The sequence below is a fragment of the Urocitellus parryii genome, chromosome 8 (assembly GCF_045843805.1).
Source record: "Urocitellus parryii isolate mUroPar1 chromosome 8, mUroPar1.hap1, whole genome shotgun sequence".
NCBI classification, from domain to species: domain Eukaryota; kingdom Metazoa; phylum Chordata; class Mammalia; order Rodentia; family Sciuridae; genus Urocitellus; species Urocitellus parryii.
This window is the reverse complement of record NC_135538.1, coordinates 104,321,950-104,466,128: the sequence shown is the minus strand read 5'-3', so window position 1 is coordinate 104,466,128 and position 144,179 is coordinate 104,321,950. Positions and strand designations below refer to the sequence as shown.

General features: G+C 39.9%; 1 protein-coding gene across 1 annotated transcript; it reads right to left on the bottom strand.

The window, feature by feature from the left end:
* Positions 1-60,804: 60,804 nt before the first annotated feature.
* On the bottom strand, positions 60,805-129,606 carry Tnfrsf21 (TNF receptor superfamily member 21). The gene is made up of 6 exons (XM_026394477.2): positions 129,114-129,606; positions 108,029-108,677; positions 106,065-106,559; positions 82,593-82,858; positions 64,009-64,237; positions 60,805-62,201 (listed from the first exon to the last, which is right to left on the bottom strand). Exons 1-6 carry the CDS (start codon positions 129,207-129,209, stop codon positions 61,972-61,974), a joined length of 1,965 nt encoding a protein of 654 aa, XP_026250262.1. The 5' UTR covers positions 129,210-129,606; the 3' UTR covers positions 60,805-61,971.
* Positions 129,607-144,179: the final 14,573 nt, after the last annotated feature.

Here is a 144,179-nt window from a genome sequence, read left to right as displayed (position 1 = left end):
AGTGGTATCTGGAAGGCTTGGGCAAATTTGATGGTGAACAAGCAACATACACTCAGGGGGATTGGCCTTAAGTATGATGTCCTCACTCTGCCAGGAAAAAAGAATCTTCTGTGTACGTGGAGTGATGTTGACAGCATCATTCACATTCGCTTTTAAATATAATAAACAGAAAACAGAATGAAATCTGATATAAAAATGCAGAACCTAGATCCCAGCCAAGTCGTAAGAAATCTTCACTTTAGGGTTGCTATTGGCCGACGCAGGTGAGAGGAAGTCCTCACCCGATATTCCTGTGTCCTTTTGTGAGGATTTGCAGGATTCTCTGTGTGGGTGACAAATGTTTTTAACCACACTGGAGCTATTTTTATGCAGAATGTGGATAGCACACTGCCCCTTGATGATTCCTTCCCAACCCCCATGGAATGGGTGAAACAGTAGCTATAGGACTTCTGTCACTTTGGGAAGTGTTTCTTCCTTTCTCTGTGATCAGAGAAATAGTTATAAAGAACCCCAGTCATGGGGCAAAGCAGGAACTCTCTCTGGTGATTCTCATCTCTGCTTCATCAGACCTGTAATAATTAAAAAAAGAAAAAGAAAGGTGGGGAAAATGTAAGAACAAAATTTTGGGGAACAGGAAATGTCAGCCAGCTCACCTCAGAGCCTCTTGATTAGAAGCTAGGGTAGATCATGCCTCAATTTTCCCCCCCTCTGTTAAAATGTTAGATATTAAGAAACAACTGTGTAGCAACAGGCATAAAGTTGCCCGAATTGTTTTAACCATTCCTCAATAGCCCCCTATGACCCAGGAGGTGGCAAAATATTAAAATAACATTTTCTTTATTTGCATTTAATATATGTGGGGCCAAAGGGTACATATTATTCTCTATAGTGCCAAGCACTTGGCAAATGGTGAAAAGAAAAAGAAAAAAAAAAAAAGCACAGACAGCCAAAAGCCCTGCTTTTAGGACTGGGGAATGGGCCAAGGACAAATTGCTCAGTGAGCCCCACCAACACTTAATCACAGGTGAGGAGGGAAAGTCAACTGATCATCAGGGATAATCTTTTTTCTTCAAATAATTTATTGGGTTTTGCTTTCAGACCATGAAATCAACAGTGAGACTTGCAATAGGCCAAATAATATTGAGATATACGCCGACTTGTGAAACCCCAACACTGCTGCCCCCCAACCCTTTCCTGACCTCCAGGGAGCCATTACTAATGATTTGGCTAATAGTCTATCTACTATGCTTCATTAAACTCAAGCAAACATACATAGCTGTATCATATTCTGATCTTATTTTCTTTACTCCATGTTGAATCCATTAAGAAGTCCTATTAGCAATATTTTCAAAATACATCTAGAATCAGACCACTCCCCCTCTCCATGGCCACCTCTCAGGTTGAGTGTCACCATCTTTGGTCTGGGTTATCTCAGAAGCCATCTAGGTTTTCTCCTTGTGCTCTTGGGGACTTTTTGTTTGTTTGTTTTTGTTATTTTAGACAAAAGCAGCCACGTCCCTCCCCTGTCTAAATCCTCTAGTCAGTCTCATTGGTTTCAAAGTCCAACTCTTCGCCACAAGCCCTGGCCCATGGCCTCATCTCAGTCCACCTCCTGCTGCCTTGCCTGGGTGTTCCAAGCTCCAGCCTGAGCCCTGCTCACAGTCCTCCAGAGACCACCCCTGCTTCCCTCAACCAAGGCTTCACCATGCCTGATCCCCTCCTGTCTGGAACACCCTTCCTTTTGACCAAATGTCATCTTCTCAGTGTGTCCCACTCTAGAAATTCTATTTTAAATATAAAATGTTGTTCCCTTCTCCTTCCCCCTGCCTCCACGTTTTTTTTTCCCAGTTGTAGTCACCTTACAACACACTATAATATTTACTTCATATGCTATATTTAGTATTCATTGTTCTTCCCAATGTTTGCAGACATTTTCATATATTTGTTCAAGTATTTCAAATGCCCGGATCTGTTCCTGGAATAACAATAAATTTTGAATGATTTAGGAAAATTCTTTTTGCCTAATTATTGAAAATTCTTGCCTGGTCTTCTCTAGATTTATGTCCTGAAATTTATTCATGCTTGATGGGGAACTAAACAATAAAACTCCTGACAAAGAAACTAAATATGTCACATGGAACAGAATGAGCAAATTGTAGGAAAGGGTGGAATGAAGAAGCTGCTTTCTGCAGTTATGGAGGCCTCCAGCATAGCATGTATAAAGCCTTTTCAGATTATAATAAGGGCCACTTCCTCCGTAAGCATTGTCTGGTGTCACTGGGACCATTGGAATGCTGGGAATATAAAATAATAGCAGAATAAAAATGCAAAATAGATCTGAAAAAAAATAATTTATGTCAAACCTCATGAGTCAGGGATCATACCTGTTAACTCTTTGGTCCTTCTTTAAGCAAGCTTCCCAAGACCTGAGTGCTGTCAATGCTGACTCTACGTGGATGTGGGGACTGACACAGCCATATTAGGAAAGGTAACGATGAGAAATGCTCAGAGGCTAATGTGAGACCAAACCCCACAGACCAGACACCTTTGTCAGAAGTCATTTTGTTCCGTCCCACTCTCCGTGCTGTGCAGTTGCCAGGGAAACAGTAAAGGGTTGTGGATACAGCAAGGATGCGGTGGAATTAGAATACCCATGCTGCTGGAGGAAGTTTATTTTGGTTATGGAGAGGGAGGCAATACACTCCAGGAATTATTGGGATCACTCTCATGTCTCCAACAATCTATAAATATAAACACTAGGGGTTCAAAACTCTCTCTTTGCTGGAGCTCTAGAGCTTTGAAAGACAATTGAGTCCAGCTGAGAGAGAAATTCAGCCCACGGGCCACACAGCTGAAATAGAAGGAATTGACTCAGTGGTTCAACACGGAACTGGTATTTGAAGGGTCCATCTCTCACCATCCAGGCATAGCTCTCTTTCTCCAGACTCTCCCCTTCCCTCTGGAAATCAAAGACTTTTGATTTATATGAGATTAGCACACAATTACCTCAGGATTAGCCCCCAACAAGCCCATCACATTGTCAGCTTGACCCTTTCTTTCACCATTTAGTTAAATGGCAGCTAGTGTCTCAAGTTCTTGCAGATCCCCAGTTCCACCTCTTTCCAAGGGCTGTGGCCAGGAGGTGAGAGAAGGAGTGGAGTGCAACAAGGGCAGGGGATCTATCACTGGCTGTTGCCCTGGCAACTTGCTGTTGAGTGAAAAAATCCCAGAGGGGATGGCTGAGTGGCACCCATGTGTAGCAAGTCTTGCTTTCATTGGTTCATTCATTCAATTTCCCCAATAAATACTTATTAAACACCTATTGTGTTAACCAAATTGTGCCACCATGAAGCGACTATTTCTGCATCTGTTTAAGGATGTTGTGGAACCATACAAAGATCCATAAACAGAGACCTGCCCTCCATGATCATCTGCTATTGCGAAACAGATGGAGTACCTACATTCATGTGACTACAACACAACGCAAAAAATTACTCGTTGCATAGGAGGAATGTAAAAAAAAAATGTTATATGATAAAGGGGTGTCAGAGAATCCAGAGAACGTCTGCCCACCTTGGGGTTCAGCAGGAGATGGAATAGGGGGAGGATCAAGGTATAGATAACACAAAAACTACACTTAGGAGGTAGATCTGCTTCTGAACCTCAGAAAGGAAAGACAGAAGAAGGGACAGAGGAGAGACAGTGCCATTTGTTCTCACATCTGAGAGAAAGCAGCTGGAACCAGGGCCAGCTTGTGGAAGCCTAGAGAAGCAAAAGTCTGACCCCATCCTCACACTCACTCTCCACTAGAGTATCTTCCACAGCCAGGCTCCACCCACCCCATCCCATTCTCACTTCCTCTTTTTTCTGAAAATGGGGAGCTGTGAAACCAGATTCTTCTACCCACCTGTTTCTTCTTTAAAGTGCTTTCACTCCCAGCCCTTTTCTCTTCAAGGGCAAATACTCTGCTCTCAGGAAATGACTCATACCATCGTCTAAATTATCAATATTGACACAGCATGTTACCTCTAAGCAGACTGTGCACGTTACAAGATAAGATGGCTTTATTAAAACAAATGACATTGGATCTCAGACCACTGGGTCCTTGGAGGAATAGGGCGTGAATGTTGCCAGGAAGGTTAGCACTCCCAGAAACTCCCACCTCATCTTGAGATGGAATCTACTCTTCCTTCTTCGTGTATATGTTGGGAGTTTTCCCTCCACCAAATGTAAGCTCTCAGGGGACAGCATGGCACATCTTGCTTGTATATTTACATTCAGCTTCCAGAACAAGGATTGGGCTGCAGAAGACACTCAAAAAATTCTTGTTAACCATTTAGTAAATACTGTCTGTTCCTAATGCCCTGCAGCACAGCTCTGCTAAACCGAGGAAAAGGAAAGGAGGAATGAAAACCTGAAATTTTAAAAATAAATACAGTTTTATTTTACTTGAAGTACATGTTTGTTGTTGAAAAAACTAAGTGCATATAAGGAAAGATAAGAAAATAAAAAGCATTTATTATTCTCTCCCCAGGGTCAATGGTGGTTAACATAGTTATGTCCATACATCCAGATTTTTACCTATACCTATAACTATGCATACAAACATACACATATGTGTACACACACACGTACTTTAATTAAAAAGCACATTCTACTGAATATTTTGTAGCTGCTTTTTTAAATGTAAAAAATCATGAACATCTTACTGCATAATAACATATTCCATGACCTTTTAAATGATTGTCTTATAATCTAGATTGCACCAATATATACAAGCAGACCCTTTTCTACAATTCTCTGTTGCTGGGCTTCAGGTTGTTTCCAACTTTTCTCTATTACTTACAAAAACAGTAAAAAGTATCTTTGTCACTAAGTATTTATTTTGTTATTTCCTCTTGCAAAGAAATATATTATCATTGTTATCCTTAAAACATTGGCAATATTTATTGCCTTCACTCTGTTCCAGACTCTTTACAAAACACTATTTAATCCTCCCCGCCTATTATTTACCGACAAGAAAAATGACTGCAAATGCCGAGTAACTTGTCTGAGATTACCATTAGTCATGTCATTCATGTCTTTGATTCATATTGCCAGATTGTCTTCTGGCTTTGGAATGTTTTAGAGAATAACCACAAACCTGTCCCTTCAGGTAAACCCTCTGCTAAGGAGAGGTTACACAATCTCCCATAGCGAACTAGTCCCATGTTTTGTTATCCATCAACATTTGTTTTCCCTTTGTGTGTACCTAAAGCTTTGTGATAATTTAATTACTTTATACAACTTGGCAGTGGGGTGCCCATTGTCTTGCCCCCTGATCAGACTGCATTTCAGAGAAACAGTACAGTCCAGGGCTCAGTGTCCTAAAATACAGGTTTGGAAGCTGATTTCATCTCTCTTGGTGTGAGGTCCTTGAGCACATCAGTTAAGTCACTCCAGCCTTTGCTCCCATATAAAATGGTAAAAATAATATGGATCTAACTCATCTCCATGATGACAGAATCAGCTGATAAAATTGAAGGAGTTTTGCATTCAGGGAAGAATAATAAGAATGTAAGCCACTGTCTTCATTATCATCACTGCTAACACTCTTGGATTGCTCTTATTTAGGCCTTTGCTTTCTTAGACAGAACCCATTTGCTTTTTGAAACCACTTCATGTGTTAAAAAAAAGAAAAGCATATTTTATCTAAATCCATATAGAACAAACACAGGGCACCATCTTCTACTTCTTTTATTGGTATCTGTTGGCAGCTAGAGTTGGGGAGCCTTGTTCTCTTAGGCCAACAACCGAGAGAGAAGAGGCTGAGACTGAGAGATGTAGGTAGATCCATAGAACAGACTGGAAAAAGCGGAGTCAGAAACCCCAATCCAGGGATGTGTTCATTCTCCAGCAAGCAGAAATATCAGCACTTTCAGTAAGTAAAAGCTACCAAAAAGCAACACAATAAAAGATAGGAGAAAAAAGGAAGATAGAAAAAAGCAGAAGTCAGAAAGGAATGAACTGTGGTATTGGGAGACACTTGCAGTTCAGGGTGGGGGTCACTTTGTGAGAAAAAGCAATTGAAATTCAGAACATGCTGAAGGAAACCAGATCAAACATTCCAGTGCCCATATTCAGAGAATTGCACATTAGAGAAAATACTAACAGAGAGTTCAAACCAGACCTGTATAAACCTGCAGGCGTCACGGATTGTTAAATTGGCATCTCGTTTTCCTAATCATTAAAATGAAGGAGTTAAATCATATACTTGGACCTTTATAGTCCTAAATTCTACAATAATCAGCAGTATTTCATACCAAATTCCTTTGTCCTCTAGGCTGTGAAAATTTCTTGTCCTGATTCTAAAATGAAATCTCACCCTGAAGGGACAGAAGAATAGATTTATAGCTCCCAGTATGTTATTCAAGTTGATGTGGTCTAAAACACATTTCATCTTCCTGGCAACCACGACACAGCAAGAAGTGAGGTTCTACAGGAGAGTCTCTAATACTGCCCACAGTGCCTAGGGGTCTTGAGAAAATCTACTGTGCAGAGTTTAATTTTTAAATTTAATTGCTGCTGGCTAAACAGTCATTCCCAAAGGGGGGGGGGAAGAGGTTAATCTAATATAGACTTTGAGACAAAGCAAAAGATTAAAGTCAGCTTCTCAAGAAGAATTCTAAGGGTAGCACACAGAGAGAGAAAAATGGATAATTGATACTAAGCATGACATGTCAGAAAAAAACCGGAGCACTTTCTAAATGGAACTATTCTCCCCATAATTTCTTAAAGATGCATTTTCCCCCAAGGATGGATATGAAACTAATGGCTTTCCTTCCCCCTTATTTAAATCAAGGAGTGGGATGTCATTTCACTGCCAAATTATCCCAACATTATTACTTGGCTTTCAAAAGGCAAAATGGCATGTTTCTATGAATGTATTAAGAATGTAAAAATGCAAGTGACTCTGCCTAATTTACAAAGCCCTTGGTGGAGGAGGGAAATGGGCCCAGAAGAGGAGGCCATGAGGTTCCATCTCGATTTTTCCCATTTTCCTGAAGATAAAAAAAATAAAATAAAATAAAAGCTGTTTGTATAGGTATCTTAGTTTTTTGCATGGAAAACTGGGATTTGGTTTCCCAGCCCACCGTGTCAAACTGAAAAGCTTTCTTTTAAATCATTTAGACATGAAGTTGGGCAATGACGTCTGTGAAGAAATCCAATTCTTGGAACTAAATAGACAAAAAAAAAAAAAGATTTTTTTTTTTTTAAACCGATAGGAAGCTATGTGTCTGGTAAGTGGTATTTTGGAAAGAAAGTTTTGGGAAATGATGGGAAGGTAATTAAAGTTAATGAAATGGATCGTTTCAATTACAGAAGCTGACCTGAGTTTGACGGAGTCACCCTTAGAGGTTCTGGTGTGGGAAAATACCCATAAAGAGACTGAGTCCAGCCAGTTTTTTTTTTTTTCCTTCTACTGAGGACGTAGAAGAAAAGCAAGGCAAGATATGAAGCCGCTCTTCTTGGAACACTCTGGAAAGGGGTAACAAGTGTGCTGAGATCAAGCCAGTTCCACAGAGAGAATCCCAAGAACAGAGTGGTGCTGTGAATCTTAGCAGAATGGGGCAAAGGGAAGAAGCACAGTGGAACTGATTCTATTAGTTGTGTCAGCCCTACTGTGTACAGGATTGGGCATGATGACACCTGTCAGTCTCTTCCATGAGAAGAGTCTACAGGCCTCCTAATAAAGCCTGTCCTGAAATCCCACAGATTTCCATAACAGCCTTGGGGTGAGGGGTGGGGATCAGTTCTTGGGAATGTTCAAATAAATTAAACCTTGATCCTTGATTACTCATTCATGTCTTGGAAAATTTTTACTTAACCAGAAATTGCCCCTTTTGCAGGAATTCTGAAGAAAGGATATGTTGTTATTTCCATTTCAAAGGTAGAGAGAAGAAGATTGGGAAATTTTTGTGAAGCATTTCATTCATGTATGTATTTAGCAAGGGTTTATTGTGCAAGGTCCTATACTTGATGTGAGAGATTTAAAGAGGCTTAAGAGTATATGCCTGGCCTTGGAATCTTACCATCTATTTAGGGATCTATGTAAGACTCCAATGGTATGAGAGAGGACGTCTAACCAAAAGCAGGACATGAAACACACATGAAATATAGAACTGATTCTAAGGGCCGTGAGAAGTAAGAGGAGAGACTTTTGAGGATGTTCATAGCTACTCCAAGAGAAGGGATTGAGTAGGATACGGCAAACAGCACAGACAGAGCAAAAGGGGAAGGTGGGAATAGGACTCAGAGTGGCTCAGAAGGTGACCAGTTAGGGAACACAAACTCACAATGCAGGAAAACAAGATGTGACACAAGGAGAGCTCCAGAAGAAGAGTCACAGATGGGAACAAGACTGAACAGACTCACCCTCATCCTGCTAGCAAGGTAGTTTGGTGCAACAAACGATCATGGATTGGGCCCAATACAGTGACTTGGTATCTTTATTTATAAAACTAAAAGGGGGAATTCTATAACACAGGATAATATGCATAGCAGTGAGCCTGACACACACTGAGATCTTCACACAAGTTCAGTCCAATCCCATGATCTCCAAATCCTTTGGTTCTGGCTCTACTTCATCCCCAGTAAGCCAGGAAGAGAAAGGATATTCACCATAGGTTCTTGGTTGACATCATCTGTGAATCAATTGTTCAAACCATCTTTGGGAGAAGAGAATAGTGGAAGTATAAAGACCACTCTGAATATTTCAGAGTAGAATATCTTCTAGGTTCTGTCTTTAAGAAAATCATTATTTGATGTAATATAGAATTTTATATACAAGCTCTGAATGAAGGGCACCTTCCTTTGCTGAAGTTAGCACTTGCAAATAGAAATGATGATATTAAATTAAATTTTGCATAGTTAGGATCATGTCCTTTTCTTTCTATTTAGTCTAATAACTGCTGTCCCGTTTGGTGGTCTCCTGGAGGTGAGTTATAATAACTCTCCGAGATTTACAGCTATTTTTTCCTCAGTTTTGATCATTATTACTAAAACATAGTAATGTTTTAAGAGATGTTCTCTTCTATGCAGTTCAGATTCTCCACCAGCCCTGCATTCTTGAGTTCATGGAAAGATCCTAAAGGCCAGATGAAAGGAGGAGAGTGATAGATGAAAATTCTACTCTAAGTCGAATATCTGGCTATGTACCATCTTAACTGTACTAAGCTGTATTCATTGCTTCTGTATCTTACACATAGACTAAGAACTAATTCTGTCCCAGAGATTTTACACACCGTCTTTTTCCTCCTTTGATTATCACTGTCATTATCATTTAGTTGCTCTAGAAAAGATGACGGTCAATACTGTCGAAGGACCAAATTTCAACAAATAGAGTTTTAAAAAACTAGTTGGTTTGCATTAGCAATCCATGACCTGGGCCACACCCCATCTGTGAAACAGAAGGACTTGCCTCTGAGCTAAGCAGAGGAGATGGTTTTTATACATGTGGAAAAGGCTGAAGAAGTGGAAATAGGAGCAGACTGTGGAGTGCTCAATCCTGCTATTTTTCTTGTATGGATTAAAGCAGCAGGGACTTCCTTATCACATTTGCTCATGTCAACTGCACCCCTATTGAATAGTTGCTCTGAATGTTCTGGGGTTTGTTGTTTGTTTGTGTTAATGGGCCTGTCTTTAAGTTCAGTTTGATTTTGTAACACCTAACATACGTGACTTCACTCTAGTTTGGTCTGGTCTACCAGAGCCTAACACAGAAGCTCAATCCAAAACAATGACCTCTCATAAATGCCATTTAGCAACACAAACTAAAAAGTCTGATCTTGGAGTTCTGGATGATCCACTTAGAGTATGTAATAAGTATTCATTACAATGGGGCTTCTTGTCATTATAAAGGCTTAGAAATCTTAGAGCATGTCTTAGAAATTTGCCCTCCTTCAAAACTCCAGCTTCAATAAAATGCTCTAAGACACTTGCTCAAGTCTGGCCAGTTATTAAACAGCTAAGCTTTCCTTTACTAGGATTATAGCACACATGGTTTTCTCCATTATACTTTTAAATAAAAGTGGGATTTAAAATTCAAATTGTGTGTCAGAAAGAAAATGTGAAAAAAAATATGAAATGAACAAAAATTGTACTTGAAATTCTCTCAATAGAGTACTACATATTGTGTAATGGACCTTTCAAAGAGACTCTATGCTCTTGACTGTCATGAACTAAGTTATTTTACAACTCTGTGAGTTGTAGAGAACTGAGAGTAATGCAAATGAAAATTGAAGAGGAGATCAGAATTGGGGGACTCAGAGAAAGGAAGATCTACTAAGTCTGAAAAGAGAAGTATCCACAACTGTGGAACTGTTGGCTTGCAGGAAAGGCCGATGAACGAGTGGAATGCACAAGAAGCAACTCCTTAGCAATCCAGTCCTGGCCCTTGGCCCTTGCCCTTGTTCCACATCCTTGCCCTCAAACAAAAAAAAACACGATGCAAGGGCAAAGTGCAAGTGTTCTTTAAAAAAAAAAAAATGGTGTGAAATCACAACTACACCCTGACTCTACTTCTATTATAGCCCCTAGCTATAAATATGTCCCTATATAAATATTAACACCTCAGATCAAGGAGTTGCTGCTTCTTGCTGTATGAGGCCTGCATTCTCCCTTGAATGTGTCTCTGCTTTCCTAAATAAATTTCTGTCTCTGACTCATCCTTAAATTCACTTTTGTGATGTTTGTCAAGAACCTCATTCATCTTGAGTTGAGGTCCTCTCTAGGAACACCTTGGATCTCTTCCAGTGACAAAAATAAAGATGTAAAGGATTGTGTGCAGTAGAGATTCAATCAGTTTCTCCTTGGTGGAAGTGGTCAATTTGGCATGTGTTAGAAAATGCAATTCACAATATTACTTACTGTCAGTTTGAAAAACTGTTGTATGGATTCTCCTTTGGCAATCTTACTAGCTTCCTCATTAGCTGATAACTTAAGTAAAATATTTGACATGTTCATTTTATACTGTATTGGGGTCATAATTTACCCACTTAAAAAATTCCTTTAGCAAATTGAAAAGTATTATAATAATTGATAACTAATTCTATACTGAAAAGAATAGAAAAACAATTTAGAGCAGGACTTTTCTAGCACATTTAAGTTGATAAATCCACTAATGATCATTTGTACCAAGGCCTCCAAAAAGTATGACACCTTTCTGAACTCTATTTCCATGTGAGCATTTTCCTTAGAAAATCTATAGATCTTTTGTTTTGTTGTTGTTTTGTTTTCCTAAGGAAATCTTACCTGGGTCTTCCCTCTTCTTCTTCCACTGAGAATTATTTGCCCTTATAGTTCTGGACTTTCTCTTCCATCTTTATATTTCTGGCCCTGTATTTTCTCTTTTTTTAATCCTTCATTTTGAGATGCAAATCCAAAGCATATTTGGAGGAAGGGATTACAAGGAATCAATTTTTTAAGCCACTGCCCAAGACACTTCTCCCCTTTGCCCTGACTTGTGGGCTTGCCTAGGTATAGAATTCAACACACCTGAGGGATGTGGCTCAGTGCTAGAACACTTGCCTGGTATATGGGAGGTCCTGAGCTCAATCCCCAGTACCATCCAAAAAAAAAAAAAAAAAAAAAGGAACATGTAAAGAATTCCGCATACCTTGCTCCCAGAGTACCTTCTTCCAAACGCCTCTTAGAATTGTAAACATGTTTCTTCATTGTCTTCTTGTTTCCCATTTTTATACTGAAAAGACAAATGCCATTCTTACTTTTATTCTTCAGAAATGTTCTGCTTTTTCTTCTGAAGGGTTTTAGAATTTTTTTTTTAATTTCCAATTACAGGTCATTTTGCTGTCATTGTACTTGGTCCCTTGATAGGTTCTTTCTATCAGGAGAATCAGATTCTTCTGCTATGAAGTGTTTACTGGTATTGTTTTCACACATCTCTTTCCACAGGTATTTTGTTTGTTTTGTTTTGTTTGTACTGGGAATTGAATCCAGAGGTGCTTTACCACTTAGTGACATCCCCAGCCCTTTTTTTTAATTTATTTATTTATTTATTTATTTATTTATTTATTTATTTATTTATTTTGAGAATGGTCTCACTAAATTGCTGAGGCTTGTTTCGAACTTTTTTTTTAGTTGTTGATGTACCTTGATTATTTATTTATTTATATGTGGTGCCTCACACAGGCCAGGCAAGTGTTCTGCCACTGAGCCACAACCCCAGCCCTAGTTTCAAACTTTTGATCCCCCTGCTTCAGTCGTTTAAATCACTGGGATTTTAGTCATGTGCCACCACACCCAGCTGTATTTTTTTTTTAATTTCTATTTCTGGAATTATTATCTGCTAGCTTGAACTTCATCCAAGTTTCTTCTTGCTCTCTCTCTTTCTCTCTCTCTCTCTCTCTCTCTCTCTCTCTCTCTCTCTCTCTCTCTCTCTCCTGCTTTATAGCAATTTGGTTTTTTGTCTTTTTGTTCTATATTTAAGAATGTTTCTCCAACTTCATCTTTCAAGCCTCCTTCACTTTCATTCTTTCTTATTGTAAACCTCCAAGAATCCTTTCTTATCTTTGCTTGTTTATCAAGACATTGGCCTTACTCTGAGGATGCTGTAACTTCTCTTGACTCTTGGAATTTAATTACTGATTTTAAAAGTTTTCTTCTATTCTCTGAATGATCCTCTACTCAAGGAGTCCACTGACCTCCTCCTGAGCTACAGTCTGGAGCTCTCTGAATGTAGGGAGCTAGGCAAACGTAGCCCTTGCTTCACATGTTTTTTTTATTATTATTATTTATATATGACAGTGGAATGCATTACAATTCATATTACACATATAGTAAACAATTTTTCATATCTCTGGTTGTATAAAAGTATATTCACACCAATTTGTGTCTTCATACATGTACTTTGGATAATGATATCCATCGGATTCCACCATCATTTCTAACCTCCTGTCCCCTCCCTGCTTCTCCCACCCCTCTGCCCTATCTAGAGTTCATCTATTTCTCTTATGCTCCCCTTCCCTACCCCACTATGAATCAGCCTCTTTATAACAGACAAAACATTTGGCTTTTTTTTTGGGGGGGGGGGTTGGCTAACTTCATTTAGCATTATCTTCTCTAACTCCATGCTTCATGTTTTCCACCTGTCAGGATTCACTGTCCTTCATTGACTAATTTCCATTGTTTCAAAAACTGTTATTTCATAAGTGTTTTGATTATTTCAGTTAGGAAGATAAACTCTGGCCCTATTATTCCTTCCTAGGAAAAAACAAGTTGTGTGTGTGTGTGTGTGTGTGTGTGTCTGTATTTACTTCTTTTGTAAAAATTGATACATTTTTTTGAGATTTCTTGTTATTGTAATAGTTTTTCAATTTTTAGTTTTCTTCATGTAGTATTTATATCTCTTAGTCATACTTTAACTTCGATAGACAGTGTTTAGCCAAAATGACTTAAAATAGTGCTGCGACTGGGGACTTTATCTTTGGTTTCCAGTGTCTTCATCCTGAGACTAATGCTGACAATTTGAAATATAATTTTTACTGTTGTTTGGTGGATAAAGAACACATCTATTAGAGTCTTACTGCTTTTTGATTTGTCTGTGTTTTTAAACTTGAACTAGTTACTGAACTTTATTAGATGTCTTTGGTCCATTGAGATGAATATACACTTTTCCTCTAATCTCTGTTGATATACTAGATTATAATATATGTCAGGTATTGAGCTATACTTAGTTTTCAAATATGGATTTCAAACAGTATAATGTTTTGTGAATTGTGTTACTTTTAATAACATGAACTTGTTTGTTATCCCAATTCTTAAGTGAGATTGGATGTTACTTTTAGTGTTAACTTTGTAAGTTTTTGTTACAATGCAACTTTGACTTTCTAAAAAGTTTAAGGGTTTTGTATCTTTCTCAGCACAATTGTTTCAGTAGCACTGGAATTATCTGTTGCCCCAAACCTAAAGGTTTGAAATGATTCACCAATAAAGCAACCTAGGCCTGACATTTTCAGAAATAGCTGGCAGGTGGAGGTGTCAGGGAAGTTCATGGATGGTTCCTCATTCGTCTTTTCAATTTATTCCATTTTGTATCTTTGTATCTGCAAAGGTTCATTTTGTTAATTCCTATTCTCTTAGCAAATATCCTCTCATCCAAGTTTCCAAGTTCATTTGCATGTCTTTAAGGTTTTATTTAATAATGCTGTAAATAACCATAGAATGTGTGGCTATTTCTAATTTCTCATTTATAAATATATACATCATTGGGGGATTTTTTTTCCTTCTTTTTGATTAAACTCAGTAGGGGTTAGTATGTGGGTAGGATGTAATTAACTCTAGAGCTAAAATGCCTGATTCAAATCCAGTCTCAATTACTGCTTGTCCTTAGTGTCTTCCTGTGCAAATGGGTGTATGTATTAGGACAGATTAGGTGAGGCCATGAACACATGCATCAACATCCCAGTGACCCACAGCTCCAGCCAGGCCATGCTCCCTGCATCCTCACTCTCTATCACATTCTCTCCAGGACCCCGCCTAACAGAGCAGCCTCTTTTTGGAATATTGCCTGACTCTGAACAAAAAATAAATAAATAAATAGATAGATAGATAGATAGATAGATAGATAAATAAATAAAAGGACATGGAGGATCACCTGCTGGTTCTTAAGACTTCTGTTTGGAAATTATATCTGAACACTTTTGTTCAGATTTCATGGACCAGAGCAAGACATGGCTGAGCCTTTATCAATAAGGCAGAGAAGTGTAGTTCCCTCTCCACAAAAGGGACAGCAGGTATCTTGCAGAAGTACACAGTCCACCAGAGTGGGTGGTAATAAGCTGTAAGGAAACATGGGAATCCACATAACTTCCTGTGCTTAGTGTGGAACTGTAGGAAAGACTTAATAAACTATTTCTTTCAAAACACATCACAGAACATCTAACATCTGTTGTATGCTTTATGCTAGGCAGAAGGCAAATAAGGTAACTGGTTCTTGGTTTCAAACCTATTCTAGCTAAAATAATTATAAGAGTTGAACAATTAATGTGATATATAAAGATATATAGATGGCATTAATGATTTTATATATATATATATATGTGTGTGTGTGTGTGTGTGTGTGTGTGTGTATGAAGATTTTCTAATCCAGGGAAGTACCCAGTGCCCAGCACTGGGCATCAACACCACAGATGGCCCCAACAATGCTGGATACCAGATGCCAGAACTTTTGCCACCATTCTCCTCTAAAATCTTCATCACCATTCTGGCCAAAAGATGATGCTATCATGTGAATATGGTTTCAAGGTATCAAGAGTTTGGTCCCCACATGGCAATGCTGAAAAGTGATTGGGATCCTCAAACCTTAAGAGGTAGGGCCTTGCGGGCATTCATTAATGGCATCTCACAGACAGGCTCTGACTTCCTATCTTATGGTATGATCTTCTCTCTCACTCTCTCTCTCTCTCTCTCTCTCTCTCTCTCTCTCTCTCTCACACACACACACACACACACACACACACACACACATTCACATACACTCCCACCATGATGCCACACACTAGGAGGTCATTACCAAAACTGATGTTTGAACTTTCATCCTCCAAAACTGTGAACTAAATAAAATTCTTTCCTTTTTAAGCACCCTACCTCAGGTATTTTATTATAGTTTCAGAAAATAACCTAATACAGATGAATTCCTCAGAGCACCTGCTATTCCACATGGTTGCTTCTGAATCAGTCTCACACAGAGTAGTCTCTGACTGTTGTATCCAGGGTAAACTGCCTGTACTTAGTTGCAAGGGAAGATAGGTTAACTCTTTCTTGAAGTTGCATAACTGATAATGAAGAAAACTAGTGAAATTTAGGAAATATGTCAGATACTGGATGACAATGTCTATGAAACAGGTGTATGAGAGCACTTGCCTAGCATGGATGAGGCCCTGGATTCGATTCCCAATACTGGAAAAAAAATAAGCTTATATATGGAAAAATTTAAACAGATTTTACTTATGCAAAGCTAAGAGTTCAGTAAGATACTGATATCAATCATTTAATCAAACAAAATTATAAGCACTTGTGCACAGATCTCTGTGAGCTGTGATATTCAGATTCAACAGGTAGTCACAGCTTCCCTGAGGAAATGGACTTTAAGTGGAGATTTGAAGAAAGAGAAGGAAAGGAGTTTATCAGATTGATTGTGTGGAAAGGGCCCAGGAGGCAGGCAGAAGGAATTGTGCAAAGATCCCTGTCAGGAAGGACAAGAGAAGCCCTCGAGGGTCCCAGAAGACACCATCACCATGTACCTGTAAGATAATCCTGGAGAAGTAGGCAAGGCTGGACCACTGAATCCTACATGGGGCTCTGAAAACCTCTGGGAGCTTGGGCCCAAACCCACAGTCTCTGACTCAGTCCAGTGTGAGACAGAAATCGGTGAATTTTAACTTTCTGCAGGGCCTCTGACACAGTCAGGATTTGAAAGCATTAGTCTAACCTCTAGCTTAGCATTCATTCCCCTTAAAGTGATTTTTAAATGGTAGCAACACACTGAGAGAAAAGGAATGATGGGGAGAGAAAACAGTATTTTTTTAAAACACCTGCCATTTGCCAAGCACTGTGATTAGGGCTTTATATAAATTACCTTCCAGGTTGGTGTAGTAACACAAGTGGGGGAGCACAGCCCCAGATCCTACAGGCAATAAGGAACAGGAGCAAGGTTGAAATCCAGGCCTTCCTGGTACTAGACGCAATCAATGGTCTCTCCACTTAACATGCATGCAGCCAATGCCGGGGACCAGGGCATCCAGCCAGAGTTCTGTATGTGTGGTCCTTGAACCAGCAACATCAACATCAGCTGGGAATTTGCTAGGAATTCAAATTCTGAACCTCAGACAGCCAAAATTCTAGGGTCAAAGCCCAACAACCTGTGTGTCAACAAGCCCTCCTGGTAAGTCAGATGCACTGCAAGGTTTGGGAATTAGTGCATATGGCCAGTGGGTCTCAAGAGTATTTGAGTAAGGGCTTCTAAACCTTCATCTAATATTTTTCCAGCATGTCTTCTCCTTCAAACATAAAAGCAGCCTTATAAGTACTCCGTGGGAAGGACCTCATGTTGCCTCCATTAATCTGTTGTCAGCTGCGGCCAAGTAACTTCTGTTTTGCTCACAGAGGTTGCACTGATATGAAAAAAAAAAAAAAAAAAAAAAAACCCTTCCCCAAGGGTCCATGAGCAACAGCATGTACATTCTCCACTCCCCTGGAGAATAGAGAGCCCACAGGAATAAGAAGAGACTTCCTGTCTCTTCCTTCTTGTAAAAACGTAGGAGAACAGGGGAGTGGCTTTAGAGCTCTAGAGGATTTTCACCATCCTTAATAAAATCCAGCAAAAGGGCCCTGATGGGACACTTTCCCCTAGAGAAGTATGAATCAGTCTCTTGCTGGTGGAGTTTGGAACAAGACTAGCAATCCAAACCTTGTTTAAAAGAACAGGGGAGTAGTCTTTCCTTGTGATGGGCAGGGGAATTTCAAAGAGAGAGAGACACAGACTGTGGGGTTCTGGAGGGTGCAGGTGATGGTGATGATGTGGCATAGTCAGCCCATCTGGGTTTCCCTGAGGGGTGTGGGGTACCAAGGGTATATAACCACGAGATGTTGACTTCTCCCCCCCCCCACCACCAACAAGAGCTTATAGAGATTTTTCCTGTCTACCCTTTAGTCCCACTTTAGCCAAACAAGCTCAAGATTTCCTCAAAGTGTCCAACTTAGGACCAGTGACCCAGTTTATTATGCCCTGAGAAACCTGGCATCTGGCAGTTGCAGTGTGAGGTCACAATTGTGCTTTGTCATTTGCCCTAGACAGGTGTCAAATGTCAGCTTGTTGCCAAGACAGAGTCAGATCCAAGAGAATGGTGGTGGCTACACCAACCACACAAACTTTACTTTGGATCTAAGTCCTAAAGCAGAACGATGCTGAGCTTTGAATTTTCAAACAGGGTTCTGGGAAGTTCAGAGTTGGAAGATGAAAAAGAAAATAGGTTAAGTAGAAACCAAAAGCCATCAATCTTTTCAGTTGCCAATGACAGGGAAAAAAAAGAAAAAAAAATCTTACTCGGGAAGGAAATCGTGCTTGTTTCTTAGCTCACTGCAGAGCTAGGCTAGCTTGCAAAAGCTCAGGCACCTCTTTATTTATATGGTTACAAAAGAGTAAGAAGAAAAAACGTATTTACTTTTCTGTGACAAAGAGCCATAGGTGGGTGCTGGATGCTTCTCTTTCTTTTCACGGTGAATAGTCAGGCTTTTTTTGGCTTTGCTGTTTGTGTGTGTGGTGTGTTGGATGTCTATATATTGTTGTTTCTGTTAACAGGTGCTGATTATAGAGAAATGGCCTGGATTCTGAGTGAGTATTTTTCTGTAAAAAGGATTACTTGACAATTTGTGAATTATAAAGCAATCTTTACATAAAGATTAGAAGTGAGGACTTGGGCTGATATTAAAAAAGTAAGCTGAGGCCTGGGGTTGTGACTTAGTGGTAGAGTGCTTGCCTAGCACATGGGAAGCACTGGATTTGATCCTCAGCACCACATAAAAATAAATAAGGTTATTATGTCCATCTACTGCTAAAAAATTTTTTTTTTAAAAAAGCAAGCTGAATTATTTAGTGGGTCTAATGATATGGATGCCTCTGCATGTCCTTAAAAACGTAGCTCACCAGCCTCTTCGAGGAGAAGTAAATTAGCACAGAGGTTAAACAAACCTCATCAACAGGAATCACATTTGATATTCCCCAATCAGTGGGGACCAGCCACTTCTCCGAATTTAACAGTTTATCTAGCTCAGAGCCACAAAGGGGGCTTCTTCCCACTGGTTTTCACTACCCAATTGAAGACCCTGCTCTTACATGAACATGAATTGCTGACTTATATATGCAAACCGTTGTCTGTCTTTCCCAAATCTTGTAGCACTTTTCAACACACTTTTGGCATTAGAAATTTTCTCATGCAGACACTATACAAACTTTCCTAGACCCTCTTATAGCTAGGCCTGCCATATGACTTTGATTTTGCCATCAGAACCTCCTGCTTTAGAAGCTAGTAGCATCGAGGAGCAGGTAACCACACAGGTTCCATTTTGGCCAGGATTCTGAAAGGCAGATCTTGTTTCCCAAAGCAGTACTGATAGGAGTTGCTAGCTATAGCTTCCAGTGTACTTGTGCCAAAAGAAGGGTCAATTCTGTGTCTGTGCTCACCCCAAGAACCAGATCTTCTATCCTGTTATAGGCACCTTGGACTACATAGCTCCTAATGCCAATTCTCTAGTCCTGATGAAAATTCTTTAAACTATTGTTCTTTAATACATTCTTTTTCAGCCTAAAGTGGCCCAAACTGAATCCTGTTGCCTGCAACCAAGGATCCTAACTTATATAATATGTATCATCTTATTGGATCCCCAGAACAAATCTATATAACAGGGTTACCCTCATTTCACAACGGGAAAACTGCCGCTCATAGCATTCACTTAGACTAATAAATGGGAAAGCTGAGATACCATATCTTTCCCCCCCCCCCATTCCATGGATATTCAACCATACCACACTACGTATCTTCCCAGTGAACTTGGAATTGTAGTTTCTTTTATTTTCCTCCTACAGCATTCTATCCTTAACTTATGCATTATTTGTCATTGCTGTAGGTATTTAGGTCCTCTCTCAGCGTGTTACCTGCTTATGCTTAGACTCTACGTCTATAATGTCTATATTGCATCTTAGCTAGTTTAATTTTCTTTACTTTTTCTTTGTTATGGTTTAGACCTGGAGTGTTCCTCAGAGACTCATGTGTTGAAGGCCTGGACCCCTGTGCAGCAATATTCAGAGGTGGAGCTGTTGGACTCAGGCAAACTCTGACCTTGTCAGTGGATTAAATCCACTTTTGGTTCATAATTGATTGGACTACTGAAAAGTGGTGAAAACTGTAAGAGTTGGGATGCAGTTGAAGGGAATGGGTCCTTGGAGGCATGCCCTTGGGGAATATATCTTGTCCCCAGCCCCTTTCTCCCCGTCTCTCTTTGCTTCCCAGCACCATGAGGTGAGCTGGAGTGGAAAATAAGCAATTAACATTTCCCATAACTATACCCTGCCATGATGATCTGCCTCACCTCTGAAACTGTGAGCCAAAAATAAATCTTTCCTCCACTAAGATTATTTTCTCAGGTATTTTGTCACAGCAATAGAAAACTGGCTGAGACACCCCTCTTCCTTATCATTTTTATGTATCTAAAATCTGATTAAAATAAAAGCATTATAGATAATATTTTGGGGACCACATCTCAAAATCAGCATGCAGACTGTAAACTTCTTTTAAAGGAAGAAAGAAAATATTATTGCTGGCTACCCTATCTCCATCTTCCCTGCTGTTGGAGTGATTAGGAGCATCGATTCTATTTTAGCACCTGAAGCTTGTTGCCATCTGTCCTCATCCCTTCATACATACTTATAGGCAGTCTCTCTGACTCCCTTAAGTCTTTTTCCCCAAAGAATCTCAGATAAAAATCTTGTTACTCCCAAACTCTTCCTGGGTCCATCTCTAACCTGTTCTTCCTATCAACCCCGGGGCAATCAACCTTATAATGGAGGAGCAAGACTGCCCCAATCCCCATAGTAAGGCTCAACATGAGGCTAATGTCTCATTCTAGTGTCTCCAGCCATGGACCATTGGATCTTCCCTTGCAGAAAATGAGGTTTTGTACCCTGTGAAGGATATGCTGATCTTTGCCTCTCATACTTCCATCTATTTTCCTTCTTCCCCCTCCACTCTAGGGAAATTTAGGGGATCTTTTCCTCTGACAGTCCAACATCTTCTCATAGTCCTTTTGAGTTTAAGGTCATTTTTCTGGAATCTTTTCTGTTAGTGAGCATAGGACAGGGACTAGGAATAAGACCCGCTGTAAATGACAGCAGAGGAAGTTGTAGCATTTCAAATCATTGTCACTCAGATGCCATCCCATCATGTACATTATTGATTTATTCTTAATAGCATCCATTTAAAAAAAAAAAGAGTGGAAGAGCTGGGTTGTGGCTCAACCGTTAGAGCGCTAGCATGAGCAAGGTGCTGGGTTCAATCCTCAGCACCACATAAAAATAAATAAATAAAATAAAGGTATTGTGTCCAACTACAACTAAAATATGTGTGTGTGTGTGTGTGTGTGTGTGTATGTGTATTTTAAGAGTGGAAAATAAGTAACTATTGCTTTCCAGCTGATCACTTCATGCAGTGTTCTGTGCCGGATGATTTAAGTTTTTTACTTAAGCCTCAAAACAACCTTACAATATCATCCTTTTTATTTCAGTTTTGTAAATAAGAAATTTAAGTCAACAAAATAGCAAATAAAGTTATAAAGGCAGTATGTTCTGGAACTATTATTTGAATCCAAGACTTTTTAATCTCAAAGTTCTTTCCTCAGTAAAATGAAGCTTATGAGCAATGCTTGCCTTTTGGGAACCTACACGGTACAACAAAATGCAGATTCTCTAAGATTTTATGTTTTTAAATCCCGGGTGTTTGTTTTTGCTTTGGGGTATTTATTTTGCTTTGGAGAAAGGTACAGGCTAATTGTTTCTTCCTCAACTTGCTTATTTCATTTAATCATTTATGAAAATTATTTCCTAAGTTGACAAGCCTGAAGATTTAGGCACAGCCACACCTCATCATTTCAATATTTCTTATCATGACACCACCAGTAGAATGTGTCAAGAATATAACACGCAGCCCCACGTGTTCTGAAAATGGGCAGCAGAATGAAGCAAGCATTCTCACACCATCACACCGGGCTCTTGGAGGCAAGTTTTTTTGTGAAATATAAATGAAAAACCTCCAACCAGAAAGCACAGGGAATTCCAGAGTTCTGCCCCCAAAATTCCCTGAGTGTCATCCCAATTTGCATAAAATGAGAATTTTAAAACAACAATAATGAAAACCAAATGTTATGCATCAAATCAATTTCAAAAGTCTGGGAAAGAAAGGAGGAGTCGTCTTTTTCACTTTTTACTTTTTTTTTTTCCCATTTGAGTGTGTTCTGCCCAAGATCTCAGGATTCTAGGAACCATGAGATGTTTCTGTTAAACAAACAAACAAAACTCATTCTAGATGCAGCAAGGGAACAGAGAAATCTTTTTTATTTGTTGTGATGAAATTCAAACAGGATTGAAAGAGACTAAGAGAGGAGAGGAAAGAGATATTTCTTTCCCGAATTGCTGCCTTTGGGATCATAGTTTGTTTTCCCTTCATCTGTAGCAACTTCCTCCCCCAGGGCTCTTCCCTATGACACCTACACAGCAAATAAAACTGAAAATCTGATTTGCCACAACACCTAGGAATTGGAGAAGGTAAACTGTACCCACTAGCTGTGTTGGAAATCAGCTGATTGGCAAATGTGTGTCTTCTAAGACAGCATCATGTATGGTGCTATAGAAAACAGAGTTGTTTAAAAACTGGTTCTTATTCTGAAAGAATTTATGTACTTTGATGGGAAGAGATGATCACAAATGAAATACGAGTGAGCAAAATTAAATGGTATTCATTTACTGTGTTTTATAGCATATACTGTAAAAGGGATAAGGTTTCAGGAGAAAAAAATTGAACATTATTTGTAGGTAGAATCCTGCTCATTAAATTCCTTAACCTCAACCTACATCATCGCTAAATCCTGCTCCAAACCTGGAAGCTTCCCTGCTGAACCAGTTGGCTCCTCACTTTGGTATTAAAGTCATCCTTACTAGCTTCCAACTCCAATAAACAGAAATGTACTAATAAACTACCCCAAGTAAAGTACTTGCTCTGTTTAGAGAACCCAGAAATCACTAATAAGCCAGTACGCTTCAATGGCATTTTCCTTCAGTCTTTGGATGTTGGCTGCAGCAGAAGGGAGGCACGTACCTTGAGCAGGGCAAATTTCTTTAGCCAGAGCAAACATTGCACAGGACTGAGGCTGAGGTTTCTGCGCACAGCACTACCAATAGAGAAATAAGTCCTCCAGTACTGTCTTAGTCTGTTTTGTGTTGCTATTATAAAATACTTGAAACTGGACAACTTGTAAAGATAAGAGATTTCTTTCACTCACATTTCCGGAGACTCAAGAACATGGTGCCAGCATCTGGTTGGCTCTAGTGAGGGCCTTGTGGCAGATGGTATCACAATGGTGGGAGCTCATTCAAGAAAGAGGTCACATGATGAGACAGGAAGCAAAAGAGGGAGCTAAGGGAACTTTCTTTATAAAAACCCATTCTTGCCAACACAATACTCTTTGAAAGATCAGCATTAACCTATTTTGAGGGTGGTGCCCCCATGACCTAATCACCTTCCACTAGACTCCAGTTCCCTAAGGTTCTATCACCATTCTGGAACCAAGCTTCCAGCATAGGAACCTTTTGGGGACCTTTTCATATAGTTTGGACATTCAAACTACATGAAAACCATAGCAAGTACTAAGAGGGATTCAAGCATTATGTCACAGCATCTACAGTTTCTCCTTTCTACTGATGGGACCCACTACTTTGAGTTCTAGAAGCATCTCCACTAGGATTCCACAGGGAAAGAGAGTAGAGGAAGGGTTGAGAGTCTCCCTGGGGAAACTTAGAATAGAGATGTTAGTAGGAAAAGCTGAACCTCTGCCCATCACAGCTGGTTTCAGGGTCACAGCTGATTTCCATCATGTCATTCCTCTTCAACCACTGGAAATTGTCCTCCCTCATGGCGAGCACCTATGCTAGCTCTAATGGCCCAAAGTTGGCATTACCCAGTTGTTCATCCCTGAGTGATCTCAGTCCCCGGTCAGCCTGTCCTTCTCAGGCTACTGCTTTTGCCCATTTATCATTAAGAATGGCCAAAGGAGTATCAGGAAGAGTACTTGGGTGACATTGCTTTCCCTGTCTCCATTGTGTAACAGAAGCCATACTTCCCCCAGATGTTCATGTGCTTCCATCTTGCAGTGGATGGTGGCTGCCCAAATTTATGACTTGGTGGGTCTGACAGAACCCCACTCTTGATGAAGTTCTGACTCTGTATTCATTTGGTGTCTCATGATTCCTTTGCTACCACGGCTCAGCTTCGAATGCCAGAAGCTGTTATTTGAAATACATACAAGTATTTGCTAGCGATCGCATGGTCTTGCTCCAGAATCATGGGAGTCTGTGCTATGAATATTCCTTGTCACTTGGCATAATTTGTATATGAAGTATTTTCCCACCACTGAATTAGACTATTTGAATCAGATGAAAAAAAGTGCTAGTTCATTGGGAGCCCCATGCACTTCAAAGGATAGGAAAAAAAATAAAATATTTAGGGTACCCATATTAGTAAAAAAAAAAAACAATGGTGTTATAAGGGAACATATCTGCAGGATAGGGCAAATTATTCTATTGTGCACCTCTTAGGACAAAAAACAAAGCTTACTACCTGGTGGACCTATTGAGGTTTTGAAGTCTGCATTTTTCATACCTAGGAATATTACTTCAACTCTATCATACACGTTGAAGATTGCTAGTTTTGACTGGGGCCCAGAACAGGAAAATGTCCTGAGGCAGATAAAGGCTGCTGTGCATTTAGTCCTGACATTGACCTTAAGATATAGAAGATCCCTGGCTACTCCTTGGTCCTTGACACTCCTTATAATAAATTCTATGCACCTGGCTGTGAGGGTTAAGTGGCACCACCAGATCCCTGTTGGGATCTTCTCTTCCCCATTGTTATCAGGGAGTCCAGCTCTGCCAAGGCATCTTCTCTGACCAGTCCTTATCTACAGAAGTTAGCTGCCACGGAACTTCTCAATGACACTAGTTCCCTCTTCTCAGAACATTCCTTAATCCTTTGTTCAATGGCATATCATACAGAACATCATCATATGGTGAGTTTTCTGAGTTTGTGTGATATACCACTGTCTTTTATTCTCTTCTTCCATAGTTATGACAATAATGCATTTCATCTTCACTTAGAGTGAGCTTTGTCCATGATTCATTTAATGTGAGAGCCATCTAATAGCAAGTTCATGCCATCTGCAGGTATCCTTGCCAAGGTGTTAATTCCTATACCATAATTCTTCCCAATTATTAAATTCTCCTTCATCCAACTTTATGTTTTACCATCCTGAGGCAGGATTCGCAAAATCTAATCCCATTCAGAGTTTCCTGGTTTTCTTGCAGGCTTGTTCTTGCTAGGTCCTACAGCCCCTTTGGGTACAGAACCAATTCTCTTATTGGTACTAGATCAGTTCTCTGCCGAATTAGGTTATTATTTAATCCTACTTCTTGGCCTGGTGACCAGGAAAGGTGGGAACAGATTCTGAGAGCTCTGCATGATCTTCAAGTTTAGGAAGAGCATTCATACTTAATAAGGAGTCAAACCCCTTCTGGAAGTTCAGAGCATAAAAAGAAACGTTGAAATTCAAGGGTTTTTGTTATTGTTGTTGTTAATTGAATTTTGTTGTTTTTGTTTTTTTCATTGCCACAATCTAGCCCTATCTCAAGTATCAGGGTCCAATTCTTTCCCAACCAAGGTGAGGGTCTTGGCACTGCAGACCTGCCTAACTTGAGATCTTAGCCTTCACTGGAGTTCTGCCACTCTTACAATTACATCATGAATCATAATTTCTCAGCCCTCAGGCTGCGTAAGATGAGAGTCTCTTTATAAGCAACCAAAGAAGCCCTCCAGCTTTCACGCTTGGTCTTTAATTGCTAATGAAACTTTTGCAGCCTTTCATTATCTAGTTCTTAACTGTCAATTGTACTTAGCAACAGCCACACCATTTCACTGTCCTCAGGGTATCTTATTTCCCCTTCTTTCTCAAAGACCTGAAACATGTCACCTGCTAGACCATTTTCTTCAACAATACTTTTCCAGTCCACTTCTGAGTCTTGATAAGCACTGCTGATTAGTGACTGGTGGAATTTCTCGGTAACCACAGCATGGCAAATAGTCCAGCTCCCAATTCCCATCTTCAAGTCTCTCCAGCCATTCCTAGCACCAAGTGTCACAGCTTACATTCCCAGATAGCAGACTCCGAGATAGAAAGTAGCATGCAGGAAATGTATTACAGGTTGTTCTTGCAATTAATACCTACAGAAGAGAGAAGGAATCAGGGAGACAATCTCAGTAAGACTTCAGGTGGTTCCAAATCTATCTAGAGTTGTGCAGAATTGAGCACGCCTTTCTAAGACCATGGTAACTAGTCATCAGAAACAGGCAAGATCTTGAATTTGGGTGAGGTGGCCATCTTTGAATAATTCTGAAGAGGATTGGCAGCTCACAGCTCTGAGAACAATACTCTCTGCAGCTGTGGGGAAGGACTCTTTTATTGCTAATGGATAATCTAGGAGTCAAATCCCAGCACCGATTAGAGCCTCTCTCAGTGTGACCTGGGATGTCTAATACAGGCAAGAAATGTAGGAGTCCAAACTTTAGACAGCTAACTCTAAAAGGGTGCATGCCAGGAAAAGAGTGTTGTGTTTGTTGAAATTGTTTGGGCAAAATTGAGGGTAGTCGCTGAGTCAGGCAGACAGGGAGGTGAGGTGAGGGGAAGAATTGCATAGTGATTCAGGAGGCGATGATTTCAGTTCCTCTTTTCTCAGATACTAAGTGACTGCCAAAGTCTTTTTGCCTCTCTGACCCTGTCTTCTTAATTGAAGGTGAAGGAGATAAACTAGAGATTGCTAGTACTAGAATATATAAAGAACTCTTAAAATTCAACAGTCTAAAAATTCAAAAATTAGGAAAAAGAGCAAAAGACAACACATTCCACTGAGTAGCATATATGGATGGCAAAGAAATATACAAAAGACCATTAACCTCTACAGAAATGCAAAATAAAACTATAATGATAAAGCACTACCCAGCTAACAGGATAGGAAAAAAAAAAAGACACCACCAAATGCTGGCAAGGATGTGGAGAAACTGGATCATTCAAAAACTGTTAGTGGAAAAATAAAACAGTACAGCCACTCTAAAAACAGTTTGGTAATTTCTTTAAAATAAAAAAAACCCAGACATATGCTTACCATATGACCCAGCAAGTGTATTCTTTAGGCATTTATCCCAGAGAAATAACAACTTATGTTCACACAAAAATATGTACGAGAATGTTCATAGCAGATTTATTTATAATGACCAAAAAGTAGAAACAACTCAAATATCCTACAATAAAGGAATGACTAAATAAACTGTGATCCATCCATGGAATACTACTCACCAATAAAAGGAAGAGTACTGATATATGCAAAAACTTTGCTGGTTACCAAGGAAATCATGCTAAGGGGAAGATGTCACTCTCAAAATGTTATATGCTTATGATTCAATTTATACAACATTCTTACAATGACTTAAATTATAGATGGAGAGATCAGACTATTATTGGTGGCCAGAGAATGTGACGAGGAGAAGAAAGGTGGCAGCTATGGCTCTAAAAGTTATAAGTGACCCTTCCGGTGGAACTGTTCTGTATTTAATTGTAGTGGTGACATATGAATTTATACATATGATAAAATTACATAAAACTAAATATTCATACAGAAAAACACAATGACTGTATGTAAAATTAGTGAAATCTGAGTGGGATTGGCAGATTCTATCAATGTCAATTTCCTGGTTGTGATACTGTGCTAGAGTTAGGCAAGTCATGCCAATTGGGAGACATGGGACAAAGGGTATTTGTATTATTTCTTAAAATTACATGTAAATCTGATGATATCAAACTAAAACCATTTTTTAAAATAAACTGATATCAGAGGAGCCTTTAAGGTTGTAGATCATAAATAAGGAAAGTGGTCATCACCTTCAGCTCCAACAATGACAATGTTAATTGGGCAGCGATTCATTTTTAAAATGCATTGTAATTACCTATGGTGAGCAAAGCCTTGTGCAGAAACCTGGTCACACAGCAATGAACAGGATAGGAGGGATCCTTGCCTTCACAGAACTTATAGCTTCCAGAGAAAGTCAGACATTAAACAAATGATTACCCAAGTAATACAATTACTACTGTCTGATCCTGTCTAGGAGGTTAAGAAAGAGTTCCAAGAAGAAGTGGGATTTAAGGTGGAAAGAGAAAGAACAGGAACCACTTAGGGATGAAGGAGGAGGTATCTCCAAGAGGAGGAAATACACTCGACATATGCTTATATGTCCTGAGCAAAATGGCTGAGTGGGTGGTACAAGAGGCTGAAAATGAGTCTGGGTCATATGCAGCCTCCAAGGCCATAGGGGACACTTTAGCTCAAAAGCAATGAGAAGATAGGGAATGCTTTTAGGTAGAGTGAGAGGTGATTGTAGCTGCAGGAGAAACACAAGCTATTTTAGGAACTTGTGATTACAAGAGCAATTTAGGACTGGAATAGATTACCAACAGAGTTTGGGGTGGGGGGCATCCTTTCCAAATAAGTTGGCTGTTAAGGAAGATAAATAATTTCACATGGGAAAGTATGCAGAAGAGACTGCAGGGGCTTGCAAATTAGGTCAAAGTGGGAGAGTTAGACAAAGCAAGACTATGGGGCTCTTGTCCAGGATAGGAGGCCTTTGAAGTGGGAAAGAAAGGTAGTCCTTTTGCTCTTTTTGTCACAAGGTGGAAGTCTATTTTGTAGGGCTGTAGGAGCATTTTCCTATCACCTCTTAAGTTCACTAACACGCAGGATGATAGGACGGTATTTCAGAAGGGGAAGGACGCTCTGGCAGCTAAAAAACAAAACACTCCCCCAAGCATCTGCCAAGACTTCAAAGACTTCTTCACCCAGTCAATGGAACGGATACTCCGGCAATACGTGGGCAACTCACAAGGAAGAGGAATGGAACAGAATGGGGTCTTCATTTTCAACAACTTCTCCTTTTTGTTCTATAGTCTCTCCAAATTCAGGCTAACCGCTGTGTGACTCCCTTTGTTTCATTTCTCAATTTCTGTGAAGAACAAATTTACAGGTGCTAGAAATGGGGAAGCTTATAAAACCCATCCTAATAATTTTTGGTCCGTGTTGATCATTTCTAAGTATAATCTCAATTATACTTATTCACAATTATGTTAATGGTTATTGAGCACTGCTCAATGCTATGCTACTGCACATTTAGTGTTTTATGCATGTAATTTTCTAGAAAAGTAGGAGTGTAAAATTTTATTGACTAAAGGATTGAACAGTAATTGCTAATCATCAGATAACCAGAAAATGACAACAGGATCTATGCACATCTATCAGTTAGTCAAATGGAGTCCTACTAAGTTAAAGAAGAAGTTGAGGCAGGAGGATTGCAAGTTTGAGACCAGCTTCAGCAAGTTAGTGAGGCCCTAAGCAACTTAAGACCTTGTCTCAAAAAAATAAATAAGAAGGTGCTAACAATGTGGCTCAGTGGTTAAGTGTCCCTGGGTTCAATCCCCACTACCCTGCCCCCCACACAAAAAAAACTAATTGTGCATACTTATTAGACAATAAACCTGGCTGAAGGAAAAATGGATAATTATCTTCTAACTACCTGCACTAAAAGACTGAAAGACTTTTAAGTTGTTCCTAAAACTACGTAAAGTTCAAGTAATTCCTGAGGTTGTCCAGTTAACAATTGATTTGAAGGCATTATCAAGGAAAGTTAAACAAATTAGCAGAAACACTTAAGTAAGCCCAAATATTGTGCAAAAGAATAATGGATCATTTTGATTGCATTTGATGGGAACCACCAGTTAAAAAAATCATTTCATTCCACATGGCCAGAGCTATATACTCTGATAGGACTATGGAAATTATAACCTCAATATCTATGGGAGGATGTGTTTATATACAAATAAAACACTGTTGGAAATCAAAAATTCTGTATTCAGTAGTATTTCAACCTAAGTCTTCCATTCTAATGTCATAACTTTACCTTCACAACTCTTTTCTTTCCATTCACAGAGCTCAGGCCTAAAAGTTAAAGGAGAAAATATGAGAAATCTATTCAATGGCAAAGAAATTAGTAAGTAGTAACATTAGGGATGTTGGTTACTCTGTCACCCAGCGTCCCAAGACGCTGTTGGCCCATATTTGGCATGAGATCTAAGGGAGAAAAAAAACCTTAGTAGCTGCAAGTCACTGACAGTCTAGGGTTGCTTATTATTGCAGAATAAATCCCAGCTCTCACTAGAAACTCAATAAATGCTTTAGGTTAAAATATGCTTAGAATGCTGACTACAATCAGTTTGAAATCCTCAGCCCAAGAAAGCTGGTGAGCTGTAATCTGGTACTAAAAAAATCATTTTGGCCAAGTCCAGCCCTACCTCTATTAAAGGCAGCCTCAGAACCTACTCCCAGCTCCTCTCTGATAACCCCCTCCAATAAAATGCACTTCACTATCACCTATTGCCTTGGGAGATCATCTTCTCTCTAAGGGGAGGAAGGCCTTACCAGACTATTCACATTACTTAACCTCTTAGTCAGACCTGGAGAGAAAGGTCTTTGTTAACAAAGGGTAATGAAACTTAGCCTGAGGGCCTGAAATGGAAAGTCCTTTTTCCGATGGGAAGATTCTTCAGCTTCAGAAATCAGCGCTTTCCAACTTGCCTTCACCTAACTCTTTAAAGCAGAAATTGAAGCCCTTGGCTCCTAAGGTTAATGGTCATAGTGAGGGAGGGTGGATATTTGGAGGAGTGGGGGGACACCGTCTAGGCTTTTATGTGGTCCCAGTTCTGCTATCACTTCCCATCTCAGTCACCAACATTTCTCCAAGGGACACTGCCATATCTGTTCATTCAAGACTGGCTACATCATTTGTGGAGGTCAGTGAAACATGAAAATGTGACACCCCTTATTCAAAATCTACTAAGAATTTCAAGACCACAGATCATTAAACCAAGTGTGGACAATACTGAGTGCAGAGGCCTATGTCAATGCACTGACACATGTCCACAAAGCTGACCCTGTGTCCATTGTTTCCAGCCCACTTATCATGAAATTGCCAGCTCTTGTCCTCTGTAACTGACTTTTGGATATGGATTTGTTCAACCATCTCTAAGCATTACGTATGCCTGTACTCATCCACTGGACTGAAGGCAGAGAGAGAGAGAGAAGTGAGGAGGAAAAGGTTCAAGGCCTAAATGGTGGTATTAGAAGACTCCCCCACATTATAACCATGGTTATGGGAGCAAATTTATTTACTAGTGCTGTGTGCATAGAAGACAAATTCATGTAAGAAATATTAGTCCTTCTAGAGATTTAGAAATGCTTGCTATACTTAAAAGTAGTAGTAGTAGAATAGAACTTTCATAAATAGCTTTTAAAAGCTTATGGGAAAGGCTGTGTTTGGAATCCTTAAGCCACCTCTGACAGTATCCCAACCATACTTGTTCATTGGGTTGAGGGAGGTAGGAGGGGAGTTGCAAAAGGCGCTTTGATAGACTGTTCTAGAACTTTTCAGCTTCCCCATTGCCCTGCATGTTACATGCATTTCATTTAACTTTTCTGTACTATATACATGTTGTGTATATATTGGATTAGGAGTCCTAATCTTATAACATCTAGTCTCTAGATATTAAAGAGGCTGACAATATGTGACAAAGGTAGTTAGTAAACTAACACATTTTGTATACTTTGTGTTAAAATTCATAGAAAATCAGTCTTCTGAAAAGGACTTTTGGAAGTGAATGGTAACACATCTGAGTGACACACATGCCTGTCTCACATGTGATACAAGAGAGAAGGAAACGGATGAAATAAGGGATTATAAACCAGAATGTTCCCACTTAGAAGACACTTTCAGATATAACCATTGCTACATGTGTGTAGCTTATTCAGGACTACTCTGCACATAGTGAACAACTTAAGTCCTTATTTGAGACATCTAATCTTTCTACATGGTTAGAAGTGTGCGGACATTGTTAAAAGTAGTAAATAAAACATTTTGTAGATTGAAAAACAGATTGCCAGCCCTTAAACTGGCATTGTGGCATTCAAGAGTTGCTCTTGTGATGTGGGGGAAAATAAACTCAAACATTGCTGGTGGGAGTGCAACCACTCTGGAATGCAGTATGGAGATTCCTAAGCAAACCTAGAATGGAACCAGCATTTGACGCAATCATCCCACTTCTAGATTTATACCCCAAAGACTTAAAATCAGCAAAAATCAGCAAACTACAGTGATGCAGCCACTTCAATGTTTATAGCAGCTCAATTCATAATAGGTAAACTATGGAACCAACTTAGATGCCTTTAAACAGATTAATGGATAAAGAAACTGTCATTATATATATATAGAGAGAGAGAGATAGATATAGATATAGATATAGATATAAAATGGAATATCACTCAGCCTTAAAGAAGAATGAAATTATGGCATTTGCAGGTAAATGGATGGAGCTGGAGAATTTTATGCTAAGCAAATATTATGCTAAATATTATGCTAAGCAAAATAAGCCAATCCCAGAGAACCAAATCTGAATATTTTCTCTGATATGTGGATACTAATTCACAATAAGTGAGGCGGGGAGAATAGAGGTATTTTGGACTAGAGGGGAGTGAAGGATATGAAGAGGACATGGGGTAGGAATGACAGTAGAATGAATCAGATATTATTACCCTATATGAATATATGATTACATGACCTGTGTAACTATCATGTACAACCAGACGAATGAGAAGCTATACTCCATGTATGTATGATGTGTCAAAATGTGTTCTACTGTCACCTATAACTAATTAGAATAAACAAAAAATATTTTTAAAAAAGAATTGTTCCTGTTATTTCCCAAAGGTGTCTCTATCCACAACTTTCATGTGGAGATCTCAAAGTGAAGAGAAGTTAGTAGAAGGAAGATGTTTGTATTACTTTGGATAGTCAGGGCTCTTCAGAGAAATGGATGAAGGGATGGATAAGTTTGATTGATAGGTAGATAGATAAATTAATAGATGTGGATGAATAGATAGATGATACATATACGTGTGTGTATGTGTGTGTGTGTGTGTGTGCGTGTGTGTATATATATATATATATATATATATATATATATATATGACTTTTATAAGTAATTGACTCAGATGGGTGTGGAGGCTGAGACATCCCATGATATGCCAACAGCAATCTGTAAGCCCAAGAGAGCCAATGGGTTCCAATCCAAGTCTAAAGGTTTGACATCCAAGAGAAGTGATGATATAATTTCCATTCCAAATGCTAATTCAAGAACTGGGGGAGCCTGTCATATTAATTTCAGTCCAAGTAGTAGTTTGAAGGCTTCATAAAACTCATGTCCCAGCTCAACAAGAGTCAGTCAGAGAGAAGAGATTTTCCCTTACTCTACCTTTTGGTTCTCTTCATGTTTTAAATTAATTGGATGAGGCCCACCCCCACATCAGGAGAGCAATCTACTCTGTTATGTCTATGAACTCAAACGTCAGTCTTCTCTGGAAACATCCTCACAGACACCCAGAATACTGTTTCTCCATATATCTAGGCATTCCATGGACAAAGTGACACATAAAATCCACCATCACAATGCTCTTCTGTCCTCCCTGGACCCACCACTAAATTCTCATGGGAGCTTTGCTTCCTTGAGCAGAAAATGGAGAACTAGGCCTGCTTTCCAAGACCATCATGGATCAATAGAGTCTGTGACCACACATTGACCTCCCAGCTGCAGATCCTACTCAGAAGTTGTCAGGTTGATCCACTTTCTATGCCCTTGGGCACCTTCCTCTAGTCAGAGAAATGGATGAAGGGATCAACCCTTTTGGCTTCAGAGACAGTTTATCTTGGCTTTTTCTGAACCTAACAGCTTGATGTCTCTAGCCCAACAGCAAATCTAGATAGAGCATTCATTCTCTACCTCTCCACTCCCAACATGTAAATATTTCCATAGCAACTTCGTGATAACAGAATATTTTACATTTTTTAATTTTATGTTTTGGGTCATTCCATTCATTTGTGACACTGAGAATACAGCTAACCCATCAGACAGGAAGAGTCACAGTAGTAGGTCACTGGGGCATCTGGTAAGAAATGGAGCGTGAGGGCCGCAGAGCTTGATTTTCAGTTTTTCTTCCTATTCTTGACAAAGGAGTAGTGTTGCTTCTCCCTGTGGCTCTTGGCTGCAGTCGCCTGTGGTAGGCAGGGGGGAAGAGTTGGGTTGGGTTTTGGAATGACATCTGCTCAAATTCATTTCTAACTTATTTTATTGCCTAAGACACATTTCTTAATGCTTCTCTCTGGTCCTCAGTTTCTTCATCTGCAAAGTGAGGAGGCTAACAATTACTCTGGGAGATTATTGTGAAGATCATAGGTGTGTAAAGCACTTAGCATATCCTAGAGACTCAGAGATTTCCTTATAGCCTGGCTCCTTCCTCTGGGTGTCAGTCCTTGTTGACTCTTTCTGAACAATAGGAGAGAGATGAGCACACATTCTCAGGGAGGCCTGGAAGAGATCAGGTGTGTTTTCTGTCTTGAAAAGGAGATCCCAGAGCTTGGTTAGCCTTTTGCCTTGTTTTCTCCAAATCACTTTGTATGTTGGTTCTCACAACTTATACCCTTGGGAGCTCCCCTCCCTCACGCCTCCAAGGGAAAATGTGTCAGCCCTTGGTGCTCAAGGAACACAGTTTTGGGGGCCATCTTAGCACAGACACTGGTCATAAAGAAGCACTTGACCTTAATCCACCTCTGGCAATCAGAAAATATGTGGAGGTATTCAGCTGAGGTACTTGATTTACATACACACACACACACAAAAAAAATCTCCTTTCTCCTCCTTACTCCTCTTAATCTGTTATCTTTGCAGAATGCCATCTATATTGCATAATAATTACAAAATGGACCTATATCTTTCTGCCCCAGATGATCTTCCTATATTAATGCATTAAACTCCTTTTTTATTCTGTTAAGTTATACATTGCAATAGAATGTATTTTAACATATTATACATACATGGAGTATAACTTCCCATTCTTGGGGTTGTACATGATGTGTAATTACACAGTAAACATAGGAATGTTATGTCCAATTTATTCTACTGTCTTTCCTATTCCTATCCCCCACCTTTCCTTCATTCCCTTTTGTCTAACCCAGTAAACTTCTAGTTTTCCTAATTCCCTATCCCCCTTATTCTGTGTTAACATTCACATATCAGAGAGAACATTCAGCCTTTGGTGTTGGAGGATTGGCTTATTTTACTTAGCATAATAGTCTCCATTTTCATCCATTTACCAGCAAATGCCATAATTTTATTCTTCTTTACTGCTGAGTAATATACCATAGTGTATACGTATCACATTTTCTTTATATCTGTTGAAGGGCACCTAGGTTGGTTCCATAGCTTAGCTATGGTGAATTGGGTTGCTATAAACATTGATGTGGCATCACTATAATAATTCATTAAACTCTTAAAGCTCAGGAATAATTAAGATTTATTTCCCCTGGTAATAAAAGTTGAGAAGCCAAGGCCTCTCCAATGATCCTCGGGGGTCATTTGAGAAGTCCATCTGGCTGTATTTAATAGACACCATAAAACCAGCCTCCTTTCTTTTATGAGGTCAAGACATGCCCAAGAGTCTTCCTTCTTTCCATCCCTCATGCCTCCTGGTCTGCAGTGGCCAGCCCGTTGCCTGGCTTCTCCTGCATCTCAACCCCAGGCTGAGCAAGAGCCTCGGAAGCAGAGGTCAGCAAAGATTTTCTATACAGGGCTGGATAATAAATACATTAGGTTTTATGAGCCAAGATATATCATGTGGGTATTTGCATAACCCTTTAAATATAAATTGTTTACTTTTAATAACTTCAATTTTCATTTGTAGAGGTTTTATTTGGTCATCTGACAGGCATAATCATTTTCAAGTCTCCTGTTTTTCACACTACCATTTGATAAAATTTTTTTTCTGTGTTAAGCATATTAAAGGTGCTTAAAATTATTCCATCATCAATAATTGAATGTGTGCAATATTTGCCAGGCTGTGCATGCTGGCTGTTGGTTTTTGCTGGTTCTTTCTCAACATGCCATTTTTCCTCAAATGTACCGTGGTACTTTCTTTAAGTGAGTTCCAGTTCAGTGGAATTTTCTATCTGGGAATCTGTGCGTCTTAGGTTAACAGTGGTTCCTTCATGAGGATTCACATTTGTCTTTAGGCTGAGAATACTCCCAGTTCTGTGCCACATTAAAACAAATTATTAGCTATGGTTTTTCAAATCACACTGACAGCATAAATGTGGCTGCAAGCACACACAAAGCTGATCTCTGGTTATAAATCCTCAGATTCTTCCTCCACATCTAGAGGCAGGATGGAGATAGGCAAGTTTCCTTTCTTTCAACCGGGAAAGGAAACTTCAAAAAGTCCTGGTGTAAACTGTCACTAAGAAATGTTTTTCAGGATATAGATGATTTATAATTTATAAGAAAGCCTCCAAGCTGACTCCCCACGTTCCTTAATATTTTGTGTCCTGTCTGGTGTGTGGATAGTAAAACCAATTTTGGGGGGGGTTCCCTGGGGGGTAGACGGATAACCACAGAGAAGCCTTCAGTTTATCACCGACTTACCTCTCTGGATTCGTGCTTCCTCGCTTGTTAGTTTGTTTGACTCTTATTTTCCTGCCTGTATCATCATGCATTTGTAAAGGCTTTTAAAAATATTTCACTCGGTATTTTCAGGTGGATTTTTGTTTGTTTTGTGGTGCAGGGGAGGGAATCCAGGGCATTGAATATGCAAGTCAAGCATTTTACCCCTGAGCTGTGTCCCAGCCCCTTTATAGTGTTTTAAAGATATGTTTTGAGGACATCCCATTCACTATTATCACCTGTGATCAACGTTTTCAAAGCTCTAGTCTCCCCAGTATATGAACTCAAATGTATAAGTCTGGGAGCGGTTCTTCTGGTATTCATTCCTTTGATGGCTCCCTTCTATACTGAATTAAAAACATGGTCAAAGTGACCACAGTATAACGAAGTGATGGTTTTCAAGGGCCAAGTCATAACAGGTACTGCACTTTCTGTTTGCTCTTTCTCAGATCACTCACTAGGATAGAAGCCAGCTTCAGGAAACTCACCTGTAGAGAGACCCATCAAAGCCACATGAGTGACTAGATAACAGATTCTTCAGCCTCACTCAAACTTCAGATAACACAATCCAGGCCAATATCTTGTCTACAACTTTATGAGCAACTCTGAGCTAGACTGACCCAGCCAAGTGGCTCCTGAATTCCTGAGCCTCAGAAACTATGAGGTAATAAATGCTAGGTTTAGGGGAAAATTGCACAGCAATCAATACCAAATATAAATTCTTTCTGCCCTGAGATGAGTGGAGAATTCCAAACAGTTTAGAAATATTTTATGACAGTCTGTGGAGAAGTTCCACATTAAATTGTGTGTCAAGTAGGTAGGTAATGTGTAGTAAACCCCATACTCTCTTAAATGACCAAGAGTGTGGCCTTGAGAAGGAAGGCCTGGGATGCATGAGATGTGGCTTGGGGAAGTTCTGTCAACCAGAGTGTTGTAGGTCTGGAGCGAGGCTGCAGTAAAGAGGGGCCATGTGAGTAGAGAACAGTTGCCCTGGAGAGACTGGGGTCACCAAGGTGACACCTTTCTCTATCCCTTTTGCTCACACTGTTTTCTCCGCCTTGCATCTTGCCTGATCCTCTCTGGTTTTCTAAGCTCTACCCATTCTCCACTCATCTCAGATCGCACCTTCTTAGCTCCACTTCTTTTGACTGTGCCAGAAAAGACTGACTTGTCATTCCTCCTGTGAGCTCCCATGACACACCCTAGCTTGCAAGGGGTCTGCACAGAGCATGGCCTGCCCACCTCTCAAACCAGATTAGATGTTTCTATGTTGCCCACACCCTGATACCGGGCAGAATATTTGCATGTAGTAGGTGTCTAACATCTGTGCCTGATGAAGGCCAACTCTGTGAATAGTTTGCCTCCTAATACTGCTTAGGTCATAGCCTTAAGTAAGACAGTTTAGGCTCCTAAGACTTAACTTCCTCATGCCTGTGAAAAAGGGACACACCTACAATAAGTAGGTAAGAAGCTCTTTGGGGCCGCTTATGCACTTGGCAAAGGGACCAGCTGAAAGGGAGCAGGGGCTGAAATCTAGCCACCATTCCCCTTCCAAAATCTTGTGGCATCCCAGAAGAAGGGGCACACTTTTGTAATTTATCCCACAGAGAGCTCCTTTTTGTCGCACACACAGAGATGTTCTCTTGCTAGAAGTTCCCTGAGCACTTCATAGTATAGTGTAGCACAGTCTTTCCATGCACAACCTCCCTAAAGTCCAGGCCTGGGGAACTGTTGTTAGAAATCCTGGGAATTTCACAAGTTGTCAAAGTAGCCCAATAGGAAGCTGGTTCCATTTCTCAGTCATATGGTAAAGCTCAGAGTCTTAATTGCTGTCTTCCCCATGTGACTGGCCCGTCTTAGCCATGATTTTGATTTAGGTACATTTTCCCTCACCAGGATTCCTGCAGGTTGCCACATTACTCTCTCTTACTGTCTCCCCTGATCCTGTTCATTCTGTACTTTTTGTTTGTTTAATGTGTGTCATTTCCTGGTCAATCCAGTTTTCAGTGTTGATATTCGATACACCCACTTTTAAAAAACACTGGAGGGTATCTCTATTTGTACAAACAGAGGAAAAAGTCAGATAAATGAACCTTATAATTGGCACTTTAACAAGCTAATGATGATAACATGGCCCTTTTGTTCTATGCATGATACCACAGGTATTCCTTTCTGTCTTTCTTCTGAAGTTGTTCTGCACTCTATTAGCCACCCTTATGACCAAGAGAAACTATTTGTGTTTCCTTAGATTAAAATGATTCTTGAGTATTTATATGTACATAAACCTAAAACCTATCTTTATCAACCATATTGCCTTTGCCAAAAAAAAAAAAAAAAGGATAAACTTCAGTATTGCAGTTTTAGGGACTGAACTCAGGCCCTCTCACATGCTAAGTAAGCACTCTACAACTCAGCTACACTCCAACCCTATAACCAAATTTCTAAACCATGCTAACTGATAAGATGACACACATTTCTCAAAATTATCACATTCTGCCTTTACACACACACACACACACACACACACACCAAAAAAAAAATTATGGCTTTAACCAAAGTTAGCATACATTTCCAAAGACATGTCCAAAATTCAACTTTGTTCATAACAATGTACCAAATGGTCAGTTGTTCCTAATAGTCCCCACCGAATGGAACACTATACCGTGGACACCTCTAACCTGTAGATGCTTCAATGAGCAGTTTTGCTGTATTCACTTTATTATATATCTAGGCATTCTTCATTCATCCTTGAATGATATTTTTGATTCATTTCAGGGTGAGTTGCTGACATCAGTCCACTTTACCCCCCAAACTCTACAGCATGTGTAAACTAGAGTTTAAAATTTGTTCATAGTTTCTTATTTAAGCCCAGCCTGGTGGTGCATGCCTGTAATCCCAGGATCTCAGGAGGCTGAGGCAGGAGGACCACAAAGTCAAGCCCAGACTCAGCCACTTGGGGTGAACTTGTTTCAAAATAATGAAAAGGATTATAGATGTAGCTCAGTGGTACAGTATTCCTGGGGTCAATCTCCAGTAATAGAAAAAGAGGGTATTATTTATATACAGTCAAACCCACAGGTCTTTAGTGTACCAATAAGTCTTACTTCAGATCCTCTTTTAAAATAAAAATATTAACCATAAGAATAACTCCTGAAGTCTTTAATGCCTCAGCATGAATTGGATTTACCTATTTCATAAATAGAAAATCTTTAACAGGAGAAAGCAAAGGAAAAGGCAAATAATAAACATCTACTTTCCTCACTGGAGCTCAACTGCAATTATTGATTGATTGATTGATTGATTGATGTATTTATTTTTGCAGTGCTAGGTATGGAACCCAGGGCCTTCATGCACACTGGACTAGCACTGTACCACTGAACCATATCTTTAGCTCTCAATTGCAATTAATTTTTTGAGACTATTAACTATTTATTTATTTATTTTGGTACCAGAATTGAACTCAGGGGCACTAGACCACTGAGCCACATCCCCAGCCCTTTTTTGTATTTTATTTAGAGACAGGGTCTAACAGAGTTGCTCAGTGCCTCGCCACTGCTGAGGCTGGCTTTGAACTCACAATCCTCCTGCCTCAGGCTCCGGAGTTGCTGGGATTACAGGTGTGTGCCACCCCGCCCAGCTGAGGCTATTAACTCTTAACTGTGCAATGTACTTCCAGTTCCCATTAATATTATTGTGAAAATCAATATTTCTAAGAAACATCCCATTTCCAATAGTGACAAGCATTAAGCTGAGTTCTTTATACACCGCATATTTAATCTTCACAATCAGATGAGATATTTAATAATAAAGTTGAACAGCTTTCTCAAGGTCACACAGCTCACAAGTGGTACAGAACCACACAAGGCTGATTCTCAAGCCCACTCAATAGTCAACATTTCACCAATATTTACTGAGCACCTACTAAATCCCCATCACAATTCCAGGTATAGAGTGTGCAATCTAAATTTGATACTTAGAAGAAACTATAGTTCAGCAGAACGGACACATTAAACAAATAAAACATAAATTTTGTGAAGTAAATAAATTTTGGGTAAATCCCGATTGATAGATGTTACTATTCCTGATTTGCAGTGAAAAATCTAGATTCACAAAAATGAAATTGGTCATTCTTATTAATAGGTCAATGGTATTGAAATAAAGATTGGTTTTAAATGTAGATAATTAATGGCACATGATAGGTTTCTTTGTGAACAAGAATTTCCGAGACAAAAGGAAAAAAGTGAATATAATTAGCAAAATCCTTAGAGTAAAATAGAAGCAAGAAATAAGATAAATATTGTTGTCATATATAACAAATTCGAATAAGTAAAATTTAAAATTTTTTTTAAAAAGTGTGCTCATCTTGGCCTAAAGAAAGGTGAAATAGTCCATGAGGTGATGATCAACAAAGAAATCTCTGAAAATGGTGTACCTTATAACAAAAGGTTCCCAAAGAAAGCAATGCAAAATAACTTGAGGGGAAAAAAATCCTCAAAAGGCATTTTTGGTTTTTGTTTGTTTGTTTTAAGGAGTCTTTTCACAGAGGAGCAGAATATGTGATGTGGCTCCTACTTTGGTACCTCTGAGTGGTTGTATACATGCCTACAGTTGTAGGGAGCACACATAATCCTAGGGTTACTCTATGGCAGTGGAGACAAATCGTCTTGAATGCAAATCACAGTCTAGTTTTAGGGCCCAAGTTCCCAAAGTAGATACAATGGAAAAATCAAATTAGATTGTGTTTGGTCCTTTTATTTTATGTCTTAACAAAGGGGATAAGAGGACAGTAACATAACTACGATGATTATAAAAACATAATTGCATCAAAATCTCTGGGATAGGGTCCAAATACTGGATAAGCTCTGTTGACTGCATTGCACAACCCGGGTGAATAATCACCGGCTTGGAGAAGGAGCCTGGGGGCTGCAGTCAGAGAACTGGGTGTGAACTGCAGCTGGAAATTACCTTTCAGCCTGGAGGCCTTAAAACAAGTTGCTGATCTCTCTCATTTTATTTCCTCTTTACAAACAGGGATGAGACTGTAGCACTAAATACGTGTCAGATTTGATTGGTCTCACAAATGCTCCCTACTGTGCCCGGATCATTAGGAGATGACAAAATAACCATTTCTTTCCATAGTACACACACACACACACACACTTTATACACACAAAAGGCAATATTTTCCAAAGAAAACTGCAACTGAATTCTAGATGGGGAACCAGGCACCCAGAATTGGAGGAGAAGGAGAAGGTAAACGTGGTCAGGAAGGGCTGAATTGAATCCAGGGTGTCAGGGTGCTGGGGGAGGTGGGCTTGGAAAAAGTCAAAGACCAACATGCTCCAAAGCCAGACAAGGACAAGGATGTTGGTCTGAGAAAAGGACATATCCTTGGTTTTGGAAACTGATTACTGTTAGAGCAAAATATTAACTGAGTGACCTTGAATCTCAGTTTCTTCATTTCTAAAACAAGATTAGGACTACCTCACTCATTTGTTGTGAAGATTAATATAATTAAATGTGATGACATGTATGAAATGACATAGTTTGTTACAGATGCCAATAATGGTCAGGTAGTTTTCCATTTGAAACTAGTTTATAATTAAATATTGTTGATTAATATTGGTTTGGCTTTACAATATCTATTATTGATATTCAAAATGAAAGAAAAACATCAATTCTTTGCATGTTGAAATCCAGCTCCTTGATGCTATAAAGAGGCTATATCACTTTCCCTTTTCTTCTCTAGAATTCAGGCAATTGAAGACCTTCTTTGTACTTCAGAGATAAGTCAGAGCAGTGGCTGGTGGTTGGTCCAGAGGCAACATTCAAGCCAGGAGTCAAAGGAGAGTTCAGACCAGGTACAGACTCCTAAACTGTTTATAGTAAAGCTTCCCCCCACCAACTTCCTTTTAGATTTGGTCTCAAAAGATTTTATCTGATTAGCCAGGCAGCCCACAAAAGCATTTCCACCCTTGTTTGAAATGAAGGACAAACTGAGTACCAATTGGGAATGGAGCTTTGTGTAATTCCCCAAATCCAATTCAACAGATGACAAATTGTTGAGAGAGCATGACAGACTGTATTTGTGTATGTGTGTGTGTGTGTGTGTGTGTGTGTGTGAGAGAGAGAGAGAGAGAGAGAGAGAGTGAGAGAGAGAGAGAGAGAGAGAGAGAGAGAGAGAGAGAGAGAGAGACTGTGGATTGAACCCCGAATGTTCTATCGGCCTCTTGAGTTGCTGAGATTATATGCATGCACCACTGTGCCCAGCAGTGAACTTCGTTTGACATTAGAAATTTCTTCAATCAAGGAGATACACTCAAAGATTAGAAGGTTTCTACACATGGGGATAAGTATGACAACAATTTGCTCTGCTGATATGAGGCACCGTGCCTGATTTTCCTCTGTCCTCCAGAGTGAAGGAGAGAGTGTTTTTCTTGAAACTTTTCAGGGTGATATTTGAAATGTGAACTGAGATCTTGCTGCTCTTTTAAATCTTGACCAGGGAGGATATATAACTGCTGAAAAGGCTAATCAGTCACCTTGAGTCTGATCTACAGATAGGGACATGCCTTCTATTTACTGAATTATCATTCTTCGGAGTACTGATCCTTCTCTCCTGCTCCTGACCTTCTCCAGCCTCCACTTGTCCAAATCTAAGTGGCTTCTCACTCATCTGCGAATCCAGGTAAGCCCTGGTGTTGAACACAGCAACAGCCCTGGGCTCTAAGAAGGGAGATAGCAGATCAAAATCAAGGTGTCCCGATGGCTTCTTAGTTGAAGGTATAACTCTTAATAAGTGCTGCAAGGGACAAAACTAAAGATGCCTTTTCTATTTGGAAAGATATTTTGTCCATAGGAATATTCCCCAGCACCTGGAATGTAGCACATTCAGACCCAAACCATCACCATCACACCAATTCAATGAGCACCTCCAGTGTGAGTGTCAGGCACCGTTGGGGCACACTTCCGAGAGGACTACATCTCCCCTCTCACAACTTTACCAGGTCAATTTTACTTCTCTCCATTTTAGAGAGGAAGACATCAAGCCTCAGCCTGGTCAAATACTTAGAAAAGATTCCATGGCCGATTGAATAAATGCAAGATTGGCTCCCAGGACCACCTGTCTCCAAACCCCACAGTTTTCTTATTTTAGTTAGTGTCACAAATAGAAAGCCATGTGCTCCTAATAGTACAGTGGGTGTTAACTCCTCTTTCTCATTCACCCCCCAATCCTATCTTCCATCTGATGGCCTTCCAAGACTTACAATGGCTCTTTCTTAATTGATTTCATATCTTCTTCTTTCTCCATCAGCATCTCTAACACTGTCCTTACTTTGCTGTGGAATGACAGTAATTTCCTCCTAGCATTTTTTGACTCAGCTTCCATGGTCCTCCAATTCATCCCTTATACTCCTCTTTCAAAGACTCAAATCTGACCAAGCTACTCCCTTAATTTTATACTTCAATGGCCTTCCATTATCAATAACTGACATTGTTTCAAGTATTTTATATACAAGTGCTAATATTATCTCTATGCTACAGATGAGGAAACTACAATGTAGATAATTATGTTCCTTACCCAAGAATACCAGCTATTAGGTAGCAGAAGGATTTGAACCCCAAAAATAAAGTTCTAGAGCCTGTGCCTCTACCCCATACCATGTATCATCTGTGTTTCTAATATGGCATGTAAGGCTCCTCATAATCCAAAGTCTCCTGCTCTGGTCTTTCTCCCTGCCCTATTCTCCAGCCACTGGTCACTACTTAGAGATTTATGAGCGCACTGTGCCCTCAAATGCAGGGCACTTCCATTCCCTTTCTGCTCCCTTGTCGCAAATCCTATCCTCTATATCTATATGACTGACTCTGACTCATTCTCTGAGCCTTGATTCAAGAGTCATAACATCTGGCAGGACTTCCCTATCATCAGAGCTGTTCTCTGGAGTTTACACTAAAGACCCTATATGCTACGGTGGCCGAATGCCTGTCACTACCTTCTGAGGCAGGCTATGAATTCCTGGGTCTTGAACATCAACTACCTTCAGGGACTGGCACAGAATGAGTGCTAAGTAATTCTCCTTGAATGAAAATTTAAAGTAGAATTTAATAAGTGACAAATAAGTTCTATGACAAGATGGGTAGAGATATTTAAAATTGGGGGGGAGAAAGAAGACAATAGTGGGCTAAAGTATATCCAACAATGTCCACATTTTACCTAAGAGAAAACTGAGACTCAGATTAGTAAGTTCTCCAGTCACAGAGGTAGGACTGGAGATAAGATTTGGATTCTGACGTCAGTTAAGAGATCCCACCCTCTACTTGTACAAACCTTTTGTATTTTAAGTTGTGTATTTAATTAATAACATTTCAATATAAATTGTATAAACTACTAATTTTGTGGGCATTGTTTAGAATGAACATACAAAACACGAGTCCGTTTAAAGGCAGTGATAGGAAAACAGTTCTCACAACTAATGAAAATCAGAACAATGGAATGATAACAACTAGTCAATATTTATTTATAGGAAACAGGATAAACTATAATAAAGTTAACTAACCTCTAATTTACATATCTGCCATAGATATAGCTGACGAGATGTGCCCTAATGTCAGGCTGACTTGACACAATAAAAATGTACTGACTGGCTAAGTCTTTCCTCTGGAACCTTGAGAACTCTAGGTCCATTGCCAATCAATTCCTTGCACTTTGGACCCTTCCCCAGAACACTTTCACTCTTTCCTTCCCTTCCGTTTCCTTCCACTCCTGAGAACCCAACATTCTCTTTAGCTTAGCTTTTAACTTTCTGGGGCATTGTTGGCTTCCTTTCTCATTTCTCCTGGAACTCAGAGTGAAGAAGGGGGATGCATTCTCATTGTCCTTCACCCCAGATCATCCTTGCTTTTTCTTCTATCTCCTCAATAATCTGTTCTCCCTGGAAATCCATGTCATATCACCTTTGGTCCCTTTGTGCCCACTGCTGTCTATCAACTTTCAAGTTACCTTTCCATGAAGACTACAGCCAAAACAATGTTTGAGGGTGACTACCTTTTCCTTCTTGAAAAAATCTCTTCATTTGTTCTTTGGGCTTTGTGTTCACTCTCATGAAAGGTGGGATTTTTTTTTTTTTTTGTCTTTTTGTTGCTGGGGATGGAACCGAAGGCCTTGAACAAGCTATTACAAAGGTTCTAGCACTGAACTATACCCAAGCCCATAAAAGATAGGATGGATGGATGGATGGATTGATTGATTGATTTCCTTCTTTCTTTCTTTTTTTGGTAACTGGGATTGAACCCAGGGGTACTTGACCACTGAGCCGCATCCCCAGATTTTTTATATTTTTTATTGTGAGACAGAGTCTGAGTTGCCAAGGGCCTCACTAGTTGCTGAGGCTGGCTTTGATTTTGCGATCCTCTTGCCTGGGATTACAGATGTGCACCACCGCATGAGACTAAAAAAGGGATTTCTTTAAGGTCCTGCACACACAGTCTTTAACTTTTCCCTCTTTCTCTATTCTACCCAATGTCCTTCAATATCTTCAACCATTACCTCTTTCCAAATGTCTCTCAAACCTACCTCTCTTACTCAGAGTTTCTCCTCAACTATAGGCTAAAATTCCCAAATGGCTTTTTGCAATATCTCCAAAATATCCTGTCAGCTCAAGCTTTATCAAGAAATGGACTCTCTTTCTCATAATCCTGGCCCTCCCTCTGCTTCCCTTCTCCCAGTGAATGGTGATGATCTAGAAGAGAATGCTCAGAATTCCTTTCAGAGCTTGCCTCTCCTCCATTACCTCCCAACATCCCTTCAGTTACCATATCCTCCAATTCATTACCATTGCTCTCTGTTTACAGTTGCTGTGGGTCTGCCTCATCAGTGCTCAACCAAACTACCCCAGCTGGTCTCACTGCCTGGGTCATACCATATCACATAACAAAGCAAATTGCTAGACTAAGACTAGAACATGTGGATCTCTGGCTCAGATGCCTCTAAATATCAACTTTATCTAGAGAATAGACCTACATTTTTTTAACTGGAAAGCCAAGATTATCTCTTGAGCCTATTTTTTCCCCTTCATCCCCTATATGAACCTTTCTTAACCAAGCTGGATTTCTTGATGCCTGAATAAGAAATTCATTCGTTTATTTATTCAAGAAATATTTATTAAGTTGCTCCATATTAGCCCAACACTGTACTATGAGCTGGGCATATGGTGGTAAGCATGACTTGTGTTTAAAATTAGATGATACAAACAATGAAGTACGGAAGGTACCAACCCAGGAATTAGCCAGGTGTGTCCACATCTAGGGGCTCCTGACTGGGTAGAGCAAGGTTTGGGGAATAGGGAGATCAGTTAATCTTCTTGAAGGAAGTGATAATTGAGCTGAGGCCTGAAGGTTAAATAAGATTTATTCAGGTATAGGGTGGGAAGAGGGATGTTATGAAAACAGAGAAAAATGCATTCATAAATATTTGGGGTAAGAGGGGATTGACAGAGAAAAGGGAACGGAATGGAGATCAGAGACAAAAGGAAGAAGAAAGCAAAGATGTTGCAGAAGCAAGGAATGAGACTGTAAAGTGAGTGAGAATGGACTACAGTGTCAATGCTGCCAAGAGGTCAAGTAAAAGGAATAAAGAGTGTTGTTGGCTTGAGAAATGGAGAAATAAAAAAATACCCTCATATATTGGACTTTTTTTTAAATTCCTGGCAGTTAGAATGGATTGTTCAGTATTTGCCACATAAATCTTTGCTGAATTAGCAAACCTCTCAGTGCTCACGTTTCATTTCCTGTGTGTGATTGTTAGAAGCACTTGCTTCTCGCTACCTTCAGGTCCATTTAGCTGTATACACATGTCATCTCCCTGACTACACAATTTGATGATGATGAACTAACAATTAGTCATCTTTGAACTTTTCATAGTTCTGAGCTAAGTTCATTGTCACTGTCGTCATTCAAACTGAACTCAACTGACTGTTCTCTCTTAAATTCATTTAAGCACATAATATGTATGACATAATCTTGGTCTTTGAAGACCATGATTTTTTTCTCTTTTTTTAAATTTTAATTTATGATATATGACAGCAGAATGCATTACAATTCATATTACACATGTAGAACACAATTTTTCATATATTTGGTTGTACACAAAATAGAATCACACCATTTATGTCTTCATACACGTACTTAGGGTAATGATGTCCGTCTGATTCCACCATCTTTCTTACCCCCATGTCCCCTCCCTTCCCCTCCCTTCCCTTGCTCTATCTAGAGTTCATCTAATCCTCCCATGCCCTTCCCAACCCCATTATGAATCAGCATCCTTAAATCAGAGAAAATATTCGGCATTTGATTTTTTGGGATTGGCTAACTTCACTCGAATTATATTCTTCATCTCCATCCATTTACCTGCAAATGCCATAATTTTATTCTCTTTTAATTCTGAATAATATTGTATTGTGTATATGAAGACAATGATTTTTATAGTAACTTTTTTTTAAACTATACCAGGAGCCAAACTCAGGGTCTCACCTATGTTTGACAAGTTCTGTACCACTGAGCTATATCCCCAACATTTTAACAGTATCTATAACAGGCATGGAAAATTTGGAAATTTTTAGTCTTTTTGTGGGGGCAGGATCAGATCCAGGGCTTCATATATGCTATTGGACAGGGTCTCACTAAGTTGCCCAGGCTGGCTTTGAACTTGTGATCCTCCTGCCTCAGTCTTTTAAGTCTCTGAGATTATAGGCATGCACCACCACACCCAGCTTTTTAGAGTCATCTTTAACTTGTTCAAGTATTTTCATGCTTTACATTTTCTAAATTCTATAAATGATTATTAGATTGTTTCATTCAATATACATGAAAGAATATAAACCAAGTTTCTGAATCAAGTGAAACTCTTTGAAGCTCAGAGTCCTCAAGTGGCAACTCATTAATGAAGCTGAGTTAACTACTCACACATCTTTCTCTTTAGAGAAAACATTCTAGAGATTCATTAAACCAGGCGAAACTAGAAAAATGACATCAAACTTTTGAGATTTATAAGGAATGAAACCAAATGAAAGTCATCTTCTTAAATTCCAAGTGATGATCATTTGGATATGGCTTATTTCATTACAAATGAAAGATAAATTTGTTTTGTTATAGATTGAGAGTTTTCCAAAAACTTTTTATAGCTGGAGAAAATAAGAGTCCCTTAAACTTTTTTTAAAAAAATTAGTACACTTGATAAGCTCCAGTCTAAACTATGTTAGAATTTCTCTTAGGCATATTTCACAATTCTTCTGCAATAGATTCTGAAACTTTTATCACTTCCTTCCTAGACTAGCCTCACCCTTTACCACATGTTAAATACAGAGCACAGAGATAACCAACTCATCCCTACGTCTCATAATAGAACTGGAACTAAAGTACAAAGCTCCACTTCTTTAAAAAAAAAATTGGGTTTGATGATACAGCTTAGAGGTACAGCACTTGCCTAGGGTGTACAAGGTCCTAGGTTCAATGTCTAGCACTACAAGAAAAAGAAAGAAAAAAAAAAGAGAAAATCCTGAAGCAACTGTCTAAATGTCAATTTCTGATGAAACAGGATAGTGGGTATTCAGGCAACTGATACTTTTTGCTATTCCTTCTTCTAACTGTGAACTATAGCTTTAAAATATATTTTTTTTAAAAATCCATATGGTCCAAAGTTAATGGACAACTTAATAACTGAATGAGTTTCTTTTACTGACTCTTAATTATTCAAGTTCTCTGCTTGGTCCATGAGTGCTTAGAGATCAGATATTTCTTCAGTTTTCAGAGGAAGAAACACGTGAAAATAGTTCAGAGAAACCAAGAGATTCTGGAATAAGGGCAATAAGCTGAAGTCAGAATTCCTGGGAGGGGAAGCAACCTAGTACTTCATGGCATAAAAGGCATTCAGTGAGTACATGCTTGATTAATTGGTTACTTGTTTAACAGGGATGAAAGCTCAGCTTCTTGAGAAAATGCTACATGTCACTTTCTTTCATTACTGACCATGGACATGCTGGTCCAAACTTGGGAGAACTCTTGTCGACTCTTAATAGTAGTGACAGTTCAACCTGGAACTACTTCAACTCAGAATGGTACCTGCATTTGTAAAGCAGCTGACCTAGAGTTATGGATATTGTTGAGAGCACAGTTAATGAATTCAAAGATTAGGAAGAACCACAGAACTCAAGGGCAAGAAAGAGCCAGTGCCTCAAGGAAATAGATTTCATTTTGGGGGAGAAGCAGATTAAACCCAGGGGTGCTTAACCACTGAGCCATATCCCCAGCCCATTTTTATTTTCAATTTTGAAGCAAGGTCTTGCTAAGTTGCTGAGGCTGGCTTTGAACTTGCAATCCTCCTACCTTAGTCTCCCAAGCCATTGGGATTACAGGTACGTACCACTGCACCCAGCGAAGGAAATTGATTTCTAAGCTACTCCCTCATTTGGTGAGCATTCTGTTACCACAAAGGTAACTAAATGGCATTGACTTAGTTGGTAGAAGAGTACATCAAACAAAAAAGGGAGTGCATGGTGTTTCCAGTGCAGCTCTTTATGCTGTGTTCTGATTGGAACATGAGGCATCTCCCAAAACGCTCATATGCTAGGCAATGGTGGAACACTCAGAGGGGAAATGATTAAATGATGAGAGCCGTAACTTCATCAATGGATAATCCATTTGATGGATTCATTATTCAAATGGGTTACTGGGCAGTAATTGTAGTCTGGCATGGCTGGAAGAAGTTGGTCATTGGGAACAAGTCCTTGGAGAGTATAATTTGTCCCTGGCCCCTCCATTTCTCTCTCTCTCTCTCTCTCTCTCTCTCTCTCTCTCTCTCTCTCTCTCTCTTTCTCTCTCTCTCTCTTTCTCTCCTTAAAGTCCTCAAAGCATAAGTTTAAGCACCTGTAGTGAGTAGTGAGTAGACTAGTAAGTAATAAAGAAAGAAAAACTTCACTCTAAAGAGGGGATTGCCTGGGGCTATAAGTGGTATGTTCACTGAAGCTTCTTGAGACAAGTGTAAATCAAGCCTGGTGTGGTGGCTTGTGCAGGAATCCACAACTTGGGAGGCTAAGGCAGGAGGATTGCAAGCTCAAGGCCAGTTTTGGCAACTTAGTGAGACCCTGTCTCAAAATAAACATTTTTAAAAGAGCTGGGAATATAGCTCAGGGTAAAGTGCCCCTGGTTTAAATTCCCAGTACCGCAGGAAGGTTTGGGGGAGTAAATTACTCTGTAGAGAGTGGGACAGAGTCAGAGTTTGTGTGTGTGCTTGTGCATACATGTGATTGTGACTTGTTTGCAAGAGTGGTTCCTCCATGGTTACTTATTTAATTTTCCCTCTCAGCAGCCACAGCCCTGGTTAGACCCAGGATTGCAGCCAAGTCAATGCACTCAGACTGGGAAGATTCTCAGGGAAACCTGGAAGACTGGAGCTTGAAAGGATATACAGAGCAAGAGCCCAAGTCACCATTGCCCAAATGGAGGAGTTGTTCCTGGAGAGGGTGCAAGATTTGGGCCATGAGGTGGCTGAGCAAGAACTGCAGCTCTGGCCCTGCTCGCAGCCTACCTGGGGCTGGGATACAAATGCCTGGAGCTTTCCTTGTTACCTATAAAATACTAGCAATGAAAGAAAGTCAGAGTAAGGATACTCACCCTCTCATTAACTTTCCTTCCTGGCAGCACACACCGTCTTTCCAAATCTTGCTCCGGGGCCTGGAAACAGAATTCCTCCTTAGAGGTTTCACACAAAGGAGCCAGAGGGGTATGGAGAAGGTTTAAATGAGTTCAAGGTATGAACAGGTAGGGGAAAGGGTTACACAGGAGGAGAGGGGCATTTGAGGTAAGTCAAAGAGAAGCCAAGGTCAGCCATGGTCCTATGACTACAAAGGCCCCTGGCCAAATTGAGCAATGCATTTTCTCCTCTCTGCAGGGGAGGAAAGCCAGAAGAGACAGGTTCTGGGAGCTGACTCTGAAAATCCCAGCCTGCTTGGGGTAACATTGCTGAGTAGAGCTAGTGGTGGGATGAGACCCAGAGACACCACGGGGTCCCCTATTTGAAAACTACCTTTCCCAAGGAGGGTCAAAACTGCAGCTGGGAGCCCAAAGCTGGGCCAAACCTCAGAAAACCACAGTCCCTTTGGGACTTCGTGTCAACCTTTGGTCTGAACCTGCCCAAGACCAAGATATCTTATGCTTCCTGCCAGCCTAATCCTCCTGAATATGCTTTCATCTCACCCCTCCCCGGACCAGATCAATCCCTTGGCTCCACATTCCCTCCTTCTTCAAGTCTAAACTTCGCTTCCCTGTTCTTTACATGCACATTCCACCCCCACGACGTCTCACTCCCCATCCTCCATCCCACACATCCTGCTTTATACACTACTATCACCTCACTGTCCCCTGCAATGTCCATGATCATTCCTAACTCTGTTGTCTTTTCTCCTCTTCTTCTATTCAGAAAACCATGCTTCTTCCTCTGTCAAAAAACTAATCTGCCTCTCCATCAAGGTGTGGCTCACTTCTTCCAGGAATCCTTCTTCTTTATCAGTCCATCTCGATCACTTCCATCTAGAAATGTCATTCTAACAATCCAAGAACTGTTCCAACACCAATGCTAACACTACTGCTAATGCTAGTGCTAACACAGATGGTAAAGCTTACTGGGTGCTCACCACATGCTGGACTAAATTCTTGGTCATTTTGTGTGCTGACTCATTTACTCCTCCCCAAATCCTACAAGGTAGGTACTCTGATTCATTTTACATATTGGAAAATAAGAAAGGGGATATAACATGGCCTTAGTAAGTGTTCTCACATTTGGTGGGTATTTAATATACAAGTGGCCCTGAGTGTTATCCAATGAGAGGAGAAATCTTCTCCCTTTTTCAGTGGTAGAGCCATTGGTAACCCTTACCAGCTTTATTTATGAAAATAAATCATTCCTGAACTGATTCAGGGTTTAGGACAAGCAGTATTCAGGCTGAATGAGAAGCAGGGAGCATGGGGAGAGTTGCATTTATCACAATTAATATCTTGTGCCTTGTCAAATATCTGACATACTGTGCCTGTGTATTACCTCTTGTCAAAGGCATGTGTAAACGTTCAGTTAATATTTAATGGCCTCCACTGGAGAAGAACTCATGGCTCATGATGAAGATTGATGTTGGACTTTTTATTATGAACAATTTCAGACACACACACAAAAGGAGAAGAATTTAATAAGCCCCATTGTACCTGTCACCCAGATCCAACAATAATCAACTCTCAGGCTTGTTTCATCTATATCCCACTTACCAGCCCCCAACTCCAAATTATTCTGAAGCAAATCCAAGACACTGTGTCATTTCATGTTGAGAATATTTCAAAGAAAAAGGAAAGGGAGAGGGAAACATACATTTTACATAAATTTTACTTTTCCTTAAACAACAGATGGAGTTTAGGAAAGAACAAGACACCCAGTCCCTGGGAGGGACAGAAAATAACACTCTCCCATTTTAATTGCTTTGCTACTGTATATTTACCCCATAGATTCTTGATCATAGTTTCGTAAATTTATAGCTTTAATGTTCTCACTGGGGATTGTCTCACCAGCTCCAATTACATTGGAAACACCTGGCAAGCAAGATCCACATTTTCCTCTTACTGAATTTAACGTCATGTGTTCTGGTGTTCCATAGGACATCTGGCTTGCCCTCCTCCCTCCCTTCCTTCTTAATGTCTGCCTTCCTTCCTAACCAGTCTCCAGGCTTCATAATAATGTCCTAACTTCCTTTTGCTACTCCCATAAACATTCACTCAATACAGCTCCTAGGATACAGTAGACAGAATTGGAATGTGTAGTAGACCAGAGGGACTGACAGGTGGCAGGAAGGCATCTCCCACAAGGTGATGGTGCAGCTGAGTCTTGCAGAGTAAGCATGAATTAGCTGACTGCAGCGGGTGGGGGGAGTGGTTGTTGGAGGAAGGGAATTTGAGGCAGAGGAAATAGCCCCAGCAAAGATCTGTGGAAGAAATTTGGGCCTAGGTGAGAAACTGCAAAATGTACCACATGGTTGGATCAATATATTTAAATAGGTCATTGGGGCCAACAATGAGATTTGAAAATACACTGCATCCAGACCTTGGAGGACAATACCAATCAGAGCAAGGGAGCAGCTAGAGAAAGACAGGTGCGAGAGAGAGGGAGTCCTGATGCATAAGAGACACAGCTATGATGAACTCCCCAAATGCCTGGATTCACCAAACCTCTTTTCAACTTGGACATCATCTCCTATGGAAATATGTTCTCCCAAGATCATCATATTTCTTTGATAATTAACGAAAGACTGGTGCCCCTCCCCTGAAAGATTTTTGCCTGATCTAGAACCTATATTCTGCTAGAAATATTATCCATGGCATACATATTTCTTTAGTTTGCAAACATTTGTTTTACCAGAAAAAAAAAATGTTTTCAAAACAGAAACTAGACCAGACTTTATGATTTTTACATATTTGCTTCGCTTGGTATGACAAAAGAAATGCAAAACAATTATGAGATGGGGAGTGGTGATGATGCAAATAATAATTTTTTGTTATGGTGGTTGTTTTTATTAGGTTACCTGTACCTGCAGTGCACCTGTGGAAATATATCTGAAAATGTTCATTTTTTAGCACCAGGGCTGTTTGATCATGTAGCCGATTTATGAACAAAATCAGTAGAACTCAAAAGGAAATGCAGATCTCCCGATTGGCTGCTGAATTGGGGTTGTGCAGGTAACTGTTGCCACTGGTCTAACCTGGCTGTGATCACTGCCTCCACTTAGTTTGCAGTTGAAATTCTGCACTTCGTTCTTGAATTGTTGTGCTCCACTGCTTTCAGAGCTTGAGGGCTGGAAGGGTCATGTTTTTAGTTCCAGAGGTCATGAATTTGATTTGCAGTAAAGAATGTACTAGAGAGCTCAGGAGTGAGAAGTGTGATTAAATGACCTCTAATGGACCTTCCATTACATAATAATCTCCGTCCTTGGGTCACCGACATCTGGAGCAATAAATGTATAAAAATATTTTTTTTTCTAAACTAAAAACTGATCAAACTTTAATTGATGACTTAATGGATGGTGGTGGAAGGCATTTGACCATGTTGGATCTAGTTTCACACTTTACAAGATTTAGATTTTCATTCTTATTTAGATTGACAAGATTCAGATTCAGGTCCATCGAGAACATTGTCCCAGGACAGGACAATGCTGATTCTCCAGAGACCAGCTGTGACTTCATTTCCACCCATCTGTTCCCCCATTTGAGTCAGGGGTTCACTCACTTGTTTTCCTTATTTGTGGTCCCTGGGTGGCTGGATTCTGATAGTATTGTGTTTGACTGCTGTTAGCCAGACTCTCGCCCTCATCTTAAAGCTCAACTCTGGGGATAGATCTAGTCTTAAAGAGGAAGAGCTCTTTAGAGGGGTAGTTAGAGCCTAGAGTGAATCCCTGTCTTTAATTTCCTCCCAGATGGTTTCTAGTGAGCTTATTACCCCATTCCCAGTATTTCAGGAAACAGTTCTCCAATGCATGCAATTGGCATTGTCTATGCCATACCCTGCTCTCTGGGCCTTGGTCAATCTGCCATCCTACTCCTGCTTGGAGCCACCTTGAGATTTTAAACTGTGGGAACTTGGAAATTATTCTTACAACCTACAAGCCCTAGATCATTGAGGCTCATAACCCCTGGAAATTGCCAGAACATATCCTCCAGTTAGGTTCCCATTTGGACCTTCAGACTCTGTTGACTCCACTGCTGGGCTCACGATCCTATAATTCACCGGTCCATCCAGCCCTTCCAGGCCTGAAACTCACATACATCCCTGGACTTAGTTTGTGCCCAGAGAGAAGAACGTGAAGAAGAAATGTGTAGCCTGCTGAGCCTTGCCTCAGTTACCAGCATCACACTATCACATTCTAATTTGCTCTTCTCTGCTATCAATTTTCTTTCTTGTATGTCCAGACTCTGGTTTCTGACCCAGAGCTTGACCTGACTATAGTAACAGTGTCTGTCTCAGGACTCTTGCTTCCTTGAAACTCTGAGAGCCTTCTTGGCCTCTGGGATATCACCTTACTCTGATATTTGGCTTGAACACACTCAGACCTCCCCAGCCTTAACTTTCTAGTCACCATGGACCCAGAACTTCTGACTCCAAATTCAGTGTTCTCCCCAGGATGCTATAATGTTATCTGTCTCCTAGATTCTACTCAAAAGAAAACAATTATTCCATGAAAGAATTATTCTATTCTCATTGATAGAATAGAAATAGTAAGAGTTCCTATACCACAAGATTCAGATAAGAATGAACAGTGAATAATCTCAAGTGCACTGAATACTGTAAAGGTGGAGTGTTCTCTGAATGTGTGATATGTGCAAAGCAGTCACATGACTGGACCTCCTGTCTCATGCTTTTTAACAAAAAGCCTGGGAAATGGTGGGAAAACAAGGCATAAAAGGTATGAAATCCTTGCTTATATGAGATGTCTACAATGTAACTTCAGTTTCCTCTTGATTTTTCTTTTCCTTTTCATCATTCCCCAAAGCTTCTAAATGGATAGAACTGCACTTCAACTGTCAGCCCTTTGTTTTTGACAGAGTTTTCTTTGAAATCAATAAGGAGGAAGGCTTACACTAGAAAATCTTGCCATCTTTATCCTTGATTCATATTTAGTTTCTGGATCTTCTAATATGCCATTCATATGACTATCCTTACACTTGGCTACATTTGATTGTGATATCCATATTTCTCATAGTTTCTTGTTATGTTCATATTGCTCCTAGTTTCTCTTACTAAGTTGTGAACTTGTGGATGTCAGGAGCTTTCATTCATTCATTTATTCAGCATGTAGTGACTGGTCATTTGCCATGTTCCAGGCATGCTTCTAGACATCAGGACAAAGCAATGAACATCAACTGTACCTGCAGTGCACCTGTGGAAATATATCTGGAAATGTTCACTTTTTAGCACCGGGGGGCTGTTTGATCATGTAGCTGATTTATGGTAGTTACTTCTCATTGGTAGTTACAATTTGTTATTTATTACAATGTTTGATGGATGGATTAGTGGAGTAATAAATAATGAGAAACAAATGTCACAGGACTCTTGGAAATGCGCTTTCTTACTTACCTCTTCTTCCATCCCCCATGAGATTTCCTATTTGCCATTTTGGTATGGATAAAGCAGAAGTTGAGCAATCATGCAGCACTGGTACGGAACAGAAATGTCTCCTTTGAAGAGACAAAGGACTACCAAGGAGACTCTTGTGACATTTGTGACTTTTTTTTTTCCTCAAAAAGATGTAATGAGAGATTCCTGTGCTAATATATATATATATATATATTTGGGAAAGAAAATAGCTAAGTTCTATCTTTCTAATTTCTCTCCCATTTAAACTTTTTATTACTTTTGCATAAGCTTGAGAGAAACCCCAACAAAAGGATCCCAAATCCTTAGAAGAAGCTGGGGTGAGAAGGGGAAATCACCATTTCTACAACAGCAGGCAAGAGGCTAATTCACTTGACAGATTTCCCTACAATGCTGACAGTCGCATTTCAGGTCTGATTTATATAATTCCTACCTTGGCCTTCATGGGTGCACATTTCCTGGATGCCATGGAAATATTCTAAAAATTTTTCACTTATAATTTGTAAAAATTCAAAAATACATATAAATGGTAGATAACTCAAAGATTCAAAAGTGCATATCATGACAAAAGCATTTCCTTTCTCCTGTCTCCTGACTTGCCCATTCTCCCTCAAGGCATCTTTTTTATACATATTTCTTACACATCCTTGCAAGATATTCTATAAACATATTTGAAATCCAGGACTCCAGAATGCATATATAGCTGTTTAAAATCAAATAATGTAAAAATCTTTCAAAAACTCAGTCCTTGCTCAAATGAGTAGATCTTATTTTTAACTTTCAAGTAAAGGCAAAAAGAAAACTTGGTATCACACAAGAGTGCTTCCTGGGACTCAGTTGACCAGGCTCCACCACTGACTTGCAGATATGGACATAGCTGTCTCCCAGAACACCACAGGGCTTTCTAGATGGCATCCAAATTTCCTTTAAAAAAAAAAAAAAGGACCATATGTGTGCTAGACAAGAGATCACAGTTGTTTCCTCAAGTCGAAGTCCAACTTAGGTACATGCTGCTTTGCAACATTATACAAAAAGATTGATGTTGCAGATGGTCTAGGTGCTACAAAAATCACTAGGAGATAGTGCATTCTCATGATTCATTTTTTACTACAGCTCTTTAAAAACAGACAAACCGTCTATTAAGTATATATTATAACCTAAGCCAGAATAACATCACTTCCTTAATATTCTTGTCCTAATCATACCTGATATATTATGATCAAAGCAATGAAGAATTATTTGCAGGTAGGTTCAGCTCAGCAATTAAGTTTTAAGGTATCACTCCCTCAGTATTTGATAGTGTATCAATTCTTTGCACAGCGCTAGATATTGGAAGTATCCCCCAGAGGCCCAGGTGTTAAAGACTTGGTGACCAACCTGTGGCACTCTTAGTGGAAGAGTGGAACCTGGTGGAAGGAGGTTAGGTCACAGGGGGCATGCCCTTGAAGGGGATATTGGGACCCCAGTCCCTTCCTCTCCTTTTTCACCTCCCACCTGCCTGGAGGTGAATGGGCTTCCTCAGGCTGGTTATAGCAAAATCACATTTAAATAACAGAGTCCCAGGTTAATTTCCTGGAAGATTTACTCATCAGATCTTAGGTGAGGTTTAGGAAACAATCTTTCCAAGCTCTTAAATAGTGATTCTCCAACCTGACTACACACTGAGATCTCTTGAGGAACTTTTAAAAATGCTTCTGCCTCTTGACCCATCCTGAGACTCTACCATGGTGGCTCTGGAGTATGGCTGGGCACTGGCTTTATCAGGACTGTCCTGCTGGTTCCAATGTGCAGCTAGGACTGAGAACCACCATCTGTAGATCTTGACCAGGAGTGCTTGGTTCAGCAAATCCTTTTGGATCATCGAAATGTTTTTTTCCCTCCTCAGGTGGAATTGGTGTAGTCTTCTCCCACGTTAATGCTACTTTTTGGTGTGTGAAATGGAGGCATTATTGGTGGTGCCTAGCATGATGCAAAGAGCTGTAGCACCTCTTTACCTAGGAACTAACTTGTTAGTGAGGCAGCCTCTGGGCCCCACCCCCCAAAACAATTGGAACAGCACCTGAATTTTAACAAGACCTCTCCATCTCTGTGTTTCATTTGCACATTAAAGTTAAAGGAGAACATCAAAGTGTCCTCCAGTTGTGCATTTCTAGTTTCCAGGTGTTGTGGATATTGTCAGGTCCTAGATCCACAGTGATAAGAATCTAAAATATCTAAACATCGTTTTCTACATGTGGCCAAAATAAAGTGTGTAGGAGATTCCTTCTGGATTTCACCATAAACCTCCTTAATTGGACTTTGGGAATTTGCCTTTTTAACAAACTGTTCATTCCCTGGTAATCTTTATTTAAATGAAAGTTTGAGAGCCAATGACTCCTGTCCAACTTTTTCCCAGAGAGAGATCATTCTCTGAAAAGCAGCCTGATCTAATTGCATTTAGTCTAACTTAGCTTATCAAAAACTATGTTACTCTCTGAAAAAAAAAAAAAAATTGTCTCTTCCTTAGCCTTCAAATTACTGAAGCTAGTCTTTCTCTGCCTAGGGGATATTTGTTTCCAATAGCTGCTCCTAACTCCGTTTCTTACTCTTCTGGTTATCCACCCCCCACCCCCACCTCCCCACCCTTACACTGGAAACCTAGTTTCACCATACTTCTCAAAATAAGGGAGCCCAAACCAGGGAATCACAAAGTTCAAATGATGCAATCTTTAGCTCTGATCAAAACTGTGTACCTTTGGGCTGGGGTTGTGGCTCAGCAGTAGAGCACTCGCCTAGCACATATGAGGCCCTGAGTTCGATTCTCAGCACCACATAAAAATAAATAAATAAAATTTAAAAAACAAAACAACAATTTAAAAAACTGTGTACCTTGGTAGTGCAGATGGAGTTTATTTACATTCTTTTCTAGAAAGCCTATGTACCATGAATGTTAGCTCAAAATTAAGCTTCTGTTTACCACAACTCCTATGTCTCTAGTTGCTGTTCCTGAATAGTCTTGAAGTGAGACAATCAGAACACCCAGATTCAAGTCTCATCTCTATAACTTTGCTGTGAGGCCTTAAGCAAGTACCTTAGCTTTATAAGGCAATTTCTTATTTCTTTTAAGAAGAATTTTAATAAGTGTAATAATAGTACCTATTTTAACATTTAATATTTTGATAGATGCAATAATAATACTTATTTTAGAGGGTGAGTGTGAGGATTCTATAAAATTCTATAGAAAGCACTTTGTAAAGTTTAAAAATATAAATGTGGGTTATTAATAAAAAGCACTCCCAAGCTACAAATAATCTACAAACAACTGTAATGCTGATTTATTAATTCATTATATTTTCTACTCCTACATAAACCAAGTGGCAGATCTGTCACCTCCATGTCCATCTCTGTCCTATTCTAGTTTGGTCCTTGTGTAACGGAGCTCCTGTCTTTCATTAACGAAAGGAAGAGAAACATGATGTGAGAACCAGGATGACCAAATGTCAAGATAATTCTCTGGAAACCAACTGCAGAAGTGGATGAAAATAGAAAAACCTTGTAATGTCACTGACAAGAGTACACACAGGTGTCCCTTTCCATTTATTCACTGGAAGAGGAACTGAGATTTTGGTCATTGGAATTCTGTAGAGCCAGGGCTCCCAAGCTCCTAGGCATATAATAAATTATACTACATTATAATTGGAGTTACTCAGGAACAATGAGGTTTCCTATGGAAGCCTGTGAACTTGGATAGACCCTCTCAGGAGAGGCAAATTTCTTCAATGGCAATGAGTAAGGACACACTCCCAGGACCAGTCATTATATGCACCTCTCTGCTGTACCTCTGTATCCTTAGTCTTAAGATAGGGACAATCTTAACAATAGGAACCTAAGGTTTAGCTCAAAAGAATAGGAAATGCTCAGTAAATTTCCTTCTCTATGAGCCTCCAAGTACCTTTTCAAACACCTTTGCTAATTTGCATGATTGACAGATTAGATACCCTGAGGAAGGTAAAAGACACATACTTTTTCAAGAGACTAATCATAGGGTTATAACCTGAGCATATGTACAAGGCGCAGCAGTTAAGGATGAAATACACTCAAACTACTCAAGTAACAAACACCTAATATTTATTAATAAATTAGTACACTTGAAGGCATTTTTCTGATATCGGTCCCTCACCACTACCCACAAACCCCCAACACACAAAGGGAGTTCACACCACCTTTGCATTAGAATCTGGCAACTGAGCATTAGACAGTAGGTTTATAAATGGGAGCATAGTTGCAAATATATCAGACAAGAGTTCTTACAGCTGCAGCCATTTTTAATTAAAGTGTTTGAATGATGAAGGAAATCCAGCAAGATCAAGGCCTTGAGGGCAGACTGGATCTATTGGCTATGTGTGTATAAAAACAGACATCTTTTAAAGCAAAGCTAGGCAAATTCTCTATGGAAAAGGTGCCACTGGCACTCAAATTTGATTTTCCGAAGTGCAGCAATGTGTGCCAGAACAGCTCAATCCCTAAAAGATGAAGTTCAAATTCTTTGGTGGCCCAGGTGTCAAGCCACTGAAACGGCAAGTCCGGATGGCTTGAGGATTTCATTTCTCTAGCCCAGAGCATATTAACATTAAGAGGGGCACAAGTAATCAAGCATTCTGCACAATGTCCAGGTGAAAACCATACAATCGGCAATAGTGTGGTCAAGTTTCAGCCATGAATATGAACTACACACAGACATATTAAAAAGATAATCCAAAGACTAATTGCATTACAGTAACTCAACAGGGTCTTAAATTTCCTTAACTCTTAAGAACATGTGTAAAGGACAAACAATAATAAAAATGGTAGTAATAATTTTTTTAAAGTAGGTGTGGAAAAAAAAAAGTAGGTGTTGAAAGACATAAAGACTGCTTATAGAATTCATGAGATGCCATTTACACTTTTAAGAAGTTAAGAGCCCCATAATCCAGTGTGCAGGAAAAGTCACACTGAGATTTATGGTAAGTTAAGTGAATTTAAAGTGCACAGAACAATTTTGAAAATACATAAGGCGGCAAAAACGGAGATAATACAGAACTTAAAAACCTTTAGTGGTGGATATTTTGCAACAGTTATACCTTGAAAAGACTTATAATCGAACTTCCCAGAAGGGTAAAGAAAAAGAAAGAAATCAAACACTGGCCATATATTCTGTTAAACACACACACACACCCTCAAAAAAACAAAAGTCAGGAACAAAACAAAACCACCCTGCCACTAATCTTCAGCACGATCCTCAGAATGCAGTCTCCCTACTTCTACAACAGATCAGGAAGATGGCTATAAACAGAGTCCAGCAGGGTCTGACTGGCTTCTTGGCTCTTGACTCCAATAATCTCAAATAGCCGGTCTAGTTTGTCCTCAGCTTGGGGAATCTCTTCAATTACCCGCAGCTCCTCAGGGTTCAGAATGTGCAGCATGTCATCGAAGATAGGCTGCAAATCACAGGGGTCCAGGCGTACCTGCCGCAACACTGTGTCCTTCTTTTCTGCAGGGAAGAGAGGGAGGGAAAAGAGACAGATGAAAGAGACTGTTAAAGCAAGTGGGGGCTACCTAGAGAGAGACATCTACCTGTCACCCCTCCAATCCCCCCTCCTCAAGGTGAGTGTGTGACCATCAGGCACATTTGTTTTTTTAAACACAATTTTTTTTTGCCAGGTATGATGGTGCACCTGTAACCCCAGCAACTCGGGAGGCTTGAGGCAGGAGGACCACAAGTGCAAAGCCAGCTTCAGCAACTTAGTGAGACCTTATCTCAAAATAAAAAATAAAAAGGGCTGGGGATATGTCTCAGTGGTTAAGTGCCCCTAGGTTCAATCCCCAGTACCAAAAACAAAACATGAACATAAGATAACAAACAAGATCTGCCCAATAGAGATCAGACAAGAACCTGCTTGAATGGGTTGTTGATGTGTCATTAATGTGACATCTGTCTAGACTCAAATGATTACTAAATTGTTCTGAAACTCAGGGAAAAAAAATGTTAAAGTACTTTAAAAAAAACTTCATTACTTTTTCCATCAATAATGTGCTTACTAAACAAAGATCTATGTTGGCCTGCCCCTTTTCCAAATGATCAAAACTCTCAAACTAGTGCAGTTTGCCTATTTGACATACTGATTACATTGTAATACTTCAAACTGCTGAGAGAGTAACACATAAATGAGAAATATTGCTTCTTGGGTCATACTTTACATTGGGATGAGGAAACGCTAACTTCTATTAAACTTATAAAACATTCTCTTTAAAATATGTAAATATAAAAATATAAACAAAATACAAAAATTTTGTACAAATATTAAATATATTAATATAAATATGGGGGGCTGGGATTGTGGCTCAGTGGTAGAGCGCTCGCCTAGCATGGGCAAGACCCAGGTTCGATCCTCAGCACCATATAAAAATAAAGGCATTGTGATGTATCCATCTATACTTAAAAAAATAAATAAATAAAAATATATAAATATGTACATAAAAGATAGTAATTTTATAAAGTATAATAAAAACTATAACCCTTTCACTAAATTTTAATGTAACTGCTTAAAAACTAGGGAATTTCTAACAAAACTTTGCCGTCAATATAGTGCACGTAATTCCTACACTAACTAGTACACACCAAAAGTGGCAAGTTTTTTACCAAAAGTACCAGTCTATTATTAAAAAAACATTATTTGCAATGTAGCTTAGAGCAATCAGAGGATCAACTTATGTTGCTAAAATTGTACTTCTGACTCCCAATATACTTGAAATCCCTGAATTTAGAAAGTCTGATAAATAATTTTCAAAAAGCCCACTAGGTGCCAGGCACGGTGGCACATACCTATAATCCCAGAGGTTTAGGGGGCTAAGACAAGAGGATTAAAAGTTCAAAGCCAGCCTCAGCAATGTAGTGAGGCCCTAAGCAACTTAGTGAGATCCTGTCTCAAAATAGAAAACAAAAAGGGCTTGGGATATGTCTCAGTGGTTAAGTGCCCTTGGGTTCAATCCCTGGTACACACATACACACAGCCCATCAGACTACATTTTATCAGACTTTTCCCAAAATACACATTTGACAGCATCATGAAGACAAAGGGTGACAGTCACTTCTCCACACAGGCCTAGGTGTGGAGACTCGTTGGTCAATGAGATGGTTTTCTGGAGCAGAGGCTGGTATTATCTTTGAGTTTAGGGCAGGTTTTCCAGAACAAGTTATTCAGTGGCCACTAGACCATGGGATCAGCAACAGAGAAACCCTAGGGCTTTTCTGGGGAGTTCAGAACGTGCATCATGAGCCCCACTGGTGGGTATCGTACCTTTGGTAATAAAGGAGCCCGTCCTGCTCAATGCCGAGGATCCGCTGGATGTGGAGTCACATCGGAGAAGGGGCTCGGACTCATCCACGAAGAAGCCCTTGTTCTTGTCCAGCGGGGAGGGCTCCACAGTCAGGAGAGTGGAATTCTCAAGTTTCACGTTAGGACTGGGGATGGGGCTTGGGCTAAGTGGGCTGGGGCTTGTTGGGAGGGCCAGTTTGTCAGTCTCCAGCTGTAGGAGGGAGAAAACATTTTTGTTAATTATATACATTAAAAATGAAAATAGAAGAAAAATAATGAAACTAAAAATTACTCCTTAGTCACTCTTTTGTTCAATTTAATATTGTTAAATTCTTGCCAAAAGCAGTGGTACAGGCAGGTAATTCTAGCTATTTGGAAAGGCTGAGGCAGGAGGACCAAGAATTGGAGGCGATTGAACAAGACCTTGTCTCACAATGAAAAGTGCTGGGTATGTAGCTCAGTGATAGAGTGCCCCTGGATTCAATGCCCAGAATCACAAAATAAATAAATAAAACAAAGAAGAGATGAGAACACAGATACAGAGAGGGAAGACCCTATGATACACAGTGAGAAGGTGCCATCTTCAAGCATAGGAGAGAGGTGTCAGGAGACACCACCTTGCTGATATCTTGATCTCAGATTTCTAGGTTCTAAAATAATGGTAAGATAAATTTCTGTCACTTAAGCTACCCAGGCTGAGGTACTTTGTGAAACCTCAGCAGACTAAAGAACACTGTAAAAGTGGAATGACTTCCCTTTTTTTTTTTTTTTCCTTTTAGATACCAGGGTTTGAATTCAGGGACACTCAACCACTGAGCCACACATCCTCAGTCCTATTTTGCATTTCATTTAGAGACAGGGTCTCACTGATTGCCATTGCTGAGGCTGGCTTTGAACTCATGATCCTCCTGCCTCAGCCTTCCAAGCCACTGGAATTAAAGGCATGCACCACCATGCCCAACTGAAAGTAAGGTGAACAGGTAAGGGGCAGATCTAGATGTAACAGAGACTCAAGCTTACATTCTGGAGTAGATATCAGAGACACAACAGCAAGCAAACAAGCAAAGAAGATGGGTTCAGACAGGGATGGTGAGCATCACAACACTACAGCTGGAGTGTGAAGAGGGGATTTTTAGGAAGGCAAGAATCAAAGTAGGAAGACTGGTTAGGATGTTCCTATGACGGCTAGGTGAGGTGTGATTGTGGCTTGTCCCAGGGGGATTCAATAGAACCAGAATAAAGCAATTGGTTATTATGGTTCAGATATGAGGTGTCCCCCAGAAGCACCTGTGTCAACACAGGAATGTTTGGAGGCAAAATGACTGGATTCTAAGAGCTGTAACCTAATCAGTCCAACCTAGTTTGAATGGCCTGGCTGGGTAGTAACTGTGAACAGGTGAGTTGTGGCTTTAGAACGTAGGTTCACTGGTGGCACACTCTGGAAGGGTTCATCTTCCTTGTGACCACCCCTGCCCCATTTCCTGGGCACTGGGAGATGGGCTGCTTTCCCATTCTCTGCCCTTTCCCCATGATGTACTGCTTCACCTCAGAGTAAAATAGTGAGCCTGAAATTAACTATTGCTCCTTTAATTTGTCATGTATTTTGGTCACAGAGACACAAAACTAAAACATAGGTGACGTGACTCTGTTTTTACAGGAGAAACGACAAAAGTACAGAGAAGGCACGCTGTTTAAAGGAGGAAAGCCAGGGCTCAGCAAGGCCTGCTTGACTTCTCCTCTTGACCCTTTCATTTGAGAAAAGACTTGAGAACTATGGCAGGCACTTATGGCACCTGCTTACTTGGTTGACTTGATCCTTTTATTGGCTCTTCTGGCCCAGATGAAGGTCTGGGAACCAGGTGGCCAGATCAGGGGCAGAGTTCTTCAGGGAGTGGTGTACATACTCCCTGGAGCTATTAGTCACCCCTCTTTAGAACTCTATCACTTCCCTCATATACTTAAAGTGAAATGTTCTCAAATTCTTCAACCGAAACATTGACTCTCATTTCAAAGCATTATACTGAAGAGTTATATAAGGCACAAAGCAAACATGACTGCCTCTTTTACAACTTTTAAGGCCTGCGAAATTCTTGCAACAGACGGCAGATTGCGTAAGACCACTGATTACTCTACACATCTGATATACTAGCAGCACTATTCCTCTGAACCACCACCTACGCCCTGCCTCTCATTCCATTGCAAGTTTCGGGCATGGGTAACACCTGTTCCTAGAGGTCTCCTTTGATCCTCAGACAGGTTTTATGTCTATGCTTTACATTTTTTAATTCAATAGGCCCTGGCATGTGCCGCTTCTCCTGAAAATGCACATGGCCGTTCATGCCAAGATACTTTTTTTTTTTCATGCCTTCAATTAGACAAAGAGTACTTGTCCACTTTCTGGTTCTCAAGGACATTACATTGGAAGACACAGTCCATCAATATGGTGCACTGTTCTTGTTTAAAAAGAAATTCCCACCCACAAATCACATGCGAACAGACTAAGTCCACCCACTTATTTCCTGAACTCATTTCAAAATTTTACATCTTTAATCTTCCCATCAGTTTTTCCAAAAGGTTCTATGGGTAGAAATTAAGCACATAATTTCCAACATAATTTGGAAAGGCAGAACACTAAACTGATGCTCTCCTGTAATGAACAGAGTCAGGTAGATATGAAAATGTCCTTGGAGTGGTATTAGCATTGCCACAATGGAGCCAGTAAGCATGGCTAAAGCCAGAGACAACATGATAATTATCCTTCTAGAAATCCACTCAGCTACTAAGTATATCTGTCTCTCACTTTATGCAACAGTAGCTGCTTTCATTCCAAATCTGTCTGAAATTTATTTGTATTTTTCCCATAAGAAAAAAAATTGCACATAGAAATTTATTTCTTTCCTCCATTTACCATATCTATAAAAGTTGGTTTATAACACTGCAACTGTAGTTGTACTGTGTTAACTGTGATCTCTCTATCAGAAACAGTCACCAGGGTTTGTGAGATAAATTGTTTTTTTAATTACAAAAATTCATGATTTAGTATTCAGAGTTTATAAAAAATGAAGACCATTATGATAAGATTTGGGGATACTAAACAGAAGACAAATATCTAAGCAAAAAAGCCAGATTTCCATAGAAAAGGTTCTTAATTCCTTTAAAATGTTTTGAATACAAACTTACAAAAGAGTCACAAAGTACAGTAACTTAACTTATTCCTTAAGCTTCTTTGAGCTTTCTAAATTCTAAGGGGACATATTAATCTTACAATTAGAAAAACAATACATGTTATTTTTACAAGCAGTCACCACTGATAAGTATATTTTCCTTCTGCTAACTTGGGAATGTTGTGACTGCAGCAACTCTTATTTATATTGGTGGCCATGAAACAAGATAGCTAGAAGATCATCTCCAAGACTGAGCTCTTCTGTTTTTGTTAAGTGTTCATGGATACAAAAATGTTCATACAACCCCCAACTTACTGCTTAGGCAGATATTAAGACTTAAAAGAACGGCCTCTGGGAAAACTTAGTCTGTAAAGGAAATGCATCCACCAGATTTTTTGTTGTTTTGTTCCAGGGATTGAACCCAGGGACGCTTAACCACTGAGCCACATCCCCAGACCTGTTTTACATTTTATTTAGAGACAAGGTCTTGTCAAGTTGCCTTGGTCTCCCAAGGTGCTGGGATTACAGGCATGTCCCTTTGGAAAAACTTGAAAACCTCAGTTCTTTTTGCTTTAAAGCCATGGGATAATCATACTAACTTGAGAAATGAAGTAGAGGCAGTAAGACAGACCAAAAGGGAATGGAGCAAGGATAAGGCAGGAAGAGCACTCCTTGGAGCCCAAATTGGAAGAGTTCCACTGCATGCACTTAGGCAGTAGTAGTCCATCTCTTTTGATCAGATGAATCCCAAATGTTATCCTCATTAGTTTCCATGCAGGCTCACTTAGTTCTTCCAGGTATTTATTAATCCAAACTGATAAGGGAAGGGAGATGTATGGTTGACCTCACTCAACAAATAATTCACATGTACAGCTGGGTTGCTGGATTCCTTTCCTTTCTGAGTGCCAAGACAGTAAGCACAAGGAACCATCCCAGTGGATTGGGTAAACAGAGTTTTACTTGGAATTTGGGGATCTGATCATTCTGAATACAGCAGTATTCAAGAGAACAGTGGTTTAACTTGTATTTGGGTTCTACTGGGATGAGCCAAAGCTGTCATTTTCTCCTTTCCCCCATTTTCAGCTGTGTCCTTCCCAACCTTCCCAACCCAAGCAGAGTTCTAAAGCTGAAACACCCACTCTGGGTGCTCAGCCAACTCAAAATCAGAAACTGATGCTCAAAAATAATCCTCAACACTTCTAGTATCAAACTGAAAACTCACTTCCCTGTTGATTGACCTTCCCTAAGAGGACACACTGGGAAAGGCTGCAGTTTCCCTTAGCTTCTGGGGATGGCAGAGCCTTCCAAGCCTCATTCATGGGATATAGGAATGAAACAAGATTTTGATGTGTCTGCTTTTCTTCTCCACCATGCTCTGCAGAATAGACTCTGCAGTCAGGAATGGGCCAGAACTCCAGCCTCATGAGGCATCTCTTCAGAACACATTTCCCATTCCCCACAGCCCCTTAACAGTCATGAAAATCCTGGAAAATCATTGCAAGGGAAGAAAGGAGATATAACACCAACTAGCTGCATGGTGTCAGAAAAACCATTTCCCTCATGAGACCTGCTTCCTCATTTCTAAACTGAGGTTAGACTAGGTCATCTAGTTCCTTCCATTCCTTCCATTATGGCTTCTCCATTGCTGTGTCAGTACCACTATTTGATTCTCCTAAACCCCACTCAAATTCCTTTCTCCTTCCCAAGTTACCCCCACAACTGGTTCACTCAACTAAAGCTTACCATTGAGTCATTTTCAATTACTATCCAATTACAGTGTCCCTGCGGTTGCACAATCTGTTTTCATAAAACTAATTAACAACTTTGATGCATCAGTGACCCCTGAAATGAAGTATTAATTACCCAGCCTGTATCCTCCTTGTAAGTCTGCTAAAATGTTTAAACTTAACCCCTTGACTCCTGGCACTCCTTCTTTGGATATTACTCCCCCACCTCCATGTAGACAAATCTACCATCTCCAGAAGAAAGTTCCTTATAGTCAAAAGCCACCCTCCCTTTCAACTGAACTTTCCTTTCCCTCTAGACCTCATCTAACACTTAGAAAGAAAGAAAAGTTCTATTATGTTTGTATAAATACATCCCGTTAATCATGGTTTTTAGAAGCCCATTTGCTAAATCCAAATGAAATTAATTGTTATTCCATATAAGTTGACCAGCTTAGATCCAGTGAACAAAAAAGGACTTTAAGAAATAAGCCATTACCAATACTGTTCTAGATGACTCAGCATAACATATCTATAATCTGCTTGCTGCTGAGATATTAGCTCCATTTATAGATGAAGAATTGAGGCTCAATTTGCCCAAGGTTACGGAACCAGGATTCAGGACCAGCTCTGTCAAGATTTGAAGTTACCCCCTTGCTGGGCCATGTCACTTTCACATCTGGACTCAGCATCTAGAAGCTGACACATGGCCACAAGGAGTTGCCCTGGCTCTTTGGCCAGAGTGAAGTGTCCAGAAGCAGGGTCTGAAAGAACCCGAAACCCTAAGTTGGATTTACACTCCAGCTGGATAACTGTCCTCAGATAAATATGAGAGATTCTGTAAACATCAGACACTTCAACTGTAGCCAATAACTTTGTTTTCTGTTAGAAAATATTTCAGATCCCAGCAGGCCAGTGACCGGTTAAAAAAACAAACAAATTTAATTTCCACTAAAGGTTAATCTCAAAGGAATTATAGTCACAAATATAAATTCATGACTATTTAAGGATTATGATATTATCTCAAGCTTGCTTCTCTTTCTGTCCCAGCCATGCATGCCATCAAGATCAAATAAGATTTCAGACCATCTATAGGTTAATGTAGTACTTTAAGATTGGCTCTGGAAAAAACAGAAACAACCCCCCCCCAAACAAACAAATAAACAAACACCAACCAGTTATCCTTCTTGCCACGTATGTTTTGTTTGTTTGTTTGTTTTTGTTTGTTTTCGTACCCCAGGGATTGAACCCAGGGAAGCTTAACCACTGAGCCACATCCCCAGACCTTTTTTATGTTTTATTTTGAGACAGGGTCTTGCTGAGTTGCTCAGGGCCTCACCAAGTTGCCGAGGCTGTTTTTGAACTCATGCTCATAATCCTCCTGCCTCAACCTCCTGAGCAGCTGGGATTACAGGAATGTGCCATTGCACCTGCACATAAATACTTCTTGATATGCTAAAGATTGTTCCTTATTTAGAAAGCAGGAATTCAGATAATAAGGAAGGCTTTCTTACCCAAGTCTATGTAGTTCCAGGACTTCAGATATTTAACAAATGAACCTTCAGAAAGTAAGGGTTAGCAGCCTGATCAAAAAATTTATCTGAATCTAGCCAGTTCTTAAGTTTAGATACTGAAGAACACCTGTATGTAATGATTTCTCCTTTATAAAAATAAGTAAAACAGGGGTAAGGATATAGCTCAGTGGTAAAATGCTTGCTTAGCATGTTCAAGGCCCTGGATTTGATTCCCAGTAGTACAAATAAATTCATTAAAATTAAAAGATAAAACAAATTCATCACCTTCAGAAAAGAGGGAAAAGGGGGTAGGTTTCCTTAAAGTCTCAGATGATGAGATAACAGCTTTTAAGTTATTCTTTCCAGTGAATTCTCATCAGACCCTACCTAGACAGAGTGAGAGAGAGGTCTTGCCAAGAACAATCCAAATTTTCTCAGATTTTTTTTTCAAACAAAAAGAAAAAAAAATGAAAGAAATGAGAAAATACTGGTTCCTAAACCTTTCAAAGAATGATTATCAGTTATAAGAAATTGGAAGGAAAATCTTAAGACGTGGAAATATGGATTAAGATTTATACACACTCACATAGATAAAGCGAATATGCCAAAATGTAAATAATTCTTGACTCTAAATGGTATAGGTCCATGTGTATTTGCTGTACTGTTCTTTCAATTTTTCTTTGTTTCATAGATCTTACTTTTTAAAGTAATGAAAAAGAGGGCTTAAGGGCCAAATAACTGTTAAGACAAAAATTCCCCAAACTTTTCCTAGGCTTCTGATTGCTTAGCTATAGCCTCTTGTTTTTCCTTCTCTCTTTTTCTGCCCATTCCAGACCCTAGGAGACTATGCAAGGAGGTTGCTGACACTTAAATGTATATCACCAATTAGCAGGTGGACAACAGGAGGGCCCTTGGCTATCTAGATGGTCTTGGGTCATTGAAGGTCATGGTATGGAAGCAGGAACAGGAACAGCAATTCTAAAAATGCCCTGCTCAGCTTCTCAGGGAACCCCCAGAGTCAGACTACTCGGCTTCTCAGGGAACTCCCAGAGCCAGCCAGCATACATGAGTGAACTTTAGCTGGGAACCAATTCAGAGCCTGCAAGATAAACTCACTGGCCATCACAAGAATCTTGACTCTAGACGGTATAGGTCCATGTGTATTAACCTGGTTGAAAAAAATGCCAAAAGTACAGAGGAATGGTTTGAAGAGACCCCTTCACCAACCCTAGACTTGTTAAAATACAGAATAATGAAATAATTTTGCTCTACCTGCAACCTTTATTAAGGCTCTACTGCTAACTTTAAGTCAAAGTGTCCATGGCCAATCCTTGCCCTAAGCAAGAGAACTGTTCCTTTCTGGGTGCATGGGGGGGAATCTATAGAAGGTCCCACGTAATGCACTGCGAAATGGCCAAAGCTGGTAAGAACCGGCTTGCTCTAGATGGAGGGAAGGGAAGGAGCAGGGAGGGCACACCCCACCCAGCTGCTGGCCTATGCGTCTGCAAGCTGTCCCTTCGCTGACATCAACAGTAATGCAGTTACAGCCCAGAGCTGACTCACTGATTAGCTTTCTCAAAAAAAAGGAAGTAAGGATAGTTAAGTGGGCTTTCTTCTTTCAAAGCTGGAACCCACCCACAATAGAACACACTGTCAAACCCTGTAAGAGTTCAGCACCATCTGAACATTAGATCATGCTCCCTCAGAAAGCAGGGGTTTCCCTAAATTTCACTCAATGAGATCCATTAGAAATTCTTTTCCACAAAAAAATAAAAGTCTTCGGACAATTCTAACCATGAAAACAAGTTGCACAAACCTTTTTAAAGCTTGCTCTATAAGACAATGAGGAGGATAGAAAGTAATTTCATAGGAAATTCAAAATCTCAAGGTAAGAAGGCTCAATTTCATCTTTGTTACTGAAGCTTTCTGAATTTTCAGGCCATTAGAAGTATAATACACATAGTATACAATTCCAAACACTTGCAATCTGTTACTCAGGTCCCCTCCCTGGTGAAAACCGCAGTTAGCAATTCCCCTTAGACTTCTCCAGATATAGTACCAATGAATAGGTACATTCTCCACCACACCCCTTCAAAACAGCTTTGGAGGTTATCAGATAAACAGCTGACTCACTTTTTTTTTGCCAAGTTCTACTGTACGGATATTTCATAGCTTACGTAACCAGTGTTCTGGTGAAGGGCATGTGAGGGTTCTACTCTATTGCTATTAGCAATAACAACTACTACGAATACTCTAATACTAGCATCACTGAATACGTATAGGATATTATTCCTAAAAGTGAAAACACAGATCAATTGGCACATAGTGTAGTAAGTACTGCCAGACGACCTACTATAGAAGCTATATTAATTTAAATACATATCAGCAATGGACACTATTCTTTTTCTTTATTCCTTCATACCTTTTCCTTTTGGTTAGTCTGAGAGGTTAAAAATCTGCATGTACTTAAAGGTTTTCAGTATTTCCTTTCCTGTGGACTGTCTTGTCCACAACACTATCTTACTTTTCTCTTAACTACTTTGTAAAAATTCTTTTTTAAGAAAATTAAGCCTATACTGCAAACAACCCCCCCGCCATCCCACAGTCCTGTTGTCTTTTGAATTGTACATGATGTTTGCTGTCTTGTATATTTCTGTTAAGTAGCTTCATCTTTCTTGTATGGCTTCTATGTTTTTATATCATTCTCAGAAGAGCTTTACCTACTGCTGTGATCATAAAAACATCAAACAAAAACATCTACATCAAAGTTTCCTCTGGGATAATTTTTTAGGGAAAACCAATAGTGACATTTTTCTCAAGGTAATGGTGAGGAACAAGCCACTAAAATGTTGTCATTAACTGGTACACAATAAAATCTACTGCTGACATGATGTGATGCCTTATCAGCAATTGCACCCACCGTTGAAACTTGGGGTTGTAATAGATCAAGGGACAGTTTCAAATACATACAGAGAGAAGCTAGGCTAAAATTAGAAGTTAGCAAGTTTCTTTAGACATATGTTTTGACTTTAAAAAAGAAAATGTGTTCTCCAATACTGGTAATCGATAGGGAAAAAAAGTTTCTTTTCACACTATTGATTCTGATTTTCTTCCAGTGCACTTTTTGAGGAAGCCAGTAAGGGTGTGGACTAAAGGGATGGAAAATGTAATCAACTAATAGACGGTCTTTTCTGAATGACACCATATCTCAGAAATAATAAAAGCTCACTTTAATCTCTTCTACAGAAGTTTCACAGAATATATTATAAAGTTCGGCTCACATATCTATCCCTCCTATAAAAATGTCAGCATCTTGAGGGATGATTCTGTTTTTTTATGTAAATTATTTTATTTATTTATAACAGCAGAATGCATTACAATTCTTATTACATATATTGAGCACAATTTTTCATACCTTTGGTTGTATATGTAGTATATTCACACCAATTCATGGATGATTCTGTTTTTGAGTTTTGTTTCTTTCCATTTACTTTCACAGTGCTGCCTGGTACAGGTCTCAATATATAATGAGTGCTGTGTTAATATTTACTAGATAAACTGCCTCTGTTAAATAATCTCACACTTGAAGGTAATAATAATGACATTGATGATGATAAAATGTGGTGTGTGTGTGCGTGTGTGTGTGTGTGTGTGTGTGTGTGTTTTATAGAGGGAGAGTACATTAATATCAGTATCTATTTTCCAGGCTTTTCTCCTTATGACCTATGCATACAAAGTCCAACATCCACATTTCATTAGTTCCATGATACATATCTTTTTACATTTTAACATCTCTGAAGTAGGGATGTATCTTGCAGTGATTTTTTTCTTTCTCAGTGGTACACATAATAACAGTACATCTTACAAATTACACAAGACCCAATAAAATGTAGTAATACATCTTAACTGCAAATACCTACCTAAACCTCTCAGGACCATGAAACTTGAAAAATAAGCCCAAATGTAAAGCACCCAGACAAGTTTTGGGGTGCAATAGATATACTCAGCCAATGCTGGTTTGCTTTCTCCTTACTATGCTTTTATAAACTGCATTTGCTCCAACAAAGAAAATAGAAAATAATCACTGAGATTCTTCACACCTCCTATTTTATGTGAAGTGGCAGACCGGATATTTATACCACATTCCCTAATTCTCAGGAAATCCTTCCAAGACAGCTACAAAGAAACTGAGGCTTGAAGACATAACTGGACTTGCCAAAGGTCACACAGTGAGTGGCAAAAATAAGATTCAAACCCAATTCAGCGGAACAAAGTCCAAGACTTGAATTTCTTTAGTCTCTTCCATTGGCTCTTAGAAATTCAAAGTCAACCTCCAATACTTGACATGAAATGGGACATCAGAACCTATTCCTGTGCCTTTAAATATTACAGAACAGCTAAAGGCTTCTGAAAAGCTTGCTATTGAGCAGAAAAAAACAAGGACATAAGTAAAGCAGATGTTCTCTGTAGAGTCGAAGGTTTGAGAAGCATTTTGTGTGAAAAAGCAGATGGGGCTTCGTAGTTGGAAATAAATGGGAAAGTATCAGGGAGGAAGAATAAAATATCAAGAAACTATGGTCTGTGTTGTTTTTTCATTACTTTCAAATGGACAAATATTCATCTGTTCTAGTTTTCTATGTATTTTTTTGGTGGGTCCAGTACTCCTTCCTTCTGATGCTATCTTATAATTTCTCATTCACATTTCTACTATAACATTTGCTTATCCTGCTGAATTGTAATTATTTGCACATATGTTTCCATCCCAGGAAGGGAGCTGTGAAAAGCCAGGGACCACCCTCTTCTTTACCTAGTACCAGGGAAACAGCTGGTACTCAACAAAACATTGTTGACTAAGTAGATGAAACTTTGGAATATGGTAATAAATAGAACAGTTTGAAATGTCATTAAAAATCTAAAGGCTATTCATAGGCCTGGCTCCTTTGTGCACAATGACAGCCTTAAACACAAACATCACGAAATGTACCTGAGCCTGTGTCAAGAATCCTTTTATCATGTTCTCTTCTCCTCACCACCCCAAAAGTTCCCCAGAGCTCACAGTCACACCCTAAGATTAAGTAACGTGACCTTAACTGACCCTTTCTGCTGTAGTGACTCGGCAGAGGGAAGGGGTAAAGATACATGCAAGTTTACCTACCATCATAGATCCTAGGTCTTTAGGTGTCAAGACAATAACCTCTATTTACTAAGAGATGACTGACTAGAAAATTAAAGACAAAAGACAAATTTGAATAACCCAAAGCCAACAGTTAAATGTACAGCTGGTATTCGCCTCAACCCGCCCTCACTGTATTACATTTCTCAAAATAGCTGGTCTCAGTCAGATCCATAGATAAGGACAGCTGCATCCTGCAGCTGGTAGGCCAAAAATCAGGAACTGTCATCCCCTTTGCAGAGGAAGCAGGAGCACTATTCTAGCCAAAATAGAAGGCCCAGTACTTCTCTATCTGTTGGGATTGTCCCAGTTGATTATACAGAGCAAAGCCACCCAGACTCCAACACTAAGGCTATTGTAGTACAGAGAAAGAAGCACCCCAAGGGCTCTGTCCCTGAGATGTGGGTCTCCTATGTGGTTCTGGAAAGGACTAAGATTCCCTAGGAACAAAGACTCATTCTACTTCATAGAAGTCAATATGGCAACAAAAGTAAACATTAGGCCTGGGTCTACTAGCTGCTAAACCATAGTTTAGTTTTAATCTACCGAATCTATGGAAGGAGTGAAAAGAACAACAACATGGATGCTCATCAGATGCCTGATCAACATCAGTCCTTTAAAAGGGTCAATCTCTAGTCAAAGCAGACAGCTAAAGTGACACTTTCTATTATGTTTAAATTGCAATGGTTGTTTTTAGAATTATCATTTTTTAAGTACATGAAAAATTTTTCTTCCACTTTTCAAATGAAACCATAAAAGCACAATCACCCCAGCACCATGCCACTAGACATCGCTTTCATATCTCACTTGCCCACATCCCAGTTTCACAAGTCATTACCTCTGTTAATTTTGGTAACTACTCAGTGTGTGAAGGGCATGTTCTTGAATTCCCATTTACATCTCAAGAGTCCAAAGAATTGTTCACCCAGGGTCTCCTATGGAGAAGAAATAGTCTCCCTACATCCAAGGGGTAGGGATGGGACCCAAAAACAAGGTGTTTTTTTTAAAAAAAAAAAAAAAAGAAAGAAAGAAAAAGAAAGAAAAGAAAAGATTGCATTGCTTAAGCCTATCTGCATTTGCAGAGGCCCTAAATAAAAGTTGGGAGAGGGGGTACGTAGAAAACTAAACTGAGGGAAATCCTAGAAATTCAGCTGGTTCATGTTGTTTCTTTTTTCTTGACAGCCACTGAGGGAGCAGAACATTATCTTCACACACACCTTTGTTTCCCTGCTACAGAAAACATTCCAGCCAGCCTAGGAACACTTGCTCGGCCAGTAAGGAATAAATATTTACACTTAGCTGGGATTTCCAGTTCTGGGGCACTGAACCCAGGCAGCAAGCCTCTGCCTTGACCATCTACTTCAAGCAGTCTTGGAATTGGGAGAACTTCTCCACCCAAAACTCAGTGACCCTCAGTGTTCAGTACTTAAAAGATCCATTATGTGTGGTTGTTGGAGCTAGTTGGGAACATTCTTCCATCTCTCTGGCCTCTGGAGCTGGGAAATAATTGCAACTAATGGTAAACATCCACTGGCTGCTTACCGTGGCCAAACAACCCTCGTTCCCAAAGCAACCTGCAGTCTATTCACTCATGTTGTTCCCGATTTGTCATGGAGAAACTGAGGTACAGAGGTCAAATTATTTACCCAGAGTCCTCAAAGGGAGTATACCCCCAGGAAAGGAATTTAAACTGGCACACACCTCCATACCTCTGCTCTAATTGGAGCCCATTATTAGGACAGCCAGCACACCTCATTCAGGCCCCCTGGACTTGCTGCCTCAGGAGGTAAGTATGTGTCACTTCTATTCAACTGCAGGCTCCTTCAATTGCACTGACTTTGACATACTAATCTTTACATTGTCTGAAATGCCTGGTATAACATAATTTATTACATGATATAGATTTAAAAATAAAATTACATCATCTCTTTGACTGTTTAGCAGAGGAGAACTTCAACCCAGGCATTAAAGCACTGAAAGAAAATAATTGGCTAGCTAAACTTCTATTTCCAGTTAGCCTTCAAAAACTATGGTGAAATAATGCTATTTATTTATTTAGTGGGCATTTTCTAGATAAAGAGAACAGAGTTTACTTGTAGACACCTACACTGAGAAACAGTCTTTAGATATATGTATCTCTGTATTAAAAAAATGTGATCTCAGGTAAAAGCTGAAGATGTAGGAAGGTATGAAAAATACCAGAAAAGATCAATACACAGGAAAATCTCCTTAAATCCTGCTTGTAGAAGACCATGATCATGACCATGCCTTTGGGTGCCATTAAACATGTAGCATTAAAATTTATGACAGTAAAACCAAAATGCAAGACAAGAATAAATAGTATTCAAGTCTTCTAAGATTTGTTGTATTATCTAAAAAATGGTTTGAAAAATATAAATATATTTATATTTCATATTACACATTTTATAATCCCTAGAGTAGTCATTAAAAGTTTTTTTTAAGTGTAACAAGCTAATAGAGGAGGAAATATACGATAATAGAAAATTTATCCAAAAGAAGACTTAATCCAAAAGAAAGGAGGAAGAGAAACAAAAGAGGAGAGAGAGGGAAGAGAGAGGACAAATAGGAAACAAATAGACTTAAAGACAAATATGAGTAATTATATTAAGAAAAATGTAAACCCACTGAAATACTCTTAATTAAATGACAAAAACTGTCAGACTAGATTTAAGAGAACACCTTAAGTATATGGTCATTACAAAAGCCTTTCTTTAAATAAACACACACACACACACACACACACAGGGTAAAAGAATGGAAAATGAGATACATACAATTTGCAACACTATATTAGATTTTTGTTTACTTTTCTTTTTCAATAACTTTGGTAAAATCCTTGCAACTCCTAACTATCAGTCCATTACTCTGCTGCTTCTTCCAAATGCTCATTCCCTGAAAGAGAAAATATAATTCTAGAAGGCTGGGCTTAGGTTAGACCGTTGACCTTGAAAGGAGACAGCCTGAAAAAAACACCTCCTACCTCAAATTAAGGAAGACAGATCCTCTGGATGTGTTCATTTTAAAATGGTTCACAGGACACCATAGTTAATAATGGACCAGCTGTCCTGGACAGAGATAACTAAAAGCCACAACAGGGCTAATTCCTTGGGTGGAATATAACATAGGTGCTCTCAGATTCAATGACAGAAAAAACATTAACCACTGAAAACAAAAACAGTCATTTTTACACACAAAGAGTCCACTGAATTCTTGGAGCAAAGTCCCCAATGTTCAGCAATATCACTAAACACAGGGAGTACAAAAACAGCATACTACAGGGACACAGCCACATCAATGTTTATAGCAGCACAATTCACAGTAGCTAAACTGTGGAACCAACCTAGATACCCTTCAGTAAATAAATGGATAAAAAAAAATGTGACACATATACACAATGGAATATTACTCAGCAATAAAAGAGAATAAAATCATGGCATTTGCAGGTAAATGGATGAAGCTGGAGAAGATAATGCTAAGTGAAGTTAGCCAATCCCCCAAAAAACAAATGCCTTATGTTTTCTCTGATATAAGGAGGCTGATTCATAGTGGGGTAGGGACGGGGAGCATGGGAGAAATAGACGAGCTTTAGATAGGGCAAAGGGTGGGAGGGGAAGGGCAGGGGCAGAGGGTTAGCAAGGATGGTGGAATGTGATGGACATCATTATCCAAAGTACGTATATGAAGACACGAATTGGTGTGACATACTTTATATACAACCAGAGATAAGAAACATTGTGCTGTATATGTGTAACAAGAATTGTAATGTATTCTGCTGTCATTTATTTTTAAAAAAATCAATTAAATTATTTTTTAGTTCATATTAATCATTATGGAGGAAATTAAAAGACTAGGAATGGTGTTACCATGTGATCTAGCTATACCACTCCTTGGTATTTATTCTAAAGAATTAAAGACAGCCTACTAAAGTGACACATGCATACCTAAGTTTATAGCAGCACAATTCACTACAGCCCATCTATTCACCAGCCTAGGTATCCATCAGTGATTGATTGGTGCTATGGGTTTAGATGTGGTGTTCCCCAAAAGTTCATGGTAAGACAATGCAAGAAGTTCAGAGGAGAAATGATTAGGTTGTAAGAGTCTTAACTTAGTGAGTGAATTCATCCCCCCATAGGGATTAATTGGGCGGTAACTAAAGTGGTAGGGTGTGGCTGGAGGAGGTGGGAATCAGATGTGGGTTGGAGTATATATTTGTATCTATATAGTGCACTCACTCTCTCTGCTTTCTGATCACGGTGTGAGCTGCTTCCCTCCACCATACTCTTCTGCCATGATGATCTGCCTCACCTCAAGCCCCATAAAATTATAGAATATTCAGATAAATGGATGGAGTTGGAGAATATCATGCTAAGTGAATTAAGCCAATCCTCAAAAACCAAAGGCCAAATGTTCTCTCTGATATGAGGATGTTGATCCATAATGAGGATGAGGGGGGCATAGGAGGAATGGAGGAACTTTAGACAGAGCAAAGGGGAGGGAAGAAAAAGGAGGGGGTATAGGGGTAGGAAAGTTGGTGGAATGAGATGGACACCATTATCCTAAGTACATGTATGAAGACACAAATCATGTGATTACTTTGTGTACAACCAGAGATATGAAAAATTGTGCTCTATATGTGTACTATGAATTGAAATGCATTCTGCTGTCATGTTTAACAAATTAGAATAAATAAATTTTTTTAAAAAATGAAAAAAAAATTCATCTTAAGACGCAAAGACTAAATCTAAATTACCCCCCGCCTTCTGACTTAGCAAATTTCAAGAGATAAACTATGAATAGACAGTTTCATACTGTGCAATTAATAAGAACTGACAGCGAAAAATCCATGCCTATTGGTTATTAAAATTAGAGTAAGACCTGGATCCAGGGTGTTGCTAAACAGTGATGTACACTGTTATTAAAACATAGAACAAGAAGCTTAGTATTGCTGTCTCAAGAACCATCCCCAGATACAGGCTATAGCAGAATCAACCATAAAGCCGCAGAATACTTGTATACCACTCTTTCTCAAAATGTAAATAACAAAATACAGATACTATTAAGATCTTTTTGTATTATAGGGGAGATAGAAGAAGGAAAGAATCAAGGTGAATAAGAGTTTGGCATTTGGGAAAAGGGTGCTTTGTTTTCTAATTCATTCTTCTTCATTTCCTATTATTTTTATGCTGTGAATTAATCTCTTTGATATATGGTCTCTTATTCTTTTGCTCTGGGCCCAGCAGGGGCTTGAGTCAATCAATCACATTATCTTTCTTGTAGGCATCATCAAAAAGATCTGCTGATGTAGTCTCAAGAATCTAAATCTTTTTTCAAGTCTGCTGTTGTCTTACCAGTCCTTCCCTTAAAATCAAGAATCTACGAAAGCACAATACAGCTTTGCCTTTGGACTCCCTTTATTCAAACTGCAAGCATTATATTTAATTGAAAGGTAAATCTCTCCTCTGCTTTTACCCAAAATCCAGTTACTTAAAGGCTAGTTTTAGGAGCAGGTCATAATTATTGAAATTGTTTCTCAGAAATTCATAAAACATTGGTGTGTGACTTCCAATGTTTATACTTGGTCTATTAGTAAATATTATTTTTCCTGAAATTCCACATTTTCAAAAAGTTAAAAATATACCAGGAGCTTTAAAGACCACCTTCAAAGTCAATTAGCTCCTATAAATTTTTATCCAAACAGTTGCCTGGCTAAAAAAATCCCACCTGATGTGTGTTTATTTTAGCAGTGAAGGAATACTAACACTGTTGGTATAAATAGATAAAAGAAGGCTTTTTGGTCTTTTTAGGTATATAAAATTGAGTCCTTTGATATGCAAAATTTGGTGCAGAATGATAGTGAACTGAGTTGTGGGGGAAAAAAACCTCTCCCTAGCTCTGAAGTAAGGAGTCTGACCACTGGCATAAAACAGACAGATGGCCTTCTGAATCTCAAGTGGGTTTTATCAAGCCTTAGTGGTTAGCATTTTCTTTATTTTAGAAATATATTCCAGAAGTTTAATCGAAGTCTGTGAGAAATATGATCCAATACCCAATTCTGTACTAACTTCATGGCCTTTCAGGGCAACATAATTAAAGAAGGGCTAAGTCAAATGATTTGCAACATGTTTGGAATGGCCATTTGTAGAACAACTAAAATAAGCCAGACATTTTATGTTTTATTTCTAGTATTAATAAATCTTATAAAATAGATTTACAAATGCAAACAATGATAAAACAAAAAAAAAAAGTTGATATATCTTAACTTTAATCACCCACCTAGTCAGTGTCTTTTGATTGCAAAGCCAGGGCTCATTAGTACAAATAAATCACACTCCCAGATCCCCCAACCCTCAGTTTCCATCTGATCTGCAGGACTGAACAACCAGGAGGAGAACCGGTTGTGTTCCCACTGTTACTAGCACACCCTGCATCCTCAAGACTTAAGAACAAGCCTCCCTAAACAACACCACCACCACCACCAACAACACACACACACACACACACACACACACACACACACACACACACACCTCTGGAGGAAGGGAGAGGACAGGGAAAAGAGGTTTTCTTCTTGGGTGTGTTCAAAGTATGTGATGCAAAATGAGACTGTAGATTAGGTGATGGAGTATATCTGACCAGCGCAGCTTGACGTGGAACCAATCCCAAAGACAATGATCATCAACTTGATTACCACCTTGGAATCACTGAGCTTTCAAAAGTATTGATTCAAAGTCTTCTTCTTAGAGATTCTGTCTGATTTGACTGACCTGCGGTGGGATCCAAGCATCAGAACTATTTAAAAAGTCCCTAGATGATACGTGGGTGACCATTGAGAGCCGTTGGCTGGGAGGCCAGGGTATGGGTGTGCTCCTAAACGCCTCACATCAGCTCTTTCCCCCTGTCACTTGTACCTAGCACGATGTGAGGAAAAGAGGAGTGAGTGGCAGAGAGACAACCAGGGCCACATTACCTGGGTGGTGTCCTCCATCAGCCCGCGAATCTTTTCCACGACATCGTTGCGACGGTGCTGGCGCAGGGCACTAATTAACTGGGCGAGGCTGGCCTCGGGGCCCCGGATGGTCCAGTGCTGCAGGGCCGCGTAGGCGCGCTCGTGGTCCGCTGTGTATCCGTTGGAGAAAGCGGCCACCTCCCTCTCGCTGGCATTGCACAGAAACTGATAGATATCCTTCCACTGGCTCCCCACTTGGGCTGCGACCAGCTTCAGGATGTCAATACCTACACCAGGGACAAAATAAAATTAAAAAAAAACAAATTCAGAACAGGCATGTATTATAAGGAGGAGGCTTTCCTGTGGCTCTGTGTCAAAGGAATTTGCCGCCTTCCCCAGGTACCTGGCAAACTCTGTCCAACTTGGGAACTAGGCTGATACCCTCACATGAAATTTCATATCCTGGGTTGGGGATGCAGCTCAGTGGTATCACACACAAGGCCCTGGGCTCAATCCCCAGTAACTCAGAAATAAATAAGCAAACCCAACCAGTGCATTGATTTTAAAACATTCATTTCTGGAATGTGAAACCAGAAGAAGGTTTGATCTTGTAAGTATAAAACATCAGCCCCAGAAGATGTTCTAAAAGCCAAACCCAGTTAAAGTAATCAGAGTGAGTCCTTTGTTACTACTAAATACAACCTTAACCAAATAAATTAGAGATTCCACACTATAAAAGTGGTGACTTCATGAAATTCAGAAAAACTATAAGCTACAAATTAAGGCTACTACTACTAATGTGGACAGGTAGGGGACTACTGTGCTATTATTATTACCCAGCTTTGTTGAGACAAAGAATGTGCAGATTGGGGGAATGGTGTCCTTTAAGATAACAGTCAAAATGACATCATCATCACCATCATTATCTTCCAGGTATTAAGACAGGCATTAGTTCAACTGAACATGTTTATAAGGTATTAATATCCCAAATGTACAAGTAAGCAGAAAAAATACAGCAAGAAATGTTAGGCTATTGGACTAATATCACAAAATTAGGTGGATTGGGTACTTAACCCAACTCACAAGGTTGGTAATCTGAACTGCCATAGATGTAACTACTATTAAAAGTGTTAATACATGCTACCTTCCAAGAGGGAGCATATGCCTTTGAGCAAACTACCCAGGCTGGTTTTTGTTTGTTTCTGTTGTTATTGTTTTGCCAAGTATCTTCACCCCCTGCCCCCCGATATTTTAATATGTATTAGTCCTCCCTTATCCACAGAATACATTCCAAGTCTTCCAATGGATACCTGAAACCACAAACAATACAATACCTAATCTTATAGTTCAATGACTCTTTCATCTTTATTGGGCATTTAACATGCATTGTGGCTACACCTTTTACAGTTTGAGCCAAAAAAAAAAAAAAAAAACTAGCATTAAATTTCTTTTGTCTTCTTCACAATTTTACAGGTGAAAGATTCATTCTTATTGTCAATCTTAGCAAACCCAGCATTATGATTTTCTTTCCTTCCTTATTAAGCAGAGAAACTTCACCTTTTCGCTTGCTTGTGCCACTGATACAGGAGGATTGCGAGTTCAGAGTCAGGCTCAGCAATGGCAAGGCACTAAGCAACTCAGTGAGACCCTGTCTCTAAATAAAATACAAAATAGAGCTGGGGATGTGGCTCAGTGGTTGGATGCCCCTGAGTTCAATCCCAGGTATGCCCCCAACCAAAAAAAAAAAAAAAAAAACTGGGCAAAAGAAAGCACTTAGGGCTTCTCTTGCTTCTGTGAATTGCCAGTATCACTATGAAAAGCAAAACTGTGGACAGGTAGGGGATTACTATGCTATTATTATTATGGATCATCATACTTGCAAACTCTTTAAGAGTCAGTCTGTGGTCCTCAAATCTGATGAATACAGAGTGAAATGCCAAAATCACATCTCCAGATCCCTAATGATAAGCACTTTGCCAGGACCTTCTATCAGGTGAGATTCTCCACAAGTAGCTTACTTTGGTGTCTCCTGCTTTATGGCATCTTTTCTCTACAATTACAAGTTGGCTTTGCCTGTCTTATACAGAGTATTCTCATATAAGGGGTCTGGTATTTACGTCAATAGGTGAGTGAGTCCTCCAAATCCATATCATGTCTTTGAATGTGGATATGTTCACATTCCTCAATACTAGAATTGTTATTATTAACAATGTCTTAAAAATGTTCATCACCTAGTAAAAAAAAAAAGGGGGGTGGTCAAGTTTCAAGTGAAGTTTAGGAAGAGAAAACAAATAGGTGCTTATTACCATTATGATTAATTGGATTTTTCAATTAACAAGCAGGTAGGAGGGAATATTTTTTGCTCCCAACACTTGTTGAGGAAAATATTTCTAAAATGAGCTATCAATTTTTGGAGAAAATAACAATTAATAATTACAGAAAATTTTCTGAAAGTGGAGGATTTGCTGTTTCCTCCATATAAGTCCTATTTAGTTCAATCCCAGGTATCCTGTTAGGTAGATGATTTGGAAAACTGTCTACATATACATCCAAAATCAATTCTCTGAAAATTGTTTTCAAAAACTAAGTTCCTGTAGAAGGCTGCTTTCCTGTTAACTGTAAACGTAGAATGCCACAAAACGTAAAAACTTCAAAAAAATATAGAAGGCCACAAATCAAGACATAACTGTACTTTACTGTTCTCCCTACTTGATCCAGTTGCTTTTTAGTTTCAATGTTCAGTCAGATACAGAGCTTTTGATTTCAAACAAATAGACTCCTTAAAAAACCAAGTTCTATTTAAAACACTGCAGGTAACTGTAAGAAACAAGCCAGCTCTTTGTGGTTAACGTGGTAGATTCTTCCCAATGCCAAAAGGCTTGTTAGTCCCTGAATCTAATTTAGGTCAATTTGACTAAGACCCACAGTGTCTTACATGAAAACATGACTGCATTTTCTTATAAGAAGGACCATTCCTTAAATCTTCATAACGCTGATGACAGTGTGGCTTTGGGCAAACCACTAACTGTCACGTCCATTTCCTCATTGTACAATGGAGATACTCACTGTGGTCACTGGGAATGAGCTGATTAACATTTTCTGTGCAGTTGATTTATTTTGGGAAGTACCCCCATGATTACAAATGCTGCATATATACTGAGCACTAAAACTTAAGGCTCAATGTATTTCAGATGCAAATACACAGCCTTTATAGAGTAATTATAGAGTTTAAAAAGCTTAACAACCATTCCTTTTCCAAAATCCTGTATTTATACTTAAAAAAAAGTCACAAAATAAAGAAAACCACAAAAGAATGGATACAATGAGATTTTCCTTCAAATTAAACAGATCAGAAAGCTGAACTTAAAGATTTCATCTTGCTCTCTTACTCAAGTGGATCTCCCCACTATGGGAGTATCCCAGGCCAGCCATGTTTCTCACTACTGTCCTCTCCCACTTGAGAGTTGAGAAATCAAAGAGTAGGCAACTGCTCCCTCAGGAGATACCAGCCTTTCAGCTTAATACATTATCACAAAACCCCAGAGGGGAGAAAAGCCTGAACCCTTGAACTAGCCTCTGAGTTGGCTGTACCTTGTCCCTACTCCATCATGAAAGTAAGACCAGTGACTATTTCAAGAGTATTTATTGAGCTGCCCCTGTGTGTTAGGCTGTGTTTGCACAACTGATAACCCTTATGTAATCAGAAGGCAGAAAAAGTCATCACCAAGAAAATGAAGCAACATCAAGGAAATACAAGTTTGTCAGACTGTGAAAGTGTTCTTTTTTTTTTTTTTAAATGGTTTTAAGTTTAAAAGTAACAATAAAATTATGGAGAAAAGCAATAGTGTAATTAACCAAATTGAGACAGTCACCTCTTGGCAGGGGTGGGGGAGGGAAAGGAATGCACACAGAAGAGATCTCAAAGATATTCATACAGTCCTATATCCTAAGCTGGATGGATGGTAGAAAAATGGGTCTTCTTATTTTACTACTATATTCAAAAGTTTATTTCATTATTCCTCTTAAAACTATCTAAACATTTATATACATAAACACATGTATGATCACCTTCCATATCCACAAGTTTCATGCCTGCAGATTCAAATAACTGCAGATCGAAAGTATTTTTTCAATCACATCTGTCTGAATATGTACAAACATTTTTTGGCCATTATTTTCCAAACAATACAATATAATACCTAATTACAAAATATTTGCATCAAATGAGGTATTATAAGCAATCTAGAAATGATTTAAAATATATCAGAGGAGGTATATATATTAAATTACTATGTTACTGTCAAGTACTATGCCATTTTATATCCTTGGATTTTGATATCCCTATGGGGGTCCTGGGACCAATCCCCCATGCACATGAGGAACAACCATATTTATAAGATGTATGTGTGTGTGTGTGTATGTGTGTGTGTGTGCAAGTGCTTTATAAACATATACTTTTAAGCAATTCGCCTTATCAGTAAAAAATATCATGTAGAGGTTAGTGACTAGTACAAGGTCATACAGCCAGTTAGGGGTGCTTCTGTTGTCATTAATGGAAGTGACCCAGTAGAGGAGCATAGTACTCACAGGAATTAATGCTTCCTTAGCCTGGTTATCTGGTTTAGACATGAATGTGCTCCAGGCTGGCCATGGTGTCTACGCTCCCTCCTGGTCTATTATTACTGACCAAGCAGACTTAGGGCTGTTTTCTCTAGGACTAGCAAATTTATTCCTCTTCACTAAAATTCTGATACCCTATTTAAAAAGGGGTGGGGGTTGGGCTCTATATGTGTAATAAAAATTGTAATGCATTCCACTATCATATATAAATTTTTTAAAAAGGGTGGGGGAAAGTTCAAAAAAACTTTTTCTGCAATGACAACAGTAAATATTTGAGGCTTTGAGAACCCTAAACTCTGTTGTGTCTTCTCCACCCCCCCCCCCCTGCTGTAACATGAAAGCAGCCACACACCCTATTAGAGCATGGAGCATGAAAGACCATGCATACAAATGTGCGTGGCTGGGTTCTAACACAATTTGATTTACAAAAACATGTAGACAGATGGATATGGCCCGCAGGCTATAGTTAACCAACCCCTGTAATTCGTAATATAAAGACCACAGCCAGATTGTCAAATAGCATAAGCATTTAGAAAAATATTTTGTTAAATACACACACACACACACACACTGAAAGTTCCTACCACAATTATTAATTTATATGTGAAGTAACAGGAAGTGAAATGGAGACCACTTCTCTGCTAGACAGGTGCTCTGGTCATCTGTCCCATCAGAGTTCTCAAGAGTTTTCATTAAGACTGGAGACAGTCCCGATGTGCTGAATTGGTCTAAATTGTTTAATTGAATGAATGTTTAGCCTCCATTTTCTTACACTGAAAAGTAACAAAATTCTCCACCACTGAAGGGCTGATAGGGCATGCAGCCCAGCATTGCTTTTTCCCATAGTGCCAGGTCCTAGAGTTGTGGCTGAAATTTCTGAAGAAGTCATCAAAGGAGCCAGGCCCTATAAACCAGAGGCGGTATATGCCAGAAACTGAAAAGGTAGGTGGCCTTGGCTCCTGGGGAAAGGATGAGAACTGTAGTGGAAAGATCATGAACTTGACCATTACAAGATTCAATTTCAAACTCCAACTCCATAATTTGTTAGTTGGGTGACCTTGAGCAAATGATAACCTCTAAGATTTCAATGTCCATGTAAGTAAAATGGAAATACTACCTTTTGTCTGGCACGATGGATACGATTATATACGTGATCAGGTATTAAAAATGCCCCCTCTGTTTCTACATAGATAAGAATCATAGGGAGGATGCACCTAAAAAGTGGGAGGAGTTCTGCATAGACGTTGGGATCATAGGTGCTAACCAACAAGCATAGCACCAGGCTCCCGGCTTCCTATGCTACATGAACCCCTCACTAGTGTATGCCAGGAGAGGCAGCCTCACTGAACTCACCCACTAGAAGTCCAATGTGGATGGAAAAGTACTGCTGCCACCACCTCTGCTGCCCACAGGGAATCACAACAGGATCAGTGGGCTGACACTGACTTGATCCACAGCAAGAGAGTGCAAGAACAGAGGCACACAGTAATAAATGATTATTGCAGAAGAAATGGCATTTTGCAGTGCATTCTAAAACCTTGAATTAGACATAATCTGGGTGACAATGCTAATTCAAGGATCACTTCTTAAAAGCTCAGTGTCAGCTCCAGTATGCAAAAATGCTTCCTTCTCTTTTTATAAAATCCTGAATAGATCTTAATAATTAGAAGAAGTGCTAAAGTCCTTTCCCTTTTGGAGATAAATATCTGAAATGAGCGCCTTCAGTAAGACCCATACTAAAGCCTTCTTTGGAAGAGGTATAAAAGACAGCAATTATGGAGCCAGAGGAGACAAAGGCTCTCTGTTATCACAGCACCCTAGATTTCATGGCCTGTAACCAGGCTTCACACAGAATGGGTGCATCCAAGGGCTGAATATGGTTATAAACTTTTTGATGGTAGCAAAGTCATCAGTTAAAAAGGATTCAAGCATCTCTCATACTCATTAAATGTGATGTCAGTTTTCCTTCTTCAAAAAGAGGCAAAAGTAATGAGGCAAAAGATAATATAATGAGGCAATTAACATGAAACCTCCTCCCAGGACAGATGACTCCACAGTTGCCCCATGCTGGTTTCTCAACACACACACAACAGTCCCCTGAGAGCTACATGTGGATAACAGTAGACATAAGCTCAAGACAACATCCGTCCCAACACCACCCGATCCTTGAAAGTTGTGCTTATGATAGGCATGTGCTGATCCAGGGGCAAGAATGGACACAAGACATACAATGTATGTACAGATCAACATATGTCAGGTTCAGAGACTGAAATGAAAACCTGGCTTCTGCATTCCCGGATCCACATTCTATGCTGTACAATGGTCCTGTCCTGTCTTCAGAGATGCCTTTCTAATCCTCTCCTCCCCAAGTCTCATATCTGCTTTTATCTCATCACCCACCATTCATTCATTATCTCAGCACCCACCATTCATTCATTATCTCAGCACCCACCATTCATTCAAATGAATGAAGAAATGTGAGTGGAACCTGGGCGTCCTGGAACCCAGTTTGGGCACAAGAATTTCTCCTTTACCCATCCCTCTTCCAACTGAGGGCAGCCTACCACTTGCCCTTCAGAGGCCAGAGCTCACAGTGGAAAGGCCTTGCAGACTGACCCATTGCAGCTCTGTCTTTCTGCTGAGATCAGCAGTGTAGGCCATGTCTGCCTGCCCTGACAACAAAGTAAGTGCTCCTAAAAGCCACCAACCCATGTGTTTCATAGAAACAGTACATCACTGAGGGTTAAGAAGTGGCACGTCAATGGGGAAAACCCCAGTGCATTTATTACAAAGAAACTGCTTCTTCAGCACTGGGAACTTACTAGGCCCCAGGTTAAAAATATTCTCTCACTAGTTGAGGCACAAAGGTTGAACAAACAGTTTGGATTTAAAAAAAAAAAAAAAAAAACCTGAAAATGATTTCTGAATTAATCGCTATCTTACTGAAGTTTCAATAGACAATAATTATAAACTCAGGTGAATCTTAGAAGCTACAAAACAAAAACAAACAAACAAAAAAAAACCACTGTGCAAAGATCTCTTCATGTTAATGGGTAGAATATTTTTCAATGACAAACTATCAAAACAGTAGATAATTTTCCAAATGGAAAGTATCCCTAATGCTACAAGGAAAACTAATAATCTTTTATCTCATTCCACAGGAAACAAAACAAAACAAAAATGCTTTCTTCTTATTTTGTCTTAGTTATTTGAAGTCCCATTTATCTAAAGCTATTGTTTTATTTATTCAAAAAATTTTATTGAGTATATATTTTGTTCTAGGCACTGGGGAGACAGCAATAAATGAATGCAAAGCAACACACACACACACACACACACACACATAATCCTTTTCTTGTATAGACCATGTTCTATGGGAAAATATGGAAAGAATAAACAAATAATAAAATACCGAGTATGTTAGTGAGGAGTGTTAAGAGGAGGAAAATTAAGCAGGATGTTGTGGAGCAGTGGCCTCATGGAGGGACATCTGAGTCAAGACTGAATGGAGCAAGCTGTGCTGATATCTGGGGCAGGGAGTTCCAGGCAGAGGGAACAGAATATGCAAAGTGATGGTGGGTAGGAGCAGGGAAGGAAAGGTGTTGGCATGTGCAAAGAGAGCTGATTGGCTGCAGCAAGGGAGTAAGGGAGAGGGAGTGGTGAGAGTCACAAGGTGAGAAAATTGGAAAGAGGGCAGATCTGGAATTGGAATGAGGCCTTTTGGCTGTTACTCTGCATCCAATAAAGTCACTGGAGGTTTAAGAGAAACATGACACTATCTGACTGAAACTTGAACAGTATCATTCTGGCTATTGTGTCAAGAATAAACTGAAGGGGTACAGAGATGGAGCAACCAGGTAAAGGGCACAGCAACAATCCAGAAGGGAGTGAGAGTGATTTGGGCCCAAGTGGTGGCTGTGCAAGTAATTTGAAGTGGTCAACTTCTGCATATAGTTTTTAAAGTAGAAGTGATGAGATTTGCTAATGCATCAAATATGGGGTCAGAAAGAAAGAGAAGAATCAAGGATGACCAAGGTTTCAGATGGAGTACATGGGAGAATGGGGGACCACTTTCCATGATGATAATGGATATGCATGTATGGTTTGGAATTCAGTGTTATCCATCTTAAGCATAAGCATAATGGACATCTGTCAAGCAGACAGAAGGATATTTCCATCTTCAGTTCAGGTACAAGGTCCAGGCTGGATAGATGTGCCTAGGAATTTCCAGTGGACAGATGGTATTTAAAGCCATGCTTTACCAAAGGGGGGAGTATTTGATGGAAAAGAGGTGCAAGCATGGAGCTTTAGGGCTCCACTGTTTAGAGGTCAGGAAGATGAGGAGGAATCAGCCAAGGAGAAAGGGAAGGAACAGCCAGACACAGGAGGAGAACAGGGAGTGTGTCGTGTTTTGAAGGCCAAGAAAAGAAAGTTGCCACAGGCCAAGTAGAGGAAAACTGAGAACACAACAGTGAACTTAGAATTGTGTTGTCAGATTACATGGAAAAGAGAAACGATTGTGGCTAAGATATGGCCATATTTCACTAATGCTAATACATCTGAATGCATATTTTAACAAATGCCTTCTCATAGCTTGGTTGCAGTAACCCCCACCCATCAGTGGTATATATATAATATGTCTCCCAATCAACTGTGTCACAGATTTGAAGAAGTATAGTAAGAGTTATTATTTTTTTAATTTATAAACTTAAACCCACCAATCTGTTAAAATTTGATGAATCATCACCAACCCAACACACTGAGTTCTATACATCCGCTGCAGCATTAGCCACAAACTTGTGAAGAACGAGCGACACAATTTCAGAAATTCTTCCTCCTCTGCAAAATATGCTTATATAATACTTGACCAGGTTGATTCAAGGACACACTTTTAGGGATTTTTTTTTTTTCTATTTGTATCTGAGCACTATGTGCTAGAAATGCTGATTTGTTTTTCACTAAGACAGTTTTAAATTCAAAAACTGTTTAAGGAGCTGTAGGAAGAAATAGGAAATATGAAGTTAAAGAGTAAAAACACCTTTCCCCTAAAGCCAAGAGGAAGAAGTGGTGGCTCTGGAACGACCGCTGCTTCTAACTCCCAAGGACACAGGCCACATCTCCAGCTACTCTGCACAGGAGATAATGCTTTTGAGGCCTTTCCCTTGTCACAGTTCTGTGTGCCTTATAATTCTCAAACTCCCTAGGAGTTTAAACAGGAAGGTGCTGTCTAATGGAAATGGCACTGTTGGAAGTGAACTTGGAAAAGGCAGTGGGGGGTCTGGGGTGGAGAGCAGCCCAGCCATCCCTGCCCTATAAAACGACTGCAGCAGACAGTAGCCCTGCTGCAGGAGGGCCTGCACACAGCAGCCTCTGAGACTGCTGTGTCTCAGAAATGATCTGCTCCCTTTGCCCAACTTCCTGGTGTTTACACTTCAAGTGTACTTCCCATAGGAAATGTGGGCTGACAGGATGACTGTCTGGAATTTTTAGTCAAGGAGTCTCTGGCAGAGGAGGAAGGGCTGGGGCTGCTGCTGATGATTGCTTGCTGCTGCTGTCTGGTGCTGAGAAAACCACCAAGCTACAGTGATGTGAGTTCCGATCAGCACGACTCCATCACCTCTGACTTACTGCAAATAGGCTTTACTTTTTAAAACCTCTCAGCTTAAAATTTTTCCATGCCAAGCGATTTATGAAAAAGTAGAAAATCAGAGCAGCTTCTACAGAGGAAAGCTCATTGTGGATGACAATTTTCTAAGTGGTTTATTTCAGAACATGCTGGGTAAACTGGGTTTTGCTAAGGGAAATAACATTTTTCTTGGTTTGAGCATGGTTTTTTTAAAAAAATACACAGCAGGGTGGAGATGTAGCTAAAGGGGTAGTGTGCTTGTGTATGGCCCTGAGTAGTTTGATCCTTGGCACCAAAAAAAAAAAAAAAAAAAAAAAATGAAAAGCCTAGCATCAAGTAATTGATGGAAAATCCAAATTCTTATGATCAAGCAGCAGCGTCTAGAGTCAGACTGAAACTTGAGTTTAAAACCAGGCACTCTCAATTCTTGCCAAGAGACCTTGGGCAAGTTACTCTGTACCTCATTTTCCCCATCTGTCAATTGAGGACAGTTGTGGCCTTCCATAAAGTTATATAAATTAAGTCACTATTTATAAAATACTGACAACAGGACATGGCACTCAGTAAGCATGATATAAGTTTTCATTAAAGTAGACAGTGGAAACTTGACTGCTAGGCGAAACCGTTCTTATAAGGCTAAAATATGTAAAATATTATAAAACATATTTTAGTAGTCTCAGTTTTTCATCTTTGCACTCACAAATCACCTCACGGTCTTACCTATGTGGGTAGTAGCAAACATCCTAACTTCACTTTACACAAAATTGAAGTGGAAAGGTACTAATTTAGTATCCAGTTCTAATATCTTCATTTCTGAAAACTGCATATGGTGGTTTAAATAATTCAGATTAAATGTTTCCTCAAGTCCTTTCTAAAACCTGGTTCAAGGCTTGATTTATATTATTCAAATATATTCACGGCATAGGTTCCAGTTGCTTAACACTTGTCACCTAACAACTACAAATCCTGGGAAATATTTATACAAGAAACAAACACAATTCCACTCCCACAGTTGTTCTGCATGGCAAATCAGCTCTACAGCTGGATTGGATCTTACCGCTTACCCTGGAAAAGAGGAAGGCAGCTACGGAGCTGTACATCTATCTAAGAGACAATTTCCTTAACAACACCCAATAAGACCAGTTCTCCCACAATGAACCAATCCTAAAGGAGAAATGGCACTTGGGGAAGAAACTTTTTCTAATCCTGTTGTTGAGCTTCATAAGGACCTAGAACCAAGAATGAAGCTGTTATTGAAAAAAAAAAAAAAAAAGCTATTTCTCTTTGCTTGCTATACAAAGTGGGGTGATGTTATGTTTTGCTTTGCTTGAGCAGTGAATTGTGGATAGAGGACGGGATGGAAGAAATCACAAATATTATCACCAAAAACTCAAGACATAAAACATAGCTCAATTCAATAACAATGTCTGAGCTTTTAAAATAAGTGCAAATTAAGTCCTGGTTCTTAAGAAGTATTTTTCCTCTAACAACAGGTTCACATACTGATTGGGGCATGAAAGTCATACAAATAAAAGGTTTCAATCTTGACATATGAAAGAGATTTAGTTGTGGATACTTTTTAACTTCATGTTTCAGGATCTGCATCACTAAAGGATTTTACAATGGAAGGAGATATTAGAGATACTTGAACCAAAGGCTTTATGATCCAGGTGACCAAAACCAAGCCCCACAAGGACCTTCCCCTTGCTTCCCTCCGGCACCCAGTGTTGCCCAACTCCACATATCTCCTGGGTGCATTTCTATTTTCACCTGTTGGTAAAGTGGCCTCTTCTCCACCATCACCCCAGCAGGTGCTCCTCCCACAGCAAGTGCCAGTAATGTGAACAAATGTCCTTCCTCCCACCCTGAGTGATCAGAATCACACTATCTAGGTAATAACTCTGACTTTCTTTTCCAGTTTCTTTTATACTAGATGCAATCAGACTTGATGGCATTTTACTGCCAGTTTCTAGTGCAGATGTTTCTCTGCAGCCATTTCTCATGGCTTGTATGACTTGTTAAATTTGGCCCTTACTGCATTTCTACGTGGGTTGAAAATCTTTAGCCTCTCTGTCCTGACATCACCTCTCTGTGAATGCTCCAGTATGGTTCATCCCAATGTCCTTCTTGTCGGGGGACAGAAGGAAAGCCAGGCTAGCAGTTTTACCAACATTGCATATGATCTCATTCAATCTGCATGAGCAGCCCTGAGAGAGGAGTCATGTCCACGAAGCAGATGAGCAAACCAAGGACAGTCCTAGCTGCCAGGCACAGTTATATGGTTAGTGCTGACACTCCATACCCAGCTCAATCTGACTCATTGGTTCTCTTTTTTCATTGCACCATGCTGCCTCCAAGGACTAAGAGTCATCAATCCCATCTTTTAGGGAAATTTACCCATGAACTTCATCCCCAGCCCTTTTTTCATTTTCCACTTTGAGACATGGTATCACTAAGATACTTAGAGTCTCACGAAGTTGCTGAGGCTGACTTTGAACTTGTGATCCTCCTGCTTCAGCCCGCTGAGCCATTGGAATTACAGGCGTGTGCCACCACACCCAGCTATATAAATATTTTTAATGTGTTTCCCTGCTAGCTCCCATTCCCCACTATGGAATGACAGAACTAGTTCCCATTCCCCACCATGGAATTACAGAAAGGGAGACAAAAAGAAATGAAGCAAATGCACATTGCAACAGTACATTTGTGTTGGTCTAGGTTCCAACTCTGTCCACACACCCCAATACCTTCTCCAAAAGCGGGAGGGATAGGAGTGAGAAGCAGTGGAACAGACTAATTACCAGCTCATGTCCAAGACTGAATACCTAAGGGCCTGCACAGGCTGACCATGGTCGTGTGGTGTGACTTTAGTCAAGTTACTCAACTGTTCTGTGCCTCTGTTCCTGATACGTAAAACAGTCATGAGTCTCACATCATAAAGTTATTCTATTAACAAAATTGGAAAATAAATATAAATTCCATAAAACAGTGCCTGACATATATAAGTTTGAATTATTATTTCTCTCCCTCCTTACAAATCAATGTCTCAACAATGAAGTTCCTCTAAAGAAAGTTTCTTATAGATGTATCTTGGACAAGGAAAATTTCAAGGAAAGTTGAGTTAAAGTCAGAGAAATGTCAAGAGCAGCCAGAAGGTGCTTGAACCTCTGAGGGATAGGCTCACAGACTGCAAGGAAAGGAGAAATGGAAGGGAAGTGCCTTCACCCCCTCTAGGCAAAAGTGGGAAGGTGATGTGCATGTTGCAAGAATTTAACAAATTTCTATCATTTTCTTTCACCTCAGCCAAGACCTCCTTGTTAATCTCATGGCCACTGCTCTTTCTCCTTCCATGGCCTGAAATCATTCAGTGGCAATGCTTAGCAAAGGTGGACACATGCCACCTCCTCGTTATTCTCTCTCTATGGACCATCACAGTTCTCAGCAAGGCACTCCAAGGAGAGAAATCAGGTCAAAGGATGCTCCTAAGACATACCTTCCATCTTCCTCATCTTCCCCATGACCCATTGAAGGCTAAAAGGACTTTTGCTCCTCCAACCTAAGACTCCAGCAACTTCACAAGCACATGACCTCTCCATTTGCACATTCAAATAACTTGAGTAATTGTTTTCAAACCACAACAGCCTGTGGACTTAGCAGTAACTTTGACCAGAAAAGAAACAGGTAAAATATAAAAAGCACTTTCCCAGGAGTCAGAAGAGACAGCCCTTGGCTCCCTCCTATCCCTGCAAGCCACATGATCCTGAGCAAATCACCCCTCTTCCCTATGCCTCTGCTTTATCTTGTGTAAAATGTGAAGATTGGACTCAATAAGTCTCTTCTAACCCTTGTTCATTCCCTCTCTCACTCCCTCTCCCACCCTCCCCACCCACCCTGTGATCTTCACTGCTTATAAGTTTTCCAAAAATAAAATAAAAACAAACATTGTTCATATTACTAAAGTCTAGTAAGCCCTGGTCCTAAGACAGTGCACCTTGAACTTGGTGTTCAAATACATAAAATTAAATGAAAACACCACAAAAGTGGTTTAATAATAAATCTTTGTGTAAAATTTCCTAGTCCTTCCTTGACCTTAGGATTCTTTAAAGGTGAACCTAGTTACAAATTTATCCCAAACATCCCCCGCCAACCCCGCCACCGCAGAGCAGGACAGCATAATGTACACAGGAAATGTTTGCTTCGTATACATTATATTCCCCTGCTTTGCCCAAAGAACAATTAATTCAGAACCTAACAGACTGACCAACTCATTTTTTATTTTTAGGAGAACAGTTCAATATACAGATAATAATAACTCAAACAGATGTAACACAACAAAAAGAAGATCAAAGAAAGATATGTAACAAAAACAAAGTTAATCACTCTCTAGCCTAATATATTACAGTATTTTTCCCTAAAGAAACTCATGGTCATCTTTGCTAAAGATATACTCTGTGTACAAGTACTTGGACAAAGTCTTTCTGGGTTTTTTGTTTGTTTGTTTGTTTGTTTGTTTGTTTGTTTTGGTACTAGAGATTTAACCCCCACTGATTTAACTTTACCACTGAGCTATACCCCCAGCACCGCCCTGCTTTTTTTAAGACAGGGTCTCACTAAGTTGCTTAGGGCCTCAATAAATTGCTGAGATTGGCTTTGAACATGCCATCCTCCTGTCTCAGCCTCCTGAGCTACTGGGATCACAGGTATGTACCACTGTGCCCAGCTGACACAATCTTTCTGGAAGCAAAGTAAATTATTTCTGTAATTCCAGCTTTCTACCCTTATATGAGTGACAGTTTTCTCCATCCTCAAGCATCACTTTTAGATTACCTTGTAAGCACAAAGTCCCAATGAGTTAGTTACAAAGATGCACTAATCTGAAGAAAACACGTAATTTAAGAAGCCCTTTTCTAGGGAGACGTATATTGACCCTAATGAGCCATGAAAAGAATATATTGAAGTGAAGATGGCTTCAATATATCCCAAGCCTAGACCTACTTAATTAGTAAGTAATACATAGAAGGACTTGGGAGGGAGTGACTGCCAAGGTATGTGCCCACTGCCAGCTGGACCACATGCGACCAAGGTGTCCCTCTGCACAAAAAAACAGAATGAAATCCTCAGATAGGGCATCATAATTCCTTTGTAATCCAGGTGCATGTTGGACAATTATGATTTTTAGTGACACATTTGTAGAGGCTTAAAGACTCAAAACATTTGTTCTGTAATAACTGTTCAATCTCTAACAGAACAAATGTGTGTCATGTTCTCCCTAAAAGCTCACAGTTGTTGAACATTCTCTTGGTCTTCCCCAACCATGTGTCCCAATTTGAGGAGACATTTTTACTATCCTGCTGTCACTTTCTGATAAGCTAGAGAAAACTTCTTTTACCTTACTATGAGCACACGGTCCTTCTTTGGCACCAACTTGGAATTAAGCCTGGCCTCTTCCTTCTGACTAGCAGCATGCTGCTCTCCATGCTACAACCCATTGCAAAATCCATCAGGCCAGCATTTACCCTGACAGATAACAGTATGACAACAGGCACACTAAATGAAAGCAAAAATAAACTGTCACATTGACCACCTTCCTGCAATGGGTTCAAGTCTCCTCATTTGAGAATGCTGATCTCCAAAGACAGAGCATGCCTTGGCCAGGATCATCACCCAGCCTTTTCATAGCAAGACAGATCTGGACCTCAGCTCTCTCAGCCAAATGTGATTTTTGCTGCCCACAGATGCTCCTCAGTACTACAAACCAACCTCTGAGAAATGAGCCCATGCCTTTGCTCAACATTCTCATATTTTTTAAAGAACTGCATTGCAGATGTCCTTTTTCTGTGTATACATCCTGCATTCCTCCCTTTCTCCCAAAGCACACTATGTGAGTATGGAGTTAAAATATTCCATATGACTCAATTAGTCCTCTCCATTTCTTTTTGAAGAGGACAGGGGTGGAGCTGGACTCCAAGGCTTTATGCATTTGTCCACTACTCCTCTTGGTCCTGCTCTCCATTCAAAGAACATCAGTTCTCTGAGCAAGTAGATATAAAAATAGGAAGCAAGATTGGAACCCAAATCACCCTGCCCCCCCCCCCAACACACACAGTTTGGCAAAGAAACCAAGTGGCAGTAGGTCCATGAAAGGCACACTGTGGGGTGAACTTACATATAAGATTCTGGGTAAAAACTGGCATTTATCAGGAGGAGAAGGATGGATTTTAGAACAGTGTTTAAGATAACAGGCATGTCCTCCTAATTGTCACATATCAGAACCACTCTGATAGTTCTGCTTTGTTACTCGTCTTGACAGCAGACTGGGAAAACAGTCACCATGAAAGGTAAAGATGAGCACTGACTGCTGGAAAGGCTCCAAGAAGAATCAGACTGATTTTCAGAGCTGTGCAAGCCACCAGAAGGTGAGGGAGTAGAAACTGCTAAGAGACCAGGGATCTATGGTGTACATCCCCTGCTGGCAACTATGGCCTGCAGGATAAGCCACCTGCTCTTGCAAATCAAGTTTTGCTGGAGCACAGCCCCGCCCATCATTTGCATGCTGTCTCTGGCTCCTTTCAGGCTACAAAAACAGTGCTGAATAGTTTCAACACAGACTGTATAAATCTCGAAGCCTAAAATATCTCTTGGCTTGCTGATCCCTGCTGAAGGCAGGTTACAGAAGATATTACAGTGGAGAAGATAGACTCATTTCTAAGGGTAAGGAAGGAGTCTCTTGGGTTATCTAAGAGGTTCTCTGTCCTCTTGAGAGGGTACAACAGCAAACTCATTAAGCTAAAACTCATATCTGGCATGAAGGAAAAACCACATTTCTAATAATCCCTTATAAGTTAGCAGCACTGACCCCAAGAACAGCTGCTTGTATTTTAAAGTTTGCCTTCCTTGTGGTCATTATTTCTATGAATCAGAAAATATAGACCCAGAAAGGATGAAGAAAAAATGACATGAGTAAAGGACACTTTACCTTATACTGTACCTTCTGCATCATCTCTATCATCCTGACCTCACCCTCACCACTGCAAGCACCTACAGACCACTAACCACGTGGCCAGCAATGTGCTAAGCACGGAGCTCACATATCCTGACTTAATCCTCACCATAGCCTTTGTACTTGCGCTGTCTCCACGTGATACATGAGGAAAGTGAATGCAGAACAGCTAAATCACTTGCCCTGGGCCCACACAGCCAGTGGTGGAGTGGAACTAGAGTCTTTGCTCTTATCTGCATGTTGTAATGCCTTTTTCTAACTTTCTAATCTTATAAACAGAAGTCCATAGAATAAAAGGTCTAAATGAAAAGTACATAACTAAGAAATGGCAAAACAGAATTTTAGAGCCCAGAATTTCTAGTCTATGATGCTGCTTTCTTCCTCCAAATCCTTATCTCTACTCTTTGTCTCTTTCCTACCTCAGATCCAGCCACAGGACTCCCACAAGTCTTCTCAGCTTAAGGTCACTCACATAGCTCCATTTCCCTCTATAACAGTTAAACACAAGCACCTGAACAGGTACAAAGTGCCTTGGCCTTTGCAACACCCTGCTCTCCAAGATCTGTGAGTCAGTGTTCACTGTGACAGAGGCAAATCAGATGGGGAATATCAGCAATCTTTTCCTAGTTTGTTTTTTGCATAGTTTAAAGTGCTGGTAGCATGGAAGCTTCCTTTAGCTCTGAAAAATAATTCTTTTGGGCATCTAGGGCAAATTAATATAAAGAACCTTAAGATCTTTGCTTAAATCCCTAACACAGACATCATTATAAGTCAACAGAAGAAAAAAAAAATCAATGGTTCAAAGGCTTCAAAACAATCCAATCTTGAAAAGAATAAGTATGTTAATTAGATAATGGGTGCCCTAGACCAGTGCCAGCCAACAGAACCTCTACGAAGATAAAACACTCTGTGGCTGTCCCATTCAGTAGGGTAACTATTAGCCATATGTGCCTATTGGGCCCTTAAGATGTGGCTGGTACAATGGAGGAGCTGAGTTTTCCATTTAGTGTTAAATTAAATAGCTCATGTGGCTAGTGGCCACCTTAGGAGCCAGCTCAGAACTAGATCATCCTTCCTTGAGCCCTGAGCTAAAGACCAGGCACAGGGGACACAGAGTATGACCCAATGTCTGCTCTCTAAGAATTTCTTTAAGAATTTATAAGTTTTTAATTGAGAAAGTCTACATAACCACAAACAGAGTGGCAAATGGTAAAAGCTAAAGGAATAAGAAATAGCATCTTGGAATCTAGTTCTCCAGAATGAGACCCCTTGTCCTTTTGCTGCTACAGTGCAAGAGCCTGCTTGAGACCGTGCCCCAGTTGCTCTCACAATCCCTGCTCCTGTCCACTTACAGGAGATGTCGTCTCCATCTGTCATGTGCCTTAAGTAACTCCCTGGGTGGATCACTGTTCCCCATCAAAGCTTACTAGCTCCCTCAGGCAGAGCAATGAAGAACGGGCTCATCAGGAACAAAAACACAGTGGAAACTAGATAAATCCAATTCCTTCATTTCTCACCCTTTTCTTTTCCTTTTCTTCACAGCCTAAAGTCTGAAAGAAAAAGGAAACATGATGGAAAACAGGAACAGCGGATACTTTGCTCCCTTCAACCGCTTTCCAGAGCTTCTTCCATAAGTTCTGTCAGGGCACTTTTCATTCTTCACCTGGTTTTCAGACTCCCTCTCAGAGTCCAGAGTGCTCACCATTACACAATGGAACCCAGACTCCCTCTCATATTGAGGGGAACAGCTAGGAAACAGCTTTCTGAAAACCCAATGTCATACTTTTAGCAAATAAAGAAGCAAGGAGGTAGGAAGAAAGAATGGGGGAAGGGAAAGAGGAGAGATTGACAGGACAGAGAGGTAAATCTTATGGCACAAATCAGAATGAACAATGAGGAGACAGCAGTTGGCCCCTGTTCTCAGTCATCGCATTCTCAACCAGGACTTGACTACAGTTCCTCTTCTCTAGAAATGAGGAAGTGAACAAAGTGACTGTTTTAAGATCATTTGAGACTTTGTCAGGGCAACACACAGCCAGTTGTGAGGAAATTAAGTTTTATTCTTTGCTTTTATTGTCTTTTTGTGGCAAAATAGCTCAAATGAAAAAATTGTTTTCCATGTAACCTTCCAATTAATGGGAGCCTATATTAATCTTAATTTTAAATTAAACAGAACATTTGGATCACCTCCCTCACTTACCCATTATGTTGGAGTTATACTACAAAAAAAAAAAAAATTCCCCTCCCCTCCCAAAAATGACAAGAGTGTGACAATTTGAGCAGTAACAATCAACTTAGATATTGATGACACTAGGACCCGGTAATAAATTCACAAGTAGATTTTGGTATATAAAAATTCTGAAGGGACTTGCAATTCTTGTTGCTAAAATAGATTTATTATAAGAAACCATCCATAGTCCATTCCCAACCTACCCAAACAAAATCACTCTGGCTTCAGAAAGGATCTTTGCTTAAATCCCTAACACCAACATCATTTTATAAGTCAACAGAAGAAAAAAAAAAATCAATGGTTCAATGGCTTCAAATACCACAGCACCCCATTCTTCTATCCTCCTGGCCATATAAGGCCTCATCTTATATTTCCAACATTTGGATCCCATGAAAGTAGTATTGCAGTTTTGTGGACTTCAACTTTAAAAAAGCCCATGGCAGACAGAGAGGGCTGAGTAATAATACAAGTCCTTGTTGGAGAGAATGGTGGGCATCCATGGCCTTGCTGCTGAGCACTGGGGGTCTACTTGGCAATCAGGAGCACTTGATTGTCCTGTTTTGTTCTGGTTTTTTCAAACTGGGCGTTTTTCTATTTATTTATTTATTTTATGTGGTGCTGAGCATAAAACCCAGTGCCTCACACACACTAAGCAAGGCTCTACCACTGAGCTATGACTGCAGCCCTCTGACTGTCCTATTTAACGTGCACAGGGTAAGTGAGGTCTCACAGAATCTCTCATAGAAAGCAACCAGGGTTCCAAAGTTTTATCTCCACTCTCATCCTCATGAACAATTCAGTGTGAATGGACAAGAATCAGGAAGAGATAGTATTATACAGGATAATCTGCTGGCCAGAACACAGTGCGATCGGATCAACAAGGCCTTGTTTCTAGAGGCCTCTGAGCACCAGGAATGGCTTGTACCAAACAGAAACTCTCTTTGTCATAGGATTTTACCTGGTTGTACCTTTGGGACTAGCAATTTAGAAAGAAAAGACCTTCCTTAGAAAAACACCTTAAACATAAACACCCCAACAGAAAAACCCAGGGGGAGAGGCAAAGCTGTGGAAAAACAGTCACACCTGAATGTGACTACTGTGATTAAGTTTGAAAGGCATATTGCTGAACTGCTGCTTTCACGGAGGGTATCACTGGATTTATTTTGATTTGGCATTTCCATTCTTTTTACAATAGGATATTGTTTTAAGGGCACAGGCATAATAGTTATTCAGCATTATAGTTTATACAGTGGCCATAAGAATGTCTACTGTCACCCTATTAAATTGCTTTCTGCTGCTGGCCCAGCTTTTACTTCTACAACTTGCCTTGTTCTCAAGCATGTTGAAAATTACACTGCAAAATAGAGTTTCATAAATGCAGTTCCTGTAACCAAATCTATAAATGCAACAACCAAAGGAAGGGATAATAAAATGAATAAGGAGAGGACAATTCTAAATATTTACATAATCTAACAGGATGTTCACATTCGCTTTTGCTAATGAGGTAAATCAGGAACAGAACAAATATTCTGACTGGCAACTTACAGGACAATTTCATGCAGTATCTAATCCTAGATTGGATCCAAACTCAAGGAAAAAAGTGTTCTTTCTATCAAGGGCCTTAGCAGGTCAACATATGACACTGAAATGTGGATGGCAAAATATTGGACCCATGTTAAATTATTGAAGTTAAAAACTGTATTATGCTTTTTCAAGAGAATATGCTTATTTTTATAAAATAGACCCTGAAGTACTCAGGGGTAAAGGGCCATGAAGTGATTCAGAAAATTATATATATGTGTGTGTGTATATACACACACACATATATGTATGTATATACTCCCTATGTTATATATCATTATATTAAATAATTAATTATTCTATAATACATATTTTATTATATAAAAATCTACATTTTTCTACATATTTTTAAATTTATTTTTAGTTGTTGATGGACCTTTAATTTTATTAATTTATTTATATGTGGTGCTGAGAATAGAACCCAATGCCTCACATATGCTAGGCAAGTGTTCTACCACTGAGCCACAACCTCAGCCCTACATATGGTTTTCTAGAGAGAAAGCAACTAAAAACAGAGCAAAGTGTAAAATGTAAAAAAAAAAAAAAAAAAAAAAAGACAATATGGGCAGAGGTATACAGGTATTCTTTTTACTAGTCTTACAACTTTCCATAAGGTTGCAATTAGAGAAGAACTGAAGCTTTCTTCAGCTAGCACAGAGTTATTATTCAAGTCTGCATAGGCCCTATCCCAGGTAAGACACTGGCCTCAGTCTGATTTCCACTTGGCTTTAGATCATTCACACCAGTCAGAGCAAGGGAGACAAAAAGAGTTGTGTGTATGGATGGATTTTTTTTAACTTTCTCTGACTTTTTTATTATAAAAGCAGCATGCTCATTATAGAAAATGTAAGAAAAGTGCAGAAAACTAATAAAGAAGAAAAATCCACCATATAAATCCACAATGCTAGAAAAAAATTGTCATTTTGGCATGTTTCCTTTCAATCTTTAAAGTTTTAAGAGAACTGGTATTATGTTATATAAAGAATGTAGCCTGGTGGGGTTTTTTCTCTCTTAACTTAATATAGCATTTTCCTACAACATACGTAAAAACAAAAGCTTCATTAAATCTTCAATTTCAACACAATATTCTATTATTTAGATAGTCCATAATTTCCTAAGTATTTGCCTGAAATTGGTCCTTTGGTTATTTCCAATGTTTATTATACATAATATTGAGTTAAAGATTAAAATTTTTGTACTGGCACTGACGGGGAAGAGGGGAAGTATTTACCTTTATGATAGTTTCACTAATATAGAATTGCTGGGTCAAATGGCATAACACTTTTAAGATGAAGTAGAAAAGGCCAAATCACTTTTTTAGATATCTAGGGACACACCTTTATTCTTTTAGGGGAAAAGTAACACCTGAATGGGATTACCAAAACTGGGCTAGAATTTCCTTTAGGATTTAAAGAAAGGGAAGTTGCCACAGTCCAGCTGGGCAAATAACCGGGAGGTGACAAGCAACTTGAAGGTTCAAGCGGGAACTACTTTATTACGGAGCAGCAGGAGCATGTATACCTAACTGATTACACACAGCTTGACTCAATTAACATCATCTAGATACAGCAGTCAGCCAATAAGGAATCCTCATCATCTTAATGGCTCTCACAGGCATTGCTTCACAAACCACTCCTCCTGGCAAACTGCCAGGTGCCATCTTGACTTGATTTGCATCCCCAACAGGAAGTTATAGCCATAGTCAGAAAACTGCAATCTTCAGGTTCAATTTGGCTCTGGGACAAGCTCTATAAGCTGCATTTTGCCCTCCAAAGAGGAAAGACTAAAATGTTCCATCCTATATCTACATACACCAACTACTAGAAAAGGGATATAGAGCCCAACCCAGTGTGAGCATCTGTCATCCAAGAGCCCATCCTATCCTTCTGATGAAAATGGGGTCCTAAAATTTAAGTGTGTGTGTGTGGGGGGGGGGGATTGTACATGAGGAAAGCAATTGGAATTGAAAAGTAAGATTCAGATTCAAACCTTACAAGTTGGGTTTTGTTTCTTTTTTAGCAGCCCAATGACATCAGAAGAGAAAAGGCTCCAAAAGTCAGGAGATGTGCCGTCTCGTCCCATCTGTCCTGAACAAACAACTAGCCTGTTGTTTTGAGTCAAATCTCCCTGGACTACATTTCCTTCTTTATTAAATGACAAGTCAAACAAGGTCCTCTCAACTCTCAATTGATTCTGCAACACTCTCCTGTTTTAAAGGTGCTGGAGGAAATGGCAGAGAAGTTATTCTCTCTGAATGCTTTTTTTTCTGGTGAGATGGTTAGAATCATCTGCCATAACACAACTAGATCAAGTAACACTTGGTGTACCAAAGGAGGTTCCACAAACTTTGTATTTCCCATTCCTATAAAAAAAAAAAAAATGACCTGAGGGAAAGACAGGGAGATCTGTAAGAAAGGAGAAAAAAAGAAGGCTCACCATGGCCATTGCAGTAGTAGATCCACTTCTCTCGGTTCTGAGTTGGAGTCATGGATTTCTTCAGCGCCGCCTTTTCCACAATGGCGCTGGGATCCTGCCTGGGCCCCTTTTTCAGAGTCCTGGAGCTTTTCCGGATACTGCATACTACTATCACCACAAGCACCAGCAGCAGGAAAAGCACAATCATCCAGGGCAAGTGCTCATTGATGTCAAAATGCTTGTGCAGGTTCTGTCTGGGATGGCCCCTCTTGGGGCCCTTGATGGGTGTGCTGGACTTTTCGCCCCCGGTGGCCTCCATAGATGGCAGCAGCTTGAGGATGTGTCGGTGGTGGGGGCCTTGCTGGTGGCTGACTATCTGGAGGCTTGGGAGGGTCTTGTTCACGCCTTCCTCCCCACTGGCTGAGCTTGTGTTGTCAGGGACTGTCCCTTCTTGGATGCTACTCAGTACCTTTGGTCTAACAGAGGCAGAAGAGTTGGATTCTGTTGAGGTCATGCCTAGAAAAAAAGAGTAAGGAGCAGGGAAGAGCTTTTCCATATTTGGGGATCTATATATTCCCTCCTCTCCCTGGCCAGATAATCAAAGAGAAGAACTTTGAAGCTTAAGAATAAATTATGTTTCACATTTTCATAAAGGCCTTTTATGAAAAGCACCTTTATTTAGAAGGTAAAATCTGAATAGCTAAACTCATTTCTTGCACAAAAAGCAAGAGCACACTCAGGGATCCACTCCATCTGAGTGTCACATCTTGAGTGGAGAGATGTGTGTTCAATGCTCCAGTCAACTCTAAATTGTTTTGATTATTCAGAAAACTAGTTCAAATTTAATCTCTTTGTTCATACTCCTCCTTTCTTTAGACTCTTTCATGATGCAATGATGAGCATATTACTAAGATAAAGAACAGAGATCAAATACAAATCCAAGTCTGATTAAGTGGAAAATTTGGTGGAACAGGTCAGTGAATAAAATAGAGCAGAACTTTTTTAGCACCTGTTATTAAACAAGATTGGGGCTGACATGAGTGGACTTCCTTCAGAGAAGCTTCCACAAGTAGTTTCATTAAGCAGTGTGAGAAATGGGAATTTTGAAGCCCCACGGACAAAACTTGGCCTTGTGTCATTCCCTGAGAAAGTCTGGAGTGGCCATTCAAACTCTTTGTGTCTGTTTCTTTATTTCAAAACGGCAGATATAAAAAGGTTCTCCCGATAGTGTTATGGTGAAGGCCAAATATCTTTACACAAGGGAGTTGCTGGGATGCACAGCTCAAGTTGGTTATCATCTCATAAAAATTAAATTCCATCAAAAAGAATTAAAAATAAAGGCTAACTCCATATTCTGCCAGAGGTTCAAATGGAATCTCAGGAAGACTGGGATATTTGATGAGGGGCACAAAGTTAAGATCATTGAAAAAAACACTAAGTTATTCTTTTCTAGTTATCTTCAATCTGTGGTATATTTGCTTGTCTTCTGAAGCTTCTAACTTTCCTTTACATTCTTTGCCCTACCTTAGATTCATTGGTTCCTTCCAGATGTAATGGCAATTTCTCCCTTTCTCTCTGTCTTTCCTTCTAGTGGTGTTCACCCAGGGTTATTCCATGTTAGAACACAATCCAGAAGGAACCTTAAACACTTAAATCACTCACTTAGCAAGTTTGAAACTGAGACCTGAAGAGGTTAAGTGACTTACATGAGGTCATATGCTGTCCTTATTTCTCTAGGTTCTTATTTTTCTAGCTTGATGTGACCTAGTTTTAGATATTTGATCTCTCCTAATAGAAAAAGTTTAAATGTTTCTAACAACTCAAAAGAAGCCAGATTTAATTAGCCACAAAATGAAGGGCTCTTCTCCAAGGGATGACTTTGGAATACACAAAATGGAGAACACATCCTTGGTATAAGCCCCCTCATGGTACCTCCAGTGGGCTCAAAGTTTTCCTCAAAGAAATAATCCATGAGGTTAAATTACCTTTGGGAACATAAGTGGAAGAAGGGACTTCATGGGATTCCATGTGCTCAGGGCTTGAAAAGATGGCTGTGCCAGGGGAAGGCGGGGCCGTGCTGGAGGCCAGGTGTGTGCCACAGACGTTGTCTGTCTCCTTGGTCCCCGGCTTGATCACCACCAGGTTCTGACTCAGACAGTCTGTGTATGTTTTGCATTTCATCACACTAGAAGGCACATCAGAGAAGGTACCCCGAGGGCACTGCTTACACCGCACGTCCTCGTTCTCTGTCCCTTTCTTCCGCACACCCCAGCCCACAGGACACACTGTATGGGGTGCGCAGGTACCATTAGACTGGAACGTGCCAGGTGGGCAAGTGCATTCTCGGTCAGTCAAGGCAGCACAAGGTAATGTCTCAACCATTGGCCGTGGGCATGGCTGACTACAGTCATGGCATCTCTCTATGCCATTTTCATGCCTGGTAAAGGTCCCTGGAGGGCAACTGCTGCAAACTCGCAGGCTTGTGTTGGTACAATGCTCGGAGACATAGGTTCCTGCTGGACACTTGTCACAGGTTAGCACCTGGCCAGTTGCACGGTCAACATGGCGGTATGTGCCAATGAGACTTGGGGCCTTCGGTTCTGGCTGAGCCGAAGTGGTGCTAAGGAATCCAAGCTGAAAGAAATAAAAGGGGAAGGGAAAGGAACAAAAACCAAGAAGGTGTTAAATAGGATAAGAGGAGAAGAAAGGACCAGCAATCCCAACACCACTGCCATCATTCTTGATAAAGGTCTGACCAATGCCACATGCACTTGACACAATAGCCTCAAAATGGTAGGAAGAGGGAAACGAAGACTTGAACTGCACATTAGTGCCTGATTTACTAGCTATGAGGCTTTGGTTCAGCTGACCTTTGCCTCAGCTTCCCATTTCCATCTGTAAAATGAAGCTGATAATACTTCTCAAATTGATTATAAAAATCAACTGAGCCGGGTGCAGTTGCACATGACTGTTGTCCTTTCAGATCAGGAGGCTGAGGCAGGAGGATCGTGAGTTCAAAGCCAGCCTCAGCAATGGAGAGGCACTAAGCAACTCAGTGAGACCCTGTCTCTAAATAAAATACAAAATAGAGCTGGGGATGTAGCTCAGTGGATGAGTGTCCCTGAACCCTAATACCCGCTCCCCCAGCAAAATATCAATTAAGAATAGGAATATGAAAGCACTCTGTGGATAGTATTTTAAAATGGTATATATGGGCTAGGGATGCAGCTCAGTACCATAAACTAATAATGATAATAATAATGATGATGGTGGTCCTATATAGAAGTAAAAAATCCTAAATGTAAGAAGAAAATAAGTGAATAGTTGTCTTCCTTTCCCTGACCCAGATGTTAAGCTGTCATTCCTCAATATCAAAACAAAGCAACTGAGAACCAAGATGGCATGCATTCAAGCTACCACTTTCCTAGCACCATATTGCATGGTCAGGGTTAACCTGTAGACCTGGCATGATTTTTTTTTTTCAAAGGCTTCTTCTAAATGAAGTTAAACTTCCTCTTTTTTCAAAACAGAGGCAGGCCCTTGGCATTCCTGGTAATGTGCTTTAAATAACAGAGTTGATGCTTTTATATTCACACCCTGTTTATACAGCCTCTGAAGCCTGCAGCTGCTAGGTCATGGGCCTGCAGCCACGAAGACCCGGCAAGAGGGACTCAATAGACATTTCTATTTCTTTCATAGAACAGAAACTTCACTCAGCAAAAAGGATTTTAGGCTAGCTTCAAGATGAAAACTCTAGGGGAAAGCAAATTATTTTTGTGGTAGTAAATCCCAAGGTCCTTTGAGAAGTGAAGGAGTAAGAATAGAAAGCTTTTCTGCAGTAATGAAGATTGAGAGGTTCCAGCAGTTCTCACTGTCCTCTATGAAATGGAGAAAGTTAGTAAGAAAACAATAGCTGCCTCAAACTACCAACTACCTGCCCAGGCAAATTCACGCTAAATTTACCACTGTACCAGTAACTAAGAGAATAAACCTAGATTTTTTTCAAAGTGATTAGAGTTCCTGTCTTAGCATCTTGACGCTTCATCCAAGGTTCAGTTCCTCCCCTGCCCCAGAATTTAACCATCTGAACCAAAATTATTTCCCTTAAATTCTCTTATCCCAAACAAACCTCCAGTTAAGTGACAACAAACACTTTTTGGCTTATAATATTCAAGATTTTCTTTAATCTGAGACCAAAAGAAAAAAAAAAGTTTAATTTCATCTTCTTAAGCTTAACTTGATGATAAATTCTGTGATGTCTTCCCTTTTTTCACTTCTGGCTTTACCTTTCCTTTTCTCGCCTCTTCTACTTAGAAAATCAGCTCTAGCCACCCTCTTCTGAGCACAGCAGATGCACTAGGTAGAGGGAATTGTCCTGTGGAGGCCAAGTTCATTTGGCAGGTATACCAAGAACAAGATTAGTTCCAATCACCCCAAAACTGAAGATGAGGTCAAAGAGATTTCCAGGGTCTCTGCTACTTGGAGCTCTTTATTATGTAACATCAACATGCAAAAGCAGTTTTTTTTTTTTTTTTTTTTTTTTTTTTTATATAGCCACAGCATCCTGGAAAGTTTGAAAGATTTTTAAGGTAACCAAAATGAAAGCAGGCAACAGAATCTGAATCCTGGCCTGGGAGTGGTGGTCAGGGATGAACACTCTGATGTGCAGTGTGACCTAAGTCTGCCTCCCTTCCTCTGTGGAAGGCTGGGCAGTCAGCCACACAAACACACCAGGAGGGTGGCTTTGCAGATCAAGCACAGGTCATAAAATGGCACTGTCTATGAATATGCATGGGATTGGGTATAGACATCTGATATGGTTTAGATAGATATAAGGTATCCCCCTAAAGTTCATATGAGACAATGCAAGAAAGTTTAGAAGTGAAATGATCTGGTTATGAGAGTTTTAACCTAATCAGTACATTAATCCCAATAGAAATTACTGGGTAGTAACATAGGCAGGTAGGGTATAGCTGGAAGAGGTAGATCATTGGGGAGGGCCTGCTTTTGGATATATATATATATTTAATTCCTGGCAAGTAGAATGTTCTCTCTCTCTCTCCCCCCCGCCCTCTCCCTCCCTCCTCTCCCCCCCTCCTTCCTGGTTCTAACTGGAGAGTTTCTTTCCTCTACCACATACTTCTCCCATGATGTTCTGCCTCACCTCAGGCCCTGAGGAATGGAGTCAGCTATCTATGGACTAAGACCTCTGAAACTGAGAGGCCCAAAAGAAACTTTTCATCTATAAAATTGTTCTTATTAGATCTTTTGGTCAGAGCATCAAAAAAGCTCACTAAAACAACTTCCTACAGCTGTATATATCTCCCCCAGAGTATGCTTTTCTAAATTTGAAATAGAGGATGGTAGGTTCTCCATCAGACCCCTGACTACTGAATTACCAGGTCTCCCTAGCATTACACAAAATCTTCCTCCAAACCCCACTGCACCTATACTCTTGCCCATGCTTTGAGTGGACTTATCAGTTCTTGAGTCTGAAAATGGACCTTTAAATTACCTCATGCTAAAGGTTTTGATTCCAACTCCAAAAACCAGCTGACACAGAACAGATGCTTTCACAGTCTTGCCTGGGCTAAACAATAGAAGTGAAATTTGTGTAAAAACGGGACTGTACGAATTTACTGGACAAATATTTCTTGAAGACTCACTATGTATGTGCAAGGCACCATGCCATGGGTTGAAAACAGAATTTTGAGAACTCTATCTCAAGTGAGATTCACAAAAGCTACAAAACCAGTAATCAGCCAGAACCAAGATTGTTGTAGAGAAGGAAAAATACAGAGTTCTGTGGGAGGGCATTGATAGGCACTTCCTAGCTCAGAAAAGTTAAATGTTTTGAAGAAGCTTTCAAGGATGGAGAAGCAGAAATTAACTACAGGGGAAAAGGCAGGGAGAGGTGGAGGGTATCAGGCAGAGGAAATTTCAGAGCAAAAGTGTGAAGGATAAAGAAGCTCAGAGCAGGAACTAAAATGCTAAGGCTCTACCTCAAGATGCATCAGAGTGGCCACAGCTAAAGTTGAAGAGACTCCAAATCTTTATCTTAGCTTGAAATGCAATGACAAATGATTTTGTGTTTATATTGGGGGGGAGGTGTAATCACATTTGTGAATAAAAAGTATCTGGTTGCAAAGTGGAAGGTGACAGTGGAGGTGGACAAGAAAGTGCACCTAGGAGGTGAGAGCCTACATGAAAGTTGGTGGTGACTGGGACTAGCATGGCAGCCATGGAAACAGGGAGAAAGTAATAGATTTGAGGGCTTCGATTGGCTGGATTTGCTCAGTGGTTACTATGGAGGGGAAAGAGGAAGAAAGAGACATGGCTTTCAAACTGGACCCAAAAGAGCACTGGACGAGACAAAGCACATAAGACTCCTCTTGGACCAAGAAGGAGTAAGAGGTAGGTTCCATGACTGTCTACCTCTGCCTCTAACAGAGCAGCTCCACTTTACCAATTTGCTAATGAGTAGTATTCCAAATGAAGAATTCATTTGAAAGAGAGTTAATTCCTAAAATGATTCTGAAAAGATCTCTTTTAATTCTAAAGTCAAAAGCTAAATGCATCTATACTTCAAAGATGGAGGAGCCACACCAAGGAAGTGATGGCAACCTCTCCTTTATCTTTACAGAGACAGATGGCACCTAAGAGAAGTTATTATAGTGAGATCTCTTAGACTACTGCTAAGACTCCTGATCTACTAGCTTTTCCCACTAGCCTGCTGGCAATCCCTTGGCTTCTAAGAAAATTAAACATAGGAAAAATCATTCCTAGAAAGGATCCTGCAGGTGAAGTAATGGGTAGTGAGGATGAGGTGGATCAATTTTTAAAAACAACATTTAAAGCTGGGTGTGGTGATGCACACCTGTAATCCCAGCAGCTCTGGAGGCTGAGGCAAGGAGGGTCACAAGTTCAAGGTCAGCCTCAGCAGTGTAAAGAGGCCCTAAGTAACTTAGGAAAACCCCATCTCAAAATAAAAAAAATAATAATAAAATTAAAAGGCCTTGGTTGTAGCTCAGTGAGAAAGCACCCTAGGTCCAATCCCCATTTTTTTTTAATTATATTTAAGGTGCTGAGGCTTAAATGTGTGTGTGTGTGTGTGTGTGTGTGTGTGTGTATAAGCTTAAGGATGGTCTCCATATAATGTCAAAACAAATTTAGATGATACCTAAAGCTAATGCAAAGGAAAACAGGAGACATAGTCATTGAAAAATGGAGAGTGGGGGCCAGAAAACCCAAGGCTGGGTCCAACCTAATCAAGATCCTTAATTCTCACATTGGTGCACAGGTAGATATACTAGAACAGAGGTTCTTCACCAAAGCCTCAGGCCTCAAATGCCGCAACAAAACTACCTGGGAAGCTTTAAAAAGAAAAAAAGGAAAAAAAAAAAAAAAAAAAGAGTTCACATCCCTAGTCTCATACTCTCAGATCACTGTGAGCCTGTAATGAGACCAAGAATTTGTTTGTTTCAGCTGTGGTTTGTTTTGCTCTCCTAATCATTTTGAAACTCAACTATGTTTTAGACCCCAGAACTAATCCAGGACCCCTTTGGCTCTAATCTTCTCTGATTAAAAGACATAATTTGGACATAGCCTAATCCCATCTCTGTCAGAGTGACTGCTTCCAGATTCTTAACCAACCTGGCACTTTTAATTATTTTAATGTTGTTCTTTATTGGTATTTTTATAACAAATATAAACATTCTTGCATTAATTCTAACAATTAGAAAATATACAGTAAAACATTTAACTCTCTGCTCAAATCCACTCAAATCCCCAGAGAAACCCACACTTAATTTTGGTGCATATATTTCCAGACCCTTTTCTGAGTATCTACACCTAACACATATGGACATATTTTAAGTTCGCTGTTGCTGTTGCTTTAGGTTACTTCGTTTTTTATCTAAAAGGGAGGAGCTGTATGTACTGTGTGGTGATATGTCTTTATTCAATTTCTAATACTGCATGAAATCTGCACATCCAAATGGTAGACTATTTCATTCTAAGGCCAGACCTCTTCATCTGTAATGAGTATGCCTTAATTTAGAGATTCTTCCACCTGAGCCCACAGAGATCGCCTTCTTGTAAACGCATACATTTTCCTATCTTCTATAAGTCCCTCTAACCCACCCAGTTTCTTCCCCCCCCCGCCCCAGATTCCAATGGCAGATGCAACCATACTGTTCAATTGGTTGAGAATTGCTTTCTTCCAGATCAAAAGAAGTTTCAATACAACCAATAACTTGAAACCTCTCTCTCCATTCTCTCTTTCCTATTAATTAGTAAGAATTTATCATATATGTATTTCCAGACCATGTGTGGACTAAATCAGGGGTAAAAAGAATATCTGGGCAAAGATTTAGAAAAGATTTATATTTTTTTCCAACCTCTGTCTTAAAATCAGCAGGATGTTGGTTTACTTACTTATTAGCAGGTTTGCACTAGGCTGCATTCAACTCTAACCCTCTATGTTGTGATTATTTATGTCAAGTTCCACCCTCTTTGTGAAGCCTTTAGACACCCAAATTCCACACACTCCTAAACACCCAGATTCCAAGGAGATGAGCAAACTCTTCATCACATTTCCTGTTTCTGTTCACCATATTGGTGCCTAATTACATATTGTCTTGTAATGGTCACTGATGGCCCCATAAGTGTATGTACTTATCTTCCCATAATGATTATAAGCAGCTCAAGGCCAGGGACAACCATGTCAACTGCATTTCCTTGCTTGCTCAACCACTTCCATAATGAAGATGGCGGAAATAATAAGCAAAGCATCCTCTGAGCCAGGGGCCAGCAAACTAATTCCAACAAGCCAATTATTCTAATAAACAAGTTTAATGGAATCCGGATACTCATCTAGGTATCGCCTATGGCTACTTTCACGCTGTGTGGGAGAGCTGGGTAGTTGCAACAGAGACCATAATGGCCCACAAACTCAAAAGATTTAGCATCTGGTCCTTTATAGCAAAGGTCTCCCAATACCTGCACTGTGCAGTCAAAATAAATGTCAAAAATACAGAGATGAAAAGTTCACAGGAACCCTCAGACCTCCTCTGAGAGCCTAACAATGAATGCCGGGGTTATGCTCTTCCTTTCTGTACCACCCGCTCCAACTCCCACACCAAATCGGATCCTCATACCGAGCTTAAAATTCTCACTGGCTTCCCACATGACTTCAGATGGAATGCAAAATCATTAACAGAGTCGGGACCCCTCTGGAATGCTATCCCTGCCTGCCCCTCCCCAGTGGAAAACAAGTTTCACAACCTCCCCCACCCCCTTTTTTTCTCTTTAAGACTACCAGAATTTTCTACATTCACATTTATGGGTTTAGTTTGTCTTCCCTTGTGAACCACAAGATGCATGAGGACAAGGATGAGGCTAATTTTACACATGGGTCCTATCCAAGCCCCAGAAGACCTGATTCATAGTCTACTTGACCAGGTTTGTTGTCTAAATGAATTTGTAGACCATGAATAACTAGAAACAGCAGATGAAAAGGTGAGGGATGGTTACCAAAGATAAGCAAGTGTATAAAAACAAGTGTGAGAAACCCCCAAAGTCTCTGCAGGGTAGTCACATAACATAAGAGAGTAGCCTAGAACCCCGTCAGTGTGAAGACAAATAGTTCACTTCACCTCCAAAGACACCAAGGGCATCACGTTTAAACAGAACCACTGCTGGCTTACAAGAATTACCTCTACATGGTATTTAAGACGAAAAGCTAATGTACTGAAGAGTTAAAACATTTCCCTCTCATTTTTTAAAAGAAGATTATACTAACTTGATGCTTAGAATTATAAGCAGTGTAATGAGATTATTCTCCAAAGTTAGCTAAGCTCCTTCCTAGTTGAAACTTCAGAACACCTATTTCAAAAACAATAATGAAGGAAGGAGGCAAATATCATATACTATCCCAAGCCATACATGATGTAGGAATACATAAATATTGCATAATAAGAAGGTAAAAAGCAGAACAAAACAAATCCCCAAACAGGGAAGAAGTCTCTGTAAATAAGCAAGTGTAAAGGCTTCCAGAATCTCATTGCTTACCCTGGTGACCCAAACCACACCCGTGCTCTTTCACTTACACTCCAGGGCACAGGGATGGGCCTGACTGAAGACAAGAAGCACCCGGATGCACGGGCACACGCCAGAATGTTGATGCCTACTCACTCTTTAACAATACTTATTCTGTGATCTCATCTTTCAAACAAACAAAACTTCCTTGAAGCTTTTGATTACGACATATGTATATGGTTCTTCCCCCTATCAAATACTAATAATATTTTAATGGGAAATGAGCAAACTCAAGACAGTGATAAACTTTCACTATTCATAATAGATGAGCAAGGAGATTGCCTGGGAGATTGCTGTAGAATATTTTTCAATGCTGCATAAAGCTAGTATTTTTAAGAGGAAAGTCAGCTACTGTGGAGATTATAAGGCAACCAAGTTATTCCTGTGATGGTGGCTATAAAACATACTAACAGATGACCAAAAGGCAAAGGCCAAATTTGAGGTTATGGCTCAGGGGTAGAACACTTGCTGGAATGTGTGAGGCACTGGGCTCGATCCTCAGCGCTACATAAAAATAAATAAATAAAATTTAAAAACATGGCATCCATCTACAACTAAAAAAAAAAATTATTAAAAAAAAAAGGCAAAGGCCAGGCAGAGCCGGATACTCTCAAAATTTCTGGCAACTTTACCTTAAACATCATATTAAATCAGTAATATCAAGACACAGTCTACTTGGAATTCTCCATATTTGAAGGGAGAAAAAGAAAATATGGTAAGGAATGCTTTGAGGACAAAGCTTTCACAAATCACAGGCAGAACAGTCCCCAGTTATGTTATATAAACTTGGTCAGCTCTCACATTTCCTACTATCCTCTCGGGTTAAAAAAAAAAAAAAAAAAAAAAAAGGCTTTGGTTGCCAGGGCAAAAGCAAGGACTGCTTTTAAAGCTGGTGAATATAGAGAATGCCATGGTTAGAATGTGCTGACTATAGGACCAGAGGGAGGTAAGCTCAGGGGACACTGGGAAAGGAAAAACACAGGCAAGACTAAGCCCCATGCTGCTTTCCCAGAATCTGCAATGCAGAAGAGCATGTATACCCTGTGCTCAGTCACTGGACCACACCCCCTTGTCTCCCTCCATCACCATAGCTATTTCTAAGACCTCTACCACATAGAGATGCCAAGAGCAGGCTGCCCACTTCCTTAGTCACTAAGTGGTAAGCGAGTTGACATCACATACAGGACAGTCGGCATGGACAAGGGGATGCTACTCCATACTCACCAAGGATTTATAGAAAAGCATATAAACCCAGGCAAAACCAACTTTTCCAGCCAGCGTGGCAACTCCAGCATGAATGTATAAGAAAAAAAACTCTTTTAGCCTACAGTGCACCTGGAGTCCAGCTCTACTAGGAACTGGTTGAGTGTGATAATGGAATATAAAAACATATTTTTTTTAATGGTTGTTGGCACACAGCTCCTAAACCCTTGAAATATTTAAAGTGATAAGAGTGTTTTTGCGTGCTAATGAGATGATTGGTGACTGGACACCACTAGACAGCTTCAGGATGGGGTGTAGCCACCAAAAAACTGAGGCATAATTATAGAATTGGTACTTTCAGCTCCTCCCTCCCACCCACCCCCACCTCTGTGGAGGAGCAAGGGGCTAAAGGTTGAGTTGAACAGCAGTGGCTAATGATGTCATCAATCACACCTACATACTGAAGCCTCCATAAAACACCAAAAGAACAGGGTTCAGAGAGCTTCCAGATAGCTGAATACATGCCTGGAGGGTGGCACACCCAGGGCACTGGGCTCCCCGGCCTTTCCTACATGCCTTGCCCAATGTAGCTCTTCTATCTGACTGTTCATCTGTATCATCTGTAATATCATTTATTAATAAGCCAGTAAATATAAGTAAAGTGTTTCCCTGAACTTTAGGAGCCCATCCTGGCAATTAATTGAACCCAAAGAGGGGGTCATAGGAATCCTGATTTATAACTGATCCGTCAGAGGCACAGATCATAACTTGAAACTTCCTGATGGCATCTGAGTTTGGGGCCAGTCATGTGGGACTGAGCCCTCAACCTGTGGGATTTGATGTTGTCTCCAAGTAGAGGGTATCAGAATTAACACTACCCAAGTGACACCATCTCCAGCTGGTGTGACTAGAGAATATGGTGTCTGGTGGGAGAGCAGGAAAAACACTCTAGCCTTTTTTTTCTATCCTTAATAATGAGTAACCCTGGCAAATGGCTCAACTTCTGTGTCTCCACTTCTTTGATAGTAAAATGGAAGTAAGAATAATATTTCCTCTTCAAAGACTGTTTTGAGAATCAGAATCATATATGTTGGTCATTTTAATTATCAATCTCACCAATTTATTATCTTACTATATTTGAGCTTCCCTTAGAATTCGACAATCTTTTAACACATCCCAATTAAGATAACAAATGTTCGATTCCTCAGAAGTGTATCAAAAACTCCAGATTTTAAAAAGCTGCAATCCTGATACACACCCTCCTGAATTATGGAGCATACAACAGAACAAAAAATACAGGATTCATGGCAACAATTTAAAAAGAGAAACAAGGGACAATTTTCAAAACAGATTTAAAATTAAATAGTGGTAAATAGCAAATGAGAAAGCACAAGAGATGAGGAGAATTTATTATTAATAAGTACACTTTAGAAAACTAGAGTAGCAATTAAAGAGGCATTTCCCAGGGTGAGTTTCCCTGATCCAGTCCTCTAAGATTTTATGGTTTACAAAAAAAAAGTGAGCAAACTCTAGCACTCACCTGCTTTTGTACAAACTACAAGAATGGTTTTTACATTCTGAATATTTGTGGGGGTGGGGGACAAAAGAAAAATAATATTCAGGGATGTATAAAATGACATGAAATTCAAATTTCAGTGTCCATAAATATTTATCAGAACGCTGCCATGCCCATTCTTCGAGGTATTGCACACGGTTTCTTCTTCCACATAAAGGCAGAATTAATTGGTAATTACTAAGAGAACATATGCTCCCCCTCCAAATCAAAAATACATTTGATCTAGCACTTTACAGATAATTTACCCATACCTGGTCTGAAGTTGAAGCAATGTTTCTTTTACAACCTTCTCTTGGAAAAACACAATTAATCTCAACCTATTATTGGCTCCAGCAGGCTCTGCAGAAGAGCTGACTGAAATGGGGAATTAGAGGAGCCCTGCCCTTCTCAAATGTATTTGCCCATACAATCTTTTATGCAAAGAACTTGCATGAACAACCTGTAGAACACAGTGAGCTAATTCTTCATCACAAATAGGACACCAAGGTCCAGAAAAGTTAACAAAACCAACCTTTAGGAGATAAAATTATAGAACCTTCAACAGATAAATAAACAAAGAAAATGTGGTATGTTTACACAATGCAATATTACTCAGCCTTAAAGAAAAATGAAATTATGTCATTTGCAGGTAAATGAATGGAACTGGAGAACATCATGCTAAGCAAAATAAGCCAATCCCCAAAAACCAAAGGACGAATGTTTTCTCTGATATGCAGATTACAATTAACAATAAGGGGGAGAGGGCCTAGGGAATGAAAGGAGGGGAGGGATATGGTGATAGGAAGGAGAATAGAATGAACTGGACATTATTACCCTATGTGCATATATTATTACATGACCTGTGCAATTCTACATCATGTACAACCAGAAGAATAAGAAGTTATACTCTATTTATGTATGATGTGTCAAAATGCATTCTACTGTCATGTATAACTAATTAGAACAATTTTTTTAAATAAAAAAGTTAAAATTGTAAAATTCAGCTGAGCTTGGTGGTGCATGCCTGTAAATCCAGCCACTCAGGAGGCTGAGGCAGGAGGATCACGAGTTCAAAGTCAGACTCAGCAATTTAGTGAGGCCCTAAGCAACTCAGCAAGACCCTGTCTCTAAATAAAATACAAAAAAGGGCTGGGGATATGGCTCAGTGGTTAAGTATCCCTGGGGTCAATCCTTGGTGTGTGTGTGTGTATATATATATATATATATATATATATATATATATATATATATATATATATATAAAATTCAAAGTTATCAAATAGTTTATCTCATCTGTTAAGCGATCCGTTTTGACTAATAAAACAAAATGAACTCTAACAGCAACAAAAATATTCTTATACATACAAAAGAAACTCGATTTAATAGTATAAACTTAAATGTTCATATTACTAATTATAATAATATCAAAAGTTCAGGGGGCTGGGGTTGTGGCTCAAGGGTAGAGTACTCGCCTAGCATGTGGGTTCAATCCTCAGCAGGACATATAAATAAAGGTATTATGTGCAACTACAACTAAAAAATAAATAAATATTTAAAAAAATAATAATATTAAAAGTTCAATGTAAAAATACATTTCATACACAGCTAATAAAACTTATAATCAAAAATATATAAAGAATTAATATAAATGAGACTAACATAACTATAATCAATAGTTGAGACAAAGAACTACATGAGTAATTACCAAGGTAATCATAATACAGATAAATTTGTGACATCCATGAACTAGCAACTACCAAAAGGCAATCTGCACAACCAAATACCTTGCATTTCGTGTGTTAAAGGCACATAAATAAATTAAAACTCCACTGCTGGCAGGTCATGGGTAGAAAACACATTTATGGGTGACTGGTAGCACTCTGAATTAATTGTCATCCTGAAGACAATCTGGCAATATGCAGTGAAAGTCATAAAACTGCTCATTTGTCTCCTCTGACCCAGCAAGTCCACTTTGAGGAATACACTGTGGGGAAACAACTCAAAAGGAAAAAGAGTAATTGGTTTGTCCAGAGACAACTTCATTAGTGCTGCTTGGTGGAAGAACAGCAGCAATGCACACACCTAACAGCAGGGAAGGCCCAACATACCAACCAGGCTGGTGAGGCTCTTTAAAAATGCTGAACATGAAGGCCTGAGCTGTCAATCACATGCACCTAAAACTTCATACATATAAACTTCCATCCACTCCTCTTCCAGCCTGCCCTTCCCACCAGAGACACTCAACATAGGAACCTGGGAGTAGACCTTGATAATCCCTTTATCTTAAATCCACCTGGTCCCCCCTACCTCACCATAGGTAAACTCTCTGATATCTTCAGAAGTCCTGTATGATCTGGAACCCTCCTGCCTCTTCCACTTGAATCCAAGTCCCCATTGACTGAGCACACTAATCACAATGACTTTCCTTCCCTTCCCTGACCATGTGGGCTCCTTCCTGTGTTTGGACGGTTCTATATGTTGTTCCCTCCCACTGGCATGCTCTTCCTCCTGCTCTATGAATGGTTGCTTCTCATTAAACATCACCCCTTCTATGAACTCCAAGAGGAGAAGACTGTGGATAAGTTTTCACAATCATATACCCAGATTCTAGTCATGCCTGACCATTAACAGATGTTCCATAAATTTTATTAAATAAATGAAAAATACAAATGTATCTCTGTAAGAGAACAACAACAACAACAAAAAAAAAAAGCTACATACAGAAAAGCAGAACACAAGCAAATACATACACACTGGTTTCAACCATACATAAATGTTGTCAAGGATGAGAACTGAATAGGTAGGACACAAAGACAATTTGTATCCACTAGGTTCTTTGAGTTTACCAACTTAAGTTAAATGTTCTTTCTTAATAACTCAAGTATTCTTGAGTTGAAGCTCAAAGTATTGAGGGTTAGCCCAAGCTCCAACTACCCTTAAGTTGTCTAGAATGAGCAAAGAGTTAATGTAAAGCAAGATCTTTCTGGAAATCATCCAACAATCATTTATTGCGTAACTACTATGTGTTAGGACATTGAGCCAGAAACACAAAGATGATTAGCACATTGTCCATGTTCTTAGAAACTGGTGGAAGAACAACATTGGCCCCTGAACATGAGGAAAAGACACACAAACTTTGCCCATTCTATAATTTTTCCTGAACCAGTATTATGGTTTGGATCTGGAAAGTTTCTCAAAGGCTCATGTGTTACAGGCGTGGTCCCCAATGCAGCAATATTCAGAAGTGGAGCCTTTGGGAAATGATTAGATCAGAAGGGTTCTAATCAATGGATTGATACATTGATGGGTTCACAACTGATACCATTATTTGGAGGAAATAAAACTTTTAGGAGTGGAACCTAGTTAGAGGAAATAGGTCACTGGGAGCGTGCCCTGGAAAGGTATCTCCTCATCCTGACCTCTCTTTCTCTCTGCTTCCTGTCCACTATGTGCTAAGCAACCTTGCTCCACAACATCCTCCTTATCATGATGTCCTGCCTCACTTCAGGCCCATAGAGTGGGGCCAAATTACTATGGACCAGAAGTTCTGAAACTGTGAGCCAAAATAAGTCTTTCCTTCTTTAAACTTTCTCAGGCATTTTGTCACAGTGACAGAAAACTAATACACATACACACACACACACACACACACACAAAAAAAAAAACAGGTACACAAGATTTAAATCCAAGAGGAAAGACTATGGACTTCTAGACATAAAAAAGGAGCTTGAGTTGGATGATAAACAATAAAATTATTCTGGGAACCTGTTACCATTTGCCTCCCCAACCCTCCTACCTCTCCTACTTTTCATTAAGTACAGCTGGCCATATCTAGAAGAAATTAGATAATGTTCTTGTCACAAAAGTTCTTCAGGAGACCAGAATTCCAACTCCTTTTCCAGGACCAGCAATTAAACAACTTCCTCTCACCTTTTGCCTCTCCCTGATGGACTCAATCCCTACAATCTACAAAGAGATATATTTGAAAGAGGATGCTACCAGTAAGTGTGATCAACTGCACACACCCAACATTGGTGGATCCATTCAAATCCCCGAGTTAAACCAGTTTCTAAGAGACCTAAAATAAAGTGAACAAAGGAAATATTAATAACAGATGGTACAAGCCAATGCACTTACCCTATACAAATAATTAAGCTGACAGCAAGAAAAAAAAAATCTCCTAAAAAGCCCTCAAGTACATAGGAAAAGTGAGTTGAAACTACATTGCTAAGCAGAACCCATGTCACGCTGTTACTCACTAAGCAAATATTTTTCAAAGAGACCCAAGTTGCAGGAAAGCAAAGCATTCATTCCCTATTTATAACATTTCAATTTGCAGGAGTAGCTTTCCATCTTAACCATGGCACCACTGCCCGTCAGAGTCACACCATAGGAAAATGCTTGCCAGTGGTTCCACACCCTCCCCCTTCAATCCACACACAGGTTACTCTTACTACTAGTTTTGGCTAAACTTCCAAGCACCATCATGGAGCAGAGCTGCTCATCAGAGCATGCTCAACTTTCTGGTAAAATCATTCCTGTGAGGGAAACGAACAGAAAACAAAATTCTAGTGAATTCAAGTGGCCTGGCCCCTACCTGCAATTTGGCAGAAAGAGCAGTGTGTTATGAAGCCACACTGACCTAGATTTAAATCCTCTCTCCAGCACTTGCCAACAGCGGGAACAAGAACCCTGTTAAACCTCACTCCCTTATCTGTAAAATGGGGTTAATGCTACTACCTTGAGGACTTGTGTAATTTACTGAGATGGTTTGTAGAAGGTACTCAACAGCAATGATAAGCACTCAGTAAATGAAGACTAGTGCCATCCATATCAATGATTAACATTAATAGGCATTTTCTTGTCCCTTTCCTCAGAAGCCTTATTGAATTCAACTGCTTTTATTTGATTCCAGGACTCATGGACCTGCTCCCCACCTCTCTTCGAAATCCATTAAGCTCATGTTCCTTTTCCCAAAACAGACAGATGTGCAAATGGTGCCAAACAACAGAGCCACCAAGAAGTTCTGGCAGCGAGGGAGAAAATGGAAAATTATATAAATATTAGATAACAAAGACTTGCTATGACTTAGCTTAAAACCCTCTCCTTTTGTTTTTATTTCTTTGTTGTTTGTTTGTTTAGAAGAGTCTTAGGTATAATTTTCTAATATTCTAAAGAGAAAATGAAACTACCTAGTGCAACACCCTGATGACCCACCCATGTCCTGTCCAGCCCCACACCTGCCTGAGACTCCTCTGTATACAGTATTCCCATCACTGCAAATATCTGTCCTCTCCAAAGCCAGGACACTGATAAGAAAACCTTACTGGTGACCTTTAGTGACCCTTAAGAATGTCAGGTCACTACTGCTTTGGATCAAATATCAGTGATATGTGGATCTAAACATCAGTGAGCTGTAGGTCCTGCCTATGCTCATTGACACCTTCTGGGTTCCTCTCAGGTTGTACCTTCTGCCTGAGTTCAGTTCGTCTCAGCTTCAGGCTAGAAATAGCAGGTGGTAGGAAAGCCAGGTGGCAGCAGACAAGCCAATTTAAGATTCCTGTTGATTTTTTGGTATTTGACAAATTTAAACACTGGAGAAAGGCCAGGATTCATTTATGATCACACCCTTTATTCCTAAAGAACCAAAGCTCGCCAACTGCTACTGCATCAGCCACAAAGTTCAGTTTCCTGCTGACACTAAAGGGGAATTCGATTTGGGGAACCAAGCTGAGTCCTGTTATGGCTTTGCTTTGGTTGTCATTCTGTCAACTAGACAGGTCTACATCTAATGGTCCAGACTAAGTCTGCCCAAATGATCTTTAGACATGTGACCAAAGCTCAGAGATAATCTTGGCTCCTCTTTTCACAGAAGAGAAGCACCTGAGGTTGCCAAGAAGTTGCTGGTGACCTGGCATCACCGCAATTTGCCAGGCCCGTTTGGGGGAAGAAGGCCAGAAGAGAATTAGCGCTTACTGGAAAATAGGCATAGCTGTTTATGCAAGGAAAAGTCACTTGATTCATACTGGTCCCTGAATAGTCTGATGATGCATTTGACCATTTCCCGTCACAAAAGAAAAAAAAATTAATAAACTTTACTTAAGCCAATTATTGTTTACATGTTTTATAAAGCTCCTGCTGAGCAAGCACAAAATTAATGGAGCTTCCAAAGAGACTTTACCTTTCATCTTGGAGGATGGAGTCAAGTGCAATGTTAAAGTGTGAGGAATCCACATTGTGACTTATAAAACAGATGCACATGGACTACTCACCAGGGCCAGCAGAGAAGCTCACAATACCTTGCTCCTACGCAACAAAGACACACCTGGAGAAAGTCACTCTCTACAGTTTATCCCAGAAAATATCGCATTCACTGTGCTTCCCATACCCAACTTGATAAACTTTGACCAAATTTAGCTATGCTAAAATATGTGATGTCAGCAGTTGGTGGAACTCTGCCTATTTGGTTTAGTTTAATTTTTTTTTTCCTCTTTAATTAACATAATATACATTTCATTATGAGATTTTTGTTGTTGTTGTTGTTTTGTTGCTTTTTTGCTGAGGTGTGGGGAATTACCAGGAGTTAAATCCAGGGGTGCTTAACCACTAAGCCACAACCCCAGCCCTTTTTTATATTTCTATTTTGAGACAGGTTCTTGCTAAATTGCTTACAGCCTCACTAAATTTCAGGTGATAGCTTTGAATTTGCAATTTTCCTGCCTCAGCCTCCTGAGCCACTGAAGGCATGTACAACCATACCCAGCTTGTTTGTCTTCTTGAGGAATTTGTTTGTTCATGTAGTTTATATACACTGGAGGATGGTTTGCTTATTTTGGACTAGACTGAGGCAGATTTAAACATATATATGCCTTTGGGAAGTTCAGATGAGAATGCTTGAACCTATTCTATACATTTTGGCTACAGGCATGATTCATGGAAAAGTCAGAATCCTTCATTCCAATACAAGTTCTGGGATGCCCATTTCTCCCAATTCCTGACTTCCTGTAAGTCACTTTCCCTACTGAGGTTGACTGTGTTAACCTCAAATTGGAGATGCTGTCTTTCTCTGCTTTTCAGACTAATAGCCAAAGTTACTTCAGGTAACTTCAAATTTTAACAGCAATCATATTTTGTGTATTACCCTGAGTCTAAGACATTATCCACCAGTTCCAGATAAGCAAATGAGACCCAACAGCACTACTGAGGATCACAGATGTTTTGCAGATCATACAAGTTGTACCTTTGTGGCAAGACACAAATATCAGTTCATTTCTGGATTTCCACTTCCTAGGTGGGTGTCTCATTCAGAAAGGGTGTGCAATGTAGGCTTGTTTGTTAACATGGGGTCTCACTAAGCAAATAGTGAGACCCTTTCTTATGGGGAAAAAAAGAAACAACTCATGATGTCAGGTGTGGTAGCACACACCTGTAAACCCAGAGACTCAGGAGGCTGGGGCAGAAGGATTACAAGTTCAAGGCCAGGCCTGGCATTTGAACGAGACCCTCAGCAACTTAGCAAAATCCTTTCTCAAATTTAGAAAATACAGTAAAAGACTGAGTATGTAGCTCAGGGGCAAAGTGCCTCTGGGTTTAATACCCAGTACCAAAAGAAAAGAGGGGGGGGGGAAGGAAGTGTCATAAAAATAATGACAATAACAAAGACTGTCACACCAAAAGGGAGTTATTTGACCATTAAAAACTATAATCAATATTTAATCAAACCACCCCACATCCTCCAGTAGTGGGTGTGGAGTGGTACCTCACAATGTTTCCCTTGGGTACCTGGTATCTATCATTTTGATTCGTCCAAAATTCCCAAAGAATAAATAAATTCCACAGGACAACGTAATGAGACCATTATTTCACATATTAAGTTTGTCCTGGGCTGGGGTTGTGGCTCAGTGGTAGAGTGCTTGCCTAGCATGTGTAAGACCCTGGGTTCAAGTCTCAGCAGAAAGAAAAAGAAAGAAAGAAAGAAAGAAAGAAAGAAAGAAAGAAAGAAAGAAAGGAAGGAAGGAAGGAAGGAAGGAAGGAAGGAAGGAAGGAAGGAAGGAAGGAAGGAAGAAAATAAAGGTCCATCAACAACTAAAAAATATTTTTTAATTAAAAAAAAATTCTTATCCTGAGGAGTGGGGCATGTAAAGTGGCGATGGAAAGGATAAAAGATTTCTTCCTCACCCTGGATGAGTGCTATAATATAGTCCCTGATGATTCCTAAAGAAGAAAATTCAATAATCATCCCCCAGGATGACAGGGTCAAACTCCCACTATTCCATAAGTTTAAGCAAAGTCTTTTTATTATAGTTAGCACCAGAACAAGGAATCATGTGTTGGTTATCACTTTGAGATTGCCTCTAAATCCCATTATAAATTTCACTGATATTCTCTGGTCTTACCAATCCAGTGTATGAATTTGGGTAAGCAGAGTTTATTGATTAAAGCAAAGGAGCTGGACCCTTTCTTCGTTAGTTAAGACCCTACTCTTTGACTACATTGAGACCTTCCTTTAAGCACCTATCTCATGCTAAAAGGTCAAATAAATGAATATTGCATAACACAATTACAATTCAGTGAGTGAGTGGACTCTTTGAGGACTATTATACTCAGATGTATCAGAAGCACTCGGCAAACATGTGGTAGGTTACAGTAGTGGGTCTAAGGCCTTAAAGAGGGAAATCCAGTAACAGATCTAACTACCAGTATTAGGGTAGATGTTTCCATGGACATCCTGCATTTCTATGTCCAGTCTATCAACCCAGATTCAGTGCCCCAAGAACTTCCTTTCCTGCTAAACACACTTGTTTCAAGGATACAAACCTGGGTTGTGCCATTATTATAAATGGGCAGAAAAGAGTCTCTGTAGGGAGACTGGGACTTGCCTCATTATAAATGCTAACAGCAACAAACTTTTCTTTAGTTTCTCCCTTCCCCTTAAAATACACACACACAAGGAACCAGAGTGTCTGTAGGATGAATTCCCAGGCCATAGCAACAGCAGTGCCCTGGGATCTAAGCAGGTTTTGGCTGGCCAGTCAGCAAGCTCTTTGGGGGAAGGAGACAGCAAGCTTGTTTTTCCCTTACACAATATTGCCATGAAAATAGCCTCTTTTTTGTTGTTGTTTTTGTTTTTGTTAGGTTTTTAGCTAACAACCTCCATCCTCTATGCAGGGATGAAAGAATGGAAAACTTACGTTGGCTTAAAGGTATGATTTCATCCATTTCTTCCATTTAATTCACTCCTTCACCCAATATTAGAAACAAGGGGCAGGGACTTTCAGAGAAGTTATAAGTGTTGGGTCAAGAATGTTTTCAGGCTTTGGTCAGACAAGTGCTAGAGGACTATGCAGAGGGCACACCCCAGGTGTGGATGCAGTTTGGGTGCTGAAGGAGCCTGCATCACCCTGCAGGGTCACCTGCCTAACCACAGGTAAACGAAAAATGGTGAAGACTGGAGGAAATAAATCTTCCTTTATGTAGATCTCTTTTCCCCTCCCCCCCTCCACCAACCTGGTGCCAGCATGCTGGCTGGCTTCGCGCGGGTATGCTTTGAAGGCGCCTGAGAGTGAAGGTTTTTGTTTTATTTTTTGTTTGTTTGTTTTATTCAGAAACAGACCCTCCCGAGCCAAGTGGGAGGAGAGAAGAAAGATGGTATGAGGGATGGAGAAAGGGGCGGCCTGTGCCCTGCAACGGAATGCACCCAGCGGAAGCACCCAGAGGTCTCCAGAATCCGACGCGCACCGGTACCACTCTCCCACTGCAGTAGCATCCCGACATGACACTGCAGCTGCAACAAAGCGGCTAGCCGTGGGTGCCCTATACTGCAGCTCCGGCCCCACACCATGCGAGAAGGAGCAGCGGCGGAAGGGTTGCGGGGACGTCGGAGTGAGGGTAGATGTAGAGGGTGAGAGGTAGGCCAAGTAGGGAAAAAAGCCCTGAAATGCGCAGGAAGCCGGGCGGCCACCTCTAGCGCCTCCTCCAGCGCAACCAGACAGCAAGGAAAACAATTCGCCTTCATTCCCAAACCCTAGCTGAGCCCAGAGCCCAAATGACCTACTAGGAGCCCTAAGCTATGTTGGCTTCCCTTGCAACCCTTCCACCCCAGCTAGTTCGACCCAGCATCTCCTGCATTAGCAGCCGGGGGACCCGCCCCGTTCCCAGAGAGCGGCTCCTTGTGCTCCGCGCAGCCGCCACCCACGGTACCCCCGAGCGCTCACCAGGAGAAGGGAGCCCACGATCATCGTGGCTCCAATTCCGCCGGCGATGCGGCTGCAAGAGGCGAGGGCGGTGCTGCTGCTCGCGGAGGTCCCCATGGCTGAGCCGGGGGCTCGTAGGGACGCCCGGGGCTCGTGGCCCCACGGCAGCTGGAATCGGCGGCTGCTACTGTCCAGCGCCGCATCCACCGCCGCCTCCCGGGCCGGGAGCCCATCTACCTCCAACACCCCATGTGCACTGCGGCAGCCGGGCAGCCGGACAGGGGAGGGAGGTGGCAAGGGAGCTCTGGAGGCGCTCAGCACCTGCCGAGCGGCGCGGCCGCCCGGGCTGGGAGAAACAGCCGCGGCTGCAGCCTGCGCCTCCCGGCGCTCTCCTCAGACAGCGGCTGCGGAGAACCAGGGAGGAGGGCTGGCCCAGAGAGAGCAAAGGGACAACTTCCCATAGCGAAGCCTCCAGCCACTACCAAACACCCTCCTCCGCTGCCCAGACCCGCCGGCAAGGGACTGAGTCGGGTGGCGGTTGAGCACGGGGACACACGTGGTGGCGCCGAAGGGGCGGGGAACCGGCCCTTTGTGATGTCACCCGGGAGGAGGTCGGGCTCTTTGTGCGGTCGGAAAAGGAAAGGCGTTCCAGGTACAGCCGGGAGGGAGATGGCGCCCCTTGGCGTTCGCTGAAGAAATCGCATTTGCTTGTGGAGCCAGGGGACGCCCTGCGAAGTCATGCACATCTCTGATCTAACTTCTTTTTTTCTAACATAATTCTAAGTAAACTATTTCTCCAGCCCAGAGCTTTCTATTGTTTTTGACATAGTGATTTAAAACAGCCAATGACCATACAGTAGATCCACTGCAAGACAAAGAGACTGGTGTGATGGTTCTCAAACTGCTGTGCTTTGGGACCTGGGGGAGAGTTTAAAATATTTATGGGTTGATTCCTGGATAATCAATATCTCCAGAGATTCTGACTTAATTGGAACAGGATGTGGCCTGGCCTAGGCATTGAGATTTTTTTTTTAAGTTCCCCCAAGTGATTTTAATATCAGGTAATATTTGGGCTAAGGAATGCCATTAAGGAAATCCAAACCCAGAATTCCAGACCCTGAGTGATTAGTATTGGGTCTGGGATGGTCTTCCACAGCATCAAACTCATTGAAATTTGTGGACAGATGCATTTTCCTAGTTAAAGGATTTACATTTTTCAATCAGATTACCACAGAGATAAGAAACATTCTCCACACCACCCACCCTCCCAAAAGAATGTGTTAAGTTTTTCAGCTGAGTTCCAAAAACCTTGGTTGGATATAGTTATATAAAAGGAAGGTAGCATTCTGCTTCATTAGTAAAAACAACTAGAGTATTCTCTTGAATGGATGGCATCTTCCACATTCTGAATGTGAGAGAAGACCTTGTTTCACCTGGGGGAATGGTGTCCTGACTGTGGACACCATTTCTAGTATGGGTCAGCCATCATCTGCACACTGACAGCATCCAGCTGCTGTATGGCAAGGAGAACACTAGATTGAAATGACCCATTCTGCCCTCTGATCCACACAACTCAGTTGTGAGCTTTATGATACTGGACTCATTCTAGCTTTCCTGGCCCCTCTTCCTTCAAAATAAATATATTTTGATTATCTTCTTCAAGACCCAACTCCCAATGATCCTGAAGGTAATATACTAAGACAGGAGTCTTCTTATAGGTTAGTGTGTTGTCGTCCCTTGATTCTTCATTCTATGCATACTCTGGAAGAAGCTAAAACCTAATACAGGGATTAATTCCAATCTAGTCTTTAAACATCTGTCACTAACGAAAATGATTGTCCATATTGAAAGGGAAAAAAACCACATAATATATGAGCTCGGTGAAATTCAAAGAAATTCTGGAAAATATCTCACCAAAAAATAGAGTTTTCGAGGGAGAGTAATATTTGGACTTGAAACTCTTGTTTCCAGAAGATCAAGGAGTAAGAGCAATTTTCTATGTCTCCATGTGTGACAGCATCAATAATGTCTTCAAAAATTCAAAGGACTGTTTACTACTATCAAGATTTTTTTTAAGTATTCAAAGGGAGTAGGGTTAGGAGCAGTTTTTAGTTAGTCCATTTAACTTCCCATATCCAAGCTTAAATTTCTCAAGGTAATATCAGGTTGACTTTCCCCATAGAGTTGGGTAAGTCTGAGTTTAGAGTTTGGGTTACCAGGTAAGTATGAGGCATCCTTTCTTAATTATTCATCTTCTTAACGCCCAAAACATATTTTTAAAGATTTCTTTTTTACTTGTAGATAGACATTATAACTTTATATTTTGTTTATTTTTTTAATGTGGTACTGAGGATCGAACCCAGTGTCTCACACATGCTAAGCAAGCACTCTACCAATGCACCACAACCCAGCCCAAAACATTTTTACTTCTGTTTGCATCACTTTCAGATTTCATTACTTTTAATGTGACATTGATCACAACAAGCAGAATTTTAATATGCAATTTGAGAGATAAAAACCGCTACTCAATCCTGTTTACTTCTAATATTTAAATAATCCTCCAATTATATAAGTGATAAATCAAATGGATCTAGGTATTGTGGTGTACACCTCTAATGCCAGCAACTTGGGAGACTGAGACAGAAGGATAGCAATTCAAAGCCAGCCTAGGCAACTTAGGGAGACCCTGTCTCCAAATTTTAAAACTCAGGTGGGGCTGGGATGAAGCTCAGTGGTAGAGGTCCCCTGGATTCCATCCCTCGCAAGTCAATCTTTAATACATTAATAAATTATGGATCATTTGAATCTTGAATAATTTTAATCTAGATGGGGTATAAAGCTTTATTACTCTGAATTTTTTAAAATATTAATGATTTTAATTTCATTTTGTAAAAATGTTTCAACCATTAGTTACCTCAATATAGTCACATAGACATTTATTTTCTGAGAAAAGATAAAAATTCAATGATACATAAGGAAGTTTTCTTTCCAAAGAGCAAGGAAAGAGAAGATAGGTGTTGATGAATTATAACTAAGATCAAAAGATTTAAAGCAAGAACTAAGTGGCTTTACTAAGACTTTGAACTTCAAATTGAAAATAATGAGGAAACTTTGCTGGGCTTTTGGTAAGGGAAGAGTATGATCAGATCTGGTTCTAAAAAGTTCATTTTTCTGGATAGGCAGTGTAGATAGGTAAATCGAGTCAGGTTGGATCTAGGAGGCCAATTTTGAGTGAGTCTGGGAAGTTGAAGACTGTCCCCTGAGGATTACTGTTTACCAAGATGTAGAGCCAGCCCAAATAGGCCCCCAACTGAGGAAACCATGATTGGTTCCCAAGTTTCCAGACAAAGGGGGGAATGAAAAACCAGCCTCTACCTCAGAGCAAAGCCTGTCCAAGGAAGGGCATCCTTTGTCCTTGGAAAAACACACAGAGCACTCCTAGGCACATTCCCACCCTGCTAAGTTGTTTATCTACAAATAACAGGAGAGATCTGCTGCGCCAGGTGTCCTCCACTCAGTCAGGCTAGGTGGGGACCCATAGCAACCCCATAGCAGCCACCAATCAGGATGAGACAGGGAAATACCTGGGATGCCAGATGACCTTCCCAGTAGTTTATGGTGGTTGATAACATGTTGGGAAACCATGTAGCTCAACATATACTCCCCTCATGACTTAAACCAATCAATTCAAATGAATACCCCTTTTGTACTGACCAATCACCCCTTCCCAACTTGTTCCCGCCAGTGAATGTGCTAATCATGTTTTAGAGTTGTTATTTGATTTTCCCACGGTGTGTGAAAAATCATCATTTGCTAAGAGATGCTATGATGTATGTGAAGTCCCTGCCTTCTCCAAAGACTGTATAAAACTGCTGCAAACCCTGGGCTCGGGGCCTCTCAGCGTCACCAGCTGCTGTGTGTGTGCACGGAGGACCGAGCTAGCTCGAAATAAACACCTCTTTGCTGCTTACATCGAAAAAAAAAAAAAGTTCATTTTTCTTAGCAGGTGAAAAAATAATTTATTGTAGGACTGAGAAATCTTTGCCATAAATTCACTCTATCTCCAAACCTCCACCCTAACATTGAACCTTTTCTACTTCTGCCAATGTTGTACAATTCTTCTAGTTTCTTGGTCTCATACTCAATGCTAATACTTCATTTTCCTTAGTACATCAGTGTACTTTTTCTATCCTTCCATTTTTTTCAGTTTTCTCCAACTTTTTATTTAAAGAATTGAAAATGTATAACTAGACACTGGAGAAAGCATTAGTGTTACCATCTTGCCTTGAACTTATTCTCTATTCTGAACACTTTTGGAAGTTCTAGTAAAATTAAAATTTTTAGAAATGTAAGTACTGTATTCTCCTCTTATCCCTATACTCAGTGGGTGCCTGAAATTATGGATAGCATCCAACTCTTAATGTACTATGTTTTTTTCCTATACATATATACCTAAAATACAGCTTAATTTATAATCAGGCATAGAATGAGATTAACAATGATAATTGCTAATAAAACAGAATAATTACAACTTAATAAAAGCTATGTGATAATAAAAGCTATATGAAAGTTGTCTCTCTTTCAAAATAACTTATTGTACTGTATACTTCTTTTGCTGGTGATGATGTGAGATGACCCAGTGTCCACCTAATGAGATGAATGACATAGGCATGTGACATAGTGTTAGGCTACTATTGACTTTCTGGAATATACAGTCAGAAAGAGGATCACTGAGCGCTGGAATTGTGATGTTGCAAGTTGACTATAGATAACTGAAACTGCAGAAAGAGAAACTGCAGATAAGGAAGGGAGGACTAATGTATCCACTTTTCATAATAAAAATAGCATTTGTTCACATTCTAAGGAATGATTGCTATATAGCCAACTTCCTGAGCTGAGTTATGAAGGAATGGCAGAAATTTGACAGGAATAAGTGTGAACACACAAAAGGTGTAAGAGTCATCTGAAGCCAAGCTCAAAGAGAGGAAGAACATGAAACATTTCTAAGCAACAACAAGATCATTTAATTTTAACACACTATAGATATCTACGTGTCCACTGTGTGCTGGGCACCATAGGTTGCTGCAGCTATAATAAAACTCCATCTTGCCTTTGAAGGGCTCTCAGTTTCTTCTCAGGAAAGGGTAACACTGATTAAAATAGTGCAGCTATAATACAGGTATGGGTAGTAACAATTGCCGTTGTCCCCCATAATAAGTACATACATACCTATTTTCATCAGATCATGTGGCTGCCCAGGAAAAAAAGAATACATTTCCCGCACTCCACTGCTGCTAATTATTACGTGACTAAAGTTCAGTCCACGCAGAATTGTCATGTGAACCAGCTCTGGGAAGCCTCCCCATTGGCTTAGTCCTAGTTATCCATCACCCGTCTTATACAATGTGACACTAAGAACTGCTAATTCTAACTCAATCAATTCTAATTTGCTGCTATCTCTATCAGTTGTGTCCCCTGCCCCTCCTGTATCGGGTATATCCCTTCTTCTCTAGTTTAGGCCTCTTGCCTTGATTACACAAACCCCATGATTGGTTTCCCTGCCTCTAATTGTCCCTAGATCTCTCAGTCCTACAATAAATCATATTTGCTAAGAAAAATGAACTTTTTAGAACCTAGATCTGATCACATCCTTTCCTTACCAAAACCCAGCAAAGAATCCTCATTATTTTCAATTTGAAGTTCAAATTCTTTGTAAAGCCACTCTTTTTTTTCTTTCTTTCTTTTTTTTTTTTTTAATACAGGGTCTCACTGTTGCAGTGTCTGGCCTCAAACTTGCAATCCTGAGTAGCTGGGATTACAAAACATGCGCCACTGTGTTTTAATCATCTTCATTTCTCCATAGTCAAGATTTGAGATTATTTTCCCAGCTCCTTAGTAAATATTTGTTGACTGAAACAAACTTGGAAATTTTGGCAAGCAGTTGAATATGTAACACATCTGTTGTATCTTTCCATTGTCCATGCCTGAATTCAAATATCCTGCGTTGTGTTACACAAACAATGACAGGTTTAATCTTGTGTATCACTAAAGTGCTGTGTCCGGGACTTGGATTAAACAATTTGTCCATGGCTCTCTTTCCTTAAAAGAACTCATTTAAGAACCCGCTGTTCTTTGGTCTAAGAAGGAATATCAGCCATTCAGCAACAGATTGCAAGATTAAGTGCATGAACATGAGTTTGATCCAGTCTCCATGGTGACCTACTACAAAGACAGCACCCTTGGATAAGATCAAATGGGGATAGAATTGCAAAGTGGGCATTGTTCCAGAAGCTTCCTTCTTTCTTGGATGATAAAGACAGGATGATTTTAAAAATAAGATGGCCAGTTCCTTCCAGAAGATATGACACATCTGTCTAACTCTCAAGAACAGTGAAGTAATTAAATTATTTCCCATCTCTGAGGAAAGAATGTGTAAAAAGTATAGCACTATGGAAAAAAGGAGCTCACCTGCAATCGCCTGTCACCCATGTGCTTAGGAGCCCACTCCTGTAATTTTTCATTTTGTCATAAGCTTTTCCCACTCATAGACTGAAATCATTTCTTAGTTAATAGGAGAGTTCATGAGAAAAATAGATCCCATTCATCACCCCTTCCTGTTCTTGATAAAAGAAGATTTAATAGTTTAATCAAAAGTGAGTAGATTTGGGAAGCCACCAGATGTGGGTTCAAATCTCCATTTTACTACATTAATTGGGTAGGTCTGAGCAAGTACCTTAATCTTTATGAGTCTCTTCACTTGTAAGGAAGTTTAAAAAAAAAAAAAAACTATCCCATAATGGCTATATGAGGAACAAATGAGAAAAAAAATTAAAATTATCCTCAAATGGTTTATCCCTTAGTATGTACTCAATAAATCAACTTCCCCTCTGGAATTCCTTTTAGGGAGGATAATCTTTTATAAACTCCTCTTATTGAAGAATAAACATTGCACTGGAAAACTTTAAATGTCTTCAGATACATTAGAATTTAGAGAAAAACACTTACTCAGATTAGCTACAAGGTGGTACTGGGAAAAGTATAATGATGAGGAATCCTAGTTCCTGAACTTGGCTTTGGCATTAAAGGCTGTGTGACTTTGGACAAGCCCCTGTACGTCTCTGCATCTGTTTGGCATTTTAAGTTTCCTCATTCACAAAACAAAAGAATGGACCAAATTTATCTTTTCTTATCCTTTCTACCATCAAAGAGCTAGTATATTAATTGGCTCATGTGGGATCTTTTCCCCTGATAGAAGCAGTATAGGCCATTCGAAGCAGGATGGGAGAGAAGATTGACAAAGGCACTGTTTGAGGAGGGGTGTGTCCAAGCAGACATTGGGAACTGTGGGAGGATCATGGAGTTGCTTGTCTGGACTGGGACTTACAGAATACACTGGGTTCTCCACTCTTCTCACTTGTTCTCTCTGACTGATCTTTCATCTACTCCGTCATCAAACAGTTAAGGAGGACTTGATTTGGACCAGTATTAAGGTGTGGGGTTGCAGATAGAACATTAGGCAAGGTTTGCCTTCCAGAAGCTTACATCAAAATCAGATACAGTGACACTACCTGTAATCCCTGTGCCGGGAGAGGCTGACCGGCGTATCAAAAGTTTGAGGCCAGCCTCAGCAATTTAGCAAGGCCCTCAACAACATGGAGAAAAGTTGCAAAGTAAAAAATAAAAAGGAATGGGGATGTGGCTTGGTAGTTAAGCACCCTGGGTTCAATTCCTGGAAAAGAAAGATGAGAGAGAGAGGAAGGAAGGAAGGAAGGAAGGAAGGAAGGAAGGAAGGAAGGAAGGCAGGCAGGCAGGCTGGAGGGAGGGATGAGGGAAAGAAGGAAAAAAGAAGAAAATCAGATACATGAGATAACATATATGGAAGTATATATCACAAACGGTAATTTAGTATGAAGACATGTGACCCAAGCTATACATGTATAGGACAGAAAATGACTGCTGAGTTTGGAGAATTTGGAAAAGGGTAAATAGGTAATTCCTTGAATATGGAGAAGATGAATGGATAAAAAAATGTGGCACATATACACAATGGAATATTACTGAGCAATAAAAGAGAATAAAATCATGGCATTTGCAGGTAAATGGATGAAGTTGGAGAAGGTAATGCTAAGTTAAGTTAGCCAATATCAAAAAAAAATAAATGCTGAATGTTTTCTTTGATATAAGGAGGCTGATCCATGGTGGGGTAGAGAGGGGGAGCATGGGAGGAACAGACAAACTCTAGATAAGGGCAGAAGGGTGGGAGGGGAAGAGAGGGGGTATGGGGTTAGAAATGATGGTGGAATATGATGGACATCCTTATCCAAAGTAAATGTATGAAGACCCGAATTGGCGTGAACATACTTTATATACAACCAGAGATATGAAAAATTGTGCTCTATGTGTGTAATAAAAATTGTAATACATTCCGTTGTCATATATAAAAAATTAATTTAAAAAAAGAAATATGTATATTAGAAAAAAACTGGTTGGGTTTCTGAACCAAGCAAGTAAAACAAGCAAAATCACAGAAAACAGGATGATATAACACTGCCATTTGAAACTCTTCAGCTCTGCTAAGTCTGACCTGGATGTCCATCATGACTTCTGGTCTATCTACTCCTCCCCATTTTGTTGTCCCACTTCGATTGTCACACCACTTGCCCCAGAACCATCCTACAAGCAGTTTGGCACAGCCTGGCCTGAAGGTTTCAGATCTTCCCCTGTGAAGATCCATCATGGGTATAGACACTAACAGGGCTGTATGCCACCCACCCAACATGGTCCTCACCCCCCGACGGTAAGCATGCTTTTTTCTTTTACTTCTCAGTACACTCAATCTGGTGTCTGCACTAACCTTTTTCTGCTTTCAAATCCTCTGTCCCCACCTTGGTCCCTTCACTCTCTTCGGATTATCTTTATGATCACGTTTCTGCAAAGCCAGCTTCCTCCACTTCCTTCTTGCAAATCTAAGCCTTTCTCCCCTCCCCCTTCTCCTTGTCTTTCCCTCTTCTGTTTCACTGGTTGAAGTGCTGGTCCTTCTTGCCAAGACTGAAGCTACCTCTTATGACCTAGGGCTTACAACACTTGCCTCCTCTAAAATTGTGTCTCCTTTTCCCCTTGCATCTTAAAGAATATCTCTTTCCTGATCTTCCCCATAAATAAGATGCCCGGGTGTCCTCATCCTTAAATGCATTAAGAAATACGCACATAAAAGAAGGGATTCCATATTACCTGCTACTTCTTCCTGTTACGACTTAATCTTTATTTTTATCAACAAAGTTTTGAAAATGTAAATTTTCTTTGTACATAGCCACTTTCTTATCTCTCTAATTGGGTTTTTCCTCTCATCAAACCACAATCCCTACCATCTGTTCTCACTTCTGCTCCACAATCCTCCAGCTAGTGAGAATCCCGTTGTCCTCCATTGGCTTCCACGCATCAGTGTTACCTTAAGATGGCAACATTTCTGTCTCTTTGTGTTTCTTCCTTATTCTTCATTTCAGTATTCTTTCTTTCTAAGATGTGCACATTCCCTGGTGTTCTTTCTTCACCCCTCTTCCTCTCTCTCCAGGACTTCTCCTCTGCAAATGTACCTTTTGTCCATCTCAGCACTGCCTCCGTCCTTTACCTCTCAGCTCTGCCCCTCTGATCCTGTCTTTCACTCAAGACCCATTTGCATTTCCAGCAATCTGCTTAGTGCCTCTTCCTCCATTTAGAATGTCCCCATCCTCAAAGTTCTGAAACCACCCACCACTCTTTCTGCCATCACTGATTTGTTACTATTTGTTCTTCCTCAACTAGAGCCTAGTCCCCAGAACTATCTCTGACTCCTTCCTTTCTTTGCTTTCCCACACCACCTACCTCTACTTGGCTGCTAAGACCTGCGCTTAACAAAGTCTCTTGTATTTTTATACATCTTTCCATTATTTCTACCAGCAATCTAGTTGAAGGTCTTAACATTTGCCCAGTTGTACTCTTTAACTTCATAACTCAATTGCTTCTTTCTAGTCCCTCTCCTCTGATATTCTTATAGGCCACAGTCACAATAATCTTTCTAGCTCACAGCTTGGTTTATTTCTGATACCTGCCCAAGAATCCTCAACTCCCCATGGTTAAAAATATTATATATAGGGGCTGGAGTGGTAGCTAAGTGCTTGCCTAGCACGTGTGAGGCACTGGGTTCCATCCTCAGTACCACATAAAAATAAATAAATAAAACAAAGATATATTTTTAAAAAGAAAAGAAGAATTGTGTATAGAATTTTCAATTTGTATTCAAGGATCTCCCCAATATGACCCCAACCTCCCTTTTCTGCCTCATTATCCATCACTCTAACCTTCAGAGAACATGAATTTCTCACCATTACCAGAGAATAGCTTGCATTTTTCTACTAAGTGATTTTGTATGTCCCATTTTCTTCACGTAGAATCTCTACCAGTTGATAGCACCCATCAAGGTGCATCTGAATATTTCACTCCTCTTACTTAGTTTCATTCAATTTGGCAAACATTTCTTGAAAACTTGCTAGGCAATGTGAGCTATACCATGGTGAAGAAAGGTGACATCTGCCTTCAGGTACTGGTAGTAATATTGGCAAGAGAGCCACATAGATAAAGACATTCATATTTTGACACTGACAAATGCCTAACATAGAACCTGGCACACAGATTATTTAATACAAATTTGTTGGGTGACTGAATAAGTATGGTACAAGATGCAAACCATGAAGAACTAGTGTGCATAAAGTAAATATTTATTTCAGCTGGCAGTCCACCTGTGAAGGCCTAAAGAAGGTGATGGATTTCCAGCTGAGGTGGAACTCAATGGTAGGGGACTTGACTGACACATGTGAGGCCCTAGGTTCCATTCCCAGCACTGCCAAAAAAAAAAAAAAAAAAATGGGATCAATACAAAGTTGGATTTGAAGTTGTTTGAAAGTCCATCTACCTATTAAAGAGAGCCTGGAGCCAAGAGCCTCTCTCTTAAGAAGATCCCCACCTGTTTCTTGGGTCTTCCTGCTCTACATCCTTTCTCACATCTTAGTTCTTCCTGGCATCTCAAGACTTCCCCAAGCCTTTCTGAAGTCATTTTCAATAAAATTTCATATTAGTTCACAAAGAAAAATCTCCATATCCTAGAGAAAAACAATTTCACTTTTTTTTTCACAAAGCCTTTTTTTTTTTTTTTTAAGGACCAAAGATTAAACCCAGGATCACTTAACCACTGAGCCATATCCCCAACCCTCTTCTTTTTTTTTATTTTTTATTTTGAGACAGGGTCTTGCTAAGTAGCTTAGAGCCTCATTAAATTATTGAGCCTGGCTTTGAATTTGTGATCCTCCTGTTTTACCTCCCTCTGTCTTGATGCGTTGAACCTTGTCTTTCAGAAATTGGTTATATCGCAAAAGAAGGAAGCAGTTTTCTCCTTTGGCCCACTCCAAATGAGGAACTTGACTCCATTTATGATGAAAACTAGGAGAGGATTTGGGACACTAGAAGTAAAAGTAACACTAATGGCAGCATGTTTTGAACATTGACTATATACCACATGCTATAGAAGTTCTTCATATTTTGATCTCATTTAATACACATAATAATTTTTTGAGGTATATATGATCATCATCCCTACGCAAACTGAGACTTAAAGGGACTTTTGTAACTTGGCTGTTCACATACTTAGCCACTGGTGGAAATAGAATTTGAATCCAAGTCTTGTGGCTTCTCAGCTCACTCCCTAGCCAATGTACAGAGAAATGCCTCACAATGGTACCTTGTTATAGAAGATTCTTTGAGTAAATAGAAATTCCATCTCTTGAGTAACTTTTCTTTTTCAGTTTCTGCAAATGGTCAGGACAACATTTAAATCTTCTGATAAATGGACAGAAAAGTCATTTCATTAGCAAAAAAAAAATGATAATTGGATCCAAAATCATTTAAGCAATGATAGTTTAGGTAATATAATTGCCTACTCCACAATTTACCATTTCACACATACATCCTTGCCTCAGCTCTTCAAGGGTCTTTAGTTTTTATGGATGACTAACTCTTTGGCACGCTGCCTGTATCATCTGATCTCAGGGAAAAGGATTTTTTCTTGAGAAGGAATTTTCCCTTCTGATTAAAAGGTTTTTACTTTTACTCCCCACGACAATTACTACACATGGTGTTTTACTCAGGGTACCTCAGAGGTCATTGCAATTTTCAACCTCAATACCTTTAAAGCTATACCTATAACACACTTTAAAAAAAAAAAAAACTTTCATTTGAAAGTTTAATTCATTTTAGCTTTTTGTGTAGTATGGGGAAAAAAATAATTTCACCTATCTCAAGGTTTATAGTTGAGATACCTATAACAAAAGAGAAAAGCATACACATTCATTTCATGTAAACTTATGTGACATAGGAGTCTTCAGAGATGGAGACCCAAAGGAAATCTGGGTTTGTTTATTCTTAGGTTCACAGCTGGGATTGGACAAAGCGGGCAGGAGACTGTGGTAATAACATGAGGGAGGGGAACTTATCAATGTCTGTTTGTTCAGATTCCTCCCTGTGTTCCTGTGACTTCAGAGATTAAGACATTTCTTTTCTCTGGGTTTAGGGTAAGTAGCTCCAGAAGGAAAATTTTTTTGACCTCCTTTACAAGAAAGTCAGAGAATCTTTAATGGCCTGTTTCAGAGGAGAAGGGCAGAAGAAAATCAGAGAGGATCTCCTGATTCTGTTGTTTTCTTGAATGCCAATATACTGTATTTGGGGGTAGCATGTCGAAAATCCCATCTATGATTATTACACCCTTGTGACTTTTTTTTAATAATAGGTATTCAGTTTTAAATTTTTAAAAAAAAAATTTTAGTTGTCAATGGACCTTTATTTTATTTATTTATTCATAAGCGGTGCTGAGAATCCAACCCAGTGCCTCATACATGCTAGGCAAGCGCTCTGCCACCGAGTCCCAGCCCCAGTTCAGTTTTAATTTTTGTCTTTCAAGTTGAAGACACCAAACAACACTGGTCAAAACAACAAAAAAAATTATTCAAATTCCACCAAAATGCATAAAAATAAAGAAATTGAAATAATACTTTCAAAGGATTTTGTGCTGTTTTTTGTAGCATGTATACTTTTGAAGTAATTAAAGCTTAACACTGAACTAAAGTTTGGGGGACATTTTATACATATAATTATGCTTGTACCTGAAATTATTTCCCAAGCATCAGAAACACCCAAACCTTGATTGAAATTAGTAATTTCACTGAAATATTTAAAACATTTTGAACCCTACGTTTAACCACAATGTGGTTGTCACTTGGCAAGGCTTTCAGCCATCTCTCTTCTCAACACCAAAAGAAATGCTAAATAAAGAATTCATAAGGATGAGCACAATGGATATGTGTACCTTAAAGACACCTTTTCTAGAACTGATTTATGAATAGTGTGGGTTGAAATTTTATCCTACTTCCTTGACTATTTCACCAATAAGTTAAACTCTGTCTTTCATACAGAGCCATTTACTATTCTAAAAAAAAAAATACCATAGAGAGCACCAACAGCAGAACTCATCAGGAAGACATAATCTGTGAACCCAAAGACAAGTTATTTTAAAATACACAATCCGAGAATAAAAAGGAGTAGTGAAGAAAGCCTATGAGATTCACGGAACAACACCAAAAGAATAATGTTTGAGTTCGAGAGGGAGAAGAGAAACATGAGGAGATAGAAAGCTGTCAGAAATTAAAAATGGGAGAGAAGAGGAGCACTATAGTTTCTCCCTACAATCAAAATTAAGTTGTGGTTAGTTCAAAATAACATGTTCTAACTGTAAGATGTTGATATACTTTGGATATGAAGTGTCCCCCAAACACTTCTGTGTTGAAGGCTTAGTTTCCCCCAATGTAGCAATGTTCAAAGGTGAGCTTTTGGGAATTGATTGTACTATGAGGGCTCTGACCTCATTGGAGAACTCATCCACTGATGGATTGATAATCTGATGGCCTTACGAGGAAGCAGTGGAAACTTTAGATGTGGGGGTCTAGTTGGAAGTAGTAGGTAGGTCATTAGGGGAATGCCCTGGAAAGGTTTATCTTCCCCCTAGACCTTTCTCTCTCTCTTCTCTCTCTCTCTCTCTCTCTCTCTCTCTCTCTCTCTCTCTCTCTCTCTCTCCTTCCTGGCTGCCATGATCTAGGTGTGGTGGAACAGAGCTACTCTATTGCCATAGTATTCTGCCTCACCTCAGGCCTATAGCAATGGTGATCACTGATTATGGCCTAAAACCTCTCAGCTAAAATACATCTTCTTTGCTTAAGTTGTTCACATCAGGTATTTTGGTCCCAGTGATGAAAAACTGGGAGTTGGATTCCATAAGACAGTTTCTAAGGTTCCTTGCTTTTACAACTCCATGAATCTAATAAAGATATAAAAAGAAACATGTTACTACAACATGTTTCATGTTATAGGAATTTCCCCCACATTAAGGGATATGGGTTCTAAGAATTTATCCCTTCCACTTACGGAAATCCAGTGAATATCAAAACTCCTCATAAGTAATATGGCAGCAAGAGAGAGCCTATAAGATGGACAGGGTGTGGGGGGGTGGTGGGGAAGGGTAAGGAATGAAGAGTGGGGAGATAGGGAAGTGGAAATTTGCTAAGGACACAAGCTGAGAAACAGAGTGGGCTGAAGCAGTCAGGGCTTAATTAGGAGGGACTGAGGACTCCTGCTTTTAAACTAGACTTAATCCCATATACAGATAGAACGACCAATAAAAAAAAAAAAAAAAGACATTTCCTAGTAAAGTCTGAGGTGAGAAATTGAGTAAAAAAAAAATATTCCAGAAATAAACAATTGATAAGTCAAAAAAAAAAAAAAAACTAGACTTAATCGAATTATTTGAGTGTATGTAATGGGTCTGGTGCCTTTTCTCCAAATGATCTTGACACATGTCTGCTCAAATAAATTAATGTTCCTATCTGGCTCATTGGGTGGGAATGACAAGGGCATATGCTGACCAGAGGACAGGGGGAAGGCACAACAGCAGAAAAAAGAAAGGCAGATCAGGAGGAGCAAGTTCTAGTGTTCTGCGGCGCAGAGGGAAGG

Bases quoted from the DNA above. Each gene is read 5' to 3' on its own strand.
- Tnfrsf21 (XM_026394477.2), bottom strand. From the start codon at position 129,209: ATGGGGACCTCCGCGAGCAGCAGCACCGCCCTCGCCTCTTGCAGCCGC. The intron at 108,678-129,113 runs GTGAGCGCTCGG...TATTTCTTTCAG, and splicing joins TCGTGGGCTCCCTTCTCCTG to CTTGGATTCCTTAGCACCAC. The intron at 64,238-82,592 runs GTAATGTGGCCC...TCCCTCCTACAG, and splicing joins TGATGGAGGACACCACCCAG to CTGGAGACTGACAAACTGGC.